Genomic DNA, 144,179 nt, shown 5'->3' on the forward strand with positions numbered 1-144,179 from the left:
TGGTAAAATTCAGGTATTGTTCCATCAAAAAATGACAAGCCGTCCTGGCCAAATACTGCAAAACAGACCCAAACCATGATACTATAACTGCATTGTTTTACAGGTCAGGTAAGGTTCTTATTAGGGATGCTCTGATATAATGGCTGAGCACCACTTTGACCCAACATTAAGCTAGCTGATTAAATGCACCAAACTGCAAACAGGTTCACATCAACCAATGGCAGCCAATACATTTAAAATACTTGTATGAATAACTAGTGTGAGGAAGGACTGAAATACCTTTTCATGATGCATATTTAATTTTTTCCCACTGCTATCAAAGCCATTTATCAAACTATATTCAACTCTGATATTATCCAAGAATTTTAGAATTGTGCATCTTTAGTTCTAATGCAATGTCTTTTTTAGTCCTCCTTGGAGAAAAGTTTCTTTCTCCTTACAACTCTGTCATGTTCTTCTGATGGACTATCAACATTACCCAAGGTGAGAATGTCTTTTAGTCGCTTAGAAGTTATTTTGTGTTCAACACTGTTTTTAGAGTTTCATTGTTACTCAACTACTCCTGGGGAGAGGAAGGATGGTTTAGATTTTTCTCCATATATTCATGGAGTCTCAACTCTGCAGAGATGGTTCTGTCATCTTTTCCAGCCAAATGAGCATCAGCTTCTCGTTCCAAGATCCCAGAAACCTCCTTTGCTCTTGCCACAACACATTCCTCAAACATGAACTGTGAGAAAGGAAACAAAGGGAACTAAAAGTGGAACTTAAAAGAAATAGCTGGAGGAAAATGTTGCAACTTATTAGTTAAGTTAGCAACAGGTTAGTAACATAACTGAAAATAAAAAAAGCACCTAAGAGAGGTGGAGTCTCTCAGAAGTAAGGAAATACAGGTGTTTAGCAAAAAAACGATTTCAGATTAATGTTCCTCAATGTAAAATTATGAAGGCATTGAATATAGTCCATCATCTACAGCACATAATATCATCAAAACATTCAGAAAATCAGGAAACATCTGTGCACAAGGGACATAACTCTAAATCGATTGTAAGCCTGTGATTTTTGGTCCTTGGGCTGCACTGCATTAAATCATTCATGAGTCATGGAAATCACTGTATAGCCTCTGGATCACAGCATTGCAAATCCCTGCAGGTTGAAGCTTTATAAAGCAAAGAAGAACGTGATCCAAAAACACTGCCATCTTCTTTGGGTCAAAGCTAATCTAAAATGGACTGAGGCAACATGGAAAACTGTCCTGTGGTGAAATTCATTCTAGAAAATCAGAGCTCAATTCAAAAGCCTGCATCTCCGATGGTATGGCAGTGGGACCAACATATGCTCCCATACTGTCTTTCTCATGGTCTTACATATTTCAGCAAGACAATGATAGGCTGCATCTATCACAGCGGCATGGCTTCATAGTAGAAGAGTCCAGATGTTGGACTGACCTGGCTGCCACCCAAACCTTTCATTAACTGAAAATATCTTAAGTGTCAAAATACCACAAAGAAGACCCAGGACTGTTGAGCAGCTAGAATCTTAAATAAGGCAAGAATAGGACAACATTCCTCTCCCAACAGTCCAGCAGCTGGTCTCCTCAGTTCCCAGACATTTCAGGCTGTTGTTTAAAGAAAAGGGGGGTGATAACACAGTGATAAACTCGTCCCCGTCCCAACATTTTTTGCTTAAATCTGTCTCCCTTGTAAAAATCATCATTAATACTGAAGCTGTTATATGAATGTAAAACTTGAACTGAATGACTCAATTAAATTACTATAAACTTTTACTGGCTTTGTTCACGTCATTGTTCAGAATTACATGAATACATATCTATTATTTTTCATCTGCATTCCTTCTTTACATACATGATTTAATTTTACAACAAACCCCACGCTGTCTTGCTTTGTCTCTGCCTTGCCGTATTTGCTCTTCTGCATGAAGAACTCTGTGAATTCACTCACCGCCCACATCCGAGTCCAAGAATGTGCGCTGTTCAAATGGCCAACTGTGTGGTGAGGCCCTGCCTCGATAACGATGCCCTGTATGATGGCTTAGACCAAGATTGTTCTGCGTGATTAAGCAGTGGCAACCCCTCTGTAACCTTGTCTCTGAGCTCAGTGTTGTGGTCAACCACATCTTTGTCTTCACTGCATTTGAGGAGACAAGCACAAAAACTAGATAAAAAGAAACTGGAAAAAAGTAAGTGAAATATGTCTTTGATGAATCTTTAATCAAGGACATGGGGGTATCACTTAAAGTAAAAGTGAGAAGATAGGAAATTAGACTATACACTTTATGCTGTGTGACTTTCCTGAACGACCTTGAGGAATTTATCTCACAATTTAAATTTAAAAGGGCAGGGCAGGGTATCACAGTGAGATACGATAACAGCTGGACGATTAACTCACTCCCCAACAGTTCTCTCCCAAAACACGGGGAGGCCATAGACGGCAGGTTTTTTGTTTGTTCTCTCCTCTCATGTAATATGTCCACTTATAAGGTTTTACATTTAAGAAAAAAATATTCTTAATAAATGTTTACATTTGTTTTCTTGAAATGTTCTTTTAAGTTGTTTTACGAATTTCATATTGTTGATCCTCCTCCTTTATTTCTAATGACCTTCCTGAAGTGTATCATTAGAATGTTAAAAATCTGAAACCCCAGAAGAAATTAAGGTGAATAATTAAATCTGTTGGAATCCAAGTAAGGTTATCTGGCTGTCTTTGCCCTGGAGTAACAAGATGGACATGGATCTCTAAAGCTGTTAAATAAAGCTTCACTTTATCTAAATTATATTTTTAAGTTTTGCAATAAGTCATGCGTAAGCTCTGCTGTACAGTTTTTCTCTTGAGCACTTTAACTCAGTGATCCTTTTAATGAAAGATTGCTTCTCTCTGCTTTGCATCGGCTGAGCACAGTAAATGAGACACAACAAATGAACACCCATTGTGTTCTTAGGACTTTATGTATACATATCTACACATCTGCTGGAGCAATTCAAGCTGCCCAATAACTGGCTGTCAGTGACCTACAGCCTCCAGGCAGGAGCCTACACACCACAGACACAGCTCAGACTCGGGATGTAACAGTATTGTTGCGTGGCTTCTTTCTTTCTTCCTCTTCCAGTGTGGAGCTTGTGTGTTTGCGTGCCCAGAAATTACAGAAGGGATAACATGGATGCAAGAGCATGTAGGTCAGCTACATAAATCAAATCCTGCTCCGAAAAGGCCAATTAACTGACTTGTTTAAAAAAATGGTCTCAGTTATGATGTATCTACACCGACATATTAGTGGTACCAACAGTGGAGACAACTTTCAGTGTGTTTTCTCTGCAGAACTGCTACCTTTCAGGTGAAATATCACTGTTCTGGCTCAAATCAAAGTGATGGAAATGGGTCATTGTTGCAGTTGGTGAATGGAAGCTGCAAATATATTACAAGGATGAGAGCTGGAGGGAAAGTTCAGGGAGGACACAAGACCAGGGAGAAAGGGAGACGCACCAACTGCAACTGCAGTGACGTTAATGCATTTTGATGTAATGTGTTTTCTTTTTATTCCAAGTAATAACCAAAATAAGGGCAATTATGTAATTGACAAATCACTTTGTTTGCAGTATTGCATGTTTTATGTATGTGAGCAATTTTATGCATGCATCATACATATGTGCGTGCGTGTGTGTGTGTGTGTGTGTGATGTCAGTCTGTCTGCCCACGGCGGTGCAGTCAAATGGCTTGTGATGAATATAAATCAGGTGACTGAACAGGCGGGGGTTTCTTCCCAGACGAGCCCAGAAGATTGTGTAATGCCCACTCCTACATTACTGGTTTGGATGTGCACGCACACACATACACACAACCCCTTCTCCACTTGGCGAACAACACAACAACCACTGTATTTACCAGTCAGCCCTCAGATTGACCACCCGGGTGGAGCTCAGACACCGAAGCTGAGGGGACCTTTTTGGAGCTTTCAAATAATCTGAACAGAACAACAAAGACCTTCCTTCTTGTTGGATTTGCTGGACTGTTGGATTTTTAGTGAAAGTATCTAGGACTTTTTCTAGAAATATATTGAACTTGCTCTGTTTTATAGTCAAAGGAATTTTATTTCTCTGTGAATGTTGAGGTTAGCGGGTGACCCTCAGAAGAGAGGCAGTGAAGTGGTAACCATGTGGATCCCAACACCAAGTATGACTATCCCACAGCGGATAGTGCTGTATGGAACGTGTGCTGTGGCACTGATGAACTCTGTGGGCCTTCTGGTTCTCATGGTCCAGCAGAATCAGCAGCGAATCTGGCAGGAGCAGTCAGAGGCGAGGTTGACAGAGGTGGAGCAGAGCTCGGTGGTGGAGTTCCTTCAGGAAGTACCAAGAGGAGCAGCAGGGCTGCGGGCGAGCGTTGGGGAAAATCCACAATACCAGTACTCTAGGAACAAAAGGAGTGAAGAGCTGGAGAAAGAGCTGCAGCATGAGCTTTACCAAGAAGAGGGAAAGGGACAGCATCAGCAGGAGGCCAGCCAGGAAGTTGGAGAGGAAAAAGAGACGATGAAGCACGAGCTGAAGCACAAGCAACGACACAGCCAGCATTACCACAAGGCACAAGTGCAGGACAACATGATGACGATGATGACTTACTCCATGGTCCCGGTGAGATGAGAACACTGCATGAGAGAAAGAGTGCAGTCAAGCTTATCTTTGGTCTTTAATATCCTAAACGAGATTGTCATTGCTGACTGGTGCTGGATTTCCATCTGGTTGACACTGCATGGAGCTTGGTGTATGTAGCCACCAGGGGCAAAAATCTGCAGGTCCAGTTGGTGGTAATTTGATTGGATACGAATTTACGTCTCAGAGCCTTTAACATTTTAGTTTATGCAGCATATTCCTACAGTCAATACTGAACTACAACAGACGGCTATTATAAAGTGTTACATGCATATTGCTCAAAGCTTGGACAAATTGCAATGGTTGAAATTACACAGGAGCATATTTTAGTTATTTCTGCTTATAATTACATTTTACATAATACTTCTATTCCACTAGATAAAACTACATTTATTCTATATATCATAGAAATATATATTCAGCTTCAGAAATACTAAGCAAGGTTACATATTAACCTGCATTTATAGCAGTTATGCTATTGGGTTAATCAGTTTCAGTGATAAAAAGCTTCTTTATTGTTCAGCATCAGTAATGGCAGTCCTGTAATATTTTATAGTAATTTGCTATAAAAGTAATTTGATTTTGCTTAAAATGCATGTTTTTTAAGTTGTTTATTTATTGATGGAATATAATGCAACTAAGTATCGTGATTAGTTTTAATATTCCCTCTTCATCTTCAGATCAAATTATTGATCGACATTTGCAACAGCACCAAAGGAGTCTGCATAGCTGGTACGTATTACTCATATAAGACACCCAATAATATTGAAAATTTTTTTACTCTCTGACATCCTCAAACTTTGCTCTGCAGGACCTCCGGGACCACCAGGTATGTGAATACATAAATCTGAAGCCAAATTTTAATATTCACGAATACAGTACAAAATTTTATCACCCACATATTTGTTGAAGGTTTTATCCGTTCGGCCCATCATGAAGTTTTTTTCTGGTGGATCCCTAGGTTTGCCTGGTGCAGACGGTTTGCCTGGCTACAATGGGACTGATGGCATTCCAGGACTGAATGGACAACCTGGGGCCGATGGGAAAAGAGGGAAAAAAGGTATGCAAAGAATGAGGCTCTATTCTACTCTCATTCCCCATCATCTTTATGAACGCCTCAGGCAACAACGGCCATTTTAGTTAAGAAATACTAATAGAATATAACAATCAAAGGGTTGAGCATAACCTGATGGTAAAAATGAGCACACGGTCATAAAATCATTGCACACAATTGTTTCCTGGCCATGCTTCCAACTGTGATTACATCAGATCTTATTCAAACTGGATCCTACTTGTAACTCATGAATGAAAGAGGAGGTGGAAACTGCTGCTTTTCTTTCACATTCTCAGCCAAGATTATTCATTTTTGTGGTTTTGGACTTCAGCTGAATGAACTGGAAATCTCTCCCAATATTCTCCCACTTCACTCCTCTTCACCGTGGATTGCATGATTCACGCCAGCAAGTCAATGGAATGATTCACGTTTTTAACAATGGAACAAAGTGTATTAAATACAATATTTTAGCTATTTCACACAATGTCCTTCACAGGGCCACCAGGTGAGAAAGGGGAACAAGGGGAACAAGGGGAAAAAGGAGAGCGAGGAGAGCCAGGTCTGCCTGGAGAGACGGCCGAACCATCCAATGATGTCATTATTGAGGGCAAGAAGAGCTTTACTCACTTAAACGGTTTAACAACTGAATAACAAAATGAAAACAGCTTTGAAAATACCCAGAGATTTTCTATTTTTAGAATAAATATACTTTTGCACTGAGAATGTTTAGATGTTGTCCTCACCAGGTCCTCCTGGTCCTCCGGGACCTCCTGGACCCATGGGGCCTCAAGGACCTCCTGGACCTCAGGGGCCTCCTAGAACACGGCACCACAGAGCCCACCTTCAGACTGCTCATACTCTGGGTAAGAACACTAGACATCATGTATTTTCCAGCTTATGAAAAATTTTGGTCTTTTGATGTCAAACAGTCCTCTGAACTGTGGACGTTCACTGTTTTGTTTCTGATGAATGGATGAAATATGTCTAACAGGGTTGTTACATGCAATTCCAAATGATGAGACTTTGCCAGTGAAGGAGGCTGTGAAACCGCAGAAGAACCCTGCTGAGAAGAACGGTGCGTTTTCAGAAAAGTATAAGTGCCCAATAGCACATAATGTGCAGAAGTAAACGTTGAAACACATGGTTTTGTTTCCCTTAGAGTGCCTGATAAAATCACTGATCAATCCCAGAAATGTGGCAAAGATGGACAGTACATTTGGTACATGGATGAAAGACACTGCTCAGCTGAATGATGAGCGAATATGGGTGGCGGAACACTTTTCTGGTCAGAATGAAAACCTTACTCCACTCTAATCCCAGGTCTTGTAGATCCTATAGAATGCTATATTTTGAACAATGGTTGTTCTTCCACAGGCCGTGTAGTGAAGGAGTATAGAAGCATCGCTGCCTTCCAGAACAACAGCAGTGACACTGTGGACGTTAGAAAGTTCTACCAAGGTTGTGGCCACACAGTCCACAATGGCTCCTTCTATTATCACGTTGCTGGCACCTCCAGCATTGCCAGGTAAGCAGCTGAAAGTGCCAGACAGAATTAACTGATTTCACATAGTTTACATGCGTTTTATTCCATCCAGTTAAAAACTCTACTTGCTTGTTTTCAGATTTGACTTCAAAACAAAGAGGCTTCACACCCTCGCTATAGAAAAGGCCTTGTACCACAACCTTGCTTACCTGCTCCCGAACTCCAAGACCTACTTTAAACTAGGAGCGGATGAAAATGGCTTGTGGCTTATCTTTGCGTCAAGTGTGGATGAGAGCATCATGGTGGCCCAACTGGACCAGAAGACCTTCTCTGTCACGTCCTACATAAATACCACCTACCCCCGCACCAAGGCTGGCAACGCCTTTATCGCTTGTGGTGTGCTGTACGTGACAGACACCAAGGATACCAGAGTCACTTTTGCTTTTGACTTGCTGAAGGGAAAGCCAGTGAATATGACGTTTGACTTGAGGTCTCCAGGTGGAGTTCTGGCAATGCTCTCCTATGGTCCCAAAGACAGACACCTTTATGTGTGGGACCAGAGTTACGTCAGGCTCTATGTGGTACACTTCATCTCTGATGAGTGAAAAAAGATGCTGTTTGAACATGACAGGAAGATGCATAGAAAAGTATTACATTACAGTATCGGAGCAGTACTCACTCCACCCTTAAAAACAATTATATTTAGGTTTCAAAGTGCCACTTCAGTGTCCCTCAAAATTGGACATGTTTAAAATATTTGGTCATAAACTGACTTGGGTATGACTCTATACCTTTTTTCTGCCACCATGAATTGAGAAAGTAATGCAAGCTGTGAGGAGAGGTTGAGCAGGTCAGGACCTGTTGACCGCCTGCTTGAGCTGAGTCCCAGCTGTAAGCAGTCACTGGCCGCTTGCTCTGTCTGGGCCAAATCCTGACTGAGTCCTCGTGGCAAACAACCAGTTCCCACTTAATCCTTAATCAGGGGAACAACCACTCCCATTCCCGGTTAACTTCTCTTGTAGCTTGCAATAGCTCCTCATTTTAGGTTGTACAGCTCCATCCCTGTAAGTGGTCAGGATTGGTTCCTCTAATGTTCTATGGAACATATGGGCTGTCTGACCCCATCTTTCTGAGACTGTCTGTGTTGCTCTGCAATGGAAATTATGACTTTTCTCAAATCTTGTGACACAGACATCTTATGGACATGTTAACAAGCTTAAGAATTAGATTTTTAGCAGATGGATCTTATTTCACTTCTTATGGTCTTTACTGCACTGTGGCACATTCCAGTTAAATGAGTCCATCGTTGTTTTCTTATGTAAGACCTTGCAAAGCTGGTTTTGGTCAAGTTATACTGTCAAAAAATAAATAATGCTGCATTTATATCCAGTTTGTCATGGACATTGTAAAGAAACTAATAGTGTGAAAACTTACTTTGTGTCAGCTGACAACAGACCTTTTCCACGGCAGAGATTTTGACTGGATATACTAGAAAAATCACAGGTGTTGCCAATTTTGATAAGGACCCAAAATAAAGCAGTGACTGAGTCATGTGAGTGGAGAGCATCTTAACATCATAAACTGCACCTGGGTTTTACTGGTTCTAAGTTAAAAAAAATCTTCTGTTCAAAAGGTTCCATTTTAAGATGAATTTATAACTTATATTTTGTGGTGTTGCTCTATTTAGTGTTTGCATGGCCGTCTTATTCAATGTATTTTTTTTTGTAAAGTACATTTCTCTGTACATATACACTCCACCTGACTTTGCAAAGCAGCATGAGCCCTGATTTATTACTCCTCTTGAAAATGAAATGATAGAAAAGAAAAGATAGAAAGAGAAAAAAACTGTGCCAAATCACCCTGATGAAATAAAAATAATTTATTCACTTTACAAAGATAAAACTGACCACTACTTGTTTTCTCACACACCCTCAGGGTCAGATGCCCTGATAAGAGTCTATCCATGGTATTGGTTTCTTATGCATGCACACACACAAACACACACACCTATACACCAAACACCACCAGTGAAACACTTAAGATACACACAAAACGCATTGTGGACAGAAAGAGGGAGAGAAACACAAATTTCTTTAATAAATACCATACATACACTAAACAAAAGTTACAACTAATCAAACTGGTATGATACAAACCAAAAATAAAGAAATGCTTTCATGTTTGTACAAGCTGTTGTGGTAGTTCATATATATATATATATATTTATATTTATATAATTTATATATTAAAACTATTTCAAACGCTTTACTACTAGGCCAAATAAAGCCAGACATTCATTTGTATATAACAGTTTCTTCTTTGATAACCTATATTCCAAATAAACTTTTAGTGTCTCCAGAATTTGAGTGCAAATATCTATTCCTTATGGATGAAACAGTAAAAACAACTAGCGATTTAACACACACTTACATACAGTAGACTGTTTGCACATCTCCCAGTCAGATATGGTAAAACCCCTTACATTCCTAAAATAAAAGGCAATAAGTTAAATTGTTTTACAAAGGAATGGTCAAGCAACCAACCAAACGCGAACATATAAATAATTTAAATAATAAAATCACCTTAATTAAAAAAACAAAAAAAACAAACCAACAACAATTTAGAGATTTTCTTGTGCAAAAACCAGATGTGGACCTTTGTGTTTCTGCTCTGAGTGGGTGAGTGTTAAGCTTTAGACCAGACAGATGAGACATTAAAAATCACAGTCACAGGAGTGAAAACACATCAATCTTCCCAACAAGAATGTTCTAGCAGTGAGTCTGCCACACAAACAGGCATTTGAGGGCAGATGGGCGGGGCGGGCGTACAGATGGCAGACACAGCAGAGTGAGCACACACTCGAGGGCCAAACGTGACCGGGTCGAACCCAAACCAGGAGAGGCCATGTTGAGCGACGGGCAGCCAGTGAAACAGGGGGTTGGGGGGGTGTCACATTTAGGAGCAACGCGCCATCAACTCTTCCGTAAGGGCTGAGAAAAGCCGGGCAAAAAGGCAGGGGAGGGCGGCAAAACCATTGAAACAAAATCCAACAACTTGATTCACACTGGAAACCACTGACTTATTAACAAACCACAGTGCTGGTTACAGTAGATGCTAAGAGATTTCAGCTGTGGGCACAAAATGACGACAGTTACACACTTTTAAAATTTTTGCTTGAGCACTTTTACAGAGCACTATCAATAGACCTGTGATTGCACTGCGTAACGAGAACAGGACATGCATAGCTTCCCTATGGACACACTCTAGGAGTAGAGATTCTTCAATAAAATTACAACAAATCTAGCTTTAAAATCAAGTATGATACCTTTTGCTTGTAACTTTGTTTTCAGCCTTTGGGGAAAATCGTTTGCAGCTCCATTTGTCGTTCTGGATATGACTTACATCAGCAGTAAAACCATGAACACTGCACGCCCAAAGATATCAAAAGCATGGTGATCTTTTGACAAACTCTTTCCCTATCGATTACACCATTAATGTCGAGAGAGTGTTAGATAAGCTTTTGTGTTTTTTCTTTCTATATCTTTTCTCTTTGGACCCGATGAGGTCGAAATAGGCATTACAGGATGTCTACCAAGCTGCTAGGGATATTGTAGCGGTCAGGGAGAACCCTCATCTTTAGGGTGCCATCTGCTCCGCAGGTGAAGATTCGGTTCCCGGGACGCGTCTCCACCTGCATGACACCTGCACCGATGTTGCGGAAGATGGACTGCTTGGCATGTTCGTTGCTAAAAGAGTGCATGAGCCCGTGGCCGGCTAACTTCCAGACCTGGAGAAAGAGGAAGTCAGTGAGAGAGGAGAAGAGAACAGACAAAAGCCAAGTACCCTAACTAAGTGAGTGCTTTGGTGCTTTCTTAAAGGGGTGGCTCATCTGAAAGATAATGAAGCTGACAAATATCACCATAAACAGACCAATAAGAGCAGCACTCCCTGCAGAGAAGGTAAGGTAATAAAATTAGGTATTTCGTCATTGTGTGAGCTCATCAAATTGTGTTTTACAATCTTTGATGAAAGACGAAAAATAGTACATGAGGCTTTATGGATAGTATTTCTTGGCCTGGAGCCTTATTATCATTGTTAGGTTGCCAGACAACCAGCTGAGTCATTTTCAAGAGATAATGATGACCAGCTGATATAGTTATCAAAATAGGCTTTTGGGAATTTCGTTCTATCTCAGTTTGTTAATAAATCAATTATCTGAAAACAAAATCAGTTTATCTCTTGACAATAAAAGTGATCATTACTTGTCTATTGTTCAGTAAATGCATTTGACTTATTCAGTACTAGCAACGGATGTGTTGGAACTTGGAATGCATTATTATGCTCATTTACATGTTTAATGTGTGATTTTGGTGGTCAGCTTCACTAGGTTTACATTCTTTAACATTGAAAAGACAGATTTGGATTCTGAAGATCGCTGCAACACTTTTTGTCACCTTTTCTTTTTTTTGTAGCAATTGACTGATCAGCTGTTTGGTCAGAAATGTTAGAGTCAGCTGTCCACTTTCTGTTTGAGGTGTGACAAACTAGCCACTGGGCAAAGGTTATGCAAATGTATCTCGTGGTATTGCCTGGGCTACCAATGAGGCATTTCTGACAGTTCAGCAACAATCCTGTAGGAGAGAATAACCTCCTCTGATGTGATATATGTACTTATATATATGACTTTATTAGTGACAAAGTCCAAATTCTTAAAGCCAAGGTAATAAACTATCTTTCTCATTCTTTTAGAAGATGGTATAACCCCCAGGTCTACGGTCAGTTTATCATTCTGGGATTATGATACAAAAGCAACAGAGTCGGGCTGAGTTAGTGGAACTATAACAAAGAGCGTCTACACTCAGAAGTACACAGCAGTACACAGAAACACTGCACATAAACATACCATGAGTGCTATTGGAAAGGTAAAAGGTCACACCCAATCTATGGGCCAAAACACCTTGAATATTATGGATTAACTATTTCTCTTTTTTTTTCCAAAGTGTAGGAAATTAATTGACATGAAAATTATTTAAAAGGTTTTTAAACAATCTTCACATTTGTGTAGACAGTATCCATCAGGACTGTAATACATACAGGACTGTAATAAATACAGGACTGTAATACATACAGGACTGTAATACATGAGGTGCATATGTGATTGAAGAAAATGGTTGGATTTAAATATTTTTTCCTTGTTATGAATGTCTTTCTTTACTTATTCATAAACTATGTGCCATTCATGTAAATAGGCATTCTCAACTAAAACAACAAAAAACTGGGCCATGCTACTCAGGAAAACACGCATTGCTCAGGAGTTGGTGCTCGAGATTGATTTATTTTTTAGCATCCTGACAAACCCGGTCTACCTCAATACTTCTGTCAATACTTCTGCTTCTATGTCCTTCTACTAGTGTCTCTTCTGTTCACAAGGGTGATGTCGGAAAGGAGGCAGATATTAAGGTTTATCTAGCTGCTATTTTCAGTTCAGTTAGACCTATTACAACTGTCACAGAGCACTGTGTTCTGTTTCATGCAAGACCTTCCAAAACTGAGCTAAGATATTGTCATCAGTGGATGCAGCCTCCACTACTCAACTTGCTGTTAAGCAGGAAAGCTCACTCATGCAGGTTTTTACAAAGGAAACAATTACATCTATGTTACTGTTGTAACTAGACCGCAGGCAACTCTGGGTTAATGAGAGCACAAGAACCACATATATAAAAAAATAAATAAATCAAAATCCCCCAGGACTATGCTAAAGTCAAACTCCAAGAGCAGTTTTTGCTCTATGATTTCTAAAAGACTGTCCTAATCAAATATAACAATAAAAGTTTGTGTGTTTTTGCCAAGTCAGTGAGTGAGCAACTGGATATACGTTACCTTCATGTTGCCCTCTGCAGAGCCAGTGACGAAGAAGTCCTCGTAGGCATCCAGTGCGAGGGCCTTGATGGCTGAGTCATGGGCCTGGAAAGTGTGAAGCAGCTGCCTCTGACGGATGTCAAACACACACACAAAGCCCTTCCTGCCTCCAGTGATCAGCAGCTGCTGTTTAGGAGCATACTGAAGCACAGTGGCCCCGTTCTCATGGCAGGGGAAGGCTGAAGGGGTGGGGGGGGAAGAAACGTTAAAACCGGATCATAAAGCAGCTTGATATTAGAGAACATCTTTAAATTGGCCTTGCTTTGGCATTTCAGGTGTCTTACCATGGACCATGGTATTGCCAGGTGAAATCAGAGTATCCCATAAGCAAACATTTCTATGGATAACATAGAACAAAAATGTAAGTCAAGTGTTAAAAACAGAACATGAGTGACTGCAGTTGAAATTAAGTGTTCCTCGGTGCAGATGCTGACCTGTTATCGTTGGACTGTCCGGCTGTGGCGATCAGGCTGGAGGACGTGATGAAGGCAAAATCACCGCAGGTCTTAGAGTGGCACTGCCAACTCTGACAGAAAGAAAGGACAAGAGAAACAGAGCATGTTCATTTCAATTATTTGAATTGAATGAAAGCTTTGTTCTTATTGAAATGGTAAAGAAGGAGGTGAGGGGGTAGGAAATGACCTCACCAGGTATGGTTTGGGGTTGGAGGACGTCTGATTGACCTGCCAGAGACTGAGGAAACCCTCTCCATCAGCAACTCCACACTACAAGAAGAATCCAGATAAATGGGGCCATATAGACAAAACACAGCCATGAATGTGTCTCTGTGTGTGTGTGTGTGTGTGTGTACCTTATTGCCCTGGGAGTTGAAATAGAGTCGCGTGACTCTAGCGTTTCCAGCTTGTCTGAAGCAAATGAGCTGCTGTGGTCTGTTCCATTCAAACATTCTTACACTGCCATCCTGAGCCCCCGTCATGTCTGAAGCACGGCCACACACACACACACACACACGCAGAGGAAAAATTAAGTCAGGAAAAAAAATAAAAAATCTTTTTTTAATGTAGTTAAATATAATGTAGCCACTTACAATACTGATATATGGGATGTGATGTCATTCTCTTCACATTATTCAGATTCCTCTTCATAATCTGAAAAACATGAATAAAAACAAATGAATCTCGTACAGTATAAAAGCAGAACTTCTGTTTACTTAACTGTAGCTTAACCTTCAGGAAGTGGCTCTTGGTATATCAACGTGCTTTTTTACAGCACCAAATAATCTCATTTGCCCATCCATGTATATTCACAAGTTCATGAACATCAAGGATATGAACATATCAGGCTTTAACAGCATATTCAGTATTGATGGGCAGTGTGTCGACTGTTTCATTATATCTACAGCTTTAAATTAAAGATGTAAAATGAAAAGATATCGGTCACATCTGTATATACTGATGTTGCGTTTGAGAACGTGTTTATTGTGTGAAGCTGTGCCTGCCACTGCATCTTTTCTCTCACTGTGAAGCTTTTGTTCTCTGACCTGCAGACTCCTTCAGCACCTCTCCCTTTCCAGCTCCGGGACTTTGTAGCTACATTTCACTGAATCATTGGACAAACAGTTGCCATTTTACGTTATATCAAGTCTTAACAGCAGCTTAACTAATGCAAGGAATTACTTTTCCTCTGCCAGCTGTGTCTGCTGTGGTGCTTCGGTGGCAGCAGCATATTCAGTTGACCACATGACATTACAATCAAAATCACAGCTTTTCTCTTCACTGGTGATTTCATCAAATTATGTGGTAATCAGTGACTGCTGGTTAACTTGTATCAGCACTAAGTATTTAGGGTCAGTGGATATATATAAACTGAAAACTTTGCTTATTTTATTCTTTAACACTTCTGTTGTGATGTTTCAGTTATTTTGCTTATGTATATATAGGAAAACGAAACCACTCTTCAATAGAATTCCATTTTGTAAGCTCCATTTAATTCCTTTTTTTAATCTACTTATCATTATTTCTAATTATTATTACTTATTTAATATTGTTTCTATAAATCTCTTTCAAAAAGTGTCCTTAATAAGGATTGACTGACTGTCGTCCTGGTGTAGGAATTAGTAATACACTACTACATAGAGCCATCGGAAATCTCTGGCAAGATCGTAGTTTTAACTATAAAATTATTAAGAAACTGAGAAAGTTCTCAGCTTCAATTCAGAACTAAGACACATGCATAAAAACTAATAAAAAGAAAACAAGCAAACAAAAAACAGAGGATCAAAGAGGAACATTACAGACTGATTTACATGAGCCACCACACATCATAGTACAAGGATCCAAAGCCTTTTAAAAAAGGACTTAAAAAAGACAGACACCCCTGGAAACTAAACAAACCCCGCTGTGACACCCTCTATCCCATCTTCTTCATTGTATCACACTAAACATTTATCAGTGAGGCTGGGACATGCAGAACCCCGGCTGTGAGTTAGTGTGACGCAAATCTGTACCTTGGGTAGTCGGCTGTGAGAGCTGCTGCTATCTGTGTTTATAAGCGGCCATCTCTGCCATGAAAACTTGCCCCCTCTCTGTATCAACCTCTACAGACTCAGCAGGAAAGCTGTTTAGTCAGCTTGGCTCTGTTTGGCTTGACGTTGATAAGAATTACAAACATAAACTTTGTCTGAAAACGTGTAGAGAATGGACAGCAGAGTAAAGTGGCCACTTTATTTTCTGGATTAGATTTGTGTTTAAATTTGACATTAGTATATCTAAAACTTTATTAAAGCATTTCTAGATCCTAATGTTCTGCAATATAAAGACTGCAGAGTCATTCCACTGTTAATGTTTCATCTGTAGGCTGGAGGAAAGGCCTTGGTTTCCCCCTACTGGTTGTTACTGAGAACTGCGCAACCATTACTATTTGCTTTTGTTGCTCGAGTGTGTGACTGTGTGCTTTTGTTAGCTCATACCACACTGGCCCCCATGCTGGTCTGACCACTACCGAGCCACGGCATGGATGCAGAGACCGGCATCTGCGGTGGTGCAAAAGAGACAGCGCTTGCCTGGGCGATATTGGTATGAGAAGAGCGATGGTCTATGTCATCAGAGCTGTAAAACAAAACACAGCCATCACCCATCACTAAGGTTTAGTCTTTTTTCCTGCTTGTGTTGTCATGACAGAGAGAAAGCAGTCTATGATCGGCATGAATCAGACCTGCGGGACTCTTTATCAAAGTCATCCCCTATCCAGGTGTAGGGCTGGACAGCCACTAGAGTAGCGACATCCACCTCCTGGACATCGTGGGTGGAAGCCAACACTATCTCATTGGAGTTAGCCTGTGAAGGGGAGGGGATAGGGAAAAGTCTAGTCAAAATTTGCTTTTAATTTTCCAGAAAGAAACTGACATTACCGTTGGTTCAAGGAAAGCTTCCTGGCTGTGTAAACTGCTCCTGTCTTATGAGGTTTTATCTATTCACTTGAACCCAGGACAGCTCACAGAGCCATAATTTTCCCACATATAACGCACATATAACTAACCTTATTGATGGCGAATGCCATAATTATATCAGACTCCTTGTGAATAATTTTAGCCTTTCCGCCTGGGTAGCCCAGATCTGCCTCCACCTGGAAAAGCAAAGAAAACAAATAGATCAAAGCTGAGGAGAGACATAAAAGCCACAGTCAGAGTACCTGTGGCCACTGAGTGAAAAGTTGTATGCTTAGGGGTCTGTTCTGTGAAAATACTGCAATTACAACATTAAATTCCCTCCATGAGTAGTAAGGTAGAACCATACTTGCTTTGGGCCACCAATTTTTTGATTAAAAACTTAATTCCCAGTTCATAAAATGGTAGAAACATGTGCAGCCACATTCAAAAGAGGAGAGGAGTAATCGTCACGTTTAGGCGCATACAGCTACTGTAAATATTGGCAGTATTGCCTGTTGATTTGGGTTTCGGCTGTGACAACACATGGCACATTTAGCAAGCCTTACACAGCGTTGACAGTGAGCATGCAAGTTAGTAGATCTACTGTAAGTGCCAACTCTCTTAAACGCTTGCTTTTGGGTCCAGCAGAATCAGTCCAGCTAGAGACGAAAAAGGAGTGTGATACACAGGGAGATGTGTTATTTTTAGGGATCAGATGTGAGGTTATGTGAGTGGAGGTCTTATGTGTCCCAGTGAAAGGAAGAGGTTAAACATCAGATCGAAGCCTCAGAGCCTGGAGGAGTTTTTATGCCAGAAAAATAGCCAGAGCAGTCACTGTGAGGCCAAGCTGGAGGGGAGAAAAAAAAGTGCTTCACCAAACTTGGTGTGAGTGTGACCTCCTAACCTTAAACAGCAAATCCCAAAATCTGATGCAACTGATACACACTACCCCTTTATTTATTTTTTACATTGAATGCATTAGCACCTTCAAGCTTGGCTTTGCAGTGACTCTCTGGGACAGACAGACAGACAGAGCCAGGGCCTGGGCTGGTACAGTAAATTATACTACCTTATAGGGACTGCTAGCTCCAGCTATGCAGTTTGGGTTTATACGGTCCACATGGTTCTCTAAAGACTACACAACACACAGAGGCAATATAGACACAGAACACACCACAACACAAAACACATGCACAAACACAGAAAAAAAAAAAAAAACATGAAATGAAAGGAAACTGAGGAGGACTGACAGGATCTTGTATACTTGGAATAAATGACAGCAACTCTAAACTGAGCCCTCGTCACCAGCCTTCCTTATTAGCATGGAGACAAGAACAGTGGATCTGATCATTGCAATTAAATTTGTGGAAATAATATGGATCATCCCATTTGCAAAGCCTGCTACAATAACAAGAGGGGCGATAACCTCTGAAATTTTCTCTACATTTCCAGCTGCAGCTAAATAGGCAAATTTGTAATCAGTGATTGCACAATAATGAAGAATTCCAGACATCACAGAGGCCAGTGATCTGCACTTTGCTTGATTTAAGATGTCCGAGGAGTCAAAGCAAAGATAATGACACTAACATAAACATTTAAAACAGAGATAAATGCTCAAAGGGCACATCTCTGCGTATTACAGCAGCAGGCCCGGATTTAATACAGGAGGTTAAAAATACCCCACATTCATCTACATTTATATCATGAGCAGTTAATTCTTGGTGCATTATTGACCAGATTAAAAAAATCATAATCTACAAGCATAAGACTCTTCCAACGCAGACACTGTTTGCATCATGAGTAGATTCTGTTTTTGGTTCTCATCTTGTTCTTACAGCACACGTGCTGTAAAATAACTAAAAAAAATTAAAATAAATACACATAAAATTGTGTCTTTCTGAAAAGATCAAAAACATTTTTACATTTAAGTAAAAAAACGTAATTTTCTTGGCCTCGTGACAGTTGTTTAGTAACTACATGGATGATGATGATGACAATGAATGTCGTAGGGACACTGTTGCTTACATTTCTCCATTGTTGTTGGTGAGTTTTTTTGTTTGTTTTTAAACTGGCTGATCCTGGCACTGTAGATTAGTGATTAGTGATTCGAGCCTGTCAAAAGGTCAGTGTCATCCAACACATCTAACTTTACGAGTTAAACGTGACCGATCCACTTTAAAAATCTAACTCATTTCAGTCACTGTGCTGGAAAATGTGCTCAAAAAAGGAGAAAAAAAACCCAAACAAAACCAAACTAAACAGAAAAAAGAAAAACATTTGGTATATGTATTATATAAAAAAAAAAACTCAAACTGAGGAAACCTAAAATATAATGTCCCTTATGAATGTAGTCTGCTGACCTCACTCTGCTTCCTTTTCTTGGTAAAGATGTAACGGATAAAAGTCTCTTGAAGAACTTCCTGTTTGACCAGGAAATGCCAAAGACGTCGGACTGGAAAAGACTGATGATTCTTTGTTCTGGAAGACAAAGAGCCGACGGGAGAAAGTCATCTGCTTACAGAAGGCATCGTTTTCACTTAAATTTAACATAAGATCTTACATCTTACACAGCACAAATAACTGAAATTGAAAACATTTTTAAAATAATAAACATAAAATGAGTCCAAAACTTTGAGATTGTAATTCAAATTCTTCGGTGGGATAAATTAATGACACATCCTTCTATGCTGTAATGTATATAAATAATCTAGATATCATGTTAGGAACCCAAACATGATAGGAACCCTGTGTTAGTTGTTTTTGGACAACTAACATGTATGATAAATAAAAATGCGAGCCATGTCTGACAATAAGTAACTAGTTAAAAGGTAAATTATGTATGTCAATGGATGAAGTAGCCAAGTAGTTGAAACATTAGGGCTGTATAACAGAACAGAACTTCAGTACAGCATATTACACATCCACTACTGTCACAAGGTTTGCTTTTGAACTCTTTGAACTGTAATATTTTGATGTTATTGGCTTAAAGGTGACTGCAGTTACCAAACAATAACAACGTAGTTCTGATAGTCCAAAGTAAAGTTGCAGCAAGGGAGACGCATGTTAATAGCTTAAACATTCGTTGACATGTGGATGTACCGCCGACATCAGTTTTGACCTGTTTACGAGACTGATCCATCTGATCAAGTCAGTGGCGGCTGAAGTGAAAATCACTCAGTAAATGTCTTCAAGTTGCTTTTTATCTGCTCTGAATCTTAAAATAAAAACAGAATGTAAAAGTCGTTATATGCTTCAATGCAAAGCCTTAGTGTGCGATAAGGCGTCTGTATTTTCGCCTGCCGTTAAAGATTTAACACTCACTTGAAGGGTGTGTTGTCTGGCTCCAGCATGGCCTTGTGCCGCAGTATGGCGGGCCCAGCTCCTGCGCTGAGGTCAGTGGGGTAAGTGTTGATGTAATTGGGAGGCGGACCATCAAACTTATTCATTCGCTCCAGCAGAAGCTGCTCCCAGTTCTCTAAAGCCTTCAGCACGGCATTGCTGAGAGTGGAAGTGACTGGCAGGTCTGTGGTGGAAACACACACATTTTTACAAAGACAGGTCAACAATGATGACTTTTATTTATGTTAGTGGATGATATGGTTTAAGAAACATGAAAATGTATCCATTAAGAATTCTGATGTAAATTAGATTTAAGAAGCTGCTTAAATCAATGAGGAGGTGAACATGTACCTGTAAAGTCAAGGCCAGTGAGAGGGATGAAGTTCTTCACATTGTGATGAGCCAGTTTCACCATGACCAGACGGATCAAAGCCCAGCTACGAGCCCCACAAACAGAGCACAAGATTAAAATCTGAACAATAGCCTTCAGAACTAAATGGCAAAAATAGGAGAGGCTGGGTCCAACCTGTAGGAGTTGGGTTCAGAGTGCTCTGTTATCTGTGTGTCAGAAAGGAAGGCGTCATCATCATCCTCATCGTCCTCAGCGCCGCTTTCGTCTGAGTCATACAAAGCATTGCTGTCTGAGAGCGGCAGGAAGGGCTGAGAGGGAGGAAATAATGATGGTTGAGAAAAAAGGAAATAAAATAAGAGCAACAGATGAATAACTTTAAATAATCCAGAGACTGTGAGTCATAGAATTCGCTTGTCACTTTATTCGCTGTCTTACTTTAGCTACAAAGTAGTCCCACATGCTCAGCTCTGGGGGAATGAACTTCTCTCTGTAGGTGGGTCTCTCTGCTGGAACAGGAGGTGGGGTGGCAGGTGTCTCCTTTACGGGCCGCCCAGGAACCAGCATCCTCATGTTGAATCTACGTCTGTATCTGTCCACGTCCTCTGCTGGGGCCTGAGGGGGGGCAGCTGGGGGGTAGGAGAGGAAGAAGAAGATGGCAGATTTTGCAGTGAGCTCACTGACTGTACCTAGAATGATGATGAGGAGAACCTCAACCTTATTTTCATCCCACAAGAAGGTCAAAAAGGAAACAAAAACAGCCGAGGGAGGGGAAATCTGCATCTACACCAACAAATGAACTAAACTGTGCACAACAATCCTGATGCTGTTAAAGCGGCTGAGAAAAACACTTCCATTTTGTTACTTTAATGGGTCATAACACACAAATGATCACTGGTACATTTGGGAGAGCGAGAGATAAAAACACACAAATACAAACACTCAGGATGGAGACACAGGGCAAGACACACACAGCTGTGCACAAACCTGCACCATTATCCTGGATGACTATCTCTTTCATTGCACCAGACAAAACAAGACAAGACACAAACCAGAGTAGACAGTGCAGTTAGACACACAGACTCCACACAGTCCATTACATAATTGAATCAGTAAATATTTGATGTAGTGCGAGACACAAAATACACACAGAAAACACATCGAACAAAGATGGTGAATGAGCCGAGTAGACGTGTGCTAAGCATTTTCTTGTTTCCATAGCGCTTGAGGGAGACACATGACAAGAGTGACAACTACTTTTATTCTAAAAATGAGTTTTGATTGGAATGTGATAGGGATGCCTCAATGTGCATCATCTCTGCATAGCTATGCGTCTGTGACATGCATGCACGGCAGCGGTAGCCCTCAAAAAGGGCAGAGTTTTAAGAAGCGATTCCTACCAACAGTCTGACATTTAAGATTGCCTCTCGAAAAGAGCTCCTCAAAATGGTCTTAGCCTTACTGAGAGCTACTCAGGACTCTACAGAGAAGTAGTGTCAATGCCAGCTCCTTTCTTCCTCGCTCACAAATAACACTTGACTACGGAACACATAAGCCTCATGATTATGTATGACCTGTATCAAGTTCAGTCTTTGAACTTAAAACAGGGTACACACTGTGCGATTCTCGCCAGTCACAGACAAAAGAGAACCATTGCGACAGAATTGTGGTAAGTCTTTGACTTGGCTGTTCTACATGGACAGTGAAAGTTTAGAAGACCACTGTTGTAATGGTCTTGCAACCAAAGATAGCCAGAGACGAGTTTATGACAGTGTCAGAAATTTAACAGGATCAGCCTGCAGTGCAACTGCTGCTAAGACCTACATCCTCCAATCAGGCAATAGAAATGTAGCCTGTAATGATGTATTTATCAACAGGATCCTGGTGGCATTATGTTAAACAGTTCAAATGGAAGCCAAACTAGTTAAAAGTAACTTGTGAGAATTCAAACAAAGAAGCGAATCAAGTTGAGTTGTGGCTGCAAAAGCCTTATCTGGATGTTGTGTCCTCCAGCTCAGACTATAACTGTACCAAGAAGGAAGAAACCGTGGAATTAGAACTCCCAAGAAGCAAACCAGTGAGCAAATAAACAAACACTGTAGTAAAGAGTGCCGTCTGTCAGCTAATAAAACTAGCTTTAAGGTAACACTGAGACTCTGTGTTGCTCTTCACAGTTACACCCTACTACATTTAAGAAGGTATCATTGTCTGCATAGATCAAAACACGATGAAGCCAAATTAGATGCCTGTCTCACAGCACAGCTTGCAGTGAACTTAAAAAATTATTAAAATCACACAGTGTGTAGCCATCCTTAGACTTTTAACGGCAGAGCTACTCAGGGTACAACCGGTTTTCTACAAACTCAAAAATACTAATTTATGCCACATTCAAGATCAATTTCTGATGACATCATGACCTCTACTACAAGCTACTGATGTACACAAACTCTGGTCGACTCACATTTGTTTAAATATTCAATTCTACAAACTCAATTAAACACAGTTTGAGCACTGTTCCACTGGTGCTAAAACCTCGTAAAAGTGTACCTGGTTTCGTCTCAGATTCAGATTTAGTCTGAGCGGGTTGCTCAGCCTTGGCCTCTGAACATTCCTTGCGAGGCCCAGCTGTTGCTTCAGTGATATAACAAGATGAGCACAGAGGACGTTACAACATGAACATGCAATGCAGTATACACACTCGCACTCTCCTGCAAACACACACGGTTGCTAGCTTATCATAACACTTAGCACAAATGTCTTCATAGCACAAGTGGGCTTTGTTGTTTGTAATGAGCATTCAGCGGCAGCTTCACGAGAGAGGCAGAGGAGTAAGTCAAGCATCTGCAACAACGCAAACCTGTACAATTACCATGCACTGCAATCCTGCAAACCAGCACTGCAATCCACCGGCCTAGTTACTCACAGCTGGCCTTAGTTGCAGGTGCCACAGTGCCCAGACCGTCTCCCCTTGAAACAGGAGGAGGTGGTCGTTTGGGGCGCTGGGTTTCAGTGGGCATGGGAGTGGGGTTTGGGGTGAGGTTGCTCTGCTCTGGTCTTCCTGTCTCTTGAGACTCCTCTGGCCTGGCTGCCTCAAAATCAGCTGGCGCTGGGACACAGGGCAGAGGGCACACTCACACAAGACACTACACACCTGTAGCAGCAGCATGTTTGGAAGTACAGGACAGGACTAGCTGAAAATCTATTATTTAGACAGACCCAGAGGATGGAACCATTGGCTTAGATCCATGTGATCAGACAAGCTTCAGGGTGTAAAAAGCCAACAGATGAATAAGAGGAAGACAACCAGAGGAGCAGAATAACATGATAAAAGCAGATAATGAAGCACCTGAAAGAGGGTTTCATGGCATGAGAAAAGCATTGAGTTTTTTGGAAACAACAAAAGAATTTTACCTGGTGGAAGCTCAGGTCTCTTTGGCCTAATAATGACTTTTGCCCCTCCTCCAAAGACAGCAGCCCACATGCGGTTATTAAGGGGATGCGCTGCCAAACGGAAGAGTTCATTGCTGTTGTGAGTGCCCAGACCATGGATGAGCAGTGATAGATAAACAGCCACGACCGCTTCACACAGCAGCACATTGAGCCTCGGCTGGTCCTCCTCCCTTGCAGACGTCAACAGAGAAATCAGGGACGACACACCTGCAGAGAGAGTACATGGCGTTTGTATAATAGATTAACCTGCAATTTACAAAAATAACTTCCACAGCTAAATAAAAACACTATCTCTGCACACAAGAGAACTCTTTGATGGAACATTTGCATGATGATGTGATAAGTCTTTGTCTTTCCATTTCCTTCCCAGAGGCCATGGAGCTCCTATTATAGAACACCATCTGCCTCTCTGCATAAACACAGATTACCTTGCTTTGCTCTGCTCTGCTCTGCCTCTCCCTCTGCTATTCATGTTCTCTCTCAGTCATGTATTTGATCCCCACATATTTCCCCATCCACTGCATCCAGTGAGGATTCTGGAAAATTATTAACTCAAGCCCAGTCTTACTAATGTCGTATCAGGAGTAATTAAACAAAAAAAGACTGTCAACTTTTCCTAATTTTTGCGTTTAGAGTCAATCTCAAGCCAACCCCCACAATACCAGCGGCTAGTAAAGTATAATCTTAGTTACCTGGCCACTGTGCAGGGGCAGAGTTGGGAGTTACATGTTCTTCAATGCTTTCTGTGCGCAATCGTTTCCTTTCGCTAAGCAACAGGCCCTGGTAAACCATGCCTGTAAACTGGCTGGTCTCCGTTTGACTGCTGCAAAGCCAACAACAGAAGAAGAAGAAACCATTAGCTGCAACCACGCAATGCTGTTTTCAGGATGCAGAGAATGCTGGACCTATGGCACTGTGCTGATGGCACAATTACCTGTAGCTGTGGCTGTCACACAGTGCTTGATAGATGCAAGCAGACAGGGATGCCGCTAGTGTGTGCAGGGTATTCACCTGAGAATGAAAGACACACTTTACTATTTAACATCTTCATGAACAATCAGTATAATCACTATGAAAGGCAGAAGACTATATATTTAGGATGGGTCCATAAAGCATTTCTCTCTGGTAGAAAAGGGCAAGCAGAGGTTTTTTTTGGCCAGTGTCTCTGGTTAGTGTGCTAATTCACCTTCAAATTTCTAACATATCATGTAAGTAGAGCTGAAGACAGAGAGAAACAGCCAGAACTCTCATCCCTTTTTTTGTTGTTGTTAGGTGATGAGTTATTCCTATATAATTAGATCATTGAAAAGAAGTGACAGTGACAACACCAACAACAAATTGCCTTTCTGAAAAGTGCTGATATGAAAAAATAGTGCTCAGATTGGCTGGAAAAAAGGAGACAACCGTTTTTTCCAGCCTGCTCCATCTCCTCTATCTTCCTTTGACACAATTAAAACATTCTGCCTTCATCTGTATAAAAGCTAGATTTTTATTCAAGTTCTGACCCCATCATCCATGATGTCTGGATGTGGCGCAGTCTCCATCAGTGTGATGGTGTGGAGGATGTCGTGAATGTGGTTGCTGAGGTGGAGAACAGGATTGGCTATGACTGTTTTGGTGGGGGCGATGCAGGCTGATAGCAGAGGCAGAGTTGTAGGCAGAGGAAGAGGAGACTGCAGCTGCTTCACTGTGGTTTCCTACACAGTAAGAGAAGACAGTGTAATTTTACTTTTACAGGAGATTAAAATAGCACAAAACAAATGTGTGTGTACAAATGTAAATGTATACCTGCTGGCTTTCCTGCAGAAGAAACAGAAGCTCCATGCGAACAGAGGTGACCCCCCCTCCCTTGGCTCCATGAAGGCTGCAGTAGGACAGAAACACCCTCAGCAGAGCCTGGTTCTTCCTCAGCCAGGCCTTGCGTCTCTCTGAGTGCTGCTGCTTGGCTTGAAGGCGACGTCGTTCCATCTGGTGCCGCTCGTATGCGCCAGCCTCCATGAAGTCTAGTGCGTCATCTGATATGTCCACAGACGCTGTGCGATCTCCCCACCGCTCTACTTCTGACCTTTCCTCCTTCCCTTCCACCTGTGTGTTAACATATACAGTAAATTGCCATGGCTTACAAGAAGGAAGGAAAAATATACAACTTTGGAAATACCTAGTATGGGGGAAAAACTGCTAAGTAAAAATCTAAATTCTGAAAGTGTACCTTGTAGTTGCAGATCTTATGCATTGCTGCTATCTCCTTCTCCAGCCAATTGTAGAGCTGGAAGCGTAGTTTTCCTCCATCCACCTCAAAGCCTGTGGCCAGCGTACGCAGCTCTGTCATCAGAATCTTCAGACAGGCACGGAACTTCAGCTGCTCTGCTATCACATCCACCTCCGACTCACCCTGAAATGTAAGAAAGAGGCTTAAAAGTAAATGCCTGCTCTTTGCAGATGTATCAACTTAACATTAGCATTTTTGTAAAATTCAAAATCAAGTGCCATCCTAAATATAAACTTCAGATTAGCAAGTGGTTGCTACAGACTGAATTTCCCTGAGGTAGTCATCCCAAAGGGATCAATAAAGTTGAGGCTAAGTGTAAAGCTCTCAGAATGTAAATTTGGTTAAGAGTTCACAGAAGATGCATACATATTTATTTATTTTTTCCCCAACATGGAAAAAAACAAGAATTCCAACACAAGAATCTGAAAAGGATCTGACTTTACAGAAATTAAAGATGCAAGCTGTGTGCTTCTTTTTCTTTATTTCATTCAATAGAACTAAAAGAACAAATAGTCACTTCAAGGACTGATTATGTAACACTATCGCTAAAGAAAGCAATGACCTTATGCACGACTTCTTATTGCAGTTGAGTTGGAGAAGCCTCTGACTGAAGCTATTCTATTGTTTTATCAGTATTGGCAACAAATATGTGTGTAATATGATGCATAGTCTTGTCTGTTATATTGAAAAGTTTGTTCAATTTTTTTTATTCCACCATCTCAAGGAGCTCCAGAGCTGTCTCCAGCACAGAGCCACCCTTCATAATCAGTTGAGAACGATTTAGTCTTTCTTTTGTATAAATTCTAAACAAACACATGTTTAATATTAGATACATGCATTTTTCAGGAGATTCTAGATTTGTTACTGCTACCTGTGAGTCCTCTCTTTGCAGTTTGGGGCCATCATTCTTTGAGCCTTCGACCGCTTTGTTCTCAAGGTCCGGCTTCTTCATGGTGAGACCATCATCATCCCCATCTTCATCATCATCATCATCATCATCATCCTTGTCCTCTCCCCAGTCAAGCTTCAATTCGTCTTCTCCCACCTTGACCAAAGGCTGGCTCCAGTCCAACCCACCAGCACTATCGTTTCCTCCCCAGGCATGGGTAGGTGGTGCCGGGGAGCCCCAGTCCACACCACTCTGTGTGCCATTTTCCAAGGGTTGACTTGCGTTTACCTTACCCTTGGATGAAGCCTTGGTAAGAGGGGAGGAGTTTGATTTTTTGCTAACTTTGGGAATCTTGGAGAGCACTTCCAAAGCCAAAACTGGGCAGCCCACCTAAAGAAAATTCAGATATGACAAATTAGATGTGTGATCGCTAGCATGTTTTCTGAGAGGATGGTCGACAGTTTGTTGTAAAAAGAGTGCAGCAATATAACTAATTAGCCCACCTTGAAATGTGCATTGGCAGTAGTGAAGAACAACTTGCGCTCTATAAGGTTTATCTCGTCTGCGCTGCTCTTCTCAGCAGTGAGGCCCACAGTTGTTGCTGTGCCCTCTGGATTAGCAAAGTGGCGACGAATGATTAAAGGATGTGTTCTCAAGAAGTTATAGAAACTAAACACCACAGGGTTGCAAGATTTCACCGTCACATCTACCACACAAGAATAAAGATAAGAGAGGAAACAAAATAATTAAAGATAGTAAAGTAAAATAAATAATTAGTGGAACAAGTGTCCAATAAGCCTTAACGTGCTGTACTGACCAGGATTCTCATCATCCTCTTTCGGGATACGCTCCAACAGTGTGTCAAGGGCTCGAGTGTAATCTTTCATGATCCAGTAGGCTATACTGCGAAGGAAAGGGTCGGGGTGCAGCCTGGAACAGTGGTAGCCGCTCCCATCCCTGTTGCAGCCCAAAACCTTCTCATAAAGAAGACCTTGGCAGGTGGAGGAGTTCTCAAAGTCAGCCTCATACAGCCTTGCTACTATCATGGCTAACTGGAGATCCTCCATCTTTTCCAACAACACCTGCAGATCATGAAAGAGGGTTAACACTACAGTTTACACAAGAAGGTTAAGTAAGCCCAAAATGTCAGAAGTTCCAGGACTTTTGAAGGAGTCTTTTATCACTGTAGCCAACACAAGCAGCTGAAACTATATTTTGACTGTGTGGTTGAAAACTATCCAAGATTGTTATACATGCTATCGGTATGATTTAGGCTGCTTTTTAATAATTCAAAATCTGCAGAGTAAATAGCTTCTCTTAGGAGCAGATATCTGCACTACCACTGATATAGAGGTCTAACTGTCATACAGAGATTCTGTTACCATTGGCACTGTATTGCCTCTGTAAATAAAATGAATGATGAGTGGAGGGGAATAAGCTGTGTCTGGGGATCTAGTGTGTTAATGAGTGTGTGGGTTGTTCACACCTCAATGGCATCTTTAAGGGAACCAGCTAATAAGAAGAAGGCAGCGGACTGTTCAAAACGTTGCTTTCCCAGCAAGGAGAAGGCATTCTTTAGAGCTGCTTTTCGCCAGCGATCCTCACTGAAGTTGTTCTTGAAGAACTGAGTCATCTTCTCATCATGCTGAGACCTGAGAGGAGAAAACCAGAAGGCTCTATAACTTATATTGGTTTGGAGAGGGTCTTCATTGAAGTTAAACTGTAGCAATATTCAGAATAAATTGATTTTTAGAGACAATGTTCTACTGTACCGAAACAGTCCCCACAGGACAGCTTTCTTCTTCATAGCCAAGTAGAACAGTGCAGCATCTAAAGGGTCATTGTGTCTCTGGAACGCAGCTTTCCCCAACTAATATAAAAAGAATTTAAGAAAAAACATTGCAGTAACTAAAACAGTACGCTGTCATTCACAATATTTACAATATTAAATCTCACATACAACAAATTATCCTATAATTTACCACAAGTGATTCCCTTACTTAGTAACTGCTACAGAGCAGTGCATGTGAATGATTTGCTTTTGTTTACTCTGCTCTTTTCACTGATTATAGCTCCTTAATAATTATCATGAAGAGATACTTTCCACAGGAACACAATAAAATAGAGCACATGGTGAAGGGAGGAAGCTTAAAATCACTTAGTTAAAGGTTAAAGGTACAGCAGACTATCTAAACTATCTAAACCTGGTGTAAAATATTTTGGTTGCCCAAGTTACCTTGCAGAAGATTCCCTCATTGATTTTTAGGTAACTGCTGATATGCAACTGTCCTACAACTAGAACTGACAACTAATTAAAAATCTAAAGAAAATGGTTAATTGTTCTTGCATTATCACTTGGTCAAATGTAATTGATTTTAATGAGATGCACTGAATGTACAGATTCCGCCCAGATGTTTCCTGGTACCTTCTCCACCATTTTCCTCAGTGTGTTGATGTTACGTATCCACCATCCCACTCCTACAGCTCTGAGCTCAGACCACTGCGGGTTGCCTCTCTGCATGGCAGGGATCATGTTCAGCTGCTCCTCTTCTGCCTCTGAGTGGAAGGCCCATGCAAAGTGGCATGTTGAAAGACCTACCGGAGACAAACCGTGGGGGAGACATGCAAAATGTCCAAGGTTCAATGCAAAAATTAAATCAACTCCAAGTCATATCCTACATTTACAATCAAATACAATTAGTCATTTTTGTCCCAGCGGTAGCATAAAGAGGAGTATTTTTTTTACCCTGGTGGAGCAGCTGCATACGGTAAAGTGGGGGCAGAGAGGTGAGCAAGCAGGTATGAAGACGCATTGCGAGCAGGTACCTCAGTCCACACTCATCAAGAGCCTCGCCACCTAAATAAACACCAGGAAGCAGGTTTGTCAATAGGTTTCAACATACTGCCATGCAAAAATACCTAGCAAAGAGAAAAAGTCCTTTATTACCACAAAGAAAAAGCCAACTCCAGTATCATTTCAGTTCATGCAATCCTGTCAAAGAATATATATCTCTTGTCCCTGAACCTTCTTACCCTCGCTCTGTGCTTATGTAGCCCTGGAACAACCTGCTTATGTCCTCCTCTCAAAAGACTAAATAAATAGGATGGGAAATTAGAGAAAAAAGACAATGATAATGACAAAGTGCAAAGGAACAGTATATGCACTGTTGTTTATGTTAATAAAAGATTTGATGGCTGGAGATTAACAAGATGCAGGAACACACAATCTTTATGTTTCTAACCTTTAGACAACTTTAAAACAATATTAATGAATGTTGCCATATTTCATGTATCCACAAAGGAAAACTTCTCAATGAACTCTAGAACAGAACCCGAATTAATCAAGATAACGCTTTTTAAGAAAACAGTTTGGGTTGACTCGCTAAATGCCTGTCAGTGTGAAATAAATCAAAACATAAGAAAACACTGGAATGAAAGTGAAAGTCAGAAAAACAATATATTGTTCGGTCTAAACTAACTAATTAACAACTGAAGCAACATGCGCATGCTTTTAACTTTTAAGCCTGATGAAACGCTTGAGCCTCCTCAACACTTTTTACAACTGAGATACTGACACACAGAACCATTTTGTTTGGTGAAAATATGCATGAATCAGATAACTGGGGGAAGAACTAAGCATAAGACCTAAGCTTAAAATGCAGTGGATTCTCAGTTTAAATACTTCCATTAATGTGCATACACTGTATGCATCAACATAAGAAATGTAATTTCAAAACATGATAAAAATCTGTTACTGTTTACCTACAATTACACTGTAACAAGCATACCATCCCAACATTCTTAGTGCAATGCAGGCTGCCATACTTGTCAGTGTTTTCACTCAGGTGTATCCGTACACAGTAGATTAAGACACAGCAGTGGATACCCACAAAAACTAAATGAATAGTAACCTGTGTACTGCTGATCAGTGGAGCTTGTGATCTCAGCACTGGTAGTTGCAACAGTATCAGCCAAAGCCACCAGGAACATCTGCTCTAGCCTGGTCAGTCCTGGGAGGCTGGAGTGCATTAAGTGACTGGATAATACCTGGACACAGGCAAGAGGAATCGAAGCATATCAATAAAAATGTAATTGCTCCTAAATTATCACCCTTACAGAATTAAAACGAAAAGATTACCACAGTTTTTACAAGCTTTACATCATGCACAATACCTGAGCATGCTCTGGTCCAAAATAAGTGGGTCCATACTGAGAGAGGTTGATAACTCGAGATTTCTTCTCTGGTTTATCAGTAGCAAAGTTCACAAAGTCATCTGTGGTAACTGTTGACACCTGTTAAGACAGACGAGAAACAGAAACGCATCATCAGATCGAGGGAGATCTTGAACAACAAAATGAATTAAGATTCTTTAATCATTCCTACCTGGAAGAGGTCAGCATACTGGTCCTCGGCAGACTTCTGACCTACATCACCATCAGCCACCTTGGTACCCATAGCAGTCTCTTCTGCTCCTTTGTATGAAGTGTCCAGGTCAGCCAACATGAGAGAGTAGAGCGGCAAAGGGGGGATGGAGTTGATCTCCGTATAGTCCCTGCCTCCATCTCGGCCGGCCACAATGGTGTCTTTTGCTGTGCTGCCAGTCACACTGATTGTCCGAGAAAGATGTCTCCTGGCTCCACCTTCACCTGCCTCCACATCCCTCACCACAGCAACTTCTCCGGCAATACACTTCACCAGATGTGCAAGGATGGCCTGGACGCACACAAAACCAGTCGTTTATAAAAGTGGATACAACGAGACTGCCAAAGATCTTGACTGTCCAATCAAATAAGAATGTGCATAGCTACACATAGCAGTAGTTATCTTTGATGAAGTAAGTTCAAATTTTAAATAATTCCGTTCCATTTCTTAAAAATCATTGAATCAGGGAGAAATGACTGTACCTTGGCACGGCGAACCTTGCCCAGGTCCATGAGTTCCAGCAGCTGAGTTGGATGGTACTGCGGTAGAGTTGGGGACAGGGAGTGAGCTGCCTCAAACAGTCCCCCTTCCTGCAGTCCTGCTGGGGCACGGAGGGCCTCATCCACTGCAGCACTCCCTTCAAACACACTCTTCAACCTTGTTCTCCCTTCAAAGGCTGAAGAGGAACTTGTGATTTGACCTCCAGCAATGTCCGCTGATGATAGGTTGCCCTCTTCTCCCTCGCCAGGCTTCTTGTCCTGATGCCACTGAGCATAAACATGCATCTCGCAGTCCATACCCACCACCAGGATGCCATCCCTCACCCAAGATAGGGACACTGGCAGCGAAGGCGTGCCATCTACGGATGACACAAGGTCCACGGACCGAAGCAGGATCCAGCGTGAGCGGATCCCCTGTTTGATGCTGCCCCCTAGGGGAAGCGTGATGACAGCCACACCCTCCTTACTGCTAGTCTGCTCATTGACCATGCCAGATATACGGCCATACATGAGAATGTTAGAGCCAACCCCAACAGTGAGGATGTGGGATCCATCCTCCTTTGACAACCAGTCCAGGTGCACAAAGTGCTTAATATTAGGTGAGCTATGGTCTCTGCTCATGTATAGGTCAGACCTGTCATGGAGAAACATATCAACTTAGAGGACAGTTCACAAGAAAGAGCGGACAGAATATGATATAAACACAGAGGTAGTAGCATTCTGACCTGCTGTAGACAAAGAGGTTGGAGTCCACACTGACTCTTGGATCCAGGGTTGATGAGGGTCTGGCAAAGTCATCAAGGTGTACAGTTTGCTCTAAAACCCACTCTGAGCCACCAGTTGACTCACACTCATAGATGGACACATGCATAGAGAAATCCTCTATTGAACCCTGCAGCTGAGGAGAAGATAAGCCTTTTTTTACAATATTCATGAGAGTAGGAATGATACGGCAGAAAATGTCGATGACTACGCTAAGTGCACTTGAAATACAATACATATAAAGAAATGTGGACTCATGAGAATACTTCATTAGTGCCTGTAGAGATCTTTCTAAACTACCAGTTCTTCAAGTACACTGAGAACCCAGAATTTTTCAGCCTGACTGTGGACCATAAACCTCAAATTATTACTACTACCTGTCCTGGTCGTGGCTGTTTAAAGGCCATAGCCAGTCTGCCGATGTAGGAGCAGGACACAGCTACGGGCCGCCCTGACACGCACACAGCACTGTTGTTGTCCTCCTCCTCATTCATGAGGGCCCAGGGTTCCCAGCGGTACACGCGGTTATCCCGGTCATCTCCATTACAGGCATCAGCACCCTCCACAGCACAGTGCCAGAACCGCACGCGGGAATCGGAACAGGTGGTAACAATCAGGTATGGAGCCAGGCACACAGGATAGATAGAGGAAGAACTCAGATGACCTGGCAAAAAGAGGAGGCAAAGGAAATCAGAGAAATGCTCAGCAAAGATATGGCAAAGCATCTAAACATATTGTGTGTTTTTCTGAGACCATGCTGTTCCATTAACCATAGCATAGTTCTTGGAATTTTGAAATGTCACCTAGTCAACCAAAATAAATACATATATATATGTATATGTAACCCACCTGCAGAGGGCGTGGCTCTTGTAACCTCCACACCATGGGGTAGGTCAAGCCGCTTGCTGTACACCAGCCTGGAGCTGAGAATGAGCTTGCTGGCTGATTGCAAGTTGGCTGTAGAAGCTGACCGCGGCAGGGGTCTGATAGGAGAGGTTTCCGGAGATGAATCGGCATTCATTACTTGATTGGGAACCATAAGCTGGCTTTGGAAGCTAAAATCTGGACTTGGCTCATCTGGACACAAAGATGCAGAAATATATGAAGTAGTCAACAACTCAATATTCAAAATTGAGGATGTCACATAGATTCATGCTTAACATATCCAAGTAATTTCCATTATTACAGCATTGCCTGCTTAACTGGGTGCACCCCTGTACTTACCAACACAGGCCTGCACAGACTTGAGATGCAGGTGCCACATCTGCAGGACAGAGTTCCCGTTGAGATCCTTTTCTATCACCACCAAGAAGAACTTCTCAGAGAATGGGGCAGGTTGGTAGTCTGGGTTGAGTAAAAATAATTTTCATCTTATGACAATCGGGTTAGAAAAAGAAAGAAACATACAAAAAAAAACCTAAACTGAGTTTAATCTAACAGTGCGCAATACCTTCTCCAGTTGAAAAAGCTGGTGTGAATGCCTCTGGTTCTTCTTGAGGTTTGTAACCTAGAATGAAGTCCTCTTGGAAGACATGCAGCAGCTGAGTGTTGGCGCCACACTGGATGCACATGAACATAGCATCAAACAGTTTACTGCATCTATTGATCAGAGTGTTTGGGGGTTTTCAAGCCAGAATTCCTGCTATAAAATACTAAAAGAGCTGCTAACCTGATTTGTAATGACATCCAGCTCTATGATACATCCAGGTCTGGCAGTGGACTGCTGGCTGACAATGTTGAACACCTCACCCACCAGTTTCTAAACAGACATGTATGAGCAAAAAAAAAAAAAAAAAAAAAAAGAACAGATTAAGTGCCTATTTGATTTATTCAAGTTCAACATTATATATTTTGAAGTATCGTAAGAAATGTTGCGGACTAAAAAACGTTTTCCCTTTGCAAAGTACCATATTTTGACTGAATATGAGTGTTGTGTGCATCGATGGTTTGTGTTTTCTTAACGTCAATAAATGAAACAAAGAAAATGTTAAAAACATCACAGATGTTGAAGAGCTAGCGGCTAACAAAGGTTTAATACCTGTGGATTATTTGGTTATATCAGTTCTCTGGCGCACCGTGGTTGATTTACTTCTGCCAGACTTACATAGAGCTCCCTCTAACCCTGTTTAAAACTCAATTCCTGGTCCTTTGTGATAAAAAGTTAAGACCCACTGTGTGAGATATAAAGACCCACATCCATAAAAGTCACCAAACAGATACTGCAGACATCTGTCACATCCCAGTGAGCAATAACATTTGCTGATGTGCAGTTATGACCGTGTGTGTTTACTTACGGACGTTTCAGGATCCGACAGCTCATCAAGCAGTTTTCTAGCATCCACGACAGCCTGATAGAGACGTAGGTTTTTACCATCTGATGCCACGAAGCAGGCGCTGGCACTGTTACAGTAGGTTCCTGATAAACACAGCACAAAGCTTGCGTGAAGCATTGAGGTTTTAAAGAATACTTTCAGATAATTTTTTTTTACTGACAGATTTACAGGACTTCTCTGGAGCACATGCACTATGCTAATGAAAGAAATCCTGCAAATGTGAGAGAAATATCAAAATGAGTAAACTCCATCAAGTGAAAACGGATTCAGGCTAGGTTTTAACTGAATAAGGTATATTGTTGCTGTCCAAGCACAGCCATGTAATTATGTTAATGTCTGGTGTATAAGGCATGATAAAGGTAAATCTGACATGCAAATCTGGGGTATGTTTGCAAATTAAAGCACCGAAGGCCTACATGCCCTTGTATGTATGAGCATGGATTTTTCTTGAGAAATTATCAAATGAACCAATTATCATGTTGCCACAGAGGCAAACACAGACACACTTTCACCTAAAAACAAACCCTTTTTACAACTATGAACTCATTGCAAATATACTTAATCTATTTACAACAGTATGATAAAACATATCTTAAACTAGGGTTGCCAAAAATAACCCTTTTTTTTCATCATTCATACACAAATACTATTTCACACCAAAAATTACTATCTAATTAGAAACTGATTTGCAATGTTTTAGATGCTAACGGTTCTGTCTTAATTTCCTACAATTTGATGCAACTTTACAGCAAAGCTGCAGACAGACATATGGCTCCTGCCCTCACTTCATCAATAAATCATCACCATATACCTTATGAAATGATGTGAGATGATGTGAGAGACTGGAGAGTCACGCGTCACTCTGTGAAAATCATCTTAATAACACATTGTTCGAGGTTTCAAACTCTGCGGCTGATCTAGCCAACCTTTCTACTGTCTGTTCAGAAAGCAGCTGCATCTTAAAGGCAAGAACCAACTAATCTGTGTCTAAAGGAGACTAAAATAAAAAATTCATTACATCGTCTGACATCAGTCCCATTTAATTATTCCAAAGCGCAGAACTTATATAATAGTGTTGCATTTAAGTCAATTAAAGGGGTGTTCATTTTTGTACTCTTACGCTGTTAGATTGGAAGCGTGTCCTCAAAGAACATTTTAGTCTCTTAATTTGTCATTTTCCTTCAGTGGTATCAAAAAAGATCTTAAGTATTTTTCTTGCTATCGAGCTTGAAATTCTGTAAAAAACTGTATTGTGCACCTACCAAGCACAGAGCTGGGCACTAGTGTAGGTAGCCAAGCAACATTGCTGAAGGCGGAGGTGTGCAGAGAGTTGATACGAGCCAGTTCAGAGACACCTCCAGTGCAGGAGAGGGGTCCAATGTGGTCAACTCTCCATAAAATCAGCTCACTGTAAATGGCGTTGGGGTCATGGAAGGTCCTTGTAGCTGCATTACGAAGCTGCTTTCTGTTAATGCAAAAGTGTCACATCATTTTGAAGTCATGTTTTAACTTGAGCACATGGAGTTAATCAATCTAAAAGCCAATGACAATGTGTTACAATAAGCAGCATCTATGACAATTCAACTTTTGTTCATCTTGTCTACTCTCACATACAGAGAACAAATGTGTAGTCATGTACTGCGGCATGCATATTACACACTCTGGCCTTCATACTACACAAAGAAGCACCCTCTGTGCAGACTGTTTCCTAACAGACACCTTCTTCTTAGACGCCAAAAGTAATTAGACTGATTAGCACTGCAATAGAGTGCATGGGATGGAAGCAAAGCAAGAGTAAGCAAGACTGTGGTTCTCTTACTGCTGGCATTAAAAGGGTGAGAAAGTGTGATCAGCTTTTTGTATGGGGGTTCCTCACATTAGGTCGGAGGACAACTGCAGACAGCTGATATTTCCCCAAAGCAAGATACCCTCCGACAGTGAATGGCACTATATCAGTCTCCTAGCATGACCCCCAATTAAAGAATCCAACATTCACTTCGTCCCTTCTGTCTAATACCTGGGAAGTCCTTTTGGTATGGGAAAGGATGGAGGCTGCTCCCCTTCCAGGCTTCCAGGGGCTGATGGAGGGGTGAGCAGGGCATTGTGGTGAGAGGAGGTCAGCAGCAGTGGCAGCACAGTGTGACAGGCTTGGTCGTTCAGATGGAAACGGTGGCCACAGTACCGGACCTTGTGCGATACAGTCAGTACATTGGAGAAGGCAGAACGCTCCGCAAAAGTCACTGCCCACTGTAAAAAGAGGAGTCAGAATATTTTGTGAGGAAACACATACAATGCACAAACTAAAATAAATAACTTTTTTGATTAAACTATGACGTTATGGTATGTGTTGTTAACTTTAATAAGCTTGAGGGAAAACATTTAATCATAAGAAGCATCTTGGTCAAAAGTGGTTATCTTTTTTTTTTTTTTTTAAAAAGCACCTGAAACAAACAAAATGGTGACTCTCAAGTTGTACCTGGTTAAGAGATCCATCGACATGCTTGGAGACCATCATGACAGCAGGACTAATGCCAGGGCGAAGTTTGGGTAAGGGGGACACGGAGGATGAACCCAGGCCGGCTGAGACCGAAGCAGAGCGGGAGAGACGCTGGACCATCCTCCCCTGCTCACCAGTGCCAGCACTCTCACTCTCAGTCAAAGTGCAGGCGTACATCAGGATGTTTTTACTAAGAGAGTTAGCATCACCTGTAGGAAAAGCTACCGGAATGCGTGAGGAGAAGGACACCTGGTGGAAGAGTCAGAGGAAGATATAAAAAAAAACAATATTAGCGTAGGTACATGGTCTCTATAAGCTTTTCAGCTTATAAACTAATATGATATCCGCTCTGTAGTTCATCCATGAAAATACTAAAAATATGCTAAATAAAATACGCCAAAAACTTAACCATAACCATACAGATGGATAGTACATAAAGATATATTCAACCTCCCTCCACAGTATACATGTACTGTAGATGCGTACACGGCACTATTGAAAATGTCAGTGTTCTCTTACTACAGTCACAAAGAGACGCTGTCCACAAACAGCACTGTTGTCAAATCCCATTTTGTCTACAAATGACAGAAGAAGAAATTTCTTCTTCCAACTAACATTCATTACTTTAAAAGGCTTTTTTCCATGAGAGCGGTCTGGTCTTTTCCAATGTATGAGTGACATGTTAGTCAAGTTGATGTTAACTCATTATTTCACTTGAAGTGCAGTAAATCTTCCCAGCAACCTTTAATCCTTTCAAAAACAGTAGTCATGTTTCCATCAAAAGTACGGACTTTGGTGAAAACTACTAACTCGCGAGTTTTCCGCAGGTTGGCATGACAACTAGCCTGTAAACGTTTTACCGGCTTCCCGACCCGGAGTTCTTGATATATGCTGGCATTTCTCTGCCGTTTACTGTCAAGGATTGCGGTTATTTGTTTCTCCTTAATTAAAGTTAAAAACGCCACAACTTCTTCCTCCGTCCGCACAAACCTTCCGTGGTCCGCCATGTTTGTTGTCTTGTGAGTGACCCGCAAACACCGCAAGCAGTTAGGGGGAAAGTGCGCTACATCAGACTTGATGTGAACAGGTGTCTCCATCCCTTTTGAATCAACCAAAACCCTAGCGGGCGTATTTTCATTTGTGTGAATCAGGGGATTTTAATTCGAATTATGGCATTTCCATCATAACTTTCAGATGCGACACTTCTCGATGCGCATCTAAACAGGCTGATGGAAGCGCACCTAGAGATGGACGAATGTCAGCCTCAAAGTGTTTGTTAAACACACCTAACTAGCAACAGTGGCCGATAGTGTTTTCAGCCATCCGTGATTAGAGCCTGTAGGATTGGATCAGCGCGCCCTCACTCATTAGCAAACAATAAAACATTTAATCAACATTCACACAGTAGCTCTTAACATTTAGCTGGTGCTAACAATCACTTGCACTACTAAAAAAAGAACAGCAGAGCAAGACATGTCAGCTGTTGGCAAATAACAAACTCCATGAGTCACTTGATAGAAACAAAGAAGTGCCATGATTCTTTGAGTTTTAAGTCCCAGCTACACCACGGCCAATACCTGCACTACTTAATTCAAAGTGATTTAAAGTAGAGGTGCTGTCTTTATGGAAAACATGAACACTCATTTACTTATGGAAATTGAGCATTTTTCTTTTATCTTCTTGACTTTCCCCTCACCTGAACCTGTCTGAAGATGCCCTGGTTGAATTCATCCAAGTACTTTACATGCCAAACCAGAAAAGATCCATCAGTGGGATGGATAGTAAACAGCATATCTGGGCTCTTGTTCCACTCAGTAATCAGTGTCTCCATCTTCCTCTCGAGCAGCATGGAGGGCAAAGGCATACTGGAGCTCGATCCGGGGGAGGATGCTTTGGTGCTTCCTTGCTCTCCTGAATCAGCTTCTTCTCCGTGCTCTGAGGATGCTTTGTCAGACATCTCGTCCAGGTCTAGGAAGCAAGAAAACAACACGCTTTTAGCTCATAATGCTGCTTTTGATTTGTTAAGGAAATCGTATGCTGGCTTAGTTGGGGATTATACCAAAGTCAAACTTCATAGGGGATCCTTCAGGGTCCAGGGGGTCCTCGGTAGTCTGGTCCAGCTGCTGTTCAGAGAACTTACGGAGCTGCAGCATAAAGAGGTCCATAGAGGAAGTGAAGCTGAGATCCTTGTTGTTGAGCCAGTGAACCATGAAGCCACCACCACCACTGCCATCTTCTGGATTGAATACCGCAGAGTCAGCTAACACTGATGGGATGTCTAAAAGAGGAAGGACATGACGGATAGGATAGAAATGATAAAATTTAACAAATACGAAATGAATATCACCAAAGCTTAGAAAAAGTAGCTAACTGATGTAATTTGCTTATCTTTTAAACTATTCCAACAAAAACAACCTACCTGTGTTGGGATTAATACTGGCTGAGATATGGAAGTGACACAGAGCATTGGCATGATGAGCAATGTGGCGGTGAGTGTGTGAGTCCTGTGTGCCAAGTTGAGAAGGCAGCAGCTCGCTGTGTGCCACCAGAGCAGAGGACCGTCGCCGGCCCCGGCGCAGCTGTTTAAGGTGGTGGATCGACTAAACAAGCAAATCACAGGAATAAAACCAACAGAATAGCTGTCTCACTCTTGCCTTATCTCTTCACTTATTGTTTATAATGTAATATTTGCGGTCAATCTACCTCCAAAGCATGCTGGATCTTGTCCTTATTTCCTGCCAGGCCTGGCAAGCTTGAGCTGAAGGACTGCGCGTTCTCAGAAATCTGCCCACCAAGCAGACTATCTTCTGGTAAAAGGGTTTCGGACCATAACCTACACACACCATCCTCGCAGGATGTCAGCAAAACATTGCACACTGAGCCCCTATAACACAGAATGCGAATACAACTGTAAGTCAATCATTCCTTTTGTTTTATTTTTCTAGATTTGGTTTCTTCAAATTGTCCATCATAAAAAGGTCCATCATTAAAGTACAGCACATTGAGTTGGCACCTCTCTGGTCATTTCTGATGATTTCCAAAATGAGATTTTCAAACCATTTGCTTTAGAGAATTTATCAACATGAAAAAAATAGATGCCTCAGACAGGACATTGATGAATGTGGCCTCGAATGGTAGCAATTATGCCACTAAAACATGGAGCAACAACACAGTCTGATGAAGCTCTTCAAAATGGCTGGATTTTCCCCTGCTGTTTGATGTGGGGTTGAGTTTTATTACAGTTTGCATGCTGTCAGACTCCCATAACTGTGACAAATCACCAATAATGTTTTTAAAGTCTTGTAGGCAAGGTAACAAGCTCCATGTTGTTGGTGTCAAGATATTCCTGCCATAAGTGTTTGGAAATGCTGTGTTGGGGTGCAACAGCTTCTTTTCTATGCATTAAGATCAGCAGTAATATCAGTCGACACCATGGGTTACTGAATATCAGGGTTTCATAACTCACTTAATTTCTGTCCTACCTGTGGTGAGCTGTGAGCACAGGATCACAATTTGGATGGCACACTGCAGGTAAATAAACTGTTTCATATATTTTTTCTGGAGGTAGTTTATGGAAGCTACAACAGTTTTTTTTTTTTTTTTTTTTTTTTTAGAATCTGCTTTCTTGGATGACAAGACAAATTTGTTGAGCTGACGAGCTCTAGTGACACATCTGTCGTGGCCATTTTCTGCAGACGCACAAATGTGGAACGATTCACATCAAATTCATCTGGTATGTTTCTTTATCTAAGGCCAGTTTCGAGCACACCGATGGTGTTGTTCCCCAGTTGGTTTGGCCTGCTGCAGCAATGTGAAGGCTGGTGAGAAAGGAATAATTTTGTTGTGCTTTTGTTTATTTTTATAAAGAGAGTAGGTGTCGTTTGTCTTTTAGCACAAGGCGTGCGCACAGCTAATTTTGTGACATAATCACTGTTGTTTTGTGATGTAAGTCAGTGAAGCTGAATCTGAGCATTTTAAAACATTGGTATCAAAAATATGAACCAACATTTTGAAATTATAGTGTTGCATTTGTCACTAAATGTCCTTCCAAAAATGTGTGGCTGCAATGATACGTTGAACAGTTTTGTGCACTCTGTGCATATACTATGTAAAATTTCTGCTGGCTATTTTGTCACACAAGGTCCTTAAGGACTGACAGTTTACTGAGAGTGAAAACCATGGTAAGTGACATAATAATTTGTCATTTTAGTTTGAAGGATGGCCGAGAGTCAGAAAAACAAACAAAAAAAAACTTTGACAGATACCATCTATTCTATAACACAAGTGTAAACATGATGTCACGCTCTAGAAGACAACAACTTTGACCATGACTGCTTATCCTTTCTTACTTGGGCATGTACTTGCTGGTCTTCCTCCAGGACATGCCAGTGACCGAGCGCGGATGAGCCAGGTAAACAAAGGAGAAGTGAACGGGAGGAGACTTTTTATCCGAGGGGTCCTGAACCACCACTGCAGAGCGCCAGCCGGTGGTGGGATACCACACTTTGAGTAAACAGTCATCCTGTGCACAAACACGCATACATTTCAACACACATCATATGCACAATTATGAAAATGGCTTAACTATTAGGTGCTTCGTCATGTTTAAACATGAATCTAATACCTTCCCAACTGTTGCAAAGTACTCCCCATCAGAAGACCACTTAGCAATGTGGACAGATGCAGCAGTCCTGAGAGAAACACATGGAAGAACAACAACATCAGCTGTGTTCACTTTTCCATGAGACATGGAACACAAACACACACACACACACACACACACACACACACACACACACACACACACACACACACACACACACACACACACACACACACACACACACACACACACACACACACACACACACACACACACACACACACACAAACTTGTTTGCAATGTCCCAATTTCTTACTCATTCACCCTAAACCTAACCATAAAAACAAGTTTTAGACAAATATAGTGGCCCCCTTGTTTTTGGGCCTTACAAATATAAAAAAGAAAAAAAATTACACACACACACAAGTGTGTCTCTTGTCAGCTGTGAGAGTGTGACAGCTTTGCGCAAGAGCTATCACTGGTCATTTCTGAACTTGCACTTCTCTGTTCTAGTAGCTACCCATGTGTCATCGAATGACAATTACCAGCAAGGTATCACATGTCTGTGTCTATTTACACAGCTTTAAGTGCAGGCTGCCAACCCAGGAGTGGCTTATGGCACACAAGCATTTCACATTGGGGTAGATGCATCTGGATAATCAGTAACTAAGTTTTTATAAGCAAAAATTATCATTGCTCAACATTTAAGTGATAGAATTCAGGTCAATCTTTCTCTGTTCGGGACAGACACAAACAGATAGAACATAAAAATCATCAGCTGTCAAAGAAACACAAAAAAATGGCGCTTCTGTTTCACTTTCCACGAGCAAGCAAGTGTAATATCATACTGTTCCCTCAATGCTCACTTTATTCTTCAATAAACTATCAGTATGAGTGAGAGGAGCAACATATTTCTTCACTTGAAATCATATAAGACAACCTTGGCTGAAAAAAATTAAATAAAATAAAATCTGGTTGCTCAACACCATTTACTGCTTAGTTTTGTGGGAAAAGATGCATTTGTGTCATCGCTTTTTTTTTTTTACATAACAATCCTGTTGGACATTTTTACAGTATGTGAAAAGACAAAAACATACTTGCACTGCCAGACACAGTTCCAGTCATTGAGGACAGGGTGGGGTTTGTCCTCAATCATCTGTCCATCCTCCTCCTCTATTAGGGCATCTATCAGCGGCGGAGCCCACAGCTGGAGTCGCTCAGTTGCTGCTAGGATACGGTTCCCTGGGGCCACAAAAGCACTTAATTACACACTTCATGTCCCAAAACGACTTCTACAGTACAGAGAGCCACATGCATACAGTGACGCTTACATAATGTGAGAGTCGTTCCAGACAAACCAAAGGGGAGAGGGGTGGGAGCTGTGTGTCATGTGGACTCATTTTTTTCAGACGTAGGTTAAACACAGTAAGCACAGGTATACCTTGTGGGTCCCACGCCAGGTTGTAGGTGATGGCATCAAGGAAGAACTGTCCTGTCTTTTGCCACTGATAGTTAAGCTGCTGTTAGTGGTAGGAGAGCAACACACACCATGCAATGTTACTTGCATCCAAATGTGGTTAAACCCACCAGATACTGACTGAAATCCCTATGTAAAGCTAAAATACTGACATTCATACTCACCTTGTGGCGTTTATTTGGGTTGGTAGAAAGAGGTTCAAAGATGCAGACTGTGTTTCCATAAGATGCAGCAATCTAAATAGAAAGAGTTGCATTCATCATCACATTGTTATTTAGCCCATCAGGGCTTCTGCACAGTCATTCCCACAGGGGAATGTAGATGGGGAGTGGAGCAGGACAAACAGGATGACAAGGCGAGCGTGCACAGTAAAAGAAGGGCACAGACTTGGCTAAATGTACCACTTTCTGCTTAGCATAATTGATCATCTTCTCTGACTAAAACTGTGTGTGTCTGCATCTGAGTGTGCAATCGACACTTACCCTGCCGAGCTGGTGGGAGCACTCCACGCAGCCCACCTGTATGTTTCCATTTTGAGCTCCTGGGATAATCTGAACACAGTCAAAGTCACTAGCCAAGATCACTAAATCACAACCTGAGCCGTAGGCCTGAAAGAGAAGAAGAAAAAAATATAGAATAAACAGCAATAAACAACTAAAAGTAACTTCTGGAAATCAGAGGTTGTAAAGCTTTGAAAAAAATACATTTGGAAACCAGAACCATCCATTCATGAATACACCTTTATACAACACATTGTAGTTTCTCACAGCTATGTACATGTGTGTTTTGAATTTCCACATTATCGCAGTTAAAATGGATATAAAATGTAAATAAAAGCTCTGTCATAGCACTTCAAGCCCTACTTGAACCATGTAAGCACAAAGACGAAGGCTCTGTGTAGGCGTCTCTAGTGCACCTGTCATTGTGACTCATATATGTCCAGCAGAGCAATGTGCTAAAGGGCTGGCAGATGTTGAATATAAGTGTTTTACAGTGTGTAAATAAACATAAAGCTAGTCCCATCTGAGGCTGCAGCAATACACTGGTTTCACCATAAACCATGACACAAAAACTGGCCATCATCATCATCATCATCATCATCATCATACTGTGTGCAACAGTGAAAGACCCATATACAAGAATATATTTGATTATATTAATTTAATATATACATATAGGACAGTGTTCCTAATGAGATCTTTAGATATAGAATTAGATATTTTGAACATAATTACTCAACAAAGCTACTCTCTAACCTTGGTAACAATTAATCATTTATTGAACTGTATAAATTGTTGCATGTCAGACTCCTTTATTGTTTGTAAAATCACTGGAAGTCCAAATTACAACTGAAAAAATCTTTTTCAAAAATGGAACAGCCCTAATTAGAGAGGTGAGATATAACACAGCACAGCAGCTGTCTAAAATCCCCCCAAATTACTGGCCCTAAGCCCTAAAATAAAAAAAACAAACAAACGAACAAAAACCCTCATCAAGGAATAAACGCAACAGATGTTTATTTCCCAAGCTCAGCGGGCCGACCTGTGTTAAGATTTGGAGCATGGGGTTGAATGTAAACTGATACACTGGCTGTGCCCGTTAGCTGGCATGCAAAAGTAAACTGGCAGCAACAGCAGCACCTGGGAGACAGGCAAACTGGCCTCACAGCATCAGTACAGTCAGGATGACGGCTCGTGTCTTTCATTATTCAGGAGAACAGGAGTAGAGGCTGAGAACTACCTGGGTCACACAACGGGACAACACTACAGCCAGAGGATGAAGCTATAATGAAGACTTTCATCATCCTGTTGATACGACTGAATAAGATCTGAGTGAAAGGACGTAAAAGTTGTAAGGGAGGCGCAGTGTGTGCTTTACTATGACTGCGGCATTTGCTCCGGCACATTACAGCAGAAATTAAATTCGGTCACCGTCACGCACCGTCTAGAACAGCTCTGCACCTTTCTCTCATTTATTCACTCTCTCACACACACGCACAGAGGAATATGTACGCTTATTTTACTTTCTTCAGCAGCAAGTTGATTTGGATCTGTCAGGATGTTGAGGTTGTAAACTTTAGCACAAACATCTTAAACAGGATCACTGTTTTGTTCCAATAGTGTAGATTTTCATTTGTCTTCTGCATGTCATGATGAACATTGAAACCATTTCAATTTTTAAGAGCAACATCAAACACAGCTAAAATGTCATTTGTGTCTTCACAACACGACAACAAAGACATTATAAGTCCATTTACAGATCAGTTGTTTTTATAGTGTTTGTGCTCTGCGTTGTATTAATAGGAATAGAGATACCCAATAATACCAAGGGGCAGCACCAACAATCTCAGTAGTGTTTCAAATGTTATCCTGCGGCCTGCAATAAGCAGAATATTTTAAACGCTGGTTTAAGTACCAGCAGCATATAAATGCACAGGTTCAGTGTGAATCTGAAGTAAAAAAGTTTCCACTTTGTCAGCTAATGTTAGCTGTTCATATTGAAGGCCATTTTTTGGAGGTATGCATTTGTGGGGGTGTTAGCTTTTTCCAACAAAGACAGATTTGACCTGTAATTCTCCAGAAAGCTAACAATGCACAGTTTCTGAATGCTACGCATTGATCGGATGCTGATTGGTTGAAATTAGCTTGAGCTGAGTAAAGTGCCCCCTCACTGTACTCCCTCCATCTTAAAAAAGACTGATCCTTCTCCACCTTGATTTCTCTCTTTTCCACAGCAAAGCTTAAGGACCAACAACAGCACCAACACAACTAAGAGCTGTCCACAGCCCAGACTATAACACTATAAGATGTAGACATGCATTTGCAAGGTACTAATGGAAAGCACGAGGAGACCCATGTTCAGCCCATAAGAATGTTTCTGTCTTTAGATAAATAAAACATCTCTCCTGACAAAGCAGCTACGTCTAAGGACAGCAAATACATCATGAAAAGTAAGCGTACTGTCATGTAAACAGATGACCATATTTCTAAGTGAATCGACTGAAAGATCACCTCGTTGGGATAATGACATTGTATCTTCTTAAGCTCAGCAAGGCTTTAAAATAATCTCAATATTGTATTTTGATGTGCAATATGTGACAATAACAATACTGTCCAAAGTACCAAATACAGATCAAACTGAATCATCAACCTTGCTGATTTTTAGGCCAATTCTGGAATTTCTTTGGATAATTTTTTAGAAGCTCAGCAAACTCCAATATTCGTCTAATGAAAAACAGCAATGGCATCCAGATATTTGTTCAATTTCCAATCCGATTTACTAAAGTCTATGCATATAACACTAATTAGGGACATCTTAAATGCTATTTGCCTTATGAGAACCACCATGTTACAGAAAGGTAGCTGATTTGGAGGGTAAATGCATTGTAGTGGAAAGGAGTGAATGCAGTCATGTGCTATGGTAATGAAAGTAGATAAGAGGAAGAGAGTGATAGATACTTCTGCCTTCATTCCATCAAACAACACTTGTTTCCCCATGTCTAATGCAATCATGTAAAAATGTTTCACAACCACAAATGTTACCAAATGTAACATTTCCCTGTTTGTGTGAGCCAGCGGGCTTTAAGCTGATATGTTAAAACATTAACTGATCAATTCTGACCTGGAGTAACCTGGTGTTCTGTCAATTTGTATAAAGAGTTTATCCCTGTGAAATCCTATAGTCCGCACTTTGAACCCTCCGTCGACATTCATACCATACAAGCCTGGATATTTTTTTTTCCACAGCATCGCTACAACAAAACAATGAGCATTAATAACCAAACTGCACAAGATCGGGTTTAAATCGATATCTCCATTCATGTCAGTTGCTCACAGCTTAATCAATGTAGCCAGACAGAGTGACTGTCAACAATTACACAAATTATAAAGCTCATGCCACACTGACTTATGACTCTGCGGATGTTTGTCTTTGCTTCACAATCTAGTTTTAGATCAGGTTAAACTCATTTCATACAGATTTGGAAGTTTTTTATGTTGGCTTACACTTAAAATTAAAAATCTTACCTGCACAATACATAGAATAACAGCCAGAACAGTCTCAGAAAACTATGCCCACCTTAGGCCAATCTGCATTCCCATTTTAGATTTTGAGCCAATAACTGGATTGTCATGTTAACCGAGATAAAGTTGCAAATTAATTTCATATGCACCTGATAATTGTTCAGTTGTGCCTTCATCAATCATGACAGTCAGTCAGGCAGTCTGTAAACTATTCAACCAAAAACTGAATTTACACATTAACCATAGGACGGCTCAAGTCATATCCATATCCACAGATGCACACATACAGCACATATTGTTGGTGAGGAAGCTCTTCACAGAGAAGTTAAAAACCAAAACTCTCAAAGCTCACAAATTACTCTGGCCATATGGTTCATTAGTGCACATAAGTGTGTACAAAGAGCCAGCAGACCAGACAAGGCTTAATATTATGATATTCAGATTTTAACTTCCCTTATCAAAATAAATTTCTACTACCTGGACATATAACACTGACCTCAATGTGCAGCCACCACAGCAAGAGACTAGTCTACGGTGCAGAAGTGCAACACTGAAGAAAAATACACAATAGATGAAGTGGAATACACGGCAACTCATTTTCTGTTGGATTTTTATTCATAAAAAGGGTCCTTTTCAGCAATTTTGGATCACTTTCTTGTCACATTTGTTCAGGAGAAAAAGGGTGCTTTAACACGGTTTTTCATTCATTAGAAAGAAAGCTAATCAGAGTCAGCAAGTGAGATTTCAATCAGCACATCTCTAAAAATACCAAAATTTAGATAAATATGGAGTCTTAGGGGGCTATGTACTCCCTCCCTCACCGCCTTCCTCCCTGTGCTTTTTACTCTATTTTTAGCAAATCAGACATCTGCAGCTCTGCATATCAAACCCACGAGGCTGTTTGTAGGCGCATTAACTGCATCAACGACAGGTCAAGAAGCACTGTAAAAGACCTGGAACTGTTCTCTGTAACTATGATTGCCACAATGTAAACGCATATATTTAACGTGTACAAGTCTCATGACTGGCAACAGATTCAAACCATTTGAAAAGCTCAGTCACTAAGAATAATCAACAATCATGTTTTCACTGTGTACTTCCTGCCCTCTAGTTTGAACCAGTTCCTATTGGTAGATGGAACTACTCCAACAAAACCTTCCTAATACAAACCACCATCCACTGGCTGGCAAAAAACAAGATGCCTGCAGGTCACTGTCCAGCTCATCTTAAATCTTTCAATATGTGAGAGGACAAATTTGAGTATGAAACGCTGTGAATGCCATGTTGAAGCATGTGCTAATGTATGTGTGTCTAGGTTGTCAGGATCTGGCCTAGGAGCCCAAGGGTCAGTGTGAGTGTAAATGCATTGGACATGATGTCTAGTGCTCTTCAAATACCCTCTCCGACACAGAGAGACAACACCAGGCACAGAAACTCGGGCCCTGTGGCTAAGTCCAAGGCTTAGCTTCACCCTCATCTCTGCCCTTTGCTGTTGAGCAGATATGACCACAGGTACGACATTTGCTTTGATCTTGAGCCAGTGCTGGAGCAAAGAGGGACATCCCTATCATTTAAACAGTGATTAACAGCACAACGGATTACTTCACCATATTCAGACAGTGGGGGGAATCAGAGAGGAAGCGAGAGAGTTGTGTCTGTGACTCCCAAAAATGAAAAAAAAAAATCATAACATGAATTGACTGATTAAAACAAAGCAATAGCAATGTCTCACTCATAGACAACAGTAACAGACCAAACCCAGAGCTGACAGCCATCATACAGGCTTACAGTGCTTGCAGCATTTAAAAATGTTGATGTGCAGCATACTTTCAAAAGAATTCACATGGCAGAGTCTGTGAAATAGAAGACAATTACAATTAGGCTCCTTTTTCACATTATAAACCTGATTGTTGAAATGGATTCTCACACCATTTCAACACTGACAATCATACAGGCATTGATAAAGCCATAACTCATCTTTTGCTGTCCAAGGGAGAAATGACTCAAAATGCATCATCCAAACACTCTGCTTTTAGTTCTTTTTTAAAACTACCTTTTGACTCTGCACCTCACTCATACCAATCGACTCATAACAAAGGACCAGCAAGGTTTATTGGAGTTACGAAACACTGCGTACTAAACCATAGTTGTTTTTTTGCCATGCCTTGCTGCAGTAAATGCAGAATTCCCAGGGCTTTTCTTTTTCATCAACTTTAGGCACAAAGAGAAATACTGGAAAGCTGCCAGGCCTCAGACAGACAAATAGATTTTTTCACAGACTAAAGAGGTCAACACATCACAAACACAGAATCCTGTTTAATCAGCATGCTTACAAACACATGACGACTGAATGTTGGACCTGTAGCTCACACAGCAATTCATGTTGGAATGGTGAAAGAAAGGCCCAAGTTTCTGAATGTATTCTTATTCTCAACAACAAACAGCCTCTTAGCGTATGTATCCATATAAGGCTCTCTACGTCATGGCTGGCGCAGCTGATGCTTGGAGGACAGCGGGCTAATGATCCGTGAGGGTTTAACGCCAAATGGTAGCAAGCTTAGCTAGTTGATCAACCACACAAAATACGGTGTTTTCAATCTGTAGAGGTGCACAATTCTGTCAAAAGCCCCATACTCAGTAAAGTGTTGTGTGAGCTGCAGAATTTCGTAGGCGCATGTCCCATAGTAAACATTTTTTCCTTATAATGTTGTGGCTGCGCAAAGGGATTCCCTTGCAGTAATTCTAACGTTACAAGATGCGGCTAAAGGTCATGCGTGTGGCTATCGTACAATGTGTTGGATCGATGCATACAGCACTAATAACGTTGGCGTTAATAACAGTTGAAGATACTGACAGGATCCGAGCTCGCCAATGACTGACTGGCCGTCAAAGTAAACGAAACGGGGGCTTGGGATAAGGATGCCCCCTGTAGTCTCGGCTCAGAGTGAGTGATCTGTCGGTGCGGCAGTTGGGCTGACGTACAACCCGGTTAGCTAGTGCTTTAGCTCGCCGGCCAGCCCGTTTACGGTGAATGTAACGCTAGCGAGCTAACTATCCAGCTAGCTAGTCAGTCGGTAGCTCCAATGGGTGTCATCTTGTGCAAATAAGATCAAAATAAAAACCCACCGTGAAAGGAATGTCATTCACACTTCCAACCGAGTAGCAGCAATCTCCAGGGTTTACAGCTCCCGTCAGCACCTGGTGCAGATGCATTTTCCTTCTATTTTAGCAGCAGATGGGTTTTTTAATTATTTATAACGAGTCCACCCTTTCGGTTTCTCCATCTAGCAACCACTGGGAATTCCATCAGTAACATTAACGTCGTCCTTGACCTGGCAGCGTAGTGTTCCTCCACAAACGGCAGGGACGTGGAGCAGTTGTTTTCGACCCGTACAAATGTAATTTCATCAGGTCCTGACATGCATTTAAACAAATAAGACTGCCCGTCCGTCGCCTCTCGCTGTCAACACCATCCTCACGATTAATCGTGAGAGCAGAGGCAGCAGGATCTCTGCAGCGATCCTGACATGCGCGTTCACGGCGTTGTCTAGGCACGACTGGATCACCATAGAGCGGCGTTAACTAGACTGGGAAACATAAACCACTCTCGGGTTCACTACATCCTTACTGGGCGTATCCTTGCATAAGAAAAACGTGTGTTTACGTTGTTATATTCATGCTCCAGAGTAACTTCAAATGTTTTTCGTGACTGACCTTTTTTAGTTATTTCCGGCAGTCTGTGCAACGGCTCTAGCACTGCTGTTCTATGTTTACGTGGCTACAATTTTTAGATTTGAGTTCATTGATCATGAATGTGGGGCATGGGGGGCAATCAAGAGAAAGGGTAATATATTTTTGTCTGTGGCCCAAGTTGAGCTATGACACTGGGGACAGAAAAGGGTATTAAAATGCAACAGTAGATATAAATATTAATATTGAGCTTGAGTGCTTTGTGATTTCTCACTACCTTTCACACAAAACGTTCCCACAATACTAAGTAAGAGAAGGTATATTAGTTTAAAAGTTTATGCAGTTTTCAGTAATCATCATTCATATGAAATTATGTCTCAGTTTTTTTCATATGTATTTCATGTGTCATCTGAAATATCTGAATAGAATCATAAGTTGTGAACTGTGTCATGCTTTCTTTATAATATTATGTCAGATGAAACCATAGATATCGAACTATTCAGATGTTTTCTAAATAATCATATTTTTTTCTTTTTTTTCTTTTTAATACTCCACTTTAAATTGAATGAAAATGAAAAAACTATTTTTGTCGCAAACCGATTGATTCATTGCTCATCTGTCAGACATAATTAAATAAGTGGTAGACTGCAACTAAACAATGGTTAGTTTATGCTGTTGTCTCTCATATTTAGTTACCCTTGGTTTGAAATGACAGCTCTGGAGCAGGGATGCCTCATTTTATTGAACGCCTGTCACCTTGCCCAGTCAGTGAGAACGAATTGCAAAACATAAGAAGCAAATATCCTTTATGTTGGCGTGGATCATATATCCATGTGAATGAACCTCTGATTAGATTAATAAACTTTAATAATCTTGTACAGATTACTTTTTTTCCATTGGTGAGCGCTTTAGTGCACAGTTGTTAAGATCTCTCTGAAAAGATATCAAGCACTTTTGCACTCAAAGCTGGTTGACCACTAAAACGTGGTACATCTGCTTAACTTCTATGTGTCATCACTGCTTCACAAGTGACTCAAAGCAGATCGCACCTACGTTGAAGGGATGGTGTCTGCAGTGGAAAAGAAGTAAAGAAAAGTCCAATAGAAACATGTTGAGTCGAGCTGTATCATCAATGGAAAAACACCTCATTTTCACAGGTTTTTTTTTTGGGGGGGGGTCTTTTGTCATGTTATGTGGATGTACTGAATTAACAAGAGTTTCACAGAGCACAATTGTGAAGCCAATTTTGCATTTAGCAGTTTTAATAAAAGTGATCCCAATATGCACCAAAACTGAAAGGGTAACTTCTTTGCCCATGCGCCAGCTCTATGCTCGAGGTAGTTTTTTGCATAATTTTGCCAAGAAATGGTTGCATATGTTCTTGCCTTGGCATCTGCTGCATCAGTTGTAATACTTTTTACTGTCCAACTTAAATTATGCTTGTTGATGTTCCAATAGTGCAATTATTTGAGGAAAAAAAATCAAAAAATCTACAAGATGTGTCCCGCTCTTTGCACACCTGATATGTGATTTTCATATTCAATAAAACCCCATATGAGATGGACTTCTGGACAATAATATCCTCCCCTCACATTTTATAGGAACTATAGGGTGAGTGAGCGAGAGGAAAGTTAGCTTTTCTGTCAGTGTCTGTCATCACCTTATCTGCGCCCATCTGACTCACTGATGTACTTTAGTATAGTGCGTACACACAGAGAATTCAAAGGTCAGGGAGGGTCCCAAAAAGGTAGTACTGCTATGTTACCCTAGTTGTATCATAGTAGAGTTTAAGCACTATACCTTGACAATTGGACTCTATTTGTATCTATGCAAGAACAAGTTTGTATCCCTAGTGACAAAAACATACCATGTGGTACAACCCTAATTCCAAAAATGTTAGGTGCTGCTTTAGGAATTTTGAAATCAGTTATGCTTTATGCATTACACATCGCTGCTGTAAATGTTGCCCTATTCCTGTCTGACGTCGGATTCTAGCTGCTCAACAGTCTTGAGTCTTCTTTGACGTATTTTGCATTTCACGATACATCAAATGTTTTTGATTAGTAATCTATGAAACAAAAAAAGTCTATAATCTAGATGGGAGTATATGTTGCTCTAAAACTTGTACATACCTGTCAGCATTGATAATGCCTCTCCAGATGTGCAAGCTGTCAATTTCATAGACACTAATACGCCGGTATACTATCAGAGATGCAGGATTTTGACATGAGTACTAACAACAAGCTGGATGGACCATCTATTCCTTAGTTCAGAGGATACTGTGACCATGATTCCATCATGTGCTAACCACCACAACACTGTGCAGCTTCATTTCATTTTAAATGACAGTAAACCCAAAGAAGACAGCAGTGTTTCTGCATCATGTTCTCATATTTTTATATCTTCACATGATATAGCCGCATTTGTGGACAGCTCAATGAACAACGTTCACAGATGATGATTTCTGTAAGTGTTCCTGTGCCCACGCAGTGATTTCCATGACAGAATCATGTCTGTTTTTTATTTAATGTTTTTTAATCCAATTCTGATTTTTGGCCATGTCCCTAGCACACGTGTGTCCAGATTTTCTAAATCTTTTGATGATATTATGTACAGTAGTTGATGAAATATTCCAAAAAATCTTTTGATGCACGGTGCTGCCTTGAAATTTATAAGAAGTTATTATATTTTTCATTAAATAATAAATTTTCTTTTTAACGTTTACGGTATATGTCTACTGTGACTAATATATTTGTGTGCGACATTTGTAGATCACTGCATTCAGCTCTTTATTTATGTATTTCACATTTGTCAAACCCAACTCAACACCAAAAGTATTTCCACTTTATACATGCAGCACTTTTTTCTCTTCAGTCACACACCACTGAGCAGCTACTTAAGGGCAATAAGTGGGGCTGGGAATCAAACCATCAATCTTCTGATTACAAGAAGACCTTTCTATCAACTGGGCTGTAGTGAGAGTACAGTCTGGTCAGGTCACCAATGCATTTAGAATCACTTGTTAACCTAACATGCATTGGACTGTAAGAGGAAACTGGAGCAGCTGAAGTAGCCAAAACACTGTAACAATGAAAATGCAAAGAAAAATGATCAAAATAATAAAAAAAAGTAAAATGGGGAGTCCATGGATCCATAGAAGTGATGAACAATCAACTATTATTGCAGTAGCCTAGTTATTTAAACTATAGTGACATCATCAGACAGGACCTGCCTTCAAGCCATCATGACACACTGAACAGAACAGAAAACTGGGAGGCAGCAGCCCAGAGAGAATGTGACACATATGCACCAAACAGTCTCAACAACAATAGAGGAACAAAATCATCAGACAGCATGTTTCTATTCATTTAACATTTGGTGACAACCATTTATTGAACAGCAAGTGTCAGACTTTACAGTTGTTATTTAATCATAGACCGGCCATAATGAATAATAAAAAGCAACATATCACATAAAGGAAAGCATGTGCAGAATGAGGAGATGAAATATTATGGACTGACAGTAGCTCAATCAATATGTTATGAAAATGCTATCATAATTTAGCATTTTCAATTACGGAATCATTAAAATATCCAAGTAATTATTTACACTGTACAACCAGGATGTGACAGGCCTATTAAAAGCCATCATAAATCAGCAGTAAAATCCATGTTTGGTGTTATGTAACCCAGAGAGCCATCTAGTAAATTGAAATTCAGTGAAATCCTGCCAGAAATGTGCCTCATTCATCTTCTCTGTCTTTGGGTGACGTTTAAGGGCAGACTGCAATGAGGAAATGTGACTAAGTTTGTGAGTGTATCCCTGCTGGGTGAAGTTTTGATACGTCTCTCTTTGACTGAAAATCTAATCTTCTTAATATATCTATTTTAGATGGTTTTGTACTCTGGACCCCTTTCATTAGAACAGAGTTGGGCAGAGGGACAGTTTCATGCAGATCCCCAGCAAGTTTATTCATGTATTCTACCTACACTGATTATTCTTGGGATGATGGCAGGGAACTATTTTAGATTATAAGAGAGCAGTGAATTCATCTCCTGAGTAGCAGACAAGTCGTGTAGCTTGCCAAGAATGATGAGATCATAGCTGAGAGAACAGAGTCAAAAGAGAAGCATATGAGGAGTCTCAAATGCTGAAGTGTTTGTGAAGAAAAGTGCATTTGTAAAGGAGGCTCAGAGACTAGGAAGGTGGGCTGGACACTTGTTTGTTATAGTTACTGTATCTATGGATATTGCAGTAAGGTTGGGAGAAGGTTGATGCAGCGTTTGTAGTCCCTCCAGTGCTACCAGGAGACAGAGCCTTGATCTACAGAGAGCAGAATTAAATGCATTATAGATTTTCTCATTTCATGGATGGCTTCTTGCTGTAAGGAGTTTAAGTCTAGCCCTGAGGTGCAAAACATTCTGCTCCTAGGGACATAAACGAGACAAAGCTAGAGCAAAGTAGACACCACAAATGCACATATCTGTGCTACTGCTGAAATATAATGAATCATAACTTTCCAGTACAACAATGTCGATGACAGACATAATCAAAATTTCAGCTGAGTGGTATCTTTTGTTCTCACATTGAAGGCATTTGCACACCAACCTGGCAACCGTCTAGAGAATTCACATCAAGTAAAGTTTGTGTTTTGATATTTGCTGCATATTTTCTGCTTGGCTGTACATTGCTTTACACTCCTACAGATCAGTGTTGCTTATTTGTCTAAATACACGTTGTTTTGACATCAAGGCAAAAACCGTTATCACGATAAGTCAAGTAGCTGCATGCTGTACCCTCCACATAAACCACTCCATAGTACTTTTAGCTGTGAGAATACACCACTTCCCTACTATCTGGTACTTGTGTGAACAGGCAACTGTAGACAAAGTATGAAACTGAGTGTCCAGACGTTCTCTGGCCTTCAGTGTGAGAGTAAGTAAGGGAAATAGGGATTGTTTTGGTTAGCCATTGATTTAAACCAAATATCATGTTGAAGTTGATAAAGAATCCTTTTCTATTTCATAACCACTCATTGTTTATGGTACCATGTATGTTTAGGCTAGTTACAAGTGCAGGCCTGTGAATTGGTTTTATCAGTATTATTATTATACTTTCTTAACAATTAAGTTAAACTGGGAGCAGCCTCATGTTGACTTTGATCTGAACTTCATTCAGCTTAGCATGTTAATGTGATAAACCTATTTTTTTCAAATTTTCAAACATTTTCAAAACTTATGCAATGATCTAATTATTCAACCTAAGACACCACAGGAACTTACATTTATTATAAGTCTTATATTTCAAAATATATCCAAGCTTTAAAGATTTTATACATATAGATAGTTCACATCAAATGTTGAAAATGAGAATTCTATTATTTAAAAAAAATAGACGTGTGAGAGTCTTAAGACATCCCTCATTTCAAGTTTTTCTTTTGATATTTGTTGTTTTTTCACTTATTCTTAGCCCAGCCCTTTTTCTCTAACCTTTTTCAGAGGAATCTATTTGTCTGTTTGTTAAATCACAGGTTTGTCACAAACCTATGAGTCATTCAAGACCAAAAAGTCACCTAACTGTTTTTCATGTTTCAAAAATTGGCCGCACCTATTTCCCTATTTCAATACATACAGATATTATGAGTAGCTCAAGACGTTTGTACAATACTGTATAATACCTATGGTCATTTTGAATCTCATGCTCACAACAAGTTTTGAAAAAGTTTGGACAGGGACAGGTTTACCACAGTTGCATCACCTCTGTGAGCATTTGGGAAATGAGGAGATCAGTTTCTGAAGTTTTTCCAACAGCTTATTATAAAATTGATATAGGATGTCCATTGCTCAACAGTTCTGGGTCTCCTTTTTTTGTATTCATTTTCATAATGCACCAAATATCATCTGTGGGTGTCAGATTGTTATCACAGGACCAAGGTTTTCTTTCTTTTTTCTTTTTTAACATTACACATTAGCATTTCAAATAGCCTTATATTTAATTTGTTGTTAAATGTCTTGTCAGTATCTAGATGGGCATGATTTACTTTTCTAAAGCTAATCCAGTTTCAAGCTTTGAAATTATTCTTTTCTTCTTATTGTTTGCAATTAAATATTAGGTTTAAATGACTGACAAAGCATCACTATTACGTCTCCTTTGCCAGTTAGATAATGTTTCCAGTTATGATAACAACGTCAACATCTGACTTTTCAAAAGACCAGGTGAGTTCCCAAAGGCTGAGGTGCATTTTGCTCAGGCTGAAAAATGTCACCCAAAATGTTTAGGTATGATTAAAAAATATATATACTTTGAATGGTGATCAAATGTGTCATGCTAATGAAAGAGTGGCAATACTGCAATCCCAAGAAGAAGACTCTTGCAGATAACTAGGGGTGATTTACTTGAATCTACCAGAGATCCTCAAGAAGTAAGAACAACAGAAGGATTCAGAAGAAGGCTTGAAGCGGACCACTCAAGTGTTCATTGCGCTGCGGTAGTCATTAACAGATGTGTTGTAAACGCTCCCGGCCTCAGATCCTTCAGCATGCGGTCTCTGAATTTCCAGCTCTGCGTCCTTCTTTTGACTATTTAACAATGCTAAATGTGTTCAGCTGTAACATCTGAGACGAATGACAACTTCTCGCATTATGGCTGCTCAAACTAATAGAATACGTGAATAATTCAAGAGGCACTAACCATGATATAAATGTGTAATGAGGAAGCGTAAACATTTAAAACACAGGACAATCGCTAGGGGCTAAAAGAAAAAAAGATCTTGTTAAATATGAACTAACAGTGACAAGTAATTAATCATAGTGGCAGAAGAATCTTTTACTCTACAGAAATTAAACACAAAAACCGGCCTTTTCACTAACTTTGACATGTGGCCTTCTTCAAAGCCTGTTATGACATTTTACTGCTTTACTGCAGTAAGCTGTGTCATTCAGAGTGAAAGCTGTGGTCAGGGCAAGGTCTTCCCATGATGACGCAAATGCCTTTCTGTACATTTTTTAACCTTGTTAGTTTTCATCTATACACTTTTTCTGCACAGATGGGCACATTGTTGGTTTGGACACCTTTGACCTTTAGTATAATATGCTAAGCTCTGTGCAAAAATCCTACAGTGAAACTGTGACAATTTCTCTCCTTATTCCAAAAAAAAGTTGATTGCAATGATTGGGTGTAGCCATGTTTACCACTGTGTAGCAACCCCTCCTCTTTTAACAACAGCCTCTAAACATCTGAGAACTGAGGAAACCAGTTGCTGAACCAACACAAAAGGTTTCCTTTATCAAGCCACAAAGTCCTCATAAAGAGGAAGAAGGAATGTGGATGAAGCAATTAAGCACAACGCTTTCAATTATAGGATGTCACTTTTGTCATTTACTGGCTCGGCTATAACATTGATTGTTGAGAGTTAGAAATCAAAACCTCTGGATAAGGGTTAGAAAATAATGATGGTTTGTGCTAAATACATTGTTTTTATCACATAGCAGTCACTTTAATGGATGCCATTTTTTGCTGCTTGCCTTTGTGACATGTCAAAACAACAACATCATTTTGTCACCTCCTGGTTGTTTTTAGAAAATAACAGGGTTAGGGTTAGGCATCCAAACTACCAGGTTTGGGTTAAAAGAAACACATCATAATGTCATGAGAGGTGTTTTCTGATTTTCTGAGTCAGATTCAGTATTCTTTTCTCTTCCACATTATTTGAATTTGGTAGGAAGGCTTGTTGACCTCGTACAGTTGCATTAGTATCGTGCTTGAAGCTCATCTCTTGCTTTTTGTCTTATGTTCCTCCTCCATCTTTCCTTCGCATACACTGCAGTTCCTCTTAGACTCTCTGGGATTTCTGTGTCTGTACAGATACAGAAGATTAATGACAGCTATCCCCGAGTATCGCCTCTGACTTTGATACATTCCTTCTTTTCCTTTTCTCTGTCTGTGCTTAAGACGCTGTCCACTCTCCTCTTCACTCTGAAGAAGGTCAGTCTGTCTTAGTGTGGTTAAACTAGTACATCTGTCTCTTGCGCCTTCCTGTCCAGCCAGCCTTGGGCCTGTTGATGGATCTCTCACAAGTGCAGTTGTTTCAGGGATGATTCACAGCCACTGCTGATGTGTGTGTCGGTGTGTGTGTATGAATTATTTTCCTTGCTCTTTAGGGGTTTAGAATTCTATTCAGGTCAGTTCCTGTGCTCAGTAATTCAATGTAATTGTGTTGATCTGTGTTATTAGATTGAAGTGTCCCTAGCCCCTTTTGTGCTGTTGTAGAATTACCTGCTTTATCACCAGATTATTGAGCTTTATTATGTCTGTCTGTTTCATTCATGTTTGGACTGTCTGCAAATCCGTTCTGTTTTTGGCAGGCGTGTAGTTGCATTGTGGGTGTATGTGTCTAATTTCCAGGTACCTTTGCATATGACATATGACATATTATTAAACTGTATCATTTTCTTCACACAAACACACTCACAGAGAGACATGCACACAGGACAAAAGACCAGATGGTGGGTGTGGGCAGATTTGTGAGGTCACTCTGAAGTGTGAGAAGATCCAAGGGCTTGGTACACAAACACTCATGCACACACACACACACACTACTAAAGCTTATAATCCTATCTGAGTTGGTATAGGAGACTGAAACACTGTGATAGAAATTGATGAACAAAGAGAGGATATGGCATGATAGGGTCTGTACCATAATTTTGCATGTGTTATGCGTTTGTAAAGATGCATGCAAGTCAGATTAATTTACTCTGGGATTCATCGGAGCATGCAAATCTGCAATTATGAGTATTATGAGATATATAGGTCATAAGGAGATGTAAATGCTACTATCTTCCAAGAGAGGAATGCATCTATGGACTATTGACAAGACCACATCACTGTGAGATCATTCATTGATATTCAGTTTGCACAGCAGGGTCAAAGGCTGGAGCAGGTGGAGCCAAACTGAAGTCAATGTTGGAAAACCCTGGCTGCCATTCAGGAAGGCTGATTCAATCATGGCTCACGCATATGTTGCTGTCTGTGTGTGTGCCAAGGTAATAAGTTCATTAAAATGTTTGTTAATTAAACATTGATTTTTTTAACCAAACTGAAGAGACATCATAGACCTTGCAACACTTTATGAGTAAAACTATTGCACCGATGAGCAATGAACAAACTAATGTTTGAAGAATCCTTTTAACTAGCCAGAAATGGTCAGTGGAGAGTACATATCTTGTATTTACTACTTGACTTGATACACCACGATATTCTTCAGTTATGTCCCACTAACGCATGTACTTTTTAGTTGGATCTTTATGCAGACTTTTATATAGCTGTACGAATACTTTTCTTGAAGTAGATAATTACCACTTCCACCAAGGTTTAGAAAAGATTCCTTTTATGACTGCAAGGCCTGTCAAGTTTTTGTTTTCTTCTTGTATCAATAAAACTCACATGAGGTTTAAAGTGCATGCGAGGCAACCCCACTTTGTGGCCTGAATGTGACAAGTGACCTTTGCCCAGCTTCAATCCCTGCATGTTCTCTTCACCAATATTTCACTTTGACCTGTCAGGTCTCTAATATGGTGAAAAGTCTTTTGTTTATTTAGTATGTGTGTGTTTCTAAGAGGCTTATTTGATTTAAGCCTCAAATGTATCGGTAATGGATGCTACAGTTCTATTATGGAATGTCAAAAAATGTAGGAGTTTAGTTACCACTTGGATCCAAAACAATGTATGCCAGATATGCCAGCCAACGCTTTTGTCATTGTGTAGATAGGAGTGTTCCCCTAATAGGGTATTTTGATTGTAGCTGAATTGACCCTGCATTTTGTACTGTATCCAACATTTAATTTGCTTAAATGTTTACTGTTTAACTTGTTCCACCACAAGAAAGTTCTGCCACTATTTACTCATTTCCAGTAAAAGTAAACCAACAGGTGAGGTAAAGTGAAGGTATAAAATGATGCAAAATGAATACATTTACAAAGTGAAGGTTAATATAGATCTGGTCTGTTTTCAAAATCATATCAATGAAAACAGATATGGTTTTTCTTTCAAAACTGATGAAAGACTTGTGTTTTTTAATAACAGCAAAATATGGCAAATGTAAAATGCTTCTGTCTTTCTTGCTGTTATTCATGAAGAACGCACATCTGGAGCCTACGCAAACACGTTATGTGATCTTGTGGCATTGTGAAAACATACATGTTCTAATAAGTGTCAAATGAACACATCTGCCTGCGTTTCACCCAGAATAGCTGTTTTACCAGGGCTGTGATTAACATCATCCCTCCTGCAGTTTCATTCCCTCAGGTTTATCATTTTCTTCTAACCAAATACAAATTTTTATTCTAGATCTAGCAACATTTACACATGAAAGAAAATAAGACTTAAAGCCTGTATGCCATATCAAACTGTTGGGTAGTCCACCTGCAAATAATTGTTTGGTGAAAAAAGATTTTGTATCGATTGCAGTATTTTGAGAACCCACCATTTTTTCCCAGCTTGTACGAAATATTATGTACTCTCTAGAGAATTAGGTGCTGAAGAAGTATAATGAAAAACTTGGTCACATGTGTTCACAGGATGCGCATGTTAGTGATCACAGATGTGTCTTCTTGAACCTTGCCTTTCCTTAGGATCCTCAGCAACCGAAAGGAAGAGCAGAAAGGCGGTTTATAAATGAAGATGCTGTCAAAAGATTCTCTGATATGTTTGATTGATGTCTGCTAGAGGGACACAGTGATGCAAATAATTTTATTGGGGCCTTTAACAGTCAGTGTTTGGACATCCTAGACCAAGTGGCTGCTGTTAAATTAGCCCATGTCCTACATAAGCATTGTCTTTGGGTTGATGATTGTATTAAGGCTTTTCAGAGAAACTGTCGCAAGGTAGAGCGCCAATGGAAGGCAACAAAACTTGAAGTTCATAGACTTCATCTGAAGGACTTAAGAGCGTCTTTAAATGAAATGTTAAGAAATGCCAGACCTCAATACTTCTCTCAGCTAACAGCCTTGAATAAGAAAAAAACAAAATTTTTGACACCATTAGCTCCTTAGTGTCCCCAACTACTATGCAAGGCCCTTTTTTATAGAACTTTCAGTGTCTGCGTTAATCAGATTATGTCTGATTCTGCTGAACTGTCGTGTGGGGTGCCCCACGACTCGGTCTTGGGGCCTATGCTCTTCCTTCTGTATATACTCCCACTAGGTAATATAATTAGGCAACTCAGAAACATGTACGTTAAGCCCCTGCATATATCTCTGATCTGATTTATCACCACACATCTGCCCACACTCTGAGATCAGCAGGTCAGAGGTCGTTGGTTGTTCCTCACACACACTTCCACACTCGAGGTGACCGTTCCTTTCAAGCAGTGGCCCCCAAACTCTGGAACGCCTTGCCTCTCTCACTAAGGTGCTCTGAATCTGTGGACTCTTTTAAGAAGCAGCTGAAAACTTATTTATTTAAGCAAGCTTTTAGTTAGACAGTTATGAGTTTACCTTGGTCTCCGCCTATATTTTATTTATTTTTAACTTGTTATGGTCTTTTTCGTCTTTTATGATTTTATAATTATTCATTTGTTTTATTGGTGGTGTTTTCTTATAATTACTTTATGTATTTGAATGTAAAGCACTTTGTGATTTTTTATCTGTGAAAGGTGCTACATAAATAAAGTTTACTTACTTACTTACTTACGTTGTAATAAGGAGTTTTAGCCAGAAGGTGGCACTGTTGCCTGATGTTTCAATCATGTATTAGTGAATAACCATGATGCAGAGGTAGCTGGGTTAAGGCCTGCTCAGAGTGGTTTTGGTGTAGAAATAAACCACACAAAGCCTGAGTTATTTCACTAACTCAGCTGTTGAGTGTTAAATAGCAAATAGCAACAGAAACTGCAGTAATAGAAATAAGACAACACCAAAATTGTACATGCAATGTGCAGCTCTAATGTTTGCAGATAAATTGATTAATTGAAGGTGTGAGTCTTTGAACATCTGCTATATATATTTCCCGGCATGCACACATGCAGCATAGATACACGTGTGTCTGGCATAGGCAGACGGGTGAACCACAGGAAAGCAGTAACCTATAGAGCTGGAGGAAATGATTACACCACATGAAGCCACTGCTGCTGGGTGGCTCAGGCCCACCACCACACTGTCACTGTCACACAACAACCTAAAAACCACTACACACACACACACATTTATATATATATATATATATATAAGAAGAGTGGTTTAGAACTCAGAATCATGAAATATTTCCTGTTGGTTTTCTGTGAAAACAAAATACAATCCTATGTCAACCCTAGGAGCAACGGGGTAGATAAGCCTGGGAGACAGGCTACCGTGTGACCTAGCAGAGGGATCTGTCGTCTGGGCTAACTAGGTTCCCAGGCTAGAAAGGCTTGGGAACTGGGATATTTTCAAGCTTGTAACTTGCATGGTAAGCAAGCTTTTGGTCAGCTCGTGACTTGACCACTTGGTGTTTTCTACAGAAGGTTTAATTTCTGTTAATGTTGCAGGTTTTAAAGTGCAACTTGTTGTAAACATTATTACATACTGAGCTCAGTGAAAGCAACATTACTACCATGATGTGGATATTGTCAGATAAGGAGCTCATAAACCATACCAATGGAAAAAAACAGGTAATATTATTAAGATAATTTGTCATCTTAAATATATTTACAATTTCAATTATGAAATAAGAGTTTTATGATTGAGTTATTTCATTATTGAGCCAAAAAGAATTTACGAATGATGGAAATGTACATTTCTGATTAAAGTTTATTTATCCTATTCCTGCAAAATGCAGTTTTGCCCTCTGGGTACTCAAACATCTAGTAATGTTTGTAAGCAAGAAACTTGATACACATTAGATTTATAAGGTTGGTTGGTGAAATTAATTGAAACAACTGTATAAGAAGCTACTTTAGAGTAAGACCTATAAGAGGTTTAAAAATGTGTTCTTTCTTTCATCCTTTCTTTTTTAATGAAGATTAGATGAGAGAAAAAGGATCGCAGTAAAACATTTTACTTTTGAATAGTGCCTGATTTAAAAGAAGACTGTCTCTCTTTGTGCTCTGGCTGATCATTAATCTGAACTATCAGGTCTGATAAGATGTTTCTAAAGAGAGAAGCAACTGAGAGATCATTCTCACACTGATAGCCATGTGAATAGAAAAAGAAAGCATGTATAGCCATCTCACATTAAAAGACCTTGAGTTTGATGATGGTCATACGACAGCCCTTGTAAATTTTACAGGGAGCTCATAATAGATTTCTTATCAGCTCAGGGGACAATGAAGCCTGGAGTGAGAACAAAACAACTGGAAGTGGCCTTTGAAGATGAGAACAGTGCAGACTACCCTCTACATGTTCATCATTAAGTGTTGTAAGATAAAAGAAAAAGGTCTGGCTTGATGATATTCACTGGTTACATGCACAGTTAGACATCATTTCTCACCTACATCCTAATTTTCAAACTGTCTTCTGTTTTCTGATTTAAACATTGTGAGGACTCACAAATGTAGTCTTTATTGTCGTGAAAAAATAATAAAGCCAAACCTGGTCTTTGTTTAGCTTCCATGGCCACTTAGGACGCATGTGCTTATGTTCATATGGGACAATTACTAGTGTGTAATTAGCATGGCCATATAAAAATAAATAAATAAAATAAATAAACATTGTGACAAACAAACCTTAATGTCTCTGAACTACAGCAATTACAATTTGTGATGAGAGCTGACCTGTATGATGGAAAGGGAAAATAGGAAGAAAAGGAGGTTTAAGGTTAATAGCCACTGTCACCCTTGGATTAAACAGCAGCTCTGTGTTTGACATTCTTCTTTGTCATTATCACCTTATTCATTCTGCCTGACACTTAGCGATTGGTGGGTCTGATAAGTTGAAAACACCAAGCTTAGTCTGATAATTTCCCTTGACAGTGGGTGATATGAAATGAGGTCAATCAGCATGCACAGTGCTGCAGACTCTGTGATTTAGCTGATTCAGATATGCCACAATGAAGTGTTAAGAAAGAGTTCCTCCCTTTTTCTACAGTGCTGCAGTCTTCTTAGCTTAAGCTTTCTGTGTGAGATTCTTCAGGTAAAAAAGAAAAAAAAGAATTGCTGAAATTATTGCTTCAAATAACTTACACTCACATTGTCTTTATGTGACATCAAAGTTCATTAGTGTTCAATAATGGGTCAACCTTCTTCCCTGTAGTGGAGTCAGGATGTGTTGCTCTACCATCATTAGAGGGCAGTAGAGACCAAGAAAAAAGCTCAAACGCAAATAACTCCTGTTTGTAAGTCCTGTTTTAGGCTTAACCAACTGTTCTTACAATTAACAACGTTTATGTAAGTGATATGCACATTAACAGCATTCAGAGTCTTAAAAATGTTAGCTTTTGTGTGTCATCCTCTTCATTCACGTGTTGATCAACTCATAAAATAGTTTTGTAAAGCAGCCAGAAACAGAGAAATGGAAATTCACAGAAGTAGACAGTATGTGAAAGGTTGGGTTGGCAGCCCATCAAGTTTTGTTTTTATGTCCTCCCTGTTCGCATTGAACGACTGTTATGACTGTCTGTAATGGTTTCTGCCAGTGATATATGACAAATGGTACCAGCTGGCTCAGACTCCTCTCCACTCGGCCAAGTATTCGCTCCTCTTCTCTAAATGGCTGCTGTCAGGGATGTTCTTGAGTATATGTATGAGTGGGCACATTTCAAAATATGAGTGTCTGAATATGTGTTTGATGATGTGTGCGACTGGATCCATATGGGCATGTTAACAGCAGTGAGCATAGCTCTCTCTGAGACTGACAGCTGTTTATTTCTGTGATTAAAATGTGCTGTTATGTGAATCCTTCCATAATCACATCTTCAACACCCTTCTTCTGCTTTCCCCTTCTGCTTTTCTTCTCTTTTGTACCTAGCATCTCTTTTTTCCCCTCCCATGTCACGACATTCACTTGCCTCTTGTCTCTTAATGTAGTGCATCCTTTCAACCTCCCACCCCCTGTACACTTGCGGTTGCACCTGGCCTATAAGAATGAGCAATGAGTGAGGGGAAACCGTGGAGCGTGCATTAGCTCAGGGTACACGGTAGCCATTATGGGGCTAAAGCACTGCCAGCGTGCTTGATGAGGGGGAACAACGAAGCCTCGCCCTGGGACACTCCATTAAACTCCCCCTCTTTGTCTTTCTGTCTGTGGCTAACACGAACACACAAAGTAACACACAGGCATACAGGTCCAGATGGGCCTCAGGTGTGTTCCTGTACATGACCAAAAGCCATGTCTTTCTTCTCGACTTATAGCCTAGCATTGTCACCTGGACAATGGTTATAGCAGCAGCATGCTCTTTTCTCCCTCCAGCACTGCTCTATCGTTATTGCTCTCTGTACCTTCTGATAATCACCTCTCAAACTGAGAAATAGGCTATTAAAACCTTTCCACACAGTATAAAAAGAAACAGACTCTAGCTCCTTAAGAATATTGCATGTCAAATCAAACAAAACTGCCTTGTATTTATTGTGGAGACCAAGATAAAAAATGAATTTTTGGAGATTGTTTTTTTCACAGTATATAGCAACCAAATATACTTATATTCATCCCAGTGAAAGAAAACTTGGTGGATCCTCTTCCATTGTAGTGGATATTGCTCTTGAGTGATGTTTGTTTGCAAACAGTAAAGCCAGGATTTCTTAATATAGCTTCCTCATTACACTGACAATATCATTTTTCAGCAGCAAGTTGTACAGTGCTTGCCACAATTTGTCTAAATGAGAACCGGGCCATGAAAATATGTCTCAACTATTCAAAACACATCTATTGTCTGACCTGGTGGGCTTGAGCACCCATTTCTCTTTATTGTTCTTTTTCTGGAGTAATTAGCATGCTAATGGGTCGATAAAAGTCTCCTGGTCCTAGGTTGCATTTGGAGTTGAAATATGACAAAGTACTTTTTAATGAGGATGTGCTAGTGTTATTGCTTTATATTGGAGTCATCTTTCATCGTAAAACCTTTATTGAAAAACTTTTGCAGGGGATTTTTCTATCTCTTTCTGAGTGATATAATTGGATCCGACCAACAGGCAATCGTAGGTTTGAATCATACTTTAAGGGAAGACTCTCAAAGTGAAGGAATGTCTTCAATACAGGATCTCAAAAAAGAATTGAACCTCCCTCAGTCAAACTCGAATACTGTGGCATTTACCCACCTGTTATATATTCATCCGATTGTCATTTAACCTGTCTTTAAGCTGGAGTTCCTGGGATCTCAAACAGAATAACAGTGGTTCAAAGATGCCTCGAGCTACCTTGAAATTAACAAGATCAAAAGACAGAACTGAAGTCGTCCTGACTTGGACATTGCCTTGGACAAGGTCTGTGTCACATGACCAGGAGATACTGATGAGAAGTGGACAAGACTTTCCTGAACTTTCCTGAGCAGATATATGAGTTATATTTCTTATAGGTTATGATAGGTATTGTGCATACTCCCTTAGTGCTCTGAAAACAGGATGAAATTATTGTTTTTCATGTATATATTAATTTGACAACAATCAAGGGGACTGGATGCAGAATCTGCTTCAGTACAGAACCCCTGGAACAGATAGGGTTAAGGGCCCTGCTCAATTGCCCAACAGGGACAACATGAAGAAGCAGAGTAGTCACAAAGAAACACCTAAAATAAGCATGACCTCTTAACAGCACACTACAGGGTGGAAGCATATAATGTGAGGGTCTGGTTATGGAACCTCTTTCCCTTTTCCTGTTTTACTGGATCTCAGTGCTGCATTTGATACAGTCAACTACAACATATTGCCACAAACCGAAAAACTATGTGGGACTTTTTGCCTGAACTGGTTTGAATCCTACTTAGAAAACAGACACTACTTTGTGTCCATGGGTAATCACACATCTGAGCAAACAAAAATGACATGGGGAGTTCCCCAGGGTTCTATTCTGGGGCTTTTTTTTATTATAAGATTCCACTCAGATTATGCAAAGTAGCAAAATATCCTACCATAGCTATGGGGATGGCAGACAAATCCACATAGCCATTTTGCCCAGGAATTATAATCCTTTACAAACACTCATTAAGTGCTGCAAACAAATAAACATGTCATGAAATGTCTCTAAATTGACCCTAGGAGTGAGTGTGAGTATGTATTGTTGTTTGTCTCGTTTGTCTCTGCCATGGACTCATGTGTACTCTGCCTCCTCACCTAGTGGCAGCACATTACATAAGTCTGAAATCCATCAGACAGCAGCAGCTGATTCACAACGCTGCTGCTCATGTCCTTGTGAAGACCAGAAAAATGGATCATATCACTCTATTCCTGAAGTCTCTGCACTGGCTTCCTGTCCATCAAAGAGATGACATTAAATACAATTTGAAATGTCTGTCCATTTTGATCTGGTAATTCTGTATTATAGCAAAGCTACTAATTACCTTTCCACTGGCATTGTTAGGATGGTGTCAGCATCCAATTTAAACACATTCCTTGCAACCGTGTAAAGTTCAAAAGAGATTTCGCACATTTATATGCTGGAGCTTGAACTCCCACCCTTCTGAGCATTAACCCACAGCTTGTAAACCAACTGAGCCATCACAGCTTTGACCTATCAAAGCATGGACCTCACAAGACTTTGAAGGGCATCTCGTGCCTTTAGGGGAGATGTGAGAAGTGAATCTTTTAAGTCCCATAAGTTTCATCGCAAGCTCATTTTAGGAAGTTTCAACAAACAGGTGTCCGCATGTGCACTTGAAGTAGAACACTCGGTGCCTTTTGAAAATCTTATCAGTTGGTCCTCAAACAATTTCACAAACTGCTGAAGCTAAGGATGATGGGCAATTAAACCTTTATCTCGCATCTGATTCATTTATATTCTTTTATTAGGCACAATATGCTGCATTTAGTAGCACTGTAATAGGTTCATTCCAAGTTAGTTGCCCAAAGCACTCTCGAGGCCTCTCTTAACGGGTACCAATTCAACACCAAGTTAAAATTCCTTATGCATAAGATTCAAATCATTTAAGCGTATGATTAAGGCTTAAAAGGTTATAATTGTTACATTTTTTGTAGTAAGACTTTGGAGATGGTTTCAGTATAGTTACTTTTAAAGTTAAAATCAAGTAATATATCTGGAAATCATATGAAAGTGATGTCAAATTAATAACTACAGTGAGGGGAAAAGATTATGATCGTCCTCTTGTCATCTGAAAATGCAAATTGCACAGAAACAACTTTAAATTCATCATTGTAAACTGAAAAACAGATGTGACTCAATTTCTGAGACAATTTCTCATTTCAAAATACTGGGCAGCTCACATTTCTCTGAGGTGACATCTGCAATTTGATATTCATGCATTTGCCATCCTGAAAAAATTAGACGCGCAGAAATGACTTGTCACATAAATCAGAGAAGACCAGATTGTAACATGTCCAAAACAAAAATAACAATTTCGCTTCTCTGTTAATCATCATCAGATGGGCTGATTTGATGCTGAGACTCTGTTTCCTCTGTGTGTTTTTGTGTGTGAGTGTGTGTAGGATCTTATATTCCCACACTTATGCTGGGACTGTGAAATGATTGTGTGTGATAAGGCGACATACTGGTGTTCTCAGAGAGCTGGGACAGTGAAGAGGACATCAGAACATCGCTGTGTTTTTGCAAGCCTTATCATCGCAAGTTGTTTCTTTCAAAGTGAACAATTCAGCAATAAAAGTGCCACCATCTACAAGTACATACTGTTTCTCTAATTACAGAAATGAAAACAGACTGATGATTCTTGATAAATCCATTTGTTCTTTTTTTCATTGAATATTAACTGCTTTGTACAACACATGGAAAATGTGTGCAGCTAAGTGATTGTCCTCTGATAACTTTTTGTAAAATTATTATGTTCTAGAAAAACATCTGATGCAATACGTGACCATAGCTCAACAATAAAACTATGCAAAAGAAAAGAGGTAATATGTCAGTCCCTCCTCCCTCTCTTACTCTGACATTGCTTTCTATTCACTTCTAAATAATTCTCTATCATGAGTGCACCTGAGCGAGAATGGGCAGCTGTGGGATCACCCAGCCTGACTTAAGAGTTTCTCCACATATAAAATATTAAGTCTAGGTTAAGAGCAGGAAAGCAATTGATCCTGACCACTGCTTTGAGAGGGCAGCATTTAAAGCAGCACTTCTGGAAAGCACGACATGGAAGGCATGTAAGCAAGGTTCCACATAAAAAGGACAAGGTTGAATTTGCATTGTAAAGCACTGCTGGTAGCTCTCTTCCAAATAAAGGGGAGTGAATTTGTGTTTGGTACATCAAACTGACAGCTTGAGGTGAGACAGGCAAATTCTTGCAGAGCACGTGTGTACAGCGTGCGTGCGGAGGAAGGAATAGAAGGGCAACAGAGGTGTCGCATCGTCCCCTGCTGGCTTAACAATCTTTAATGATGTCCTGCATCAAAGAACGCCCTTCACATTACACATTGATATTTTATCTGCATTGACATAATCTTTTATGTTGTATCTGAAGGAGATAGAAAGGAAAATAATTAATTTTTAACGTTGTGATTACAACACACCATGTTGTTGCTTTGTGATCTAAGACAGGACAAAAATTTGGGTTTGAAGATTCTTCAATTAATTGCAACTGTGCAACCTGACAGTTTAAAGAACTTGTCAAAACATCAACTTTCTTGTTTTTGTCTTTCTTGTTTTTCATAACGACCTATGACCTTAACTTATTTTAAGTGAAAATCATTTTCGTCATGACCTATAAAGGACCAGATACAATAAGATGGACCAATAGAGATAGTAAAACGAGTAGAAATGGTTGTAAAAAGAGTGCAAAACATAGGGGGGAAAATAACCTCTTTAAACCGCTTTACCTATATTGAAAACATCCTGAAATTCATTTGCAAATGAAAAAAGGCATTAATGCAAATATACAATAGTTTTAATTGTTTCATATCTATTTGCTTTCTGGCAACGGTAAACAAATCCATTATTCAACTTTTAAATGTTTCCCTTCATATACACCCACACACAACATGTGTATATATTGAGTTCTGTGAAAAACAGCTTCTTTTTTTTTTTTATCTGGACACAGCTGTTCATAAGTAGCAAGTAAAACTTGCATGGCCCCAGTGAACACAAAGGCTGCATTCCTAAAGAGGCATCACAGCGTGTTCCTTATCTTTTTGCCTCATTAGTTGAGCATTTGCTGCAGGTTAATAATTGTGTTGCTCCGCTCTCATTGATCACAGTTTTGGAGGTTCTTTTCCGTGACCCCCCCCTAACAATCATTTATCCTTTTCTCTCCAGTTTTTATGTAGTTCTGTGGAATTCTCTCTATCTGTTTTTCTTTTTGTCTTCTTTCTGAACACAACCACATTCAGCGGTTTCAGCTGAATCAGTTTCAGCACTCACAGACACACACTTATACAGTGATCAACCAAACACAATGTTTTCAAGAGTCATGCAGGTCATGGTAATGTAAAGGCCAAATAAAAGAAAACTCAGCAATCTATTAGTAATATGTAACGACAGACTTTAGATCTGAGATAGTTTGGAGTCCTTTAATACAGTTGGCACATGCAGTCCTGATATTTTGACGTCACATGTCCCTGAGGTTATCATGTTCCTTACTCGTTAACTCTACTCATTATAATACACACTTTGTTACAGTACATTTTGTACTTTATCTTATGCTGGCAATCATTAGACTGGATCATTAATTCTTCTCTCAGATGGTATTTGAACGTAAAGTATGGATAATATTGCATTTTAACAATGAACAGATTTTATAAATGGAGCTTTGCCTTTTTGTCCAATCCTTCTAGCCTTCAGTTAAACCTACTCAATTTCTACACTTTATAACCCTGGCAGGGTTCATCCATTGTGCTTGCTCTGCAATTCTAAAAGCGCTTCTTCATTTGGTTCCATCTATATCCTGAGTCTCTCCCTGCATTAACCACTTGTTTTCACCATCCATATTGTGATTATGCAAATGTATGAATTGATCATCTAAACTGTAATGAAACTTCTGCATTAATGTATTCCTCAGTTTAGAATTAATGTTAAAGAAAGAGCATAAAATGTCAGGCTCTGCTGGTTTATGATCTCAGGGACAGTTTTTTATCATCCTTGTTAAAATTATGTAGAATTACAGGAAATGAAGTATTTTGTCCTTTAAGTCCGCATGAAAATGCTTATCTTTTGAGCTGAGTAATTTCAAACATCATACATTGACAATTAAAAATCAGGTTGAAGCATATAATTTGTTGGATACAAAGTTTCTTGTCCATCATGTCATAACTCTGAAAGAACCAAATTGTTGAAAAAAAAACACATGTAAACTTCCCTTTTGACTACCATCTGAAAAATAGCCCCATAGTGAGGTCCACACGTCATGTCATCACTTTCTCAAAGAGGCTGTTTACAGCTGGTATAAACATCAGTCCTGGGAGTACAACCGTACAGTTCTGAGAACAGGCGTAAACATAGTCAGGATGTAACATTATTGAGCAATTCGAATCTTTACTAAAGACCCATCTCTTTTTCTCAGCCTTCCTTTTGAGTTGAGCAATTCTATCTTCCTATCAGATTTTGGTGAAATGTTTTATGATGTGTTATTCACTGTTGCTTTCATGGTTGCTGTATTCTTACTCTGTGAATCACTTTGGTCAACCTTGGTTGTTTCTAAATGCGACATATAATGAAATGGGACTATATTTGACTTGCCATAACATCAAGTTTTGACCCTCACAAATCCCTTTAAACATGTGGGGCATACCATTAGGTCCCAACAACACACATTTGGCCCCACAATTATAGGTGGCTCACAGTTTTAGCACACCATGAAAAAAGAAAAACAAGAACACACACACACACTATCCAGTTTCTTCAAGAGGCTTCTGCTGCCCCTTGACCTTTCCTCCAACTAAGCTAATAAAACATCTTGACCCAGCAAAAGAATAAAACCTGATGTAATCTGAAGTTAAAGCAAATCACTGAGAAGTTTCCCAGAGAGCAGCAAGATTTATTTAATTAGCAAGGCTAAAATTGATTTGTGAGAATACAGAATTAAATATATTCATTTCTCATGACATTGTAGATGCACTTCCAAAAAGATAATCTATGTAATCTATCTCTTCTTCACACTTAGCAAACCTACTTAGAAATATTCATAGTAAAAGATGACCACCTTTAGCCACTTTTGAAAATATTTCATCACAGCCAGATGTGATAACAGATAAAGCATCTGCAAGAAAGCAAGAAACTGCAGTTTTTTTCCTCCCACTAAAGTTTCACTTGTTTGGATGAACTCCTTAAAGTACAAGTGCAGGTGAAGACTTGTTATGAGGCAGTAGCACATTTACTGTCGGCTCTTTTTTGTTAGAAGGTTTTATTCTCTATTAGACTGGAATAGACACCAGGCTCCTCTCTATGTTGCCTTGACAATCTATAGTTCAGCTGAGAGTCCGTGCCAGTGGTGTGCTGACAGGCAAAGTTTAATGGCTTTAAGGTGTTTCCCTCCAGATGCACTGTATCAGGAGGAAAGTCACACATTTCACAATTTCATCCTCTGCCTCTTTTGCTACCCAGCTGCCCAAATAGAAAATATCCCTCTGGATTACTCATGTACTGCAGAATATAAACAGATGAAAGCTCTCTACACTGTCCCTCCCACTTAGATATGTGCAGACACGTTTACACTGTAAAACAACTGAACAATAGCACGAATTAAGAACGCCTGGGTGGTCAGTAAAACACTAAAAAGCCTTTTGTTTTACAGCATACCATAAATAACAGATTTCACGCCATAAGCACGAAACTCAATTATTTATCAGCCTTGATGTTTTCAAAATGGAGCTGAAGGCATTTAATTTTTGCTCACTATAATTTGCACTATAATTGTGAAGTTTCTAAACAGTCATACCTCATTAGGAAACACCGCCCTGTGTCTCTGTGGAAGCGGAAAGAGCCACAGAGGCACAAGGAAAAGTAAAGTAGTGCTGTTCTATAGTTTGACAGGTGTGTCTGCTGTTTCATAGAAATGCCTCTGAGAATGGATCAAAATTCAGTTTAAGAGCGCTCCCTTGAAAACACGTTTCTAAGAGGAGCCATCACACTTTGATGGTCATATAGATTTACCTTTAGGTGCTGACACACTGAACGTCAGGCTTTAGTGATAAAACTCAGTGATAAAACTGTCACTGAATTAATAAGGAAGTACAGTATGCAACCAAGCTAACTGTTCCATTAAGCTTGATTGTTCAGTGAGTGAGAAAACTGAAAAGAGGCAAGTCCAGCTAGTGGCAATGACAGGATATCATAGCTTTTTAGGAGTGTGGCATGAATATCTAAGCACTGAGTAGTTTGCAGCCAGTCATGGATGGTTAAAGGAAAAATGACAGTACCTCTCCCACTCTGGAGGATGTTGCATATTGCTGTTTAAAAGAGTACAAAAAAAATTAATTCAAAGATTTTTGAAAAGGTGTTTAGCAACTCTAAAAGAGATGAGTGCAGATTGTAAGCTCTTTTTTAAATAAACAGTTGTAACACTAAAAGACTAATTAAATAAAATTACTCTGAAGACAAGAAAGTGGAAAGTCCCCAAAATTGGTCTCAAATCCTCAAATCCTAGGTATCTTTGGTATGGATGCGTGAGTAGAAACAAAATCTCTGCATCAGCTAAAAAAAGTACAAGTGCTGTTTGAGTGTGTGAGGGCAAATGAGGTTTGCACTGAAAAAACACTGAGCGGTGAAAAGACTGGAAAAGCACTCTGTATAAATGCAGTACATTCACTTTGATTTTTATTTTACTGCAGACAGTATAAAGCCAAGATGTTCTGTCTCACAACTTCATTTTATTTATCCATATACTAAAATCTTTTTATTTCCGGCCTGTAACACATTAAGAATACTTTTGCATTAGAAGAGATTAGATTCCATAATACATTGCAAAGGGAAAAAAGACTGATGATCAAGTATGTATCAAGCAGACTTGCAGCAGCTCTGAAATCTGTCATACAAGTCTAAATAATTTTCTATTTACATTTTTTATCATTTGAAGATGATTTAAAGTTGCAATTATTTATCATATGAATAAGAAGTATCCTGTGTGAAATAACAATCCTTTCGACTGCAGATAAATACTTGTGGCAGTAAAAATAAACTTTTAACTATAATATGATAGTGTAGACAAAGCAGAAAATCACAACGTAAATGGTTCAAGGCCTTTTGTAGTTATTTGTGAGGGGAAAAATGTTGAATTACACTCAGTACGTGAGAAAAATGCACACTGGTACTGACCTTGCGTGTTTGTGTGACAGCAGTCATGTGATTTGTGTCCTTTCGTTATAATGATTAGTCCACGACATAGTCCTCTACACACAACTCCCAAAGTAGTCAGTAAGGATTAGTGAGCAAGTGTGTGATTTCCGAAACAGCCCCAGAGAAAAGACATAAAGCTGCAAATGAACATAATAGGTCTCCCTCAACTCCTTTTGGCTTATGAGAACAATCATTATTTCCACGAGCACAACGCATTACTCCAAAAAAATCCCGAATCCTTGAGCATAGCACCAATGATGTTGTTTTTCCCTCTTACCATTATGTGTCATGTAGTTTAATCAGGAAAACGATTAATAAAAAAAGAAATAGGGCTTAGTTTTCTTTTTCTTTCTCTTGAGACAAAAAATGTGACTATGATCACTCACTCAAGACAGAGACTGCTCCGTCTTGAGGTTCTGCTCTGCTCAAAGGGAAAGAAAGAAATACATTAGACTGTCCCAGTGGTGCACACCACCACGCTCACATCCATTGTGCCCACACATGTGTGAAATTAAAGCTATCACGATCCTACATCTGACTGAGAATGCTATTTCTCTTGATAAAACATTTCAGCTGCAGATGTATCAGTGAGGACGCACTTTCCTGTTTGATGGCCTGCAAGTCACGAGGGTGCTGTAATGGCAACATGATGCCGCTACATATAGTGTAGACGATGTCAACAGACAGAAAGGGAGGGTAAGCCATTGTGGGTGCGTGTATGCATATGTCCACAAGCTCGCTTATGTGTGTATGAGTATCCATATTCATTAGAAGTGTGGAGGAGAATCCAATAACGACTCTGTCAGTCGAGATTAAAGAGAATGACCTTTGGTGACTTCAAATAGAGCAGTGTGTGTATGTAGGTGTGTGCGTGGGTGTGTGTGAAGGTGGGTTGTGTGATGGTTGACAGTGAGGCAGAGGAGAAAAGAGGGAGGATGGCAGCAAAGAGTGGAAATGGGATGCAGGAACGTCACTACCACAGATAAATGTTGTCCCTCAACTGGCGTGAATCATCCCGATACGCTGGGTTGTTTTTTCAGCAGGTGCAATACAAGCTGCTCTTTTGGCATGTGAGGAAAACACTGGCACTCATATGGAAGTCCTCACATTTATTCTGTGGGTAACTACCAAAGAAAAATAAAAAAAAAAAGATAGAGAAGTCAAAGCATCTACAGTAAGTGGGTAAAAGCAACTGACGTAAAGTGCATTAAATCAGTGTGGTTTTAATGTGTAGTACTTTCATAAAAGTGCAGAAGATAGAATTATTTCAACAGTATACTCATACAACTTACTGTGTAAGAAAAAAGGAGAAACTAACAAAAGTAAAGCATGTAGGCTTCACTAGAGCTCATTCCCATTTGATTTCAGTTTGGCGTTGATTTGTCCAAGGGAACTGAATGTATTTTGGGCCCAGGGAAATGACAGCATCCAGCAAGGCTGGCATAATCCAGCTCAATGATGGTTGGAAAATGCATGTTCTGTGTCCTATCTCATGCCGGGGGCCAAAAACCTATTTGGATATGCCCCAGAATAGCTTTTGTGCAGTTAATATCTCTCTACAACGCCAGCCCCAAATCAGAATCTAATAACATCAGTCTCTTTTGGGAAGGGGGGATCTGTTCAGAAGTCACTCTATCCTCTCACCAAACAGATCAGTGCACCCTCTGAACATGTGTTCACTGTGGAGCAAACAGTTATCTTCTGTTGACGTCAGATGCTCTGTCACAGATGTCTTTTGTAAGTTTGGACACAAATTACTCATCCATTTTCTACTAAACACAATTATTCACTGAGTAATCATTAATTTGATACAGAATGTATGTGGATGTTGATATTGCATGCTGTACAGGTTCCCTGCTCTAAAATTAGATTCTGCACATAAGCATAATCAGAGCTGAGAACTGAATCGGTTCTCTGTTGCCCGAATGGCTCCTTGTGGGATCATCACAGAGAGCACTACTACTTTCACATCACAAATAATGAATTTTAGTGCAGCTTTAAACAAATTATTCAATATACAATGGAAAAAAAAAACATTTATCAATTTAATTCATAAGGTTTTTTTATTTTAATCTTCAAAATGATATTCAGTGCACATATATGGATTGTGTTAGTACCAACAGCAAATTCCATTTAGATAAAAAGGGACCCAAACTTTTCCAGCCTGTTCCTTAAATACTAATCGGTATAGGACAAGTGAGTCTATTTTGGTAACAGTTAATGGAGTTTTAAGCTTGGATTTCACGTGGAGAATGTCAGCATGACATTTTTCTTCCATCAGAGCGAAGTAAATTTGAGCACTGTGTCCTGGACAGAAATGGCACTCAGGTAATCATAGAGTCTGCACATGTGTCTGGGGCAGTTAAGAGGGTCAAACAGGACTCTTTATTTTTGGAGAGAAGAAATAGAGGGGACTGAGTTACAGAAAGGAAGACACAAATGGGAGTTCAGTTATCTATAAAAGCGATTTCAGTGAGGTGCAAAACTTGGGTTCAACAAGCACAAGAACATGTACACTCCAGTGCACACACTTTCTGACACATCTCTGGAGTACAATGATGATTAGCAGAGTCCCTATCATGAATGCCCTTTGCTGCTAAGCCTAAACATTATGTCCTCGCCACTGCAAACCGTAGACTCGAGGTGACTCCCCTCCGACTTTTATCTGCTCTGGTCTGCTCAGTGTAGAGTGGCTGGTGAGAAATCAATGATGTCCTCTCGTGAGACACACTCCACACGCATACCCACTGCAACAGCCATCCTGCTGATGTTCAGGGGACATGAAGCCAGCCCCTTGTCCCCTGGCGTCCCTCCAGTGGCTCGTGTGTCCTCTGTTAGACAGCCTGACATTCAGCACAGCAGGAACTCATCGATCCACATGCAAAGGGAGGGAGGCATGAGAGAGGTGAGGTGATAGGGGAGGGGTCAGGGGGTAGATGATGTGCTGCTGGGCTGATGGAATGATACCTAGTTTTAGCAGTAGATACCATCTGGCAGTTGACAGAGAGCTATCAGAAAGAGACTGGGGGGAAGAGGTGGTAGAGAGCTGACTCACTGATAGACTGGTGAATCTAGGTTAGCTTGCCACTGGGCTTACAGGAACTCACACTTTGCTTATTTATTCAGAAGTAGTGAAATGCTTCAGTTTGAACCCTGTCCATTTATCTTTGATCTGCACTGCATGTAGGCATGTCAGGCAACCAACCTTCAGAGGTGCTGTGCAGGTTTCACTGATATTAAGCTAAAATATACAGACACCCAGTGGAGATTTCTAGGAAACAAACACAGCTATGTTTATATAGGCAGTGCTTTTAAGCAAAAGAAACCATCCTTCAGGGATAAACACTGAATATTTTTCTGTCCTCATACTTAAAGTTTCAAAAGTAGCTTAGAGATTGAGTAAGTATAAACTGTCAGAGTGTATAATATTGTAATAGCACTCTGTGTTGTAGCAGCTGCTCCGGTATCATGTGCACGTCAGTGCCTGCTCGTCCTTACCATGCAGGACAGAACAGGCGAAGGTCCAGATTTTATTTCCAACTAAAGAATTAATTGCTTGTGTTTAATTGCTTCTGAGCACAAATGACTGACAATGGAAATGGTTTAGCAGCCACATCATAATGTACACTTACACTGATAAGTCACTAAACTGAGACAGCTGACAGGTAGAGTGAGTCACTTTACTCATCTTGTTATGACTCAATGTGCTTCTGGGACACACCGCACCCTCTTATTAATACGGACGTTACTTTGACACGTGTCACCTACCTACACAACAGTACTCCCCTATAATAGGACAAGACAGTGGTTATCCCTGCAAAAGCTGATTAGAAAAGCCTCAAGTAATACAACAAAGACTTTGAGATGATCATCTATCCTGCCAACTATTCAGATCCGAATCACTGACTATTGCTACCAGAACATTCTGGAAGTAGACACCTTAGGACACCCTCAGATGTTCCTTGACCGCACACTGACTGGTCTGAGCTCTTTTAGCCATTTAAGGTGGACTTCAATTGGCTTCAATTTTAGTCATAATTTGAGGCTGATGGGAATATTTATTTACAAGCCCAAGGGCACAAAGAAAATACTGACCAGCTGATGAAAACAAAGTACAGCACATTGTGATTTAGGGGAAAAAAGTCACTACTACTGTTTAAAGACATATTTTAATGTATTTTAAAGTAACTCTCCATTTGTGTGATGTGAAATATTTAATGCTACTTCAGTAAAATTAAATATTTAGAATAATAAATAAAAATCATTTGATACAGTCTAATCTTTTGATATATTAAAGATGGTGATGTTGAACAATGTCTAATTATATTTTTCAAGACATTTTACTGATACTCTGATAAGATACACATTGGGACATATTGGGATAGTTTGTCTTTTTTAAAATGGGGTTTGACAAAATAGCAATAAAGTAAACAATACAACTGATAAATTGTAAAAATAATCTACAAATAGCGTTCGCTGAACTGCTTTGAAAGTTTTGTAGCATGCATTGTTTTAGACTTCAAAAATTTGCTTTGTTTTTGTCCCAGCTCTCAGCACCTGTTAGCTTGATCCCCTCTTAAGAGTTCCTCTCTGATTCTGCACACAGAGAGTGCTCTGACTGCCGTCTATACTGCAAGTAAGGTACTAATGACTCATAAGTACTTCTCATAAACCCACTTAACAAAACGAAAACTATCCCTTTAAAAGATGGCAAAAAAATTGAATAAGTAAGTTCAGGCTCATCTCAAGAGCTAAACGGCAAACTAATTAGCTATGCAACACACATATTCTATCTGTAGGCAAAAGTTGGACTTTCACATAAAATCAGCCGAAGCAGCAGGTTCCCCTGGGGTTGTGTGGAGGTGTGGGCAAGTGTATTTGCCTTGGTTGAGTGTTCAACACCATAAAGTAAGTTGTATTTCTCGGATTTAGTTGAACCCTAACCTTTTCGGCAATTGTCATGTTGCATTCAGTCACAATGGCTTTGATTTCAGACCAGAATAAAATGAACCCCCCCCACCACATTAAGTCTGATCTTCTTGTCAATAACTCGAGTAAGGTTTTCTAAAAAGAACCAGAAATGTGGCAGTCCATTGATCTGATAAGTTGAATTTTTGCTTTTGATAGATGACGATAGACAGATGCTTCATCCAGTCAAGTATTTTCTGCCTTTACTAAGCAGTTCCACAGTGAACTTACCAGATGTTTCTACCAAACAAACCATCTGGTGTGATAAGTTTGTCAAATCTGCCTCAGACACTACAGGCGTTAACTAAAGGTTAGTAACTGATGTCCAAGGATTTTTTCATCATAATGGTCTGAGCTGTAATTTAGCTTGAGATTCCTGTTATACACAGTTGTGTTTTAGTTTGTCACGTTAATCTTTTTTTAAGTGGTTATATTAGTCTGTCTTCACTGTAAAAAAAAAAAAACTTTAACTATTGTAGATGATGTGTCAAGTACCGACAGGTACGTCGAGGGACTTAGGACACAGGTGCAGGGTCACTGGGGTGGGAGGGTGGGGCTCTAAACGCCGGAGTAGGCTTGGACGGCCGGCGTAGACTTGGTCGTGGAGCAGGCTTGGACGGCCGCTGCGGCAGCGGACGGCGTAGACTTGGGCGTGGAAACCGGCAGGACGGCCGGATCAGGCGTGGACGAAACCGGCAGGACCAGGCGTGGACGTGGCAACAGGAACGGCGGCAGCGGACGGCTGCGGCAGGACAACCTGATGAAGCCGGGACAGCGATGTCAGCGGGCTGGGCCGTGGCGGCGATGTCGGGAGACGGAGCTGGGGAGGCAAATGGAGAGATGAGAGCCTCTCGGTCGAGTCCATGCCAAGCATGGCGGCCCGTGGAGATCTCCGCCCAAAAACCTCCTCGGCTAACCCTTTTGGCCTCTCTCAATATAGGCACCAATTCCGCCACCGAGGCGAAAACGGGAAGGTCCTCAAAAAAGTCCAGTAGTTCGGCGGACGCCCTCATCCGTCGGAAAGGGTTGGTGCCCTTCCTCTGGGAGGCACGAAGGGCACTGACCAGCCCAATGAACTCCTGGAGCTCAGCGGTGTCCATGACGGCAAGATTAACTGGACGATGCGGTCTGACCCTGCTGCGTCCTTACTGGCCAGTATGTACTGCCAAGTACCGACAGGTACGTCGAGGGACTTAGGACACAGGTGCAGGGTCACTGGGTTCAGAAGGTTTTATTATATAAACACACACGACACTGCGCGGCGATCTCCCGGCAGCAAAATAAACGAGCTATGAAACCTAATGCGCTCTCCTCTGGAACTATGGCGGAGAAGGAGCGCCGCTATGAAATTTACAAAACATAAAACTCTCCACGCTGGGAGGAAAACAGAAAGGCTATGAATTGTTAACAAAACAAAAACACGCTCTCCTAATGAGGCGGAGTAAAACAAAAGACGCACTCTTCCAAACAGAGGCTCCATGAAAATTTAACTTTAACTTAAAAACCTCACCTTTAACGGTGGCACGAGATATTTGCAATAAATCAAAACACAAAACACTCCGCTAATCGGAGGTGGCTACGAAGGTTACAACAAAAATCTCTCCTTAAAAATGGAGGAAAAGCAAGGCTGTGAAACTTACCGTTAGACAATAAATAAACTATGGCTATGGAACAATTTACAAACAAAATAGCACTGTAGGAGAAACGCTCGCTGCAGGCTCGTGGTTTCTATGGAACTTGCCACAAGACAGATGGCTGGTAAGGTACTCGAAAGATACAACATACTGGCGACGAGACAAGGGAAACGCAGACTATTTGAACACATGAGGGACCAAGGGGAACAGGTGGAAACACTTGGGAATCAGGGAAGACAATGAGACGCATGACACGGGAGGAAAGGCAAGTTACCTGAAATGAGAGGGGAAGATAAGGGAGTTTTCAAAATAAGACAGGAAATTACAAGACAAGACATGAAACAGAACTTAGATCGTGACATGATGTATATAAACCCAATCCCAATAAAGTTTGGAGACCAACATGCAATGATTTGCAAACCTTATAAACCAATATTTCATTCACACATTTGGTGAAAGGTCTCATCCACAACAAAGCTGTTGTAACAGATGTAGTATGTGGTTCAACATTCTCCATCCATCCACTTTCTTAACCCGCTTAATCCGTTGGTCGGGTCGTGGGGGGGCTGGAGCCTATCCCAGCGGTCATCAGGCGAGAGCCGGGGCACAGGTTCAACATTCTCTTCCTGAAATATGCAACCTTTCCTGAAAAAGACGTCATCTGGATGGAAGTATATGTTGCTCTTAAACCTTTGCATACCTTTCAGCATTGATGGTACCTTTCCAGATTTGAAAGTTGTCAGTTCCATAGGCACTGATGCACTGCCATGACATCAGAGAGGCAGGCTTTTGAACTGAGCACTGATAAGAAGGTGCATGGTCTCCCTTTATTCAGAGGGTCCATGATTTTCAAAAAGAATTGTAAACAATTTGACCACAGAACAGTGTTCTGCTTTGCCCCAGTCTATTTGCATGTTCCTGCAGCTGCTTCATCTCAGCACCTCTTACTTTTACAGACTTTTCTTTTTTGCACCCGTCCCAACCTTTTTAAACAAGCCATCAAATTCAAGATAAGTACTGTTTTTTCATGAATGTTTTAAATGTCTCATATTCTGCATTCAGTATGTTTTCTATGTTCTGTTGTGAATAAAATATTGGTCTATGAGATTTGCAAATCATTGCATTCTATTTTTTTTAGATTTTACACAGTGTTCAAACTTTTTATATATATTTACCAAACAACTGAATTTGAGAAAGGTTTTCATTGCAATACATGAACATGTTTACGGCATTTTGCCCAAAATATAACAACCTTTGTTCCTCTTAATCTTGCTTGGCTGTATTTCTTTTTGCAGCAAAAACTATGTTCTCGTTATCCTCTTTTGGTTCAGTTCCAGACAGAGTGCTGCTAATGACTACTGCTGGTTCTATTCACAGTCATCCAGGATGATTAGGACTTTGACCTTTAGCAAAGCCACATAATTCAGAGCTTAGAGATTTTTTATCCCACTCTAAATTCTGAGAAAGAGTGACAGAGAAGGGTACATTTAGGCTTATCAAAAAGGGAAAAAAAGCATATCAGAGAAACAAGGTGTAGAGGGGAGAGTGAAGAGAGAACTGAAGAGGGAGAAAAAGAGTGGAGGCACAGATAAAGAGGGGAGGATCACACTGTGCTACTCACCCCAAAGGCACTGACATTATCCAGGAGAGACAGACATCATGGAGAGGGAAGACAATGAAAGGAGGAAAGAAAAAAGTGGAACAAAGAGGAGTGAAATGTAGCTTCTGAGGTTCTTCAAAAACACCTGACATTTACCTAGATTTTATGTGTTCAGTCTAGACAATTGGAGCCCAATAAAGGCCACCAGTCTTCGCTCTCTGCAGCAGGAATGTCACCTGTCTGCTTGGTTCACTGCATTTTCATTCAGAGTTGAAAACCACCTTCACAATATACCGAACAGATCAATCACTACTGAGCAGCATGAAAAAGTTTGTTGTTGTTGTCACACCCAGGAGAATCGATTCCTCATCTTAACAATTATTGATAATATGTATTGTGTAGCTGAGATAAGCTAGAGATCAGAAGATTTTTTCTTGAAGGGTGCTAACAATAGTGAGACAAATTGATGAAAGTCTTGCTTCATTCGGTGAAGGGTTTGACTGGTTTCTGTAAACGGACTTGACATCCCCTGACAAGAAGTAATCATGTTGAAGGTTTCTTGTCAGATTTAATTTAAGGATCTAAAACTGGAGAAATGCACAGTTAAATGGTAAGAAACACTGAGAGAAACTACTCAAGAACTCAAGGGTGCAAAGCTATACAGAGCCGACAAATTTGTTGGCAACAACCATGTAATTAGTTGTCATGTTTCTCAGGCTGTCTGTCCATCCCTCTGCTCATCTTATTCTTGTATCAGGATTGCTTTTTAAAAAAAACATTTTTCTTTTAAGTATTGGAAAAATCCTAATATGGATTTTGGGGGTTACTGTGACTTCATGCATGTCAAACACTGTCCACAAATATCATCTTGAATCATACCCATATCACACAATTTAGTCAAAAGTAGTTAATATTTTTCAAATAACATTTATTGTCTCATTTGATGAGCTCAGATGATTATTTTATTGAATATGTAGTACTTAAACATACCCTGAGGTTTGCCATGTGAAAGTTTATTATTATCCAGGCAATTTTTTTATGGTCTCTATTATCCCAAAGTGACAATGAGTGTCTCTTTCACTTTCATAATCTGATCAGAAAAGAAACCTCCTGTCACCTCCCCACAGTAGCATAGCACCCTGTTCAAGCTGTCCTCAAGTCACCGGCATGTCCCCATTTATAAGCTTCACCTGCACAAATGTGACTACATTCAGAGGCTGTCTTATCCCCCTACCATATCAGAAGAGGATTTGAAAGATTTGAAAAAGAGATGTGACAGGTAAAATGTACATTCATTAAGACTAAAAAACTAGAGCAATTCAATGTTTTAAGAAATACAGAAGTTTAGCAGTGTATGTGATTTAAAACTATTACAACTTGTGTGAAATACTACAGTAAATACACACCTACACATGATTCATCAAAACTCATAAAAACCCAAGTCAACACTACAACAACTGCCACTAATGAACTAGGAAAAAAATCCAGGAAAGCCCATGAGATGATCCTCACGGCCTTTCTCCTAAAGGCTCAGGATGGATGCAGGAAGCAGACTTTGAAGCCTTCTTTCAGCACTTTGTCTGCACTTTGCCCTGTAGCTTAAGGTGTTTTGCTTCTTAAACTGCTACCCGTCACCCTTTTCTGCAGCAGCAATCAGCGGGTGGAAGTGACATGGCTTACTCCTTATACCTTCCCCACCTCACTGTTCACATCATGTCCAGCCAGTGGACATGATTATTTTTGGTCCACTCATTTTTAAAAAAGTGCCACACAGTGGTTGATAATGCATCCTAAAAAAAACTCTTGTTATCTGTGACATTTCAGGCCCTGAGGCCAACTTTCTGCCTCTAATGGCATCACCAGACAAAATTGTATTTACCTTTGAGTGAACTATGTGGCCCATGAACTTGATATTTTTGCAGAGGAATACTTCTTACTTCTCTTGTATGGACAGTTCAAAAACCCATGATTATTTTTATGCTCAGGTCTCAAGTTCCCTGGAGCTTGTCTGCTACCAAGACAGGCACTCATAACTTAGATATTTAGTCCCTCTGTCCAGGGGTTAAGTCCAGAAGCTATCGGCCCTTTATCAAAGTGTGGCCTTGGAAAAGGGAAGAGGAAAAAAGAGGTGGGTGGATTTTTGGTCTATTTTTTTGCTTTATCTAATTTCTTTTTCAGTTGTTGGCTTTTAATCGTAGAAAATACAGCATAATTTAGTGCACAAATGTCATGCCAAAAGTATGCTTGTAAATGTAAGTTAATGTTGATAATGGTTATTCTTACATTGACTGCTACAGATCAGCAGTGATCCTCACTAACATTCCTGTGAAGGCAACTTTACACAATGATCCACAGATGTCAGTTGTCATCCAAAGCCCTATAGTCTTATCACAACCCTTCACCTACAGATTCCCAGGGCTGGGATGAGAAATATTTCTCATGTACAGAGACATTCAGTCTCTTTTGTCTGTGCTGATCCCTTAAAATACGTACTGATGGTGCAGCAAAACTTTAGTATCGCTGTAAAAACAATTACACAAAATTTTAAAACAAAGAGAATTTGTGTTCGTAACACAGCATGTAAACATTTTCTAACATGATTGTCATACTGTTACATTTTCTTTAACAGTTGCATATAGTTCTATAGCGTTTTACATGCTGTTTTAACATATTTGTGAGAAAGGGGGCCAAGCAATTTTTTTCATTCTCATGCTGTACCTATAACAGTTTCTGTGCCAGATTGTTTGTTTGTTGTAACTAACTTTTCAGTCTTGATCGCTTATATTATTAGCTTGTTCCCAGTTTTTGCATTTTGTCTTGCACATATTGTTATTGTTTGCATCTTGATTTTTTTGACCTTGTATTATTTCTGGATTCCGCTTTTGTCAAACCCATTTCTGTGAAGAAACTGATTACATGACCTCTGCTTTGCAAATAAACCTGCCAGTTGGATTTTACTTGCTATGTACTCTGCACATGGTTTCTTACTCCATCACTCACCACAAGTGAATTGTACAATATAAACCAAATCACAAAGTCATTAGCATACAGTATATATGAGAGTGCATCATTAATTTCATGCTTAAGGTAAGGGACAACCACCCACTAACCTCCAGTGACAATATAGCTCAAATTTGAATAGCTCTTTATTACAAACAGCCATAGTCCATCCCCCAATTAACCATCTGTAAATCTGCTCAATCAGCACGGTGAACGAAGCTGTGGAGGAATATAGCTTTACTTCAACTTGCTGGGGCTAACATAATTTCATTATCATTAAAACTCAATGGTCTGAGAACTTGTCAGATGCCACACAATTAGCCTGTCAAGCTGCCAAATGTGCAGCACCAATGTGTGTGTGGACATGCACTCTTGAGATAAATGCTCAATTGGAATCTTGGCTGTTTCAGAGTAGGGCGCCACAGTAAAAAGTGCGAATGACGGAAAATAATTTTTAAAAAATCGGAAAGCTCAAAGTTAACGTGGCTTATGCTTTACATGAAATTCTATGAATACAAGAACTTTGGATATAAAGGCCCCAAAGGTTGGAGTGTTCATACAGACTAAGGTAGAACTGGATATATTCACAATCTGTTATTTCTTTGGTGCACAACTAAGGTTGATGCCTTTTCACAGTTTTAATATTTGTCTTGTTAGTGCAACAATTCAGCAACACACACAACCCATGCCACCAAAGTACTGAAGCCCAGTTGTTCCCTGCAGAACACTAACATTAACTGAGATGCAAATAACTGAAAGCATTTCATGTCCTTTGTACCAATGACTTTTTGATAAATCGACATATGGTGAAAGTAATTTTGCATCACCCTCAAGGGAAATATGTCATGCAGGTAGCCTGTTTGCATGCTGTCTGATTAAAATAAGAAATGGATAAATATGGATAATAGAGATATGTCCCAGATGCAGTATAATGTGGTATAATGCTAATAGAAGATAGATCTGTCTTGGTAGGGAAGAGAAACCTGAAAGTTGCATAATTAAGGTAAAATATTGTGTCACTTGCAATAGTGGTAGAAGATAATTTTGGCTATTGTCAGTGGCTAAAACTTAAACACCAGGAGAAAACAAAGCCCTTGATATTCATCCATCTACAAACGTAACTGATATGCAGATATGACCCTTTTATTCTTTTCATCCTTCTGTAGTTCATGTCATGTGTCGTGTGAAAACCATATCCTCTAGAAACGACTATTGTATGGGTCAAGGTTTCAAAGTTTCTGCTACTTATAAGGTAACTGACCATTTTTTGTATGCAAAGGGAAGTTATTCATGTAAAAGTGACTTCTACAACTTGGTGGTGCCACAACTAAAACAATGTCCTGTAGATTAACACAATTCTGCAAAGTCACAAATTGTTTTAAATATAGAGTTCTTGTGGTGCAAAGCCATGTTTTTTCTGTATTTTCACCTTCTACAATAATTAATTCATATTCATGCTATATTAAAGAAAATGTTGGTAAGTGAAATGTAAATATATTGCTGCTACAATCAAATTAAATCCCTATGACACTATTCTGAAACACGTTATAATGGGCACATTACTTCAGGCATTGCGTGGAAAAGTAAGATACTTTAGCTGGTAAAATGAAGGATAAGAAACAACTCAGAAAAACAACCCATGATAATTAAAGAAAAACTTTATCCCAAACACTCGAAATAAACATTGAAAGGGGCATTAAACACATGTGTCTTATTTTCATTGTCTTAGGGAACTGAAATATCAACACTGCATCTCTGCTTTGAAACAATTCTTTTGTTCAGGCCCAATCTCCCCATCCCCTGAGCTTCTGAGGCATCTTTTGACACAAACAACAAAATTACAAAAGAGATGACTTGGCTAATTAGAAACCATATTTAACAACAGAGTCTTAGGAGAATTTAATGTAGTGCACTGCAAAATAAAGTTGTTCTTGTTTTGCTTGAAGGTGAATCTCTTCTTGAAACCTTAGTCGTTTGCTTAAAACTGTGAGTGTTCTGTTGGCAGACAAGTCATCTTCAATCTGCAAAATATATTTTAATGAGCATCTGAGCAGTGTTTTAAAGTCCTCCTCCAGAAGTTATCAATCCCCTCAAAACGTATCCTGTCCATCATGTATGTTTAACATTTTTTGCAGTGGATGAAAACTCAAACGCCTTTAAAATTGCTACATTTCAGCTGTACTCCTACTTCCTCATTCAGGTCTATAATTATGCTAATCTGATCCCACTCACCTAAAGCTGACACTGGTCTTGCCCTTGTCTGCTGTTAAGCAATGACCAATTCTAATTTTGGGGCAATTCAGTCGTACATCTTTGAACTAGAGAGTGACTCTCCAGGAATAGAAAGATTTACACAGGGATACAAGTCAAAGTTGTGACTCCAGGAGTGCTTGTAGTACCACCCGGACATGTTGTCTGTGTTCTGCGGGGGATTTAGAAAAGATCAAGGTGTCATTCAGATAGACAAAGACAAACAGATTCAGATAATCTCTCAGGATGTCATTGATGAGGGCTTGAAAGATTGTGGGAGCATTTGTGAGGCTGAATGGCATGACCAAGTACTCGAAGTGACATAGAGGTGTGTTGAATGATGTCGTCCATTCGTCCCCCTCATGAATTCTGACCATGGGGTTGGCACTGGGGAGATCAAGCTTGGTAAAGATTGTCGCCCCCTGGATGGGTTCAAAAGCGGAGGAGATAAAAGGTAAAGGGTATTTAATTTCAATGGTGATCTGGTTAAGACCCAGTAGTCAATGAAGGGTCACAGGCTCTTATCTTTTTTCTGCACAAAAAAGAATCCAGCTCCCAGAGGTGATGAAGATTGCCTAATAATTCCTGCTGCCAGAGACTTCCAGATATAACCCTCCATAGCCTCACGCTCAGTACGGGACAAGCTTGACAGATGCCAGGGGTGCTCCAGGTAGCAGATCTATAGCACAGCCCTATCTTTACTGGAGACTGTGCTGAGGTCATTATATTCTAGGGGAACCAGAGATAAATCTACTGGAGGAATTAAAGAATAGGATGGGAGTTGGACTGAAGGGTTGATCTTAGGTAGTTTGACAATAAGGGCTCCAGCTTTCAATCCAGTGGTCTGACCAGAGGACGTGTGGGTTATGTAAAGCTAGCTAGGGAAAACCAAGGATAACACTGGAGATGGGAAACAGAGGGAACTCAATAACTGCACTGTGATTCCCTGACAAAATTGGGTTGATGGGTTTGGTCTTGTGAGTGATTGCGGTAAAAATACCTCCATCCAGGGCAGATACTGTGATGGTTGTTGGCAGAACCTCCAAAGGGAGATGTAACTGGGAGGCTACACCAAGGTCCAGGATGTTCTGTTCTGCTCCCAAGTTGACTAAGTCCAAAAACTCTTGGGTGGTGTTGCCTGGTTAAACGGTCACACGGAGGGTTAGACAGGAAGGATTGTGTTTTTGTGTTCCGCCCACCAGTAATCCTGCCTCTACTTGTGGACTCTGTTTTTTTTTTTTTTTGGCCATACCAGACAGACAGAGATAAAATGTTCTTTTGAGCTGCAGTAGATCATTATCCTTGTGGCGGGGAAGTTGCTCCTCAGGGCTAAGCCTTGTCTGTCCCACTTGCATGGGCTTGGGAAAATCCCCTGAGGGGGGTGAAGTGGTTGTAGCTTTAGCACAGGAGGTCAAAGAAGAAATACTGTCACAGGGGGGCTGCTGAGGAGTAGGTTGACTGGGGTTAGTGTTCTTTTCCCTCCTACACTCGGCTAGCCGATTGTCTATGCATTTAGCCATAATGACAAGCTCCTCAAAAGAAGACAGTTCCTCCCTAGACGCTAGCTGGGAACTCCCTGGAGGGCATGAGGTGGCCACCCCATCTCTGCAGCTAAGATGCGGGATTCAACAATGAATTCTGCTACTGACTGATTTCCCTGTCTTAAAGGGGAACTCCATAATTCTTAAACCTAAACTATTATTTCTGCCGTGAAATAAGTTCATCTACTCACCGAGAGCAGTTTGGTGAAAATTGGCGTCCTTCAGTAGAAGAGTGCGTAGAAAGCCCTCTATAAGCCCCAGATAGCCGCCAATAACAACAACATTGCAGCTATGAACTTACAGTGCAATAGGACACGTTCATTCATTCATTTGTCTTAAAGTGTTGGTGAAATAAAGACAGATAATGCCTAGAGGCTGCATTGTCTAAGCTCTGTTCACTCCGTTATATGGATCTCGAGGAATCTAAATATCTTCCACAGGACGCCGACTTTCACCAAACTGTTCTCAGTGAGTAGATGAACGTATTTCATGCCAGAAATAAGGTCCAGGTTTGAAAATACTGGAGTTCCTCTTTAAGTTTAGGAGTCTCTTGGCTGCATTTTCATGATCAAATGTCCCTTTAAACTCTTCCAGAAAATATGTGAAAGAGAAAGAGTCAAGGAGTGAAAATGAAAGAAAGCTAGTGCCCAATCAAACACCTTGTCTAAAAAAAGTCTTAAAAGCCCAATCATGTAGGAGATCTTGGAAGTGTCAGAGGAAAATGAGCATGAGGAACGAGTAATTGCCAAACACTGGAGCAGAAAGCCACTACTTTTGTCGGTGTCACCTGAGAAATGGTCTCGAATGGGAATGAAAGTGTTTCGTAAATCATTTGAACCATCACCACTGGCCGAAGATGATACTGGTGTGTTGGCTGAAGGCAGAGTTCCTGAAGAAGAACAGACAGTTGCTCATGAAAATTTTGGAGTAAGTCGAACACTTGATCAAGACGTAGGTTGTTTGAAATCTGCTGTTCACTTAAAGAACTTGGCGCCTTCTCATGCTCACCTTGTTTGGATAGGGCAGATTTCCAAGCATCCGCTGAGTCCGTCTCTTGACCAGATTGTGCTGTTACAGCTAGTGCCTAGATGCTTGACAAAAGGACCCAAGAGCAGACAACAGGGATTGAATTAAGGCAAGGTTTATTAAATTAAAAGTGTTGTGTGTAGCCAGAGGGATGATCCAAAGTGCACGGGAGTCTCTGGGAGGAGAGGGAGATGACTAATGAGAGTTCCAATGTGACACAAAATCCATATAATGATTGTTTTTTTCTTACTGAATCCAGGTAGGTGTCCGAGCAGAGGGGTTGTATAGCTGGCTGTCGTGCAGAGGTCCTGAGTCTGCAGTGGAGCAAGCAGGCAGGTAGTTGAGGCTGGAGGATAATGGTAGCGTCCGCATGGTATGCGAAGTCCCAAAAGCCAGAGCAAGGCAAACAACGGAGAGGATGACTCGGGACACAAGAAGGCAGGTTAAGCAAAGCAAGGATATCTTTTTGCAAAGAGAATACAGGTATGTGCCAGATTACCACAGTGTGAAGTGAGACAATCTGACGAAGTCTGGTTGCTCCTGCAGGTCCTCAAGAGGAAGCCTTGATGAGTGCAGATTAAGGACTGGTGTATAAGCAGATGCTTCCCCAACTTCCTGGAATCTTCTGAGCCCTAAGTGGGGTCACTTAGGGCTCAGAAATCAAAACAAACAACACAGCAAGCAGGATTGTGACAGAAGTATCAAAATAATAATGTATACATTCTCTCTCACTTTCAACATTCTGGGAGCTGCTAGTGCCAGGCCTAAGGTTAGCTCCGGGCCTCCAGTTTAGCGGCTTCAGCAACTCCACTGGAGTCTTATAAATCCTGAGAGAAGTGTGATGGCTCCTCTGCTTCTACCTCCTGAAGTCCACGAGGACAGTGCCTTCAGTTTTTTTTTTTTTTTTTTACAGCTGGTTTTGGTTTAAATATTGTTAAATGTTTATGGGGAAAAAAACATACTTTATCAAACCGCAACATACCATGTAATGGAAACAAAAGCACTATTAGAACTGGTTCTAATACTAACCCTAAACCAGCACTGGAATCGCTCTGGGGTGTTGTTGAGCATGTGTGTGTAAACATAACCTCAGCAGCAAGTTCACTGTGTTTTGTTGAAGTATGTCTCAAAACAGGAACCAGAGGAGAGAAGAGTCAAATATCTGTGCTGACCTACATATGTGTGGGATCTGTCTGTGATCTTGAGTTCTGGCCCTCTGCCAGTCAAAGCAGCTCAGACAGTGAAATCCAATGAATGCTCCAAATCCCAATGTGGATATCGCCATTTCAATAACATGTAGATTATACAGTCAAAATCAATCCCTACTGACTCACTTGGGGCAACAACATCAGAACCAGAGAAGTACTTAAACTTGCCCAACTATGTAGTGTGAGAGACAAAAAAGTTCTAGATGCTAACTTGCAAAAAGAATGAAAGAATAATACTACTGCCCATAACCCAGTATCCCCTTAACGTCTCTCCCTCCACCCAACCAGAACTTTCAAAGTAACCTCAAATTTAAAAGAAAGAACAACAATACCTGAAAAAAACAGAACAAAGCACAATATGAAATCACAGGAGAATCTGTACTTGTTTTCCTTCACCGTACTGAGATTACGGAAGCGATCTCAGGAACCTAAAACCTTAAAGGATATAAAGTATATGGCTGTGGTGAGGAGTAAGTAGTGGTAAAATGTGTTTTCTTTATAACTTGGATGAAATTACCCTAAACATTCCTTTATGAATGAAACATAAACACATGTTTCTATTTTCAAAATATCAAAAAGAACATGTATTGAACTGCATTCCTAAAAAGCACAATCACACCAAAGATTTTTGCTTAATTATGACAAGTTCATAGTCCTGTAAGAGAAGTACAACTGCTTGAAAATGTATTTTATTTGGTTGCTTTGCATATAACACAGCAATTCTAAATTGTAAGTGTGCATTTCTGCAAAGGCCAATGAATGAAAGTAGAGCGATTAATGCAAATTACATTATTGCCATGGATTTGGCTCCAGTGACATGTGGTTCATTAACCTCTGACACATGATTGTTTAAAGATGGCTGTGTGGTGGTTCGTTACACCACTTCTCCCCAATCAGAGGCTGTTAGTTTCCTTGACAGAAACAAGCTGGCTGTCATAGTTCGATTTCACCTCTTCCCACTCTGATCCAAAACTTCCCCATTACCGATAATTTGGACTATTAGTTAGGGAGTACCATCTGGGCACTCTAATTATCCTCTTATGTTTCCCAGCTTCTCCTTGCTATTTTATGTGATCTCTTAGATTTTTTTCCTCCATCTGTGATGTTTTAGGCAGAGAAGTGAATGTGCAGAGAGATTAAAGTAAAGGAGTGCTGGCGATGAGAGACAGAGAAGCAAACTAAAAGTAATACTTCCTCCTTTACATTTTCTCCAGCATGCCAGCCCTGTCAGTTTTTCAGAAGTGATGCATAGAAAGTTCACTTCAAGCCAATTGGCAAAGGGGAACATGTCCTGAAAATTTTAAGATTTCCATCCATTTTCTATACCCACTCAATCCTATTCAGGGTTGCAGAGGGTCGAACGTATTCCAGCTGCCATTGGGCAAGAGGTAGGGTACACCCTTAACAGGTCACCAATCCATCACAGGGCCAATACAGTGACAAACAAGACAACCAACCATGCATCCTCACACTCATTCCTAGGATAAACTTAGAATAACCAACTAACCTAACAGGCATGTCTTTGGATGGTTAGAAGGTGCCAGAGAGAACCCACACGTGCACAGGGAGAACATGCTTATTTAAACAATTCAACCTCGTCTAATAAAATATATCCATGAAGTGCCATTTTCTATTTCCTTCATCAAATGTTTGTATCTGTTTCAGAGAGTATCTCCATTTACAGCTTTCAATAAGTGACATGCACCCACAGACAGACAAGAAAACACACAATTACTATCTGTAATTGTGTGTATCTGTAAAATTACATTTTATCTCTTGAAATGTAATTCAAGCAGTTGACCGAATTAGTTTTAAAGAGCAAATCGTTCCACAACAAATAGTTAGCAGTAACGATTTCAACAATCATTTTGAGAGTGTCAGTGTTGTCACACTGCCAGCCCACAATCATTAGTTTATTATTTTCAGTACAAAATAATAGTAAACTACAATGAGTGTCAAAAGAGACAAACAATTCACACGTCTCATTTTTTTCAATTTCCACAATGTCATGTTCATAACCCATCTAAACAAAGATACGCTGGATTTTATTTGGTTGTACTTTTACTAATTCAGACTTTAAAAAAAAGCTGTTTCACAATGAAAAGCACAGGTGATAGTAAGATTAACAATGGTTCTCCACTATTGAAGCATCTTAGTAAGTAATGACAGTTAATGCCAGCAGCAAAGTCATCCACTATCAGGAAAAGCCATTGTGAAAGTGCCTAACAGTACAATGTGAAATACAGTTGATATTCACTTAGTTTTTCCCAGACAAAAACAAAATTGTTTTAAGAAATAAAGAAATACTAAACCTTTACATTTTTCCCATGAGTCATTATGGTGTGTGATGAAAACACAGCATTAAATATCAGCAGTCCACATGCACTGTCACAATCAAATACATTCTACGTTTGTACTTTTTATATATACGTATAGTTCTTAACTATTAACTACTATGTTCCACTTGGACAAAGTGGAAAACTGTACAGTGGTCAACCACATCAACAGTTGAAATTCTTTGTGGAATTGAGGGCTAAAGAAGAAAGAGCATCTGGCTGGTTATCAGAGAAAAATTTGGAAGCCACCATCCATGATGGTATGAGGATATATAGAATGACATTTGTTCTCCTCCATCAAATTGTCTGCCATGAAAAAGTCATTTCTCTGTTGATTCATCAATAAAAGTTGCTTATTGTCATATTGTTATTATCACTTATTGTCTAACAACTGTTATAAATGGCCAAAGCAGTTGCACTAAATATTCAAACATCAACAATGCCAAAATGTACAATGTTGTTAGTGGATATATTTTTAAAATACTATTACCAAATACTGTAGTACTACATAAGATTTTATTGAAGAACTTATGTCGGCATTTCCACCCTCTTCTATGTTTCCCTTCCCTCCCTTACTTAGTTCCTTGCATCACCACGGGTCATTTTCGGACATGTAGCTTTTTTGTACTTGGTTAAATAAAAAGGACAATCTTCACTAAGTTTTAAAGATAGTACGATCCTTTCAGATACTGAGGAATAAAATCTTGAAGGCTGAGACAGCAAGAGTCTTACCCTTTCTCTTTGTGCCCAATTGTCTGCTTTACAGCTAAATGGATTGGGGAGAAAGCAACACCAGTGGATCAATGTGATGTCTAAGAGAGAAAGCGAATAATGAAAGTGATAATGGTAAGAAATATACAAGACACACACACATATACAGTCATTCTCTGAGACCACAGTCTCAGCACACTAGCTGTTCTTTTCAATAACACATACGACACTGACAGCTTGTCATACCTACATACACAGACAGACAATGTTTCAGTTTTGATTTGAGCAGTCCTGTCAGCCTCACTGTAGTAGGTTTTTATTCTAGTTTTATGCTGCCAAGAAGACAACAGCAGTTATTCTACAATCTCTTTCATTCTCAGACAAACAACTGTCTCTCAGACACACAAACATACATGCACATTGCCATGACAATACACTGATAAATTCCCCTGGCTGAGTTATTGAACCTGTCAATCAAATTTGCAATTATTCTTGTGGGTTTTGCATGTTGTCACTAAATTTGTTTTTAGAATGTGTTTTGTGTGGGTGGACAAAGTAATGATGTACCTTCTCCTTCCTCATTTATCTTCATGATTTACAACCTCCACTCTTCCCATATATATTTCTTATATGTCTTTCTTATTCTTATTAAACTCCAGATCTAAGCTATGTGCATCTTTCTTTTACCTGCAATCCTACAAGCAGCTCTGCTGGCCTTGACTAAGGAATCTGAACCTCTGAGTGGGTAATTTAATGAACAAAAATTAAAGCCAATTGTCATTCGACATATGATGTATCAGCTACTGAATCAGCCCTGTCCCACTCCACCAATTATTACTTCCTTAAAAACTCATCTGTTTCTCAATGGGGATCTATGAATATGCAAATCTGATGCCACCCACAACTGGGTAAGGTGCTACAGCTGGCCTGAACTGTCACAGTTCTACTTGTCTCAGACAACTGTTCCACTCTGCCTGTCAGCTACGCCTACCTCTTCAGCCAACTCGGCTCACCTTTTCATTATTAGTCTTCCACTCTCCAAGCAAACAGTATATAAGGTTCCCCAGTTCATTCACTCCTTGTCATATTGTCTTTGCTGTGCCTATGCAAGACCTTCCAGCCTTCCAGCCTGGTTGGATCACCTGATGCCAGATGAGCCTGTTTCGGATACATCCTCTCTGTCTACGCCCCGGTAAAGCTACCTGCCTTCTGCCTCTGACTACGGGTTTTGCATTGTGGACTTGTCTCAGGGGCTGCACGGTGGTGTGGCGGTTAGCACAATTGTCCTTAGGAGTGAGTGTGAGCTTGTACGTGGTTGTTTGTCTCTGTGTGGCCCTGGGATGGACTGGCGACCTGTCCAGGGTTACCCTGCCTCTTGCCCGAGGACCGCTGGGATAGGCTTCAGCCCCCCCAGGACCTGACCAATGGATTAAGCGGGTACAGAAAATGGATGGATGGATGGACTTGTCTCAGCATTTTTGGAGCTTCTGTGATTTTGACAGCTGGCTTTTCTTTGTCGGCCTATTTCCTTTGCAGTTTTCTGCCTGCTTGGATTGTTAATCTGGTGTGGACTATTTTTCCTGCTCCCTTCATTCAGAACTGTTATCGGCAATAAATTATATTGAGAACTGAGCCAGCTTGACAGTGTGGTGCAATTTCTGTCCTAACACCTCCCGTTACATGAGCTCTCCAAGCAGCCAGTTTATTTCCCTCTCGAGCTTGTACAAACATCTCAATTCACAGTTCTTCACAGTGCATGCAAAATAGTTGTACAGCCCCACCTACATGTAGTCAGGACTGGTTCTTCCAAACTTCTACATAGAATAAAATGTCTGACTTTGCCTTTCTGAGATTGCAGCTGGAGCTCTGCAGATTAAAAGGACAAATACATAGTCATAGCATTTATGGAGGATTTTGCCCACAATTTGTCTTGTAACACTTGGGTGGATTGCTGGTTGACAAAAGCTGTTGAATGAATGGTGGCCTTTGAATTTTCTCCCCACCTGCTTGTTGTTGACCAGTAACTTGTTTGGGTAAGCATAAAGCCTCCACCCTCAGTCTCCTTTACTGCTGCACAATTGATTTATTTTTTTTCCCAAGTGGAGCAGAATATAACAGCTTCAACTAGACCTTCGAAAAAGCATGACTGACAGCTATGCACTTGTGCTCAGTATTTATCTCTTCCTCACTGCTCTATCATACTGTAAAAGTAGTGAGGTGAAGACAGTGTAGAGTACTGAAAATTCAACTCTGAGAGCAAGAGAGCAACCCTGTCCACTGATCCACAAAGCAGAAATGGAGCAGAAACATAGGACTGCCATCCACAAGTAAAATGTGTCCCTGTGTGTGTGTTTGTTGTTTCACAACTCGAGGGTATGTCTGTGTACCTATAATGCTCATCTACTCCCTCTGCTGGCTGTTTGTCACACAGTGGAACCACATGGACGAGTTGCTATATCATTTAATCCACACTGACATGAATTTGGGGGTGGACTGACAGGCTCGATATTGGGACCCTGGATGTAGTAAGGATGTTGTTTTTTAATATATTTTAATATATTTCAAATATTAGTAAAGACTGAAGGCAGCTGTTATTTCCACTGCCGTGAGAGCACCTAGTAAATTTCAGGGGCCAAAATGAGGTGTCCCTCCTCTACAAAATACGATGTGTGAGGAGAGTTAAAGCAGCACAGGTTTGGATAAGGTAAAGAGAGCAAGCAAGCCCTCTTAATAATCAGTATGGCATGAGGCAGCAGGGAGGAGTTGCCCAGAGAAGCTGTATTTGTGTGGCTGTTCAGTTTGTTAAAACGGGGGACTGTGAACTCAGTGTGACTGTGCAGACAGGCAGATAGAGCCATATCTTGGGGTTCCACCTTAAAGAGGCATGATTCAGTCACTGCCACTGACTTGGTAACCCTGCCAGAACACACAGCTGTTGGCATGTAACTGTGTATGTGTGTGTACATGTCCCTTTGTATAAACATGACTGACTCTATTTTTGGCAGCACAAATATTTGGGTCTGGTAGAAACATGTAGCTATCATATTGTTATTGAAACGTGAAGCATCACTTGAGCAGGGTCAAGAAAACAAATCTGCTCGTCTTGGGGCGGGCAGAGTTAAGAGAATGATGCTGTTTGTTTCCTGCTGTTCCATACAGTATCTGTAGCAGAAATGTAATCAGGGTTATGAGTGTCCTCTGGGGCTCTTAGTGAGGGATGTTGTCATTCTCCTCAAAGCAGAGTGAGCTGGTTTTGCCTGAGATGGCTTGATCATTTACATTGACACTGATGATGCCATTAGCCAGCTGCCAGGAAGCCTGGCAGACATATTTCATGGGGCAGGGGAGGGAACGTCCACCAAACCGTGTATCAGCCTCTAAAACTCAACTTCTTTCATTTGACTGAATCCATCTTTAATGTTAGTTTGTTTACTTTAAAGGTCAGGATTCAACAGAATTAGCTCAGACTTGCCACAAGAAACTCGTGGCATTATTAGCAGGGCTGGTCGATTTAGAAACTCAAATGAAAGCAGATGTGCTATTTGTAAAATGTCAGAAGAAGATAAGAGATGCTCATCACTGCTGGATGCATCTCCTAATAACTGCTAAATCAGGAAAAGGCTAATTATCTATTTGCCTGTTACTGACTAACAAATACTTAGTAACTGTAGCTATCTTGTTTTGAGCAAACAATAACATGTAAATGGAGCTATTATGAAAATTTTTATCACATCCTGATGGCTGTAGCTCGGGAGATAGAGTGGTTGTATTTCAATTAGAGTGTCAATGGTTCAATTCCCATCTTTCCCAGTTTACATGTCAAAGTATTTATTGGCAAGATATCAAACCCTTCATCGCCCCCTAAAGCTTTTATCACTTCTAAGTTGTTTTGAATCAATGAAAGCTAAATTAATGTACTATTATCTGTACTGTTTTAACATTTAACATTAACAAAGTTTGACCTCTATGCTAAAGATTCAAATGTTATTTCAAAGAAATAATGACACAGAGGGAAAGTGTTTGAGAAGCAAGACAGTCCGTTATAATTTCAAGGCAAGATGGATAAATCTACAGGGCAATTGCCAAAAACGTCAAAATATCAGTAGGTACAGTTCAGAAGTCGTTCACTCTTCATCACCTCACAGTCTTACCTGCCTCACAGAGCGCAAGGTTTTTCCATCTGCTTAATATGTGCTCAACTGTTCCTCAACTGACAGCTCAACTTTAGGTCTTGTCCAGCTACAGTGTCGGGAAACGACTCCTGATGGCTGAGATTGAAGTAGGCTAGTAAGTATCTACATTGGACTGAGAGTAACTGGAACAGTCTAATGAATGGACAAGAACTTTGACCAAAACAATAATGTTTTTGCATGTCGTCAAACTGATGAAAGCCTAAATCCTCAGTGCGTGACCTCCAGCGTGAAGCAAAGAGAAGACGAGTGATGGTTCAGGGGTGCTTTGCTGCAGGTAGAGTGAGTGATCTTGAACCAACAAGGATATCATTCCAACTAAAAGGTCAAGAAAGAGACGAATGACATGCATGGAATCAGTCATGTCATGGTCACCTCTCTTATCCAGCTTTAACCAGAGAAACTTGTTTGAGATCAGCTCAATAGAAGGGTTCATACAACACAGCCAACAAATGCAAAGCAAATGTCCCCAAAATGTATTGAGACACTGCAAACTACCTGGAAAAACTCACTGCCAGGATAGTCCGAGCTGTGATCAAAATTGACTATATTGAGAGATTAAATATTTATATTGGAATAGCTGTCTTTATATTCCTGACAATTTCTATTTATTCTATTCTATCTTCTGTATTTTTAAAATCTATTTTATTCTATTATCTGTATTTTAACACTTGCCAAATATGCACACCCAGTTCCAACAGTACATACATGTACTAAATATAACATTATGTACTATATGATGGCTTGCATCTCAACATGTAAAATGTATGTTTAAAAAAGAAGATGCACTGAAAATATTTCCAAAGTAAAGCTGGGGTGCTGTCGGGATGTGGCCTGATGTTGATGTAGATTCTCTCTTCTCTCTTAAGAGCTTTAAGTGGGGCAACTGGACTTCTTCCTGCATCTTGAAGATGTTTCACCTCTCATTCGAAAGGCTTTTTCATTTCTAAAAGATGTAGAACTGCAAGCCTATGCTACTTTCTTCAATTACCTCTTTATACATGACAGATATGACATAATGCAGAAAATAATTTTTTTTCATAGCTAGCATTGATAGAGAAAGATTTGAGTCCCTTCTTTCCTTTAGTGTCCTTTCTTCTACAGTATCTCCTCCAAGCAGTTATAGTTCATAATTAAGAACTATAAGTACCTGCAGTAAATGTGACTGACATCCAATGAAATGTAGGAAATACTCAACTCACATCTAATTATCTCTGAAATTTCTGCTGAGGTCACTGTGACTCTGCAGCACACTGATATGAGCAGTTTTTGCTTTAATTATCATAACTGAATTTGTGGTGAGGCATGTAATGTGTTATAATTGTGTCCACAGATTGCGATGTGTAAAGAAGTTGCTCATATTTTACAGACCAGCTCGGTTACCATGGCGACAAACGAGAGAGTGTCATTTATAGGGAACAGAAATTGAGTTAATTCATCAATCCATTTTCTAACGGATGGATGGCAGGAGTTGGAGCCTTGCTGCCATTGGGCAATAGGCGGGGCAAGAAATTGAGTCCTCTTGTGATTGTCTAAATAACCATATACTGCATACTTTCCATACCCTCATCATATTTGTTTTTTTTTGGGGGGGGGTTTGTGCCTGAACCTACCAAAATAAAGACTGAAAGCTAAAATAAAATCCATTTGCCAATTTCTAACTAAATAGAAACTAAGACAAAAGTAACAAAATACAGAAAAATTTGTAAAAGAAATGTTAAAGAATGAGGAAATAAAACAAAATGTATATACCCAGGAGTAAAACCAGAGTCTATGGGAGAAAAGGCTTACATTTGTTCCACTATGCCACCACATTCTCCTCAAAACTGGCCTAATAGACCACGATTATTGCGACCACGATATGCGTCCATCACTGCCTGTAGGAATTTGTGTATCTACTGTGAAGAATTTGGGCTTATGTCACATATTCATGTGAGATTGTGTTAAATCAATTAAAGCTCTGTCCATGCATTCCTGCATCATGTTTGTCTGCCACCTAAACTGCACCTAAAACTTTTCTTTTCTTTACAAATGTTTGAGACAAAAGAAAACCTGCTGAATTTTCTAACACATTTGGGGTCAAGAGCTGCAGCCACACAGACCCACAGTGGTCAGCAAAGAGGTGGCAGCTGCTCCCATCCAATCAGTCACTGCCCACTTAAAACTAATTCAAATCTTTATGTCTGTATGACATGTTGCTGTAGAAAAACTGAAACTCTATAATGACTTATAGTAACCGTATAAGTTGATGTGCTGTCCAGTCTTACTGGAGTGACAAAATGAGTGTTGCTTGCCTTTTCTGTTAACTGTTATGTGTGTGTGCCTTAAAAAAAGCCCAGAGGAACAATGAGTAAAAGTGACAATCATCTTAAGGGGTATTTCATTTCCTTTGAAGTAGAGTTGTGAAGTACTGACGAGTAGCCTCTTACCTGGAGTAAACTGCAGTGAGAGTGTTCTTAGTTTGGAGAAGCAGAGTGGAATTCTGTCAGGGGAGCTAAACCAAGAGCGACTCAGAACAGGACCGCAGAAGAATTAATGTTCAGTGGTATCCTTCCATTGATCAGCTGTAGCTCCCCACATCCAGTGGTCTAATCCCACAATTCTAACAAATCTGCGACAAAGTAAATAGATGATAGATGAAACAGTGATGCAGAGTAAAAATCTGCAAAAAAACTCCCCAAAAACTGCAATAAAGTTTGCTTGAACTGCTATGTAAGATTTTAGATTGAGGTTGTGCTAGATGGCAAAACTTTAATCTTCTATAGAGTAGCTCTCAGCTTAGTTCCTGTGTTGCTGATTTTCCAAACTGAAAGCCCTTTGACTGCTGTCTACTATAGCTGAGATACTAACTGCTCAAATGGGGTTCTCACCATGACACTTAAAAGAAAAACAGTGATTGATTACCATCACTTTCAAACAATAATATGATTAAATTCATATTGTAATCATTAGCATAGCTTTTTAGAAGTACCACTTACTTGAAAGAAATGTTCCACATTTTGGGAGGTATGCTAATATGCTCGAGTATGTACATCACCAATAAGAACTGGCTGGTTTAACTTTGCATAAAAACTAAAAAAGAAGAACTTATTTAGCCTGGCTCTGTTCAAGAGTAGTAAAATAAATCTACCAAAACAGCAAAATTCACTGATTTATTCATTTATTTATTTCAAACAATCAAAATGCCATATTTAAAGTCTTGTCAGCCATTTAAGAGGCAGCCAGCAGAACTCTCAGGAAATTATTGGTTGCTTGTAGCCAAAAAATCTTTTTTGTAATAAGTTCTTTTTTTTTATTACACTGACAAAGTGGTGTGAGATGTATTAATCCTCCTTTTTAACTCTGAAAGCCAGCAAATAGGCCAGTTACCTTGTTTACTGTGATAGTAACCTATAGTGAAGAGCTTTTTAAAGTGCGCTCCAGAACTCCTGCTGAGTAATTTCCATGACCTTTATCTAATTTGCTTCTCTTGTTAAGTCCATGTCAGTCACTTACCCAAAACATCATATAATAGTCTTTTCATATCAAACACTGCAATCTTTGTGGGTGGACTTGTGAGGGGGTGTTAAATTGAAAGATATGAGTCATAAAGTATTGAATAACAAATTGAATACATCAGTGTAAGCATTATGATGTCTTAAGATAGATTTAAGTCTTGGTTTCTCACAGCTTAATGGTGGTACATTAAGTCACCTTGAAAAAATATTGCTATAAGTCTGAAGTTTACAATAGTTACAAAAATGAGTCTCCCTTGTCTTGTGAATGAGTCAAAAATGAAAGAACATGTGATCTCACTTAATGCATGAGAAAGCGTGGTAAGCTAACTGCAAGAGCTTGAGCTTTGAGCAAGAGCTTCATTTACGTTATGGTATGACTACTCTGAGTTCAGTTACTAATGTGTTAGGCTGTATATTTTTACCACAAACAAATGGGCCATAGGACACACAGTGTGTTTCTACATGTATTATGCATCCTGCTGACCTCATATTACAACAGGTCTTCCTCCTATGGGACCCCTACTTCTGATACTCATCTGCTGCAGCATTTTCAGTGTATGGACTGTAAATGGAGACACAACCAAGCACTGTCCATGAAGATATTGTCTTCCCCTTTACCCCATTAGGCAACTCCATTATGGGCACTATGTATGTATTACACATAAAAATACACTCTTCACATAAACACTGACTATAGGCATCACCTTCAGTAGCACCATTTCATGCCGAGCCATGCATTTTTTATATGAGCCAGCATTAAAAGCAGCAGAAATAAGGAATGCGTGGCTAGGCAGCCGGGTTGCTCCATGCCCTACTTCTTTTCTAGTTCAGCCGTTTTTGTTTTTGTTGCAAACACACAGAGGTCTGGACAGAGGAAACATCATGGGACGAGAGCAAGAACACCAAATGTGAGAAAGTAGGATCAGAATAAGGGGTGCATATGCCAGGGAAATCTACAGTGGGACATGATTGCATTTTCAACTTGTGATGCTTTTAACAGCATCTCTTTTCTCTTAATTTTTCTAAATGTTTTGCTCCATTTGTCTTCTGTGAAATGCCAAGGCAAGGTCAATCTTAAAAATATGTCACTTCTGGAGAAAATGTTTACATGTCCCAGTAACTTAAACACACCGTGACTGAGACTAAAAACACAAATTCCCTATTTTATGTGAATGATAGCAGCTGGAATCTATGAGATTGGGTGGGTTTTCTTTGAGTGCGCATATATTTGTGTGTATCCGTTTTTGATTGGGTGATTACAGCTCAAACTGTTGTGTTTTTGTTTGTGTTTACTTGTTTGCATGTGTTTGCATGTGCATATCAGACATATGCCCTGATAAATCAGCATTTCTTGCTGTCATCGGTAGAACTGTTATGCATTCTGCCTCACGCTGGGTTACAGAGGCAGGTGGGACTGTCAGTGTAACTCATCGGAGTGGTGTATTTTTTGTGCTGCATTTTTACCTTAGAAGCAAGTTGAGGATTCTAAGGTAATGTGGGGGTCAGATCTGTCACCCACACTTTAAGGACTCAGGACTCACGTTCTCTTCCCTTCTGTTGATCTAATTCCCTGAGCTATACTCCCCTCCATCTCACCTCTGAGAATGAATATTTAATTTAGTCTTACTAAGAGCCTACAGCAGTCTGTATCTGTGCCTATTTGTGGGTATGTATCGTCATGGGCTTGTTATATAGTATTGTCCGCACCTTCTATTCATGTCCAGGGGTTAATTTTTACCAACAGGCCCCATAACTTACTCTATTTCAGCCTTGATGTGTTGCGGATCCACTAGGGTCTAAGGTTCAGGGTAGTTGAGGAAAAATTAAGTCGACTGAAGTGTGTTGCTCCACCCTCATGGAGCTAACAGTTGAGACACCAAGAAGTTCTCATCAACTTTATTTAATTAAAATCTGTTGTAACAAATTTCTGCGGGGTTTTATGTTTTTGTTTGGGCCTTACAGCATAGCAGCTGTGACACAATTCGGACCAGTGGCTGATCTTTTTAGTCCCTGGTTCCGGCTGTCAAAATGGAAAGGACCACCTGAAAGATCCTTCTGAAAAGTGTCAGAAGTTTGAAAATTGAGGTCAAAGAAGTCTGATGCATTTTGGAAACAAATCCTGCGGACTGATGAAAGTGCAAACAAAGGTACAGTTTGTTTGGAAATTTAATAAAAAGAAGATCTCCATCTGAACAACACGAGTCTGAATCAACACTGATAGAGGGATGAATAGATGTATTTAAATAGCAGCAAATTCTGAAAGCAAACATCACTCTGAATAAATCAAAACTGGGGCTGAAAAGAGGAGGGCTACTTCAACAAGATAATGATCCTAAACAAACCTATAAATCTACAATGGACAAGCTCAAGGGACACAAACTAAAGGGAGTGCCGTGGTTCTAACAAAACAGGGTGAACATTTGCATACAGAAGGGGAATGAGAGTAAAAAATGTAACTGGGATTTCCAGCATTTAATTAAAAAAGAAAAATAAACAGTAGTATATGTGAGATGACCCTATATGGACTATTGCATAAACTAATGGGCAAAAAAAATCCCCTGAAGACAAACTGAAAGATTATAGGCTGTCTAAACATAGCTTCATGATCTATTAATTTTTCAATATTTTGAAACAGTAAAAGAAATGAAATTACAGGGGGAAAATAATTAATTTTGCTGAAAATATCAGAAACAAATACAAAACATTGCTACTTCATAAAAATTGTACAATGACACACTCGTTTCCTGTTATCTATATGGAGGCATAGCTAATATATACAAGTACAAAATACAAGTATTAGTTCAACGTTCACATACATTCTCAAAAGCTGATGATGTTCAACTGCCATATGTGGCTACATGATGATGTCACTCACCTGTGACGTCTTGCTACATCTTACTGTACACAGGTTTCATACTGTCGATTTGATCACTCATGAGGAGGTGGTGTGGAGGATGCCATTTATTTTTGGACGCTTGTGCAAGAGGTTTAAGGATCAACAACAGCATTTCTTTCCACGTCACCCTCACTCACCAAAATGCTTAAAATACATCGTTAGGCTTACCATTACGATGAATGGTGACATTCTGGTTTTACTAAGTGTATCGTTATGATTAAAAAAATATTCATACCACACATATTTGTTTATTTTGATATTCATGAATCTCCCTTACGGTGAAGTAACTGATAGAGTCTGCACACATGTTGGCATCTCATGATTTTCATCCCTGAATTGTTATACCACTATATGTTCCACAAGTGGACAAACATGCCAATTGTACATCCTCTTGTAAGCTGGACCACTTATATTCATTCTCTGTTTAACAATCAACCTCATCTATGACTTTCTTTTTATCTATCCCTGTTATATTTTGTAGGACCTGTGTCAGTTGTGCATTCTCTTTAGTTTTGCTTCCTGCTATGCTCAGTTTTTGATTACCACATACCTGTATTTTGTACGTAATTATCTTGCTGTGTATACATATACTGCCAGGTTTCTTTTGTTCTTTTCCAGATCATTGTCTCACCACCCTCTTGTTCTTGCCGAATTTGGTTCCAGTATGGGCATTTTTGGATTCCAGTTTTTCTGGACTGTTTTCTTGGAGAACCTGAAATGCACCACCATGATTTCTTTTTCCTTTTTTGACTTACTAACATGATTCTTTTCTTAATCCAACTACCTCTCGAGTTCTGCCTGAGTTGGCGCACGGTTTTCTCCCACTCACTACAACAGAAACAGTTAGCTGGTTATAGTTCGGTAGGTTTACAAACAAAACAACTCAGTTACATTGAGGGAAAGATCAGATTTGAGTAACTAGCCAAAGTTAGGAAACCTGAGCTATCCAGTATGCAAGTAACAGTTATTTGTTAGGGACTAGTTGAGGTAAGGATTTAAAGGAAGCAACACTGACCATACAAACACACGACAAAGTCTCTGTTGTAAAAGTCAAGCATTTAATAGATTCACCCTGTGTACACAAACCTTGTGACTCTATAATGTCACTTTTCTCCCTCCATGGCCTTTACTTGACTCTATGACCACTGGAGGACTTTGCACTTAAACATATACCAATGTTTTAGGTCATTTCCTGAAATGTATTATGTCTTTGTTTCCTTTGGAAAGTATCCAATTTTATTGCTCTTTTATTACAGTTGTAGTGCATCGTGAGTCTATATTATACAGTACACATAACTCCCGATCTTTTAATTTCTATGTCTTGTTGGGCTTCATTGTAGAGAAAAGAGAGGCATATTCTAGTTTGATAAGGTTTTGTTGAGCTCAGAGAGGCAGTTGGCTATCTTGGAATACCTCTCTGTCAAAGAGAGTCATAATCTGGCAGCAAGTACCTCCAGGATACAAGGCCCTGACTCCAGGTTGGCTCTAGAGATGTACGTGCACTTGTGTGGCTGTGTGTGTGTCTATGTGTGTGTGCATTGCTGGCATGTTGGGTCGCCATCTGCAAGCCCCAGGGATTCTGGCTAAGGTGGCCACACACTACAGTCACACACATGCACAGAAAGACACGGGGAGTAACATACATGTGAGCACATTCTTCACACACTCTGTACCCACGCAGCTGCAGCTTGTTAAAGTTTGATTGCCCGCATGTGTGAACGAAGTGAACTGTAATCACTGTCAATGCACAAGATCAAAATCCTATTTCCAGGAATGAAAGCAGTGCTGAACTAAGCCTTCAGGAAACACTCTCCCAATGTCTTAATTTTTTTTTTCTTTCGCACACACATACACACAGACACCCACACACCCACACACAAGCACACAAATGTGTCCCGGGATATTATTGAATGTGATATCACTGCAGGCAATCAGTTATATTGGCCTGCACAGATCTTAAGATGTTGTATTATTCACATCCCTTATAACGCCTGTGAACTTCTGGGAGAAATATATAAAACATGAAATATAAATGACTGAGATCTAGATGTGAATAGTTGGTGTTGCCGAGGGGACATAAAAGTTCACTGCAAACATTTTAGTGCTTTGGCAGAAATCAATCCAAGGATACTTCAATACCAATGCTATTGTTTGAATGTCCAGATTAGCTCCTTAATACTGCAGTTCTATTGATAATGGTTATGAGATCAAGAGAACACAGAGATAAGTGATTAGGGTGATGCCAAAACAGGAGAGTTGATCAGAGTCTGGTCATTGTTAATATATTTGTGCTCAGGGGCTGAAGATATTTTGAATCACAGAAATCCATCTTCAAGCAAATATTCATGCAACATCTCCACTCCTTTTGTAATGGTGCCTCTTTGTTTGCATGGATGCAAATTGAAAGGGCAGTTATAGATCATATTTGCTGGAGACACTGAAGCTGATTAGAAAGGATGAGTTGAAGGCCTAAAGCTGCTTTGGCTAATCCTAAGATTAGTAATAATAAGAGGTCTGTCTTCCTGCTCACACTCACATAAAGGCAAAATTGGTGGTTTTGGCTCAGTCCTGAAAGAAGAGCTGGTATCTACACACACTCAGAACAGTTCCTTGGCCACAGTAGAGACAGTCCTAACTGAGAGAAGCACAGCAAGCCAGTAAAGCTCATTGCCAGACCAGTGTTTCCAGTCTGAGTTGTGCCGAGGAATCAGCCCATTGCTGGGTTGAAGATTAACCTACTAGCACAATTGAAAAAGTTCCAGGCCTTTTCTTTTAGAGGATTTTATTGTGCTGCAGCCTTTGCTTTGTTTATGGTTCACCTCTTTGAAGATCCCTTCAAAACAGCACACAAACAGGCACACTAATACGCATGCACCCGAACTTGCACACAATTCAAAGTCTTAACTAAGAGGCCACAGTTATTATAAAAAGATGAGAATTGTTAAAAAAGAAAAGAAAAAGAAAGCTGCATTAAATCACACAGGTTCCAAGCAGCATAAAATCTAAAATCCATCACTTGAAGTAGAAATTAAACTTAAAAAGAGCTGCTGTGAAATGTTTTTTTTTGTAAAGTAAGATGAAAGATTGAATTTACATTTGAAATTTCACTGTTCCTGTCAGAGAAAAAAATGAGACATGAATGATTTAAATGATCACAAAAATATATCAAACCAATACATGTACACAAGCAAAAGGAAGAACAAAGCAGAGAAAACAGAAAATACAATTATCCGTGTCTGTTTGACCCCAGGGAATTCACAGTACAATGCCACTGGATCTAATTCACTTGCAAAAGAGTTGAGCGGAATGTATAGCTTGATTCAAAGTGGAATCAGACCATGAAAAAGCCTCTTTTCCTCCAACCATTCACACAGACAAAAAGCTGCCGCATCTCCAATCTTTGTGCAAATCAGAGCTTTGAATCTGCATGTGGGACAGAGGCTCCCTGGCTAAAAACAAACACTCACCATGAATAAATATATACGTTTGCTTTACACTGAGTGCCCTTTCATTAAACCATTGAAAAAGAAGGCAGCATATGTTTGTAAGAGGAGGCTACTTTCCTGACATAAGCAGAATATAAGGGGGTGCATTTATTAATGTATTCTTTTTAAAAACTTCTACTCAGTGGGCCATGAATTGAGCCTTTTCAGAGGACTCCATCTCATATTGGTGTGAAATGAGGTGAAAATAAGCAGACTTAAAAGAGACAGCTTTGCGGGAAGTCTTTGCTGAATGTCTGTGGAGGTTTGTGGAGGTGACCAAAACAAATCAGCTTTTGAAGGGAGTCAAGGGTGAATTCAGCGTACTGGGAAACAAACACACATGCAGGCTGGTCTCGCTGTCAGTGGATATGCATGTCAGAGTTAGTGTTGTCATCTTTTCATTGAGAGACTCACGTCACGTGGTTCCTTGCCTTCTGGGCCCTGCACTTGCAGGGCTATGCAAGTCCCCGAACTGCGAACTGTAACCACAACATGCTGCAGTCTGTCAGACTGACTGCCATACACAGGCACGCGCACGCACACACACACACACACACAGCAACAATAGCAGCAAACACTGTCAGACTTCCCAGATGAATTCTAAACTTACAAAACTCCTAATATTCATGACAATTAATACATTCTGAGGAACATAATACTCTAAACAGCACGTTTATCTGCATCCTTTATCTGGACATGGTACCTGTGAGCTGCATATTTATCAAAGTGACAGCAGGCGTCAGGGATACAGAGTACAGGATACTCACTAATGACTTACACAGCCACGGATCATTATTCCTCACAGCACTGAACAGCACAATACAGAACTGCACAGCCTCATACTGCGCAGCAACCTCCTCATTCTCAGCATTACATTGACTTGACTGCAGTGGGAAATGTGTAGGTTGTTGATTAGTTCCTTCTCTTATTTTTCAAAAAAATGCTTTCCAAATCGTGGCACTAAAATTATTGCAAATATTTTAAAACAAGCAGTCATTCTACTTAATTTCTATTTAATGTTCTGAAATGCTACAACTGAAGCTCTTATCTGGTTTAATTATTGAGCTGTTTGGAGTGACATCAGAGTCATCAGTGTAATAGTCAAACACCACTAAACAGTTAGGTAGCTCGGATGTAGTTCAAAGAATTGTAGACTTATTTAAAACATTTTTAGTTTTATTTTAGTAATATTTTGGCTTCACCCAAAATATGTTCAATTCCCTTCATGGATTTGTGTTTTCAGACCGGATCTGAAATATTTCAGCAGAAAATTGATAAAAAAAATAAATGAAATGAAAACAACCCTCCATAATTCAGTTAAACACAGCAGTTATTGGCCTTTGAAGGTGTTAAGATAAAAACTGTCAAAGGTTTCATGCAAATTGCTGAAATTGTATTATACAGACATTAAAGGGAAAAAAGGCCGCAGCCAAAGGCCCAAGCTTCTTGCCTTGGCAGTTATTCATTCCAAAAGATATTTAGTTTTAGTCACTAAATCCTTACTCAAGCCATATCGGTCATAACATGGTAAAGTGCTAAAATAAACCTCTTACCAACTGAGTGCATGTGAAATCTGAGGATACATCAATGGGACAAGATTTAAAGTCTGCTTAAAGACATGATTGATTGTTGTTTTATGGTTAGAACTTTTGAGTAAAGAGAGACAAAAGAGAAGGGCTGCAATGAACAGTGAAACTGGGACTGAACCAGGAAAGCATATAGACTTGTGTGTTGTTGGGACAGGTGAAAGAGGGACTGGGTGTGCCTTGCAGGTAGAGGGATTTATAGTGCAGTAGCGGTGATAGGATTAGATGTATCGTGACAATCAATGACAAATGAGTGACTGAGCCCCTTCTGTTTGCTGGAGGCAAGATAAATAGTGATGGAAACATTGTTCAGTCAATTAGAATTCATAGAGACAGAGATAGGGCAGGATAGAGAGGGAAAGAGCGTGGCGTGTTGAAGAGCCCCTGTGAAGAGAGTGTGATTTCACAGACTACGTGTGAATGGCTAACACGGCTGAGTGACGGAGGTGAGAGCAGACCCTGAGGTGAGACAGAGATGTTCTGCTGGATGAGACAGATGTGGGTTGAAGGATGATCCGGGATTGAGGCTGAGCATCGCTAACAATTAAACCATGTAAGCATTTTTGTTTCAATGTTTTGCCCCTTCATCCATAAACTTGAACTTGAACTTAAACTTTTTGTTGCATCTCTAACTTCTTATTCTGCAATTGTGCACACATAATCAGATAAAAGGGGTCTCAATGTGCTATGCTGGACTATTCACAAGATTTTTCAAATTAGACCTTAATGCGTGGGTACCTAAATGGTGTGTGGGTAATAGATATAAAAAGATCTTAAAGTGTGTTTTTTGTCTTGTTAATCACAAAGTTTTACTTCTTCCTTTTGTTTATTTTTTTCCTCAATTTTTGTATCAATATCCCATCCCTATATCACCTCTCCCAAATTCCTTTGTTCTTTGTCAGATCATTTGAAGCTCAAAGTTGGGCTTTTTTACCGCTCAATACTCGCCATGTTCCCTATGTTGTTTTTTGTCCTTTGGGTTTTCTGGTTTGCCGTAGTTTCCTTCTGTGGATTTATCTTTTTGCCTTCCACCTGCCTGTTTGGTCGCTGTTCTGACTACCTCTATAGAGTACTTTGCAGAAAAGTTTGAAAACTTTCTTGAGCTGGCGTTTGCCCTTTTGAAAAAAAGAGTTGACAAACATTAGGGCAGATGAAAATGTCTTTTGCGAATCAGACCAGACAGCGAACATTTCTTCATATGACTGATAAAATGAAGTATCCACTGTTTTAGCTTCGAGATTAAACACTCAGCGATATGAAAGAAATTAAACTTAACATTCCCAACTGAAACAAACTCATGAGTATCGCTCTATTTTCTTTCATATATGACTGAGGCCCAGTTTCTTTGTGTCTTCTTCCTCAAATCTTTTTTTCTCATTCACGTCAGTGAACACAACTCTGTTTATTGCAGCTTGCACAATGAAAGCGTTTACCACCATATGATGACAATACAACATAGTTTATTTTCATGAAACCAGGTAATGAAAATGAGGCTGATGCACATTTTCTCTGAAGCGGCAGATCAAAAGTTCAACTCGGGTTCGCTTGACAATTAAATAGAAACACAGCTGCTGTTTCCCATTTGCTGACTCATAACCTAATTTCAGCATGTTACACACCACCATCATTGGCCATGGTCATTTCATGTATTTCTGTGGAAACGTCTTGTTTCTCTGGACTTTAGGTTTACGACTTTAGGTTTTGTTACATAGCTTCTTACTGTAAGTATGCCCCTGAAGGTCCAGGCTGCTGAGGGACCATATAACACACATATATTTTATTCCCTCTTTTGCATAATTGCCATTAATGCATGTCATTAACTTTTTCTCATGCAGCTTGTGTTCTTTCTGTCTGCTGCTTCTTTTCCTTCATCTTTTGAGCTTCAGTGCTGTATGCTTCTGATCTGCAGGCACTGACCCCATCAGCCTGTCCAACATTAATGGTTTGTTGGTTATCTTTCTCCCTCTGCTTTCCCTCTCACCCAAACCTCTTGAGGAATATATATACATACATGTCTTAGAAAAATCTGAAATGTATAAACATTTCCATTTGAATTTCATATTTTGGAGGCACAGCCTTTGTAACTGCAAGTATCTCCTTACAAAAAGCTTACTCGTTCTTTACAGACAGATACCACCACAGGGAATAGAGACAAGGGGTGAGCAGAAGGTGTTTCCACAGCAAAGGTACTTGGAAAGAGCGAGAATGGGATGTTGAGAGAAGTAACAGGCCAACCCTGTTTCTGACAGCTCTGGCCTCACAGGAGGAGCATAACGATATATGGGGCTCCCTGAGGGGTAACTATGTTTTCTCCTACTGCTGTCCTGCTTTGTAACAGTGGAACCTCACTGCTGGCACTGCACGCTTCCACTGAGACTGCCATGCTAATTCAATTAACAATCAGTTAACAATCAGCCCTAACAATCAGTTTGTTAGGGCTCTGCATGACACATCTGTAGGCAAATCAACGTGAATTCAAAATAATTATACTTGCACACTGTCACAGATGGGTTACATTGTTATAATATGTAATTGGTTTAGGCATGTATATTTAATGCTGATTAATATTTCATAGTTTAATCTAAACAGATCATGTTTTTAATTGTGGCCCACAACAGGTTAGAAAGGAACTTTATTCATATGCTTTATTTGTACTGGCAAAGGACTGAACAACTTTCCTTTGAAAAATAGTGGATACTGGAAAGGCATATTTGTGTCCCTCACCCTCTGTTTCCTCTGCTTGTGTGTCGTTCATTTGGTAAGGAAGAGAATAAAGTCATACTAGAGCACCGTCCTTTCAGGTCTTCAAGGTCCCAGACTGGTAGGCGGTGAGAACAGATACCTTACTGTGACCAACGAGCCTTGAAGAATAGAGAATGAAACCTCTGAGAGCTGCTGAGATATAGAGGACAGAGGACGGAGTGGAATGAAGCAAGAAAAAGAAGAAATTAAAGTTAAGGAGAAAGAAACTTGAAATGATCTGAACTCAGTGAAAGCCAGTAATGAGGAAACGAGATAGGACACATACTGAGTCACTAATGAGACTTATCATTCAGATTATTGCTCAGAGGGATGGGAGATATTTCAATGTGTCCTTAAATTTTTCAAATAGATTAGAAGCATCTGACAGAGCAAACTGCATATTTTCAACTTTTTCCCATGAATTAGTCATAGGGGTGTGATATTTATAATGTGCTGTACAGCAGGTTTAGCAATATTGCCCATCATATATTGTATCCTCATAAGTCAAAAGGTCATCGTATACCTGTCTGTCAGAGAGTAAAACCCATTCCCATGAGTCCTCTCAGATGGTTGAGCAACATATGGAGCTGTCAAGACAAAGAAAGATGAATGCTTGGTAACTTCAGTAGAGGACTAGTTCACAAAAACAAGAGTCAAGATGAACATTTGTTCAGAAAAGCTTAGCAGGTGGATATCACAGGGAGCATTGTGCTCATGGCGTGATAGTCTTGCCAAGTTTCCAAGCTGGCTTATCTTGACAATTTGCTACAGGGAATGTCATGCACAGCATATTGCCAGCACAATAGGTGCAGTGGAACATGTAGTTTTAATGTACGACATACAGCAGCACAGATGGTCATCCTCATAACTGTTTAAACACTCTTTTAATTTTGTACTCTAGTGATGGTAGGTTGTGAGGTTTTTCACCAGTTCGGTGACATATTTGTTAAGAATATGGGTCAGGTCCTTGTGTCAATATATCTCTCCATGTCATAAATCTGAGTCAAGTTTGCTAATATAGCTGGATATGGCTCATCTTAAAAAAAAAAGAAAGTGTGTTTCTATTAAGCCAAGTGGATAAACAACACAGGCATACGTAAAATATACAACACAAAATAAACTGTAAAGCTGTGGCAGATTAAACAAATGACAGGACTGTACATAAACTGCATGTTGCAAAATAAAAGTGATACAATAAACATATTAAGAAGAAGATATAACCAGATTTAGTATTCAAGGCAGCAAGTAACAAAGACATTTTGGGAAATTTGCTATTTTGGAATCCTTAGCAATCTTCTATATATTAATGGTCCTGAGTGAAACACGTGCAAATGTTTATTGTGGACGTTGTCCCTCTCAGTCTCTATCAGTCACATAATTCAAACATGGTTGTTTTCAATTCAATCTTTAATCATAAAAATCAAATAAAGGAACACTTCAAAGTCAATGAGAATAATAACTGATCTTACTTAGATTCTTTGGAATGTCTTATCTCCATACATCGTCCTCTGTGGTTTACTGGTTTATATTTAGAAACATGAAAGACAAAGAACAACTGATAGACAGACAAGGGCAGTGACAACAATAGAAAGAGACACTGGAGAAAGAAAGCTTGAGCCACAGTGAGGGTGCTGACACTCTGCTCTGCCATCCTTGTACATGGTTAGAAGTTCATCTGTATCCACTTGCAATGGATAAGAAGCTCTGAAATTCTTCATCCTATAATCTGTACTAACTCACATATGAATATTTTACTTTATATTTACATACACACACAATGCACAGTTGTCTTGAGTGAGCCAACTGCACCTGCCCCAAAGTCCATATAAAAAATATAGTTCTGAGGAGAGTCTTTGCAGGGTGATCGGCACTATCCAAACCCCTGCAAAGTAATGTAGAATGATTACATGCGCTTGCATCAACCACAGAGTTAATACGAATGGGACTCATGACTGGTCCGTACGGAGGAAGTTCAGTCACTGCTCCAGGACCCTTCATGCTAACAAAATCAAACTGACATTAAACTCTCAGTACCCACCATGGCATGAAGTGTGGATATGGGTGGTAGAGGATTAATCAACACAATGCATTGGAAGCTACGTAAAAGTACAGAAAACACATTTAAAGAAAATCCCTCAGAGACGTATGTGTGTGTGCATTTACATGGATGCATGCAGAACATGCAAACACTGTAAAATCAACAGGCCATGAACAAAAATACCAGCCCAACCCAACAGCTGAAAATTCAATTGGCATTAAAAGAAAATGACTGTATTTGAACTGAAGAATTTAAATCATGCTTCTTCTATTTTTTTTTGTGCCAGCAGACGTTTAAAATAGTGCATTCAATTTGGAGATTTTAGTGCCTTCACAACATTTGTGTAATTTGCTGTCAAAGGAGAACTCCGCTGTGATGAGAGGATCTACAGTATTTTAAGGAAAGCTCCCTTTCCTGATCCCTTCCTATCCTTTAGTAATTCATTCACTTTTAATGCCCAAACATAACCAACCGTGAATTAAAGTGAAAGTAACAAGCAACAGAAAACAAAAGTGAGTTTTACAACAAAATAAAGTGAGAAAATCACTGAGTTGCACAGAAGAAAAAATTCAGCTTTTCTGGATGATAGTCGTGATGGTCATGCCTAACAATAGAGATGTTTTTGCCAGTTAAAACTGGTTAATACTCCTTAGTGACAGCTTAAGAAAATGCTGTGGGAGTGCACTCATATATCTAACTATTTTTGTGTCCATGCACACGAATCAAAATATTACATTTCATCAAACTGTTATGAGACACCGTTAGACATACGCACTCTTATATGCACAGTAGTTTTATGGAAACAACTTTTAACATACTCACAGCATTACACACAGAAACACACAGCAACATCCACATTAATACTCACATATGCTTAAAACTCTCAAAACAAGAAAAACAAAGACAAAATATACGCAGAAAAAAACATTTTTCAGGTCCTCACAATCACTGAGACCAGCACACTCATACACAAACACACACAGACCTCTTTATCTGGTGACCAATCTTAATTGGAGCTGCTACGTCTGTCCGATGAGGTCCTCCCTCTGTCTCATCCCTCCTCTACTCTGCCTCTTCCTCCTTCTCTTCCACAGTCTTGTAATCATTTCTGCCCTGTTCTTTGTCCTCTACCCACCTCCACCACTTTTCTATTTTGGTTGAGCTGAGCCGACCTTTCTCATTGCGTATCTGTCGGAGATCCAGAGTTCTCATCAAACATGACCTCTCAGCATGGCCTATCCCCATTCTCCCCTTCTCTAGTCTCCCTTTTTCCTCTATCCTCCTCTCCTTTGTATGTCCTTCTCCAGCTCTCCTTTGTTCTTCTCTACAACAAGTCAAAAGGACCGAGGGTTGAGACCTGCAGCAGCGGGTGCCGCTGAGTATATGCTTTGATCAGACAGAAAGCTGAGAAAGGTTGCTGACAGACTGTTAGAGCTCATCCTAGACAGCCTGAAGATGTGAACTGTAGCTCAATATATTAAACAAACACACTAGAAAGTGCATTATAAACGAAAACTGCTTTTCTTTGCTATTAACTGCACATCTCATATATACTGTAGTTTTGATCTTGTTATGTAGTAAAGCTTTTCTGTTCCAATCCGCTCAGTTTTAGTCAGGTATGTAAAACATGAAACAGTCACATAAATCCAGTTTATTGATTTGAATCCATCAACATGACTTTCACTGTTTTTTCGTGCTAGTGAACACGAAAATAACGTGATAGAGTACCGTGACAATTTCATGTCTTTTTGTAAGACGGACCTTACTGAGAGTGGAGGACTAATCTAGTGGGGTTTCAGCTTGAGATCAGTAATGATACAGTGTACGGTGCTGCCATCCAGATAGCTGGTGCATTTGGCTTGATCTGCCTTGGTAAAGTATTAAAGTCAACATTTTTCTACATTTCATGCTGCCGTGGTCTGAGTGACGTGTATTGTACTTCCTGTTTGAGATCTTCAAGTGTTACTTCTGCACCATAGCGGTGTCTATAGTGAGCCCAGCGCACCTCAAGCACTGATGTAAACAGTTACGGCACTGTGTTGAGATCAGAACAATGACCAATGCTGCGAGCATAATCACTGCTTTTATCTTCTGTTTCTTAAGCATGGTTGATCCTTGTCATCAGATGACGGCACAAAGTCAACAGGAAAGCCCACCAGCGCCACTGTTGCCTCTGTTCATGTTTGTTCAACATGTGCCTGCTTCAGTTTGCGATTTAAACTCAAAGCCCTTGCTCTCAGTTCAGTTTTTGCCGATGTTTCTAAGAATATCAAATGAAAAGAAGTTTTAATTGATGTAACACGAGAGGTTCAGGTAAGACTGCTACCAGAACCTTACTGTTTTTACCTTGAAAAAAAACATTGTTACCATTGTTTTACTTTTTGGTAAGTCTTGTTAATATACAACTGAAAAAAGGAAGGCAACCTGACTACGTCCAGGTCTCAGAACAGTTAGCTGATCAGTTAGCTCTATGCATTCAATTAGAAAACCTTAGACAGTCCTAATTAAGTTATCTTAGCCTGAATACCATAACTGCCATTTACTGTTTTTACTGTCACACCTGGTTCGTAACTCACCTGTGTTCCATCTTCCCTTGATTTCCCCGTTGGTTTAAATGCCTGGTCTTCTCCGCCTTTCTTTGCTCGTGTGTTAATGTATTTGTTATGCCTATTTGGTTCACGACCTGGATCCTGACCCTTGGTGTTTTGTGGATTATTTTCAGTTCTTGGATTACCTTGGTTTTTTGTTCCGGTTCTGCTGGCCGACTTCCCTGCTCACCAGGCCAGGTTTTTCCTCTGTGTGAGATTTTCTGTTAACCAATAAACTTTTGTTTGAACTAAGAGTTCTTGTTCTCCTGGCTCTGTGACCGCACCGGGGCCCGCACTTCATTACGGTGTGACATTTGTGCCTTGCCAGCATGACTCCACATTTAGAATAAATAGTATATTACTCCACTCCATTCATTTGTCTGAACTGAGACGACCAAAAATTAATAAAAAGAAAAATGTTTTCATTTCCTTCTCTTCTAACCTGTGGTGCAATCAACAATTTTATTTACCTCCATTCATGGATAAAGACTGGAATTAAAATCAGGAGCAACATTTTTCAAAGTAATGCAGATTTAGAAAAAGAAAACCAAGAAGTGTATAAATCTGATGAAAAGAAAGCGGATGCATATTTCTGCCCTTGTTTTGGTTGTAAATCAGCGCAGAGTTAGCTTATCTAATGAGCATAGTCTTTGATGATTTTTTTTTTTTTGCCATAACGTTTTGTCTGCAAACTGTTCTGTTCAAAATATCATCAATTTGTTCTCAGTTCATCCAAAGCAATCTGTCTGTTTCATAGATAGATAGATAGATATCAGGTTACAGGAGAGCTCACGACCAATTAACTCCCCTAACAACTTACACAATCAATCACACAACTGCTCACTCAGCCAATCCGAGAACCTCACCTCCAGCAGTGAACACTGAAGAAATCGTGATAAAGTTTTCTCTTCAAGTCTCTGAACTCTTGCCTCAGTAATAAGCTTTTGTTTGTCTCAAAAATGAAACTGCTTACTGGTCACATTTTGTACCTCTAAATATAAGTTGCTGCTTTAAGTCCCAGGGGCACATCTCTGCAGGCTGTGTGAAAATATATATACAATATCAAAGCAGGCACAGATTAAGTTTTACTTTTGGGTTTATTAGACTTCCTAATGACCAACCAGAAGTCCTTCAGTAGTTTATTTTTGCTGTTGGGCAAAATTCTTGCGTGTCCGAAACACTACTTTTCAGGGAAAATAAAACTTTGTGGTTTGAATAATAAAGTGTAGTAATTCCTTATCTTCAGCTCAGGGAAGGCAGGGTGAAGTTATGATATTTTGTAAACGGTTTGAAGATTTCGTCAGAAGTTCTCCATAATATTTTTATTTTAATCAGATGAGTGAATGACTGAAAAGCTTGCATTTCAGCACTTACTCTAAACCATGAAAAACAGAAGTTGTACAACAGACAAGAGGCTTACCAAAATTGTCCAACTGAAAAGTATTGGTTAAAGTATTTAATCTTCAGTATAAAATGTTTTAGAAAATGTTTTAGTCATAAAATGTCCTCCAGCTTATAAAAGGTTCACAAATTCTTGGAAAAATAAAAGCTGCCAAGCTTATGTAATAGCATTTCTTATATTAGATCTGACTTATGGTAGTCATGAAACTTTATGAATTTTGAAAAAACTAGGCTGCAATTTGCTTCTAAATGTTTCTTATTGGGGCCGTGGTGATTAGCTTCGTCGCTTCACAGAAAGAGGGTTCCAGGTTTGATTTCCGGCCGAGGCCTTCCTGTGTGGAGTTTGCATGTTCTCTCCAGGTACTCCTGCTTCCTCCCACCATCCAAAAACATGCATGTTAGGTTGATTGGTGATTCTAAATTGTCCCTTGGAGTGCTTGTGAGCGTGGATGGTTGTTTGTCTTGTTTGTGTCTATGAAGCCCAGTGATGGACTGGCGATCTGCCTCTCGCCCAATGACAGCCGGGATAGGCTCCAGACCCCCCGCGACCCTAAATTGGATTAAGCGGGTATAGAAAATGGATGGATGGATGTTTCTTATCGAGAGTGTGAGAAATCAACAGGACAAGCAACCAAATGAATTCAAAATCCAAGGCAGCATCCAGGAGCTGGCATTCCTCCGCTCTCATACAGCGAGGCACTGACTCCAAACAGCTCATAGAGCTCCAAGCTTGTCTGCTTAGAAACACCTGAATGCTGTGTGCCATGTTTCAGTCTGTCTTTATACCGATGAAAAAGAGAGTACTAAGAAAAGCAACAGGGAGATTAGAGAGAGAAAAAAACTGTTAATGTAAGTGGAAAATGAGAAGAGAAGCTTGTGTGCTAGCTGTTAGAGGCTTTCTCTCCCGCAGGGTAGCAGGGACTGAGTCAGGATGGAGCACAGGTGAGTGCTGGCCCAGGTGAAGCTGTAATTTCCTGTCTGTCATGTGAGTGGGCTTTGCACCTACTGAGAGACATCTTGAAGCACAACTGCTCACTCCCAGTGTTGCACTGACCGGTTAATAAAGATGCTAACAGTAGGACTGACTTTCACACTCACATATTTAGCTCCAATCTAGGCTTTTTTTTTAAACACTGTTTCCACAGTGTGTGCAGCTCTGCTTGTTGGTGGTGCAGTTCAGCTGGCTGGGAGGGAGGATGGATGAGAAAGAGACACCAGACCAAATGTTACGCACTGGCCTTTTGGTGAACATTTAGCAAAATGTTTGAACAAGCAGCATAAAAGAAACTAATCATACATGGTGGTTTTCTGGGTAACTTACTGGTAGACTATTACAGTGTTTAAGATTTCCAGTTCTTCAACTGCATTTTTGGATGGGAAAAACATCTGTAGCAGAATATCAAATTGAATAACTGCTCACCCCACTTTGTTGAGTTTTCTCTGCTGTGAATATTAAAACAGACTCATTCACATGATGAAATAAGGATGATTGGGGGGTGGGTATTAGATGTGGCTAGTGTCAGGATTGTCAGTTCTTGATTGGAGAAGTCGGTTGGAACATCAATAGACAACAGCCTGAGGTGCAACTGAATAATTCAGAGAATGAGGAAGCAATGTGTAATGTTTTCTTTCTCCTATTAGGGAGACACTCAATGTGGCAAGCTCAGCTACAGTGACTTTGATCGTTTTCTGTTTCTTAAGGGGAATCAGTTAAAGCAATCAATTTACATGAAGCCATTCCTTTGGAATGATAGATGCTGCTTCCATTGGAAGCTAAATAAGAAGGGTTTATATCAACCTGGTAAAACACACTTGACAAAGATAGGTGGGAATGGACAAATTTGACTTTTGGGGTTTATCAACAGGCTGCTGCGACATATAAAGTATTACCACATGCAAACTACATCACAAAGGCTGAAACGTGCATATTGTTTTCTATTGACAGATCTTTCAAAAAGATATACAAGATATACAACTTAATATGCTGAATATGTAAACACTATTGTCCAACTTCCTATATGTCTTTCCAATTGCAAGAGAAGAAGCTGCTGCTTTCCTTGGTCTTCCTTTATTCAACAACTATTTTTTCTACCTTTTTATGACAGCAATGTATGTTTGCATATGGTCAGCATTTTGCTTGACTGCTGGTTTCATGGAGCCAACATTTTCTGCTGCTCCAGGCAGAGCATTTCAATGTTTGGTCCCCTTCAGAACAGCTCAGTTTTCCTTAATCCAGAACACGAAAGTCCACTAAAATTGGCCCTCATCAATGGTCAGTGAAGTATGGTAGCAGCATATGTGTGACAATTTGCCAAACAGGGAAAAAAAAGTCTTTCAACAAAGTGAAAATACAAAAAAGGAGCTTATTTACGAAGACTTTAATCCACTGTCTGTTTTATGACCTTTCAAATGTATTTATGCTTCAAGTTCCTGTTAATTCCAGCAGAGATTCACTAACAGATATGCATACTCATGAACAAAATACCACTCAAACTCACAAGTACCCTTAATGCACACACATATAAAAACAGCCGAATGAACGAAGAGGGACTAGACGTATGAGAGTTTAGAACCGGCAGCATTGACACTGAGTAGAGAGGAGGAAGAGAAGGCTTCACAGTAAGTGGTGCTCCTGGACAGAGGAGGTGGGGAAAGAGGTCTTGAAAGGGTTGAGTGGGGTAATTGGCACAGGAAGCAGGTGCAGGTGTTTTCTCAACTTCTCCACTTGAAAGCTCAGGCACACATGCGCACACACATGCACTCAGACTTGACTACAGTCTTATGAAAGCCAAAACCTGCCTATGCCAATTAGCAGGTGGTGAAGGTCAGTGACGGTCAGTGTGTGTTGGAGAGAGATAAGTTTCCCATTAGTGGGTGAGTACCTCTACTTAGCTTTTTAAGTTCTGAGACTTCAACACACACACACACACAGACACGTTATGCACTCAGACAAACCTGCACAATTTACCATATGTTTTCAAATAAACTTCTGCAGCATTGTTGAATTTGAAAAAAAATGACTTGTCTGTTTAATTCCTCTTTGTTTTATAGCAGCCATTACAGCATACAAAAATGTATTTCTCTTTATTTAAAAATTTGAATGGAAAATCTTTATGTTTGAATGATTTAAGACCCTAAGTGGAGGAACTACAACTTCATCACAGTTGGAAAATGGATGAGTAGAAAAGTAACAATCCAATTTGAGGCAATGCAGTATTGTATATAGCCTTTAATATCACTAATGGTAAAAATAACTAACGCTGGCAAGCATCAGTAAACGTAGGAGGTACAGCTGAATGAATCAAAAGCTAAAGTATTTATGTATAAAAAAAGCTACTTTTTAAATGTTACCATATCCTGATTATCATATTGATTAAAAATAATTTGTCATTTGTAACAAACTGAGTCAAGCCAAGTCTCATCAACTTATACAAGTAACATGTCATGTCGCCTGTCCTAACTCGGCATTTATTGCCTTGTGCGAGTTAGTTAGACTTTGCTTTGAATTTGTTTCCCAAACTATTTGGGATTTGTCATCTTATAGAAATAAAGGGCGCTCGCCATCATTTTAAAATTGAGTAAGGTTGAAACTAACACTTAGATGCAGAGTTCCTTTCTGAAGGAACAACCATTGGTTCAGCTGTACTTCAATCAGACCTTCACAGTGAAATGGTCAGAAAGAAGCCATTCCTCATGAACAAGCACATGGCAGCTAGCCCAGTCCCACAAGAAAAAGAGTAATACGTACGTGTGTCAGCATTACTAAAACACTGAAGCGCTGCAGTAAAGATGCAGAAATTGTGCATCTTGCTTCCACATATGCATTAACGAACAACCCTAATTATTCTTTATGCCGAAACCTACAAGGTAGTCAAAATTCCTTGGGAAAAAAAAAAGGCTATAGAGTTGTGTTCTCTTGGGTGTCAGACAGCAGTGTTATGAAATTTTTTTTTCTGTCACGCCACTCCAAGCTCCTCAATAAGCATTTCTGAACATGTAATGGTTGTGCAAAAAAAATTGATAAAACTGTACAGCTTTACATAATGTAACATGTAGGCAGCTAAAGATAAACGTAATTCTGAAGTGAGGGAATTTTCCAGTTATATACGATATAAAACATTGGCATTTATCGATTTTGAAGTCAAGAAAGTGTCAAAATTTAGTTGATTTTTTTTAACCTTCCCGAGCCTTTGTGAAACTGCAACACTTTGTGCTGTGGACCAGCGTCGGAATAATACCTTCTGTCTATAGATTGGATTGTGGCAGCATGCTGGAAATTGCCAACTAAATATCTTCCAGAAAGTGTGAAAGAAAATCCTCTGATCTGATGACATGACGATCAAATCATTTTGCCCCAGTTTCTATCAGCATGTGTGAAGGAAACCAGGCACAGAGCAGTGCACAGCAATACAATCTCTACAGTAAAACATGGTAACTGCAGCATCATGCTGTGTTTTTTTTTTTTTTTGCTGTGACTGAGAGTCTGTTCGGTACAGATAGAAATAGCAAAATATATATCAATTCTGAGTGAAAACAATTTTTTATAGCGTTCACGATTTCAGGCTTGCATGAAGGTTTACGTCCAGAAGATTATAGCCGAGAACATACTACAGAAAAAAATCACAGATCCCTCTGTGAAAGAGACTGAAGACATGTGCATTGCTGCTCCTCATCCAACCTGGAATAAACATCTTAAGTTGACATGTCAACCATGTAGAATCATTCCCACAAAACTCAAAGTGTACAGCTGCTGCCAGCTCCTTTACTAAACTGTCAAATGGGGGCTAAAAGTACAAATAAATTGAATAATTTTGTCTTTTACGTAAAAAAGAAAATAAATTGAACTAAACATTATTTTGGAGCGTTCTGTGTGAATTGCTTGTCTGCTTTTTAAACTCTTAAATACTTATTTTATATATATATATATATATATATATATACTTATATATACTTATTTGACTGTAGTTCTCAAAGTTAGAGAAAATTGTAATCTTCTGTCTAAGCATCATACACAATATTTGACAGTAATGAAACTGATTTTTTTCAGACCTGCTCAAAGGGTCGTACAAGTATACAATCACCTCTGCTCTCTCACAAACCTTTTAACTGTTACCTCCTCTGCACAAACTTGTCAATCAAGTTTAATTTCTCACTTTGGCCTTTTTTCTCATCATATCTTCCTTTATCGCTTTTTTCTGCCTCTGTCACTGTCTAATGGACTGCAAGTTTGCATCAGCTGGTCAGTGAAGAAGGTGAAGAAAGAAGAAAAATGTGTGAATCAATACACTCTTTACTCTGCCTTGTGGCAGACTTACAAATCAATGGCAAAGATAAATTAAGCTGTTGTCCTTGAATATATTAAAGTAATTCTGGAGCACAGAACAGAACAGCTTGGTGCAAAATTACAAAAATGGGGTCAGATTAAAATGAGCAAGATGTCTATTAGGCTGCAATCTGCAAAGATTTAAAAATCCTGAATCTCAAAGTATCTGAGGATTAGATACCATGTGATACTGTTGTTCTGGAACATACTGATAACTAGAGCATTTTTCTGTGAGAAAAGAGCTAAAATAAACTTTTTGTATTTTTTGTAGTATTTTGTAGCAACAGAAGGCCATTTTTGACAATACAGCTATTTTATATACTGGCGAGATTTCTAGAGAGAGGAGGCTTAATGAAGACAACAACACAATATTCAGACTGTGCTGTTACTCTTTTCTTTTGCAATTCTGACTCCTTTTAAATATGAAATGAATCCTTCTGAGCGTCATATTAGTATGACAGAAATGTCGGGATTTTATTACCTCTAATAAAACAGAGCCCACAAACGGAAGCAAAAGGAGAACTTCTTATTTGTGCTGAAATGTAACGTGTAACAAACAAAGATACAGATGTAAGCTTTACTCAAATCAAGCAAATCAATCACTGATGGGATTTAAAACTGTGGATTTGTATGTCACTCAAGCAGTCATGGCATGAAATGATGATATAAAGATGTGGTGCACTCTTTTTGTCGACTAATTAAAAGATAACTGTGATCCAATGCAAGGCATTATTAACAGGACCTTACCCTGCCTCTACAAGTCTGCACCATGATCAATAATTCATTTAAACCCTGGCAGTTTATTCAAATCAGTCAGCCTGGAAAAACAACATAAACAAAACAGGGGAACCAGGGAAGAAGACAAGGGGCAGAGAAACAAGAAAGAAGGGGAGAGGATGACAGGAATAAGAAGCTACTGAGGAGAGAAAATGATGAGACAGAAAGAGAAAAAAAGTAAAAAACAGGGTCTGATTGCATGATGAGACAGAAATACTTAGAGAGAGGTAAGCTCTGTTATTTCTCTCAGGACCTGTGTGAAGTAGCTCATACTAAGGCCTCTGGCACCACATCACTCCAACAAGCCTAATTGCAGTCCAACGGGAGTGGAAAAAGCCTTGTTCGGACCCAAAGGATTTCTGCATAAAAACATCATCAGAAACATGCAACCTTGTGTTGCATAACCAAGTCAAACCTCTGTGGTTCCCAGGACTTTGAGTGCTCTTTTTTTTTTTTACAGTGTTTTCCAAAGTTTTATTGGCATTATTTACAGCAGCTGGCCGAGGTTATTACAGAATATAACAACAAAGGTTACTGAGGAAGTGCATTCATGGACAACAGATCTTTGGATAGATGTTAGAACTCAGGCAACAGCCTAACTGAGGCGAAAAGCACAGCAAATATTTGTGGACTTAAACAACCTCCGTAAATGCAATTCAGGACTTTAAAAAAGATATTTAGAAAATAGAAATATAAAAAATCTTGAATTCATCTGACAACTGTTTTGATGATGAAAAAGAAGAGTTAATTTATTAAATTAATCCATATTTGATCAAGAAAAACAATGCAGTGTTGTACAATGCTGTTTCAAATAATTCAATACTTTGTTATCTAATTTAGATAACTGCTAAAATAAAGAAATGGCCACGACAACATGCAATACCTTTTAAAAGTTTGGACTCATAAACCCATTCAAAATGTTAAAGGATGTGTTGCCAAACTTTCGACTGACACTGTATTTAAAAAAAAGAAAAAAACTCAATAAATGGATATCAAGGATGTAAGCAAACAGTGAGAATACAAGGAAAATGTGACTCTGAAATGTGGTCTCTGACCATTAGCATGATTCTAAATCTTCTACGTACAACACCTGCTTAATCTAATTCCAGGTCACATGGAGTCTGGAGCCTATCCCTGCTGCCATCAGGCAGAAGGACAGTTTAATGTACACAGCGTAAAACAGGTACAGCATTGGTTGGCATACTGTCCTCACCGTAGAAGACATTCCCACAGCACTGTTCATCATAACGTAAACCCAACTAATGGATGATCCAATCTGTTACCATATAATTGATTTATGTTGTCTTTATCAATTAGTTGTTGCAGGCCTAATAATCCTTGATTGCCTATTTACAACGTAATTCTACTAATGTAGTCACGTGGCACATTACTCTAACACTGATTTGAATTTATCATCACTCTAAATAATTTAATTGCAAGTGGAACTATATTTCTATCAGAAAAATCTGATAGTGCTGTAATAAACAATAATTCAATTCAATTCAATTCAATTTTATTTATATAGCGCCAGATTACAACAATTGTCATCTCAAGGCACTTAAGTAATATAGTCCAATTCAAGCCAATTGGAATTCAATTCATTGTAATCATAATCCAATTAAGTCTTATAGAGCCAATTCAAAAAATGTATATCCTAGCTAAGGAAACCAACAGATTGCACCGAAACGTGTCTTCAGTCCAATCTCCCGTCCTGAGCGTGCCTGTGGCGACTGTGGAAAGGAACGACTCCCTTTTAACAGGAAGAAACCTCTGGCAGAACCAGACTCAGGAAGGGTGGCCATCCGCCTCGACCAGCTGGGGTTTGAGAAGACAGAAAAGAGGGAAAAGAGGGGGGAACAACACCATAACGCCATTCAAAGGATATCTGTTGGAACAGGGAAACATAGGTTAATAACCACAATAATGTCACAGAACTCAGAATAAGGGCCAGGTGGACGATACACAACAACAAACACAAGAGGTTTTTGTGACTTCCACTTTGGGTGGGAAAAACTGAGAATCAGAGATTCAAAAGAGCTAAAACTAATCTTGGGTCTAGGACTGATTAGTAACCCTGATCTGAAGATAGCTGCCACTCCTCCTCCTCTACCTGTGGTTCGAGGAACGTGAACATTTAAATAGTCAGAGGGAGTTGATTCATTAATGCTAACATGATCCTCCTGCTGCAGCCAGGTTTCTGTGAAACAAAATATATCAATATGATGATCACAAATCAAATCATTCACTAACAGAGACTTCGAAGGGAGAGATCTAATATTCAGCAAACCACATTTAATAGTTTGATGTTTTTGTTCAGTTAAAGTTTTTGTTTTAAATTTTTTTTGCACAAGAGGATTTGCTCCTTTTGTGTTTTTTGATTGAGGGGGGGGGGGGGGGGGGGGGGGGGGCAGCATAAGGTGGGAAGCCGCAGAGAAGTGTGTAAGACTACAACTCTGCATCCTGGTCTCAACCCTGGGATGTCATGTTTTTGGATGACTAATAAATTCGTCCATATTTCTAGAAATTAGAAGAGCTCCTTCCAAAGTGGGATGGATGCCGTCTCTCCTCATCAGACCAGGTTTTCTCCAGAAAGATTGCCAATTATCTATGTAGCCCACGTTGTTTGCTGGACACCATCTAGACAACCAGCGATTGAATGAGGACATGCGGCTAAACATGTCATCACTGGTCAGATTTGGCAGGGGTCCAGAGAAAACTACGGAGTCCGACATTGTTTTGGCAAAATTACACACCGATGCAACATTAATTTTAGTGACCTCCGATTGGCGTAACCGGGTGTCATTACCGCCGACGTGAATAACTATTTTACCGTATTTACGCTTATCCTTAGCCAGCAGTTTTAAATAGGATTCTATGTCGCCCGCTCTGGCCCCTGGAATGCATTCTACTATGGTCGCTGGTGTCTCTAATGCCACGCATTACTATAGAGCTGCCAATTACCAGGGTTTTGTCCTCAGCGGGTGTGTCGCTGAGTGGAGAAAATCTATTTGAAACGTGGACAGGTTGATGGTGAACCACGGGCTTGACTTTAGGACTATGACTCCTCTTCCTGACAGTCACCCAGCCACTCTTAAGTCCCGGCTGCTCGGGATCTGCTCGGGGACGACTAACAGAGCTAGCTACGCTAGGTGGCTCCGCACTGACTAAAGGGGCCTGGCTCGCTATCGGGTGGTTTTCAACAGTGCAGAGCCGAGCTTCCAATTCATATAACCTTGCCTCCAAAACTACAAAAAGACTACATTTGTTACATGTACCATTACCACTAAAGGAGGCAGAGGAGTAACTAAACATCTGACACACGGAGCAGGTGAAAGCAGGAGATAGAGGAAGAGAACTGGTAGCCATGCTAAGATAAGCCACTTTCCACATAGTGTTGCTGGTCAGAGGAACCAAACGGTTGCCATCTTGAGAAAAATGGGTGTAGATGGTCTTCACACTGTAGGGTAAGAGTGGAAGGCATTATGATATATCACACAATTATTATTCTGTTAGCCCCCCCCCCCCACAAACAGTACAGACATCTGTGACCTGGGGATGACTTGCCAGGTCTGTGTATGCATGTACAAAATGAATGATGGTAGAATGGACATGAATGGTTTTGATTGAGGATGTGTTTGGATGAGTTGTTTGAGAGGGGAGTAGAGGTGTGATCGTTTGTGTGGATATATTCATATATGCAGTGTTAGTTCATTTACAAAATTGTAAGACACAATAGATATATGAAAGCAGTATTACTTTATGTGTATGTGTTGAATAAGTATGTGTTGAATAAGTGTTACATTTTAGACCATTAAAGTCTTACTTGTAAAAATCATGTGGCACACACCTGCTACAGAGCTATCAGACATCCATCTTGAGCATATCTCCACCCACGGTATGATATAATTTAGAAAAATGTGACTGAAGAACGGAAAAGAGTAGGAGGTAAGTGAAGACAGAATCACTCCAAAGGGAGAAGACATGGCAAAGGGTTCCGGTTTTACATTCTGACGAGACATGCGGGGTTTTGTTATCCAATATGAGACAAACAGCACACAAGGATCATGAAAGTCACCAACACTAAACCTAAACTTATCTTTTAGTTGTCATCAGCAGCTATTGTTTATATGGTTGGCTCTCCTCATGTACATCTTCCACTGTAATTTTACAAGGCACTCAACCCTAAATTGTCAGTAATGGTAATCGGACCATGTGAATTAGTGGCAAACTGGAACATACTTTGGACTAAAGTACTGAAAAAGCCTTAACATAATGACTAAAAAGCATTTTTGAAAAGTTTTCCCTAGATTTGATAATATGCAATCTACACTTTTAAAACTTACATTTCAAGACTTTTTAAATTATGGTTTTAAAAAAAAAAGACTACTAGAAAAAAGGACTGGCAGTGTGACATCTGGCTGATAGTTATTTTGCACATCTTCTCAGGGTCAGTTGAAGTCATCAGTAGAGCAGATAGAGAATGAATTCTGTTTTATTGATCTCACTGAAACTGTCAGCCTCTTCTCCCCATGTCAGTGTCTCATTAAATTTCCAAACAGCAAGGAAGTGAATTATGAAACACAGACACATACACACCTACACACAAAGTGTGTCAAAATACAAGATTTACAAAAAAATCCAAAACATGAAAGATAATCAATCTTCTCTCAAGGTGTAATTAATGACACTGGATGACGTGGCCAGAACAGAACAGAGACCTTCACACAGCTGGAAGTTACACCAGTAGCATTTCAGAGGCAGATATTGTGCACAATACAGGCATGATGTCAGGCACTCACATAGAATTGATTTCAAGAACGTATCCTCTCTGATCTTGAACTTCATTTTAAAATAAATGAAAAGGAAGAAAAATACTAAACATGTTATCAATGACAGAATTTGTTTGGCTAATTGATTTCTGACATGATGCAGAGCCACTGCAACGATGTAGGCAATAGCTTAGAAGGGCCCTGTGGTGGAAGGTAGCCACCTCTAAGGCATTTGCCTAAAAGGGCCTCACAACATATTAGAATGATTGGAAACTCCCCAGGGGTTGGCTCCATGACTAGTTTGCTGCTAAAAATTACAGATTGGTCCGTAATGAGTGGTTTGCAAGAGCTCCAAACTCTGCTGTAGAATATACAATGCAACGACATGGTCATATCTGAAAAAAAACTGAAAGGGGTACCATCTGCTAGCTTCCTGCTGCCAAAAAGCTGAGTATTATGGAGCAAAAAACTACGGATGTGGACCTACCCTGAAGGCATCCAAAAACAAAGCAAAGAAAAGAAGAGGAGGAAATTAAAAACAGAGGTGAGTGAGAATCTCTTATGTTTAATCAATAACTTTTTACAATAAATTTTAATTTGTCCCAGCAGACAGAAGAATATAAAAGCATTGACTGACACTTGTAAGTATAAATAGTTTATCAGTAGACTAATTAACATCACACATTATCAATAAATGCAAGCCTTAGCTGCATAGGATTTCTTTTATTATTTGTATGTCCAAAACTGATAGCATACCCCACTAAGCAAGCATATGACACTTGATTACACTGAGAAGCCGTGGTGTTAGGCCAGGATGATGACTGTGAATAAACATTTGTTGTCATGGTGAGCTAAACCCATAAATGAGAAACATATTAAAAGCTGGCTGAACATTGACAGATATGCTGTTGTTTGCTGTTAGTAATTACTTTCTCAAATGTTATCAGCTGTACATAAGATGATAACACACAGGTGATATTTGGAGTTCGACACAGTGAATCTGTTTTTGTTGCAATTTACCTGTTTTTTTAGTTTGTGTTGACTTATCTATATGTTTGTACTCCAGTAAAGTACTTTGATGGTTATTAGGCTGGTGTCGTCAAAATAACAGAGATTTTGTATGCTTATATAGTTTTGCACAGTTTTTATCATTCTATTTTAAATAAAAGGTTTGGAGGTCAGAAATGCATTTGTTTTTGGAGTCATTGCATGGTGTGAGGTAGGGGCCACCAATTAGCCAGCAGAGTTTTGAGATAGGTTACTGGTAAGGCTGAAAGGACCCCAGAGTCAGTTTTGCCTTTGGCCTGATGCCACCAATTATCTTGACAAAGGGATAGAATATACAATTTTATCTTAAAAAACTGACAGGGTTCCATTCTGATGTCTGACTTCGAGTCTGACTCATCTGCTCATTGCAGTTTCTTAAATATTGACATGGCAAGTATATTCAGCAGATCGGATGGCCAAGTTACCTCTGGGATACTTCTGAACACACCCTGTCGCATCGCGTGGATTTAAAGCATAATCTGGAGTGGTCATGATTAACTAGCTTATACAGTAACTGAATCTCAGCAGGTAGGCAGTGGAACTGCATTAAATGAGATCCATCAGCGCTTTGGCAGGAAAATTGGACCAATGTGAATATAGATTGCACAACTTTCTTTTGAGAGGCTTTTTATCTGAAGTATATACGAAGAAGTGTTTTTGTATTTGTTGAATTGAGCTTTTCTGTTATACATTCATTCAATGTATCCGGACTTGAAAACAGGCCATAGACTTTTATCACCCCCTGTTTGGTCCTTGATGGCGGTGAAGCTACAACAGCTCCTAAGCAGTTTCGGTCTTTGTCTGTTTCAACTGACATGACCAAAAGTACTTCATCATTTTATCAATTACTCTCTTCTCCTATGTCTTATGTCACTTATGGCCACTCAATCTCTTGTGTCTGGTTCAGTCTGGGGGGGGGTATCTCTTGCTCAAAGATTTCTAAATGTTTTGTTCATTATGTCCTTTATTTCAAATGAGATTAGATTGCATTATCAGTCCCTACAGGGGAAACTCGGTCACATTGTCCATTTTCCTGAGTTGCACTTCCACACAGTTCACTTTCTATCCCACAGTGTTTTGACTTCTTTTTTTTAATCTTTCTTTAGGGCAGCACAGATGCATCTTTTGTCCTTCAGACAGGTGTGACCTCAGCTCTGTCTTCCATCCAGAAAACCCCCCACCGAAAGGACTTGGTTTCATTATATTGCCTGTGATTTCCTTTGTTTTTGGTCAAATGATGTCAAGATTCTGTCTGTTTGTTACTCAAGTCTGATATTATATTCTATGTAACATTTAGCTCAACAAACTATTTGTAGCTCATATCTGTTTTATTTCCTCAATAATTAAAAAAAATTGCAGGCCGTTTCCATTATGACCATGTCCCCTGAGGCGAGATTAAAATTCTAAGCTTGACATCTTAATTTGATCTGCTTTGTTGATATCTCAAAATGCAAAAAAATATATATATAATAATAATCATTTCAAGCCGATTAGTCTACTTAACATTATATCTAATTTCTAAAATATTTATTGATAACTATCTAAAACAGTTACTTTTCTATGTAAAAGACATGTTTGCATATATATGCAATAAGTCTGTTTTTATAACAAAAAGGTTCCTTTAACCCCACAACTTGTCTATTATTTGATCGACAGTTATTACCATGAACGTGTCATCACATAATGAGGTATGACATGGCCAACATAAGCAGGAAACAAAACTATAAGAGACTAATGTAAATATGTAAATATGTTTTATCTAGTGTGCATTGTATTTGTAAATCTGTGCAAACTGGGGGTGGAAAAACAATAATGGACTGCTGTTATACATAATCAGTGCGTTGGCCCATATTCACACATGTATATGCATACATTTGAATTATTCTAGTTGTGTGTGTGTGTGCATTTGTAGAGTCAGGGTGGGTGCACATTAGAAAGTCTTTCTCTGCAAATTATGGGGGAGGAAGTTAATTTAGTTAGAGAACTAATTAGTATGAATAAAAGATAGCTGAGAGTCCCTCAGGGTAGCACACACTGTCAGGCTTTCCCTCTGACTCCCTGCACCCCCAGCTCTCCCTTCTCTACATCTTCTCAGTTTTGACTGCAGTGAACTATTATTGGCAGGGCAAACATAGCATATTGGACCAAAATTAAACTGCAGTGTGCAATGGTTCTGTGAATATGTCAAACAAAAAAAATTAAATAGAATAATAGACTATTTCTTTTATCATTCAAATGAACCATCAACTTCAATCACATCATCGAACTCAAATTACCTTTAGGCTTTTTTTTGGTTTAGGTTCCAAATGCTTTTATGTCTTTTTTCATTTTTTCATGCACTTTGTCACAGAGACTAGACACAAAATTATTTTCAATGTGGCCTTTGGACTGTGGAGGTGTGCACCCTTTAAGTCTAAATATTGAGTTATAGAGCTGACCTTGGATTAGAGGAGGAAAAAAAGATGATTGTGTAAATCTTTGCCCATAGTTGCAATCCATGTCCAAGGTGTGTGCAAGACTCCAATGCTGCAACGGAGACACTGTTAAAATGCTCGAAGGTTACAATCCTCTCTGACCAGGCAGCAGTCTGAACTGTTTTTATGTACTTCAACTATCTACAACGGAAATCAAAATAAATGTGATTAAAGTCAAGTTGAAAAGTGAACAAAGTGGTTTAATCATTATCACAAAATCCTAGAAACTTGTCAGACTCAAAGCTAATAATCTCTTGCTAAAGAATGACAGTGACTGTTTTGATTTAAGAATAATGTTTCCAATTAAAAACACTCACAATCCTTTGGGGAAAAAGGGCTCTTAATTCCTTTATAATATGACTAATGTTTTTGATAGGACCTGAGTGCAAATATTGAAAAATCCCAAGTGAATATCATTTTTAGACAGTGATTGCAATTAAACAGATGCCACCCTCACCTCTTCAGGCAGTACAACAAGCTGAAAACTTGCTGCGGGGGATTTAATTAACTCACTAATCTAAGGAGTAAATCCTTTGAATTTTAAAATGATTACTCTCCTGTGCAAGATTGTACTATTTTAATGGGAATATTATGACTAAATACGATAGCTAAATAAAATAGCTGTAAAGTTTCAGTTCCGTTTTGCAGGTTGGGCTAAATTAAAGAAGCATTTAAAATCTCTCTGTCAAGTGGGCTCTTTCATCCAAAGCATCAATCCTCCCGTCTTTGCTTTAATGCTGAGCGGGCCTCACAGTTTAGCCTCCCCAGCTCTATGAACACCAGTCAAGCTCACATAAAAGAGGGGAGAAGTCAGAGCTGGATTCTCTTTATCAAATACTGTGTTCACAGAAAGACGTTTATAGGTGGATTTTTGATTTTGATTTATCATTACCCACCTATAAAATGAAGACAGAATAACACTAAGACTATATAGCTCACTGATTAATTCAACCAAACAGCAATGCATTTTCTACTCTGTGTCCTGCTGATGAGTAAGAACACTAAAGTGTCCAATGAACTCGTCAGTCCATCTAACATCCTGTTTACAGCAATTCATTTGCCACAAGTCAGTGTGAAGACTAAATAAACTAAAAGTGAGAGTTTACAATGAGCCTTTTTTGCTTTTTGGTGTGACCCAGAGAAGCCAAACAGCAGGTCTGAACACAGCCCAGTGTGTGTGTGCAGAAAAGTGATGAGCTGTTCTCAGCAGTGAGCCCCTCATTGTTCATGTTGCAAGTCAGCAGGAACCTACCACCCTATAGTTCCACCATCGCTCACTTCTTATATCTTTCACTCATGCTGTTGGCGTTTAGAAGAACAAGATCCAGACAATGTGTATTAGCTGCACAAACATAATCCAAATCCACTAAAATTGGGACACTGTAAAATGTAAAAAGAGAGAGAGAGAGAGAGAGTGCTCTAATTTGTAAATCTCATAAAAAAAATTTTTTATCACAATTGAACACAGAAAAAAATACATTTTACTATTCTATAAAGATATTAGTTGTGAAAAAAATGCTTTATTACTTCATTTATCCCAAAGGGAAATATATGGAGTTTGCATGATTTCCCTGTGTATGCATGGGTTGAAAAACATGAATGTTAGGTTAACTGGCGACTCTAAACTGTCCCTAAGAGTGAGTGTGAGCACGTTTGGTTGTGTGTCTCGTTTGTCTCCGTGTGGCCCTGTGATGGGCTGGCGATCCTGCCTCACCCAATGACAGCTGGGATATCCCACCCACCCCCCCCGTGACCCTAAATTGGATTAAGCGTATATATAATATCGATGGATGGGAAATTATATAATCTCATCTTGAATTTAATGGCAATAACAAAGAACACAGTCAATGCCAACACCTTCTAACAGTTAAATAGGTACCAAAATTTCTTAGATTCTTCTTATAACCATGTTTTGCCTCTTTCCCTACAGGTTACTTGATTGAGCTTATTACTTTTTAGTTTTATAGACATACAAATCAGAACACAAACACACTACATGGATAAATCTAAAAGTCATGCCGAGTAGCAGCACTGCAAATTTCTGTGTTTTTTTATGTGTCATTTTATGAAATGTAGTTTCCAGGAGTGACACGCAGCCATGGATTTTTACCCTTTCCCTAACCATCTCACTTGCAATGTCAACACAGTAAAATGACAAGCGAAAAGCTTAAAACCCATAAAAATGACATGTAAACTGTGCCTGCTGCTTGTATGGAGAGCTATGATAACATGCAAACCAATTGACAAACAAACAGCACTGTGAAGAAACACTGCAAAATCTGTCAATATAGGTGTTGTGTTTCTTACAGTTTGCCAAATGAATTAAGTCAGTCATGATTGGACAGAATTATCAGTTTAAAAAAAATAGTAATTGAAATAAATCTGTTTGATCAGAAATAAGTATGTGTACTCAAATTGTTCAACTGTGCAATTTCCTCTTTAACCCCAAAGGAATAATCAAATACTTCACTCATCATACATGTCAAGCCCAGGAATATTAAAACATTAGGGAAACTACATTGTAGAATCATCTTGTGAAAGCATATCTATATTTTTCTGATTGGGTCTGTATTGAAATTAAATATATAGCCAATAAAATAGCCTTTTTATAACACTTGTGTAGTATCTAGAACAAACCAAAACTTCACTATTTGCCAACAGTAAGACAGGTAGACAAATAAAATCAGGCATATAAATGCTGACTGTATCATCAAGAGAGTCATCGTAACGGACTTGGAATAAGTTTTATGATCCTAATTAGTGACTTGCAGCTCAGGAGGGTAATGTTCCCCAGCGAAGGGAAGCAACAGCAGATGTGTGGCGCTTCTCTGCCGTACCTCATGTCTTATTCGACAATCTGCCTGATGGTTGTGATTTATCAGTGGCATGGGAGGAAGAACATTTCTCCCCTCTGACATTCACACCCACCACACACGTGCAAAACACGCACACCAGTGCGGAAGAATTCTGCCGTCTGTTCACTATTTTCAGCTCTGACATTTTGTTTTCACCGTTTTACATTTTCTCAACTCTGTGGAGATAACTCTTGCTCTCTTCCTTCCATCCCAGCAGGGACGCCGCAAGGTGACAGCATCCATCACCCACCAAGCATCACACATTATCTGCCAACTGGAGTTTCAGAACAAAGAATCATAAATAAAAAGCTACAGACAGTTCAAAGAATGACTTGGGTGTGTTTGAAGATTTGGCTAAACACACAAAATAGTGTGTGTGTATGTGGTTTTTAAAAGATATCTGTAAAGATATGTTATAAATATGCAAGCATATGTTAAAGAGGTTTACACACACACAATCACAATCCCTTCTGTCCTTGTCACTTTTCTGTCAAGCGTGCCTTTGCCTGACCTCCACGTCTCCTTACTTACGTTGCTCTTTTGCTTCATTAGCATGATCAATACATTCACATAATAGCTTTCTGCATTAGAGGAGTCAAAGTGTGTGGTCAGAAAGTGCACAGGTGCAAGGTAAGGCAACAGCATTAAAAGGTTTTCAGCACTTCCACTTAAACAACGTTTCCAGTATAACATATACGGTAGTACGTGACCAGTTATTATAATCCCCGTTTTGCCATTTTGATTAGATACTGCCTCAAAATGTCAAAACCATTTTTTCCATCCTTTTGACAATATAGGAAGTAGGACAAGCAGACTATCCAAGTACCTCTGGTGAGGAGTGTGCTTCCTCTGGGACAATTATTGTGTTTTGTCTGTTTTAGGCCAGTAGCCCAGTTTAGACAACAGCCCCTTGAGTGGCAGAATGTGATGGAGAATAACAAAGTCCTACCTTCAGTCAAAGGCAGATAAAACAACTGGACACCATATTCAAAAACTCCATGTACAGAAGTCTTAGGAGAGCTGTGGAGAGAAGAACAATAACCACCAAATATAAACACTATGGCGAGAAGCAAAAGACAGACAGCAGAGACACATGAAGGCTTAATTGGCCCCTTCAGAGACAGACTAACACACAATCAGTGAGAGTACAGTAGGCAGACTGACACAGAAGTATGAATAGGCTTATAGCTGCTGAGCAAACTCCAAAGAAGGCATTTGAAAGGCATGAATGGTAACATTATTCACAGTAAATATGGTAAAGACCCTGAACTGAACTATTCTGCAAATACTTGGGAAATGAATCAGGATGAAGAAAGGACTTTCACTCATGTGGGAAATGTTTTGTCAAGTATTTACCATTAAAAGTGGAAATAATCTAGAGTAATTGGATGTAATTATTTTTAAAATAAATATTTTTTTCCCATTTTTCTGTAAGTTTGTATTTTTAGTGGAGATATTATTGCATAGATAAAGCACATTCCAGGTCATGTTTTATTCAATGTGTCAGCTTGTGTATGCCGTGTCTGCAGATTCCATTCAATGTATATTTTCAAAGACAGTGCATGCGCTTGACTCATACTTGGAAGCAAACAAGAGCCTCATTGCCAAGTTTGGAGACTGGAGGAACCAAGAGGGATCATCTTCTCTCTAAAAATCCACAGCCACACAATCTCTTTCAGTGCAACATAGCACACATCTTCTGATTTTAGAAGAAAGGAAACTGTAAATGTGATGAAACTACAGAGAGAGGTAAGGAAGTGAGAAGATGAAGAGCTTAGTTTTCCAATGGAATTCTCAAGCGTGAGAAAATATGTAAAAAGTACAGAAGATTGCAATAAGAAATTGATATTTTAGCGTTCCGCAAATGACCTAAACATCTACTTAGGGGAACAGCATTTGAAATTATGTGTTTCTTTATGTCAAATGAAGAAAGCTGAGCATCTTTTTCAAAATGTCATATTGAATCAGTTAAAAATGTTTCGGCAGCAAAAAAAATTCTCTTTTGCTTTATCTCCCATTTGATGATTTGTATTTTAGGCATTCCTAATGCAAGGGTTTGCCTGACTAAAATTATATTCTTCAACCTGCTTGCATTACATCGATACTTCCACCCTCAGTCTGTTAGCCTCTAGAGGCTATGAGGAGTCAGAACGACAGAAGTTAGAAATGAGTAGCCTTTACCTCCTGTCCTATATTAACTCATCAAACCCTGAGAATATCCTCAACCAGAGCCTAAATATAACTGTGATTGTTCCTCTGATCATTAATGACAGCAAGAATAAGTGAGATAAGGTATCACAACAGAGATGAGGATTGAAGGGTATGTTCAGGCAAAATTTAAAAGAAAACGGAAAAAAAGGTTCCCTTGAAGAGATCTTGTTGTGATCCAAATTGCCTTTTGGCAGACAAAATCTGCAAACAAACATGTTTTTTGAATTATGTGGAAAATAAGGGTGGAACTTCAGGAAAATATGTTGGTAATTTCTTTTAATTTTTAGGTGATTTTGAAGGTTGTCCTGATGGTAGCTTATTATACTGGGATTGATGTCACAAGGTTTCCATTTTTTTTGCATTACACCAATATCATTTTGTTAGCATGTTGAAAAATTGACAGTTACACATGACAACTGTTTTTGAATGTTTCCCTATTATTGTTCTTTTTCTTATCATTATCATTGTTATTTAGTCTCTTATTACCCTGCAACATTCCTTTTAATGTAATATTACCCAGACCTATCCATTGTTCATGCCAGGCTGAAGATTACTATGATAATTATACAGTAGAAGGTCTATCATTTAATTATTACCTCACAGTTACAATCGTCATACTGCTCTGTAAAGTGCTATGGAGAATAGTTTCTTCATTGATCACTTATAATCTTCATTTATCCATCTATCCATCCATTAGCTATATCTGCTTGATGGTGTTTAGGGTCATGGGGAGGTTGGACGCCACTTCAGCTGTCAATGTGACATTAGGTTTGGTGCAGCATGGACAGATTACCTGTCCATCACTCACATTAAGAGCCACTATAGAGAAATTACTTAGCCTAACATGCATGTCTGGGAACCTTAAGACGAAACACAAAAACAACATAGGAACTTCACACAAAAAGTCAGCATTTTCGCATACTTACATACGCCCAGAGAGTTCTCAATGAAGCAAGTGATGATACGGCCAGATCTACAGTAGATGGTGTTGACAGTTTAGCTTCCTGTTTGTATGATGTGACTGGTGTTAACTATATGGTACAGACACGCACTGTCAGTCAGTGACAGTCCTTCAAACTTCCAGGATTATAGTGGGTTACAGTCAGTTTACAATGACACAGCTGTGAATCCCTGGCAGCTTTTGTCAAGGCAACCAGCAGCTGACACCCTACCAATGATATGCATACATTAATATCCTCATTATGGTTATACTGTACTCCCCCTGCTAGATAAGACATATGATTAAATTACACATCCAGACATAGATCACTGTCATCTATCTTAGTGAAAATATGTCAGTGGAGACCTAACCTTCTCATTTTCTCTGGTGTCAGCGTGGTGGAAATCCTCCAATCAAATCAGTTCAAATATCAACTGCACTGCCTCCTGGCTCAAGCTTCTAAACATGAAATTCTACTCTATTCAAAAGTGTCTCCTCAGTAAAGAACAAGCACAATCGCTCTCTGCATGCAAGAGTTAAAGTCTGAAATAATTATCCAAGTCAGTGGGTGACACTATCTCTGTGATTGGTTGAGTGCTCAGGCAAAAGCTATTAAGTTTTTCTTTCTATTTTTTTCAGAGGTTTTCAATTAAAAGCTGTGCGAAATGGTGGGCCTATCTTGAAATGATAGACCTTAGAAATCCCTTCTCGAGGGAGAAGCTATTGTAATGCCCTCATCAACACCCCAATTAGAGTTTCCTTATTATCTTTTTTGATAAAAACGGGTATTGCCACAAAACCACCTTATCATTCCCTCCTAAAATAACTCTTTAGCATTTCACCCATTAATATCATTACAGGAAGATAGTCATTCATCAATTAGAATGGTAATTTTCATTAAGAAGCCTAGTGTCACAAAATTTTGAATAAATTGTCCATTCATTCAGATCATATGCGCTGGTTCAGTAAAATCTAATGAATATAGTATGAGATATGAATACAAACACTGGAATATTTGAGTGAAAGTGCAGGACAACAGAAAGAAAAAGAAACAGACGGTTGAAAAATACAGAGGAGAGTTACTGTTATATACACTGAATAGATCTTCATTCCAGTTGATACATTCATACTACAATTAACTTTAACATGTTGTTTCCAGAGTGAAAAAAATCTATTATTCTCAGTGTCTCCATTTTGATCTTTACCTGTCTTTCGCTGATGAACTTTCTGAAAGGATTGCTGCATTCCTCGGAATAATATTTTCTGTTCAGCAAAGAGATCTTTGTGAGAAACAGTTCTGAGAACTAATAGTACAGATAATACACACAAGCATGTCCGTCATCTCATGAAACGTAGTTATATAATAGGATCACTTTATGTCCGTTTCGAAGCCTGAGCAGATGGTTTCAAATGTAAAAAGAACTCCAGTCATGCCTCTGGAAATGCCTTGCAGGAATGTTAAAACAATGCATAAGACATAATGAGAATCATCCTGACTCCTAGTGTAGTCTGTATTTTTTTGGAGTCCATTCATTTGACAAAGTAATGGTTGCATTTATTGGAGAGTCAAAAGTACACACTTTATAAGAATATGCAACCATTGTTATAAGTCAGTAGAATGCCACATTACAGTGAACATAACCAGGTTATTTGAGAAGATCTCTTAGGATGATTCATGTTGCTGGTGACTTTTTAAATAAACTTAAAGGGATCGGGATTATTGAAAGGCACATGCAGAAGATATCAACAGACACAAACACATCACTCCAAGGGATGTGTATTATCAGTTGTAACACATGCTGTCTTTTTGTTTGTCTCCAATAATGTGCTGCACAGCACTCTATTCATCAGCCCTGGTTTTCTCTGTGGCAAGCAGGTTCGTGCACTTGCATTAGTGGTGTGTATTTACTGTATCCTGCCCAGGTTATAGATAAATAGTCAAAAAAATGGTCTGCTCCTAGCTAAGCCTTTTAAGTTTAGCTTGGTTCAACACAGTGCTTTACAGTTTGTTTTCTTTTCACACACTCGCACATTCAATTCATTTTATTTATATAGTGTCAAATTACACCAAATGTCATCTAAAGGCACTTCAATAATACATTCCAATTCAAGCCAATTGGAATTCAATTCATTGTAATCACACACATGCACCAATGCAGGCTAAGGTGTTGTCTTGCCATTGGGAGCCATCTGAAATTCACTTCTTTTCCCAAGGACACTTCAACACATGGGGAGACAGGGGATCTAACTACTAATTTTGCGATTAGTGAACAACCTGAACTACCACCTGGGCCATGCCCCCCCCCTTGGGTGTTTATTAGTCCAGATGAGCAAAGCTTCAGTTGAAGCAGTTTCACTCTGCTGTCTTTGCCACAGCTTGTGGACAGCAACACTAACATGCTGTAAAGAGTTATTCTCTTCATTCAGAGTTACCAGCAAGTAATGACGGTCTTATCATCCATGTACTCCTTTGAGCAGTCGGGTTAACATTTTGACATCAGATTTTATGTATTATATGCTTTTTTGTAAAAAAGTATGTTTTATTACCATTTCTCCTGATAAGTCCTCTTTTTTTGCAGTGCTTAGAGGTGGTGTTTTTTTTATTTAGTGAAGCAAACAAAAACTGTCTTAGTTTTAAAAGAATTTTGAAAAAAATGTGAAATCAGTTTTCACACCTGTCACCTAATTTACTTCAGAGTGATCAAAGGATAAAAAGACAAGTTCTGGCACAGCCCATGACCCATGTGACTCATCACCAGTCTAACCACTCATCCATCACTTTCACAACAACTTTCACCGAGAGATAAATTCTTTCCCCACCAGTGTACATGTCCTTTGCCTGTGATGGAAGCAGCAGAGCAAGGGAAGCCTACAGTGGAGGCGGCTTTGGGTTGAAAATGTGCTAATGGGCAAGAGTACATTCTCCCCCTAAACTCATTCCCCATGCTGTCAGGGAGCATCATAGTGGAACGCTGACGATGGGAACCTCAGGCCTTCCACACTCCAACACCTGCTGCGCCTCCTTCTGCTGCAGTCAAACAGCCTCGTTCTTCTCCCCATCTTTACATCCATTCATCCATTCATTCATCCATTCCTCAGAGATATTTTGTTCTGTGAAGACATTGCATTTTCAATTGAGGCAGCTGGTTTCTACACAGTATGTAACCCCTTATCCAAATGCTTACAGGTTGTCCTGCTGGACCAAGGTTTCTGAAGAGTGAAATTCTGAAGACATAAGTAGGCAGCCACATGTGAAGTATAAAGTGGGTACATTAATGTGCACAGCTATATTCAGATATTAACCCAATGAAGACCTTAGTCAGACCTATACACAGCTATGTAAAGATGATTCCGTTAACTTATACAAGTTCATATTTGGAATAACCAATGATCAAGAAAAGCTGTGTGGAACATAACAATCTTAGATGCATTATGTACCACCACCCCACCCCCAAACACACACACACACACACACACACACACATACACACACACTCACCTTCACGGCCACTTCATTAATTAGGTACACCTGTTCAGTTCCTTGTGAACACAAATAGCTACTCATCCAATCACATGGCCGCAACATTTAGGCATGCAGAGGTGGTCAAGACAACTTGCTGAAGTTC

The 144,179-nt window shown here is 39.7% G+C and overlaps 2 protein-coding genes across 6 annotated transcripts; one reads left to right on the forward strand and one right to left on the reverse strand.

Annotated features, from left to right (window-relative positions):
- Positions 1-4,058: 4,058 nt before the first annotated feature.
- Positions 4,059-8,721, forward strand: gldn (gliomedin). Its single transcript, XM_072380905.1, has 10 exons — positions 4,059-4,642; positions 5,341-5,392; positions 5,472-5,489; positions 5,622-5,720; positions 6,211-6,321; positions 6,461-6,577; positions 6,706-6,789; positions 6,874-6,999; positions 7,089-7,239; positions 7,337-8,721. The coding sequence occupies exons 1-10, from the start codon at positions 4,115-4,117 to the stop codon at positions 7,800-7,802; spliced, it is 1,752 nt and encodes a 583-aa protein (XP_072237006.1). The 5' UTR covers positions 4,059-4,114; the 3' UTR covers positions 7,803-8,721.
- Positions 8,722-9,052: 331 nt separating this feature from the next.
- dmxl2 (Dmx-like 2) lies at positions 9,053-50,943 on the reverse strand. 5 transcript variants are annotated; one of them, XM_072380904.1, is made up of 56 exons: positions 50,544-50,943; positions 43,878-44,003; positions 43,560-43,631; positions 43,360-43,438; positions 43,016-43,160; positions 41,940-42,006; positions 41,665-41,837; positions 40,019-40,199; positions 39,735-39,915; positions 39,375-39,593; positions 39,012-39,283; positions 37,295-37,564; positions 36,836-37,065; positions 36,081-36,283; positions 34,780-34,901; positions 34,155-34,244; positions 33,936-34,044; positions 33,710-33,829; positions 33,335-33,562; positions 32,863-33,149; positions 32,449-32,621; positions 31,706-32,357; positions 31,185-31,514; positions 30,974-31,093; positions 30,712-30,847; positions 29,547-29,657; positions 29,226-29,395; positions 28,573-28,670; positions 28,287-28,452; positions 27,618-27,882; positions 27,304-27,506; positions 26,783-27,190; positions 25,852-26,034; positions 25,431-25,727; positions 25,148-25,339; positions 24,577-24,653; positions 24,335-24,465; positions 23,604-23,849; positions 23,116-23,298; positions 22,740-22,823; positions 20,631-20,821; positions 20,370-20,503; positions 20,195-20,280; positions 19,826-20,027; positions 18,865-18,982; positions 17,574-17,639; positions 16,615-16,701; positions 16,291-16,412; positions 16,046-16,184; positions 14,165-14,225; positions 13,928-14,055; positions 13,764-13,841; positions 13,551-13,642; positions 13,401-13,453; positions 13,078-13,295; positions 9,053-10,984 (listed from the first exon to the last, which is right to left on the reverse strand). In XM_072380904.1, exons 1-56 carry the CDS (start codon positions 50,628-50,630, stop codon positions 10,775-10,777), a joined length of 9,471 nt encoding a protein of 3,156 aa, XP_072237005.1. In that variant the 5' UTR covers positions 50,631-50,943; the 3' UTR covers positions 9,053-10,774. The 5 variants fall into 5 exon arrangements, with proteins under 5 accessions (XP_072237005.1, XP_072237001.1, XP_072237003.1 ...); XM_072380900.1 differs by lacking the exon at positions 22,740-22,823 and having other exon boundaries at positions 50,544-50,942; XM_072380902.1 differs by lacking the exons at positions 22,740-22,823; positions 23,116-23,298 and having other exon boundaries at positions 50,544-50,942.
- Between the last annotated feature and the right edge of the window lie 93,236 nt (positions 50,944-144,179).

Source organism: Leuresthes tenuis, unplaced genomic scaffold (assembly GCF_036924035.1).
Source record: "Leuresthes tenuis unplaced genomic scaffold, fLeuTen1.0.hap1 SCAF_2, whole genome shotgun sequence".
Taxonomy (NCBI): Eukaryota; Metazoa; Chordata; class Actinopteri; order Atheriniformes; family Atherinopsidae; genus Leuresthes; species Leuresthes tenuis.

Coding starts and splice junctions, on each gene's coding strand:
- gldn (XM_072380905.1), top strand. CDS start 4,115: ATGTTGAGGTTAGCGGGTGACCCTCAGAAGAGAGGCAGTGAAGTGGTA. Junction 4,643..5,340: donor TGACTTACTCCATGGTCCCG/GTGAGATGAGAA, acceptor CTTCATCTTCAG/ATCAAATTATTGATCGACAT. Junction 6,578..6,705: donor TCAGACTGCTCATACTCTGG/GTAAGAACACTA, acceptor TATGTCTAACAG/GGTTGTTACATGCAATTCCA.
- dmxl2 (XM_072380904.1), bottom strand. CDS start 50,630: ATGCATCTGCACCAGGTGCTGACGGGAGCTGTAAACCCTGGAGATTGC. Junction 39,916..40,018: donor AGATCCAGCATGCTTTGGAG/GTAGATTGACCG, acceptor TTGCTTGTTTAG/TCGATCCACCACCTTAAACA. Junction 33,563..33,709: donor GTCTGTGCAGGCCTGTGTTG/GTAAGTACAGGG, acceptor CTTTGTGTCCAG/ATGAGCCAAGTCCAGATTTT.